General features: G+C 49.5%; 9 protein-coding genes and 2 long non-coding RNA genes across 38 annotated transcripts; 6 read left to right on the forward strand and 5 right to left on the reverse strand.

The window, feature by feature from the left end:
• Positions 1 to 241: 241 nt before the first annotated feature.
• On the forward strand, positions 242 to 3,305 carry BLOC1S1 (biogenesis of lysosomal organelles complex 1 subunit 1). Of its 2 annotated transcripts, XM_017341922.4 has the most exons (5): positions 242 to 375; positions 978 to 1,115; positions 1,522 to 1,600; positions 2,765 to 2,897; positions 3,118 to 3,305. In XM_017341922.4, the coding sequence occupies exons 1-5, from the start codon at positions 315 to 317 to the stop codon at positions 3,226 to 3,228; spliced, it is 522 nt and encodes a 173-aa protein (XP_017197411.1). In that variant the 5' UTR covers positions 242 to 314; the 3' UTR covers positions 3,229 to 3,305. The 2 variants fall into 2 exon arrangements, with proteins under 2 accessions (XP_017197411.1, XP_008254829.1); XM_008256607.5 differs by lacking the exon at positions 1,522 to 1,600 and having other exon boundaries at positions 978 to 1,050.
• Positions 3,306 to 3,710: 405 nt separating this feature from the next.
• Positions 3,711 to 7,364, forward strand: RDH5 (retinol dehydrogenase 5). 2 transcript variants are annotated; one of them, XM_051832842.3, is made up of 5 exons: positions 3,711 to 4,107; positions 4,624 to 4,951; positions 5,031 to 5,289; positions 6,575 to 6,738; positions 7,008 to 7,364. In XM_051832842.3, exons 2-5 carry the CDS (start codon positions 4,642 to 4,644, stop codon positions 7,229 to 7,231), a joined length of 957 nt encoding a protein of 318 aa, XP_051688802.2. In that variant the 5' UTR covers positions 3,711 to 4,107; positions 4,624 to 4,641; the 3' UTR covers positions 7,232 to 7,364. The 2 variants fall into 2 exon arrangements, with proteins under 2 accessions (XP_051688802.2, XP_089164587.1); XM_089308461.1 differs by having other exon boundaries at positions 3,974 to 4,107; positions 6,927 to 7,364.
• Positions 7,365 to 8,080: 716 nt separating this feature from the next.
• CD63 (CD63 molecule) lies at positions 8,081 to 11,207 on the reverse strand. Of its 3 annotated transcripts, none has more exons than XM_070051282.2 (8): positions 11,075 to 11,207; positions 10,122 to 10,198; positions 9,184 to 9,372; positions 9,023 to 9,097; positions 8,834 to 8,929; positions 8,601 to 8,741; positions 8,330 to 8,413; positions 8,081 to 8,238 (listed from the first exon to the last, which is right to left on the reverse strand). In XM_070051282.2, the coding sequence occupies exons 2-8, from the start codon at positions 10,185 to 10,187 to the stop codon at positions 8,173 to 8,175; spliced, it is 717 nt and encodes a 238-aa protein (XP_069907383.1). In that variant the 5' UTR covers positions 10,188 to 10,198; positions 11,075 to 11,207; the 3' UTR covers positions 8,081 to 8,172. The 3 variants fall into 3 exon arrangements, with proteins under 3 accessions (XP_069907383.1, XP_069907382.1, NP_001075668.1); XM_070051281.2 differs by lacking the exon at positions 11,075 to 11,207 and adding an exon at positions 10,508 to 10,799; NM_001082199.1 differs by lacking the exon at positions 11,075 to 11,207 and adding an exon at positions 10,747 to 10,784 and having other exon boundaries at positions 8,085 to 8,238.
• A 2,239-nt stretch (positions 11,208 to 13,446) lies between these two features.
• On the reverse strand, positions 13,447 to 18,378 carry LOC149123487 (uncharacterized). The gene is made up of 3 exons (XR_016216791.1): positions 18,146 to 18,378; positions 15,302 to 15,481; positions 13,447 to 13,776 (listed from the first exon to the last, which is right to left on the reverse strand). It is a non-coding gene; the product is annotated as an uncharacterized LOC149123487 (long non-coding RNA).
• LOC149123488 (uncharacterized) lies at positions 17,945 to 21,242 on the forward strand. Its single transcript, XR_016216792.1, has 2 exons — positions 17,945 to 18,054; positions 20,253 to 21,242. It is a non-coding gene; the product is annotated as an uncharacterized LOC149123488 (long non-coding RNA).
• Positions 21,243 to 22,422: 1,180 nt separating this feature from the next.
• On the forward strand, positions 22,423 to 32,213 carry GDF11 (growth differentiation factor 11). Its single transcript, XM_051844921.3, has 3 exons — positions 22,423 to 23,026; positions 28,054 to 28,451; positions 28,962 to 32,213. Exons 1-3 carry the CDS (start codon positions 22,588 to 22,590, stop codon positions 29,340 to 29,342), a joined length of 1,218 nt encoding a protein of 405 aa, XP_051700881.3. The 5' UTR covers positions 22,423 to 22,587; the 3' UTR covers positions 29,343 to 32,213.
• A 3,306-nt stretch (positions 32,214 to 35,519) lies between these two features.
• On the reverse strand, positions 35,520 to 98,406 carry SARNP (SAP domain containing ribonucleoprotein). Of its 14 annotated transcripts, XM_089308462.1 has the most exons (15): positions 98,349 to 98,406; positions 97,474 to 97,607; positions 96,619 to 96,671; positions 95,882 to 96,166; positions 92,712 to 92,799; positions 84,664 to 84,763; positions 79,595 to 79,641; positions 79,311 to 79,378; positions 75,050 to 75,101; positions 74,146 to 74,219; positions 73,641 to 73,669; positions 67,995 to 68,020; positions 63,234 to 63,302; positions 40,351 to 40,440; positions 35,520 to 35,814 (listed from the first exon to the last, which is right to left on the reverse strand). In XM_089308462.1, exons 4-15 carry the CDS (start codon positions 95,899 to 95,901, stop codon positions 35,773 to 35,775), a joined length of 705 nt encoding a protein of 234 aa, XP_089164588.1. In that variant the 5' UTR covers positions 95,902 to 96,166; positions 96,619 to 96,671; positions 97,474 to 97,607; positions 98,349 to 98,406; the 3' UTR covers positions 35,520 to 35,772. The 14 variants fall into 14 exon arrangements, with proteins under 14 accessions (XP_089164588.1, XP_069908456.1, XP_069908457.1 ...); XM_070052355.2 differs by lacking the exon at positions 95,882 to 96,166; XM_070052356.2 differs by lacking the exon at positions 95,882 to 96,166 and having other exon boundaries at positions 92,712 to 92,817.
• A 315-nt stretch (positions 98,407 to 98,721) lies between these two features.
• On the forward strand, positions 98,722 to 101,979 carry ORMDL2 (ORMDL sphingolipid biosynthesis regulator 2). 3 transcript variants are annotated; one of them, XM_089308472.1, is made up of 4 exons: positions 98,722 to 98,795; positions 99,674 to 100,131; positions 100,272 to 100,423; positions 101,481 to 101,979. In XM_089308472.1, the coding sequence occupies exons 2-4, from the start codon at positions 99,958 to 99,960 to the stop codon at positions 101,614 to 101,616; spliced, it is 462 nt and encodes a 153-aa protein (XP_089164598.1). In that variant the 5' UTR covers positions 98,722 to 98,795; positions 99,674 to 99,957; the 3' UTR covers positions 101,617 to 101,979. The 3 variants fall into 3 exon arrangements, with proteins under 3 accessions (XP_089164598.1, XP_051701596.1, XP_051701597.1); XM_051845636.3 differs by having other exon boundaries at positions 99,957 to 100,131; XM_051845637.3 differs by having other exon boundaries at positions 98,722 to 98,791; positions 99,957 to 100,131.
• A 228-nt stretch (positions 101,980 to 102,207) lies between these two features.
• DNAJC14 (DnaJ heat shock protein family (Hsp40) member C14) lies at positions 102,208 to 109,837 on the reverse strand. Its single transcript, XM_089308457.1, is given in 8 exon segments — positions 102,208 to 103,141; positions 103,316 to 103,418; positions 103,513 to 103,673; positions 104,018 to 104,137; positions 104,650 to 104,756; positions 107,978 to 109,156; positions 109,158 to 109,441; positions 109,698 to 109,837. Coding segments are annotated over 7 exon segments (2,109 nt in total). The 5' UTR covers positions 109,386 to 109,441; positions 109,698 to 109,837; the 3' UTR covers positions 102,208 to 102,930.
• Positions 109,725 to 117,897, forward strand: LOC100341932 (transmembrane protein 198). 8 transcript variants are annotated; one of them, XM_089308458.1, is made up of 5 exons: positions 109,725 to 109,856; positions 112,427 to 112,686; positions 113,264 to 113,845; positions 114,289 to 114,449; positions 114,556 to 115,646. In XM_089308458.1, the coding sequence occupies exons 2-5, from the start codon at positions 112,509 to 112,511 to the stop codon at positions 114,697 to 114,699; spliced, it is 1,065 nt and encodes a 354-aa protein (XP_089164584.1). In that variant the 5' UTR covers positions 109,725 to 109,856; positions 112,427 to 112,508; the 3' UTR covers positions 114,700 to 115,646. The 8 variants fall into 8 exon arrangements, 7 of the variants coding, with proteins under 7 accessions (XP_089164584.1, XP_069908451.1, XP_069908450.1 ...); XM_070052350.2 differs by having other exon boundaries at positions 114,292 to 114,449; XM_070052349.2 differs by having other exon boundaries at positions 109,734 to 111,438; positions 114,292 to 114,449.
• MMP19 (matrix metallopeptidase 19) lies at positions 115,820 to 121,563 on the reverse strand. Of its 2 annotated transcripts, none has more exons than XM_051832839.3 (9): positions 121,492 to 121,563; positions 120,968 to 121,053; positions 119,649 to 119,779; positions 119,222 to 119,437; positions 118,597 to 118,842; positions 118,101 to 118,211; positions 117,203 to 117,367; positions 116,926 to 117,053; positions 115,820 to 116,759 (listed from the first exon to the last, which is right to left on the reverse strand). In XM_051832839.3, exons 3-9 carry the CDS (start codon positions 119,713 to 119,715, stop codon positions 116,352 to 116,354), a joined length of 1,341 nt encoding a protein of 446 aa, XP_051688799.3. In that variant the 5' UTR covers positions 119,716 to 119,779; positions 120,968 to 121,053; positions 121,492 to 121,563; the 3' UTR covers positions 115,820 to 116,351. The 2 variants fall into 2 exon arrangements, with proteins under 2 accessions (XP_051688799.3, XP_051688798.3); XM_051832838.3 differs by having other exon boundaries at positions 121,313 to 121,553.
• Between the last annotated feature and the right edge of the window lie 6,434 nt (positions 121,564 to 127,997).

The raw sequence follows: 127,997 nt of genomic DNA on the forward strand, positions 1-127,997 counted from the left end.
AACCCTCCCGGGGGCTGGAGGTCGCCAGGAGACGTTAAAACGGGCTCGGCAAAAGAGGTACTAAAGTCAAGTCCTCCCCACGCTCACCAGAAAGTGAGCTCTCAAAATAAAGCAACGAGTTCAGATGCTGCACCAACCCTGCAGCTCCCTGCCCGGCCAAGACCTTCACTCCCTATCACCCCCACGCCTTAAAAAAGAGGGCGGTCTCCGCGTCACGTGACGTGGGGGTCACGTGAGCCGCGGGCGCCGAGGCGCATTCCAGCTCCCGGAGCCGGTGGGGGTTCGGCGTGCCCTGCCCCCAGCCAGACGCGACCATGCTGTCCCGTCTGCTCAAGGAACACCAGGCCAAGCAGAATGAACGCAAGGAGCTGCAGGGTGAGCCGAATATCGCGTCGGCATTTGTCTCTCCGGCCGCGGCCTAGCTTCAGCCTGGAGCCCGGACCTCGAGTAACTGCCCAGACCTGGCGAAGGGCGCCAGCTAGCGGGCAGCGAGCGTGGCGGAGAGCAAACCGAGGGGCGGCCTTTTTGGAGATTGCGTGCCCTGGCCAACGGGCTCTGGCCCCTTCGGCGACACTCGGGTCCCCCCTCGGCAACGCCGCCAATCCCCAACTTGGCGGCCTCGTAGCCCCGCCCTCTTTTCGTGGGCCGCTGTGCCTATTGGTAGGGCGCCTGTCATTCTGGGAGTGGGGAGGAACGCCCCCGACGAAGGAGGCCGTGGGATTGCTCCCAGAGACCCGGTTCTAGGAGGCCTGAGACCGCCGAGGAGGGGGTGGGGGGCTCGCAGTCAGGCGTCGTGGGTGCTGCCCTTGGCGTCCTTAAGCGAGTCCGCCTCTCTCAGATGAAACTTTGCTTTCTATTTCGGTCGTTTTCAACTCTGACATCAGTGGAGAGGTTCGCATGAATGGGGGAAGAACCTGTAGCTCCACCCCTCAAAAACCAGTCCCGGCTCCAATCCCTCTTCTCCCCCCCCCCCCCAGAGAAGAGGAGGCGAGAGGCTATCACGGCCGCGACCTGCCTGACCGAAGCCCTGGTGGACCACCTCAACGTGGGGTACGAACATCCTCCCGGCGACAGCAGCTCCCCATACCCCCACCCCGAGTTGGGGCACTGGCAAGGTCTGGCCCCCAGACCCCTTTGGAAGGAGTCAAATGTTCCACGCGGTCCCCCGCCCCCCACGGGGTTCCCAGCTTGACCGTCTGGAGACAGGCATCAGCCAGCTCTGCTGCTAGCCCTAGAAGAGGAAGGAGCAGCTGTGCTGGTTGGAGAGGCGGCCAGGGTTCCCCTGGCAGACACAAGTTGCTGCCATCTGCCCCCCCTTCTCCCTTCCCGGGCCAGCTGTCCTCCCGCGGGAGGGAACGCCCCCTCCTTCCCTGCGGCCTGCCCCCCTCTCCTTCTCGGCCTCCCACCCCGGCAAGCCTGAGGAGCAGCTGGCAGGAAAGGGCTGGCCCTGCTGGTGGGGTGAGGACAGGACCTGTGCCAGGAGCCCCGGAAGAGCCAAGCTGTCTCTTCCATCCCTCCCAGGTCTCCAAGGACCATCCCCTGCCAGGTCCCTAAGTGAATGCCAGTCACTGCCAGAGACCTGGGACCCCAGAGGCCCGAGGTGAGGATTGGAGAGTCAGATAGCCCCGTGGTACCACTGTCGGGGGGAAAGGAGGCAGCGTGGTGCCTTCCACCCCGGGGCAAGTAGATCAGCTTGGCCATGCGTGCCGGGATGAGTCAGCCAAGTGAGCCGTGCAGGGGCCGGGGTCATCTTCATTACTCATCCGTGGGGAGATCAGGGGAAGAGGCTGGGGCCAGAGCCTCTGGCCGCCTCCCTTCAGGCGGTCCTGTTCACTCAGCGCTGTCTCCGACCAGAAAGGCCAGAGCCTGTCCCTTTTCCTCCCTCCCCCGTTGGCGCCGCCTGGGTTCAGCTGTGTCTACCATTTCTGAGCTTGGCCCAGGCTTCCCCTCCTCTCCCTATGCCACAGGCCACCCCACTCTCAGCTCCCAAGGCAGCTGAGCCAGAGGCAGATTAGAAAGGGTTTTGTGTTGCTCCCACGGCTCTTCAGACAAAGGCCCCTGTCAGGTGTCCTGCCCCTTGCCTCGGCCAGCCCCCACACATTCCAGTGGGTGGAGGGCGCCGGATGTGGAGGCCCCTGGCTGGCCTAGAGAGCTTTGGGGTGCGGAGTGAAAGATTCATCAGCTAGGCAGGGAGAATAGTGATGAACAGCCCCGTGAGTCCATGGTCATCATGCTAACTGCCCCCAGCACCTTGGGGAAGAGAAAAGAAAAACCACTGCCTAGAACAGAAGGGAGGGAGTGTGTATGTGTGTGTGTGTGTGTGTGTGTGTGTGTGTTGTGTGCGGCTGAAAGGAGAAGGAGAGAAAGTGAGAGCCAGAAAGAAACCCCTGGGATATCCTTCCTGACCCAGAATTTCTGGGGAGGCAGTGAGCTCCCCCATCCCACCCTAGATTCGGCCGGGGAGGGGGCAGGGGGACCTCTTGCACAGATCACCAGCCTTCCAATCACTGGCAGATGTGTCCCTGCGGCTGGATTTTCCCAGCAGCACCACACCCCCTTCCCAGCTCCTCCCTCAGGAGGAATCCTGGGAGTGGGAAGAAGGAGCCGGGTCATTTGCATCACATCTGAGAGTGGCCAAAATCCCAAGGTTTTCCCTAGCCTGGCCCCTTGGCCGGCCTTCCCCTGCCGCACTGGAATCTCGGTGCCAGAGACCACCCGAGAGACCAGAGGGGCAAGCTGACCTCCTTCCTCCTCCTAACCCTAGTGTGGCCCAGGCCTACGTGAACCAGAGGAAGCTGGACCGCGAGGTGAAGACCCTGCAGGCCCAGGCTGCCCAGTTTGCCAAGCAGACAGGCCAGTGGATTGGGATGGTGGAGAACTTCAACCAGGCTCTCAAGGTGGGCCTCGCTCCCTTTATCACCTCCCCATTCTGGGCCCCCACAGTCTGCCTCCCTCAGGGGTTAGGGAGGAAGTGGAGCTGGTCCCAGAAGCCCCACCTGTGGCCCCAGTGTGTGAACAGCCAGAGAAAGGAAAGTCACTGGTGGGTCCAGGGGGTGGGTGAAAAGCACCCCCAGCCTGGGAGCCGCGCCTGCCCACCCACCTGCTTCCCCTTCCCAGGAAATCGGGGATGTGGAGAACTGGGCTCGGAGCATTGAGCTGGACATGCGCACCATTGCCACCGCGCTGGAATACGTGTACAAGGGACAGCTGCAGTCGGCCCCCTCCTAGCCACTCCACCCCCGCCCTCCACCCCGCCCTGCCTGTGTCACCCGCACCAGGCCGTGAATAAAACCCCAGCCTCCGTTCGTGTGTGGTGTGTTTCGAGGTGCTCCAGTGTGGGAAGTGGGATGGAAAGATCAAGGGTGACTCCCACAGGATGGTGCCATTTAGATACGGGTGGAACCAGCTTCCTCTTACTGTCCCGACCCGCTCCTCCTCCTCCTCAGGCCTGGTGCAGGTTCCTGTTGGGTAAGCTTAGGGTGCGAGTGTCCCACACTTCCCCAGAGAAGGTTCTAGGGGTCCTTAGGGCGTCCTAATTCGGGACTTGAGTTTCCTGCAGAAGAGAAGTAAGACACACAGCGTGCCTGGGCCCCTGCTCTGGCTCGGGGCCTCTCCACGTGCTCAGGGCCTCTCCCAGGCCAGCACTAAGCAGTGTCATGAGTCTGGGCCGGGTGCGAGATTAATTCTTGGAGGCACAGCAGGGCCAAGAAGGGGGAGGAATGACAGGTCCAAGGCCACCAGCCGAGAGGGGCAGCTGCTGTCCCTGACAGCTCCCTCCTGGGAGACCACGACACAGGTGGCCACTTACCCAGGCTGACAGCCCCAGAGGGGCCTGGGCAGATCTGGCCTCTGCTAAGCCCTGGCCGCAGGCAGCTGGGCTTTGGCAGACCTGGCCTCGGGGCTCCAGGCTCAGGGCTCCTCCTCCTCGGCCCTCCCTCCACCCCCCTCGTACATGTGCTTAATACTCCTGACACCCGAGGCCACCCACTCGGACTTGGGCCTTAGCTGGAGCTAGCGTGGGAGCCTGGGAAGCCAGGAGCAAAGTCTCTTAAAAGCAAAACAAGAAGCTTCGGGCTTTGTAGGACCTGCGAGCTTTCCCCAGAGGAGGTAAGGGGGACCCTGGGAGCTGGGGTGCCGTGAGGGGAGGGGCTGGAGGTCCCGTGTGCCAGTAACTCAAAGCGCCAGGCATATCTCATCTTCCTCACGTGGCATCCCAGACCCTCATGGCTCAGGGTGTCAGCCCCGCTTGGCAAATGAGGTTCAGACACCGCCATACAAGTTGGAGGCCACCGGGACTTGGGCGAGGGGCTCCTGACCCTGTGATTCCAGGCACAAGGCCGGGGTTACACTTAGAGGGTTGGGGGTCGCTGCGGAGGTGAGAACAAACAAGGAGGTCCCTCTGCTCCCCAACACAGGCCCCGGCTCATCCGGCTTGAATCAGGTTAGCCACAGTGCAGGGCCTGCCCACGTCTGTGTTGCAGAGATGAGTTGTAGTTTGCCAGTTATTCACCAGGTAGATAATTTCTCAAATCTGCTCAGACTGGACAGTCCCAGCCAGGGAGGATATTAGGGGCAAGGGCTTGGGGGCCAAGGCTTCTGCCCAGCCTACACTGCCACCTACAGGCCGTTTTGGATCCTGCCATGTGGCTGCTCCTGCTGCTGGGTGCCTTGCTCTGGGCAGGGCTGTGGCTGCTCAGGGACCGGCAGAGCCTGCCCAGCAGCGATGCCTTCATCTTCATCACCGGCTGTGACTCAGGATTCGGGCGCCTTCTGGCACTGCGACTGGACCAGAAGGGCTTCCGGGTCCTGGCCGGCTGCCTCACTCCCTCTGGGGCAGAGAACCTACAGCAGGTGGCCTCCTCCCGCCTCCACACCACGCTGCTGGACGTCACTGACCCCCAGAGTGTGCAGCGGGCAGCCACGTGGGTGGAGTCACACGTTAAGGAAGCAGGTGAGGACCCTGGCACCCAGGGGCGGTTGCTGTGGGAGGGCCTCACCTGCCCTCTGCGCCCGTCCCGTCTCCCCCACAGGGCTCTTTGGGCTGGTGAATAACGCTGGCGTGGCCGGGATCATCGGGCCCACACCGTGGCTGACACGAGACGACTTCCACCGCGTGCTGAGTGTGAACACGTTGGGTCCCATCGGGGTCACTCTTGCCCTGCTGCCCCTGCTGCAGCAGGCCCGGGGCCGGGTAGTGAACGTCAGCAGCGTCCTGGGCCGCCTGGCAGCCAACGGTGGGGGCTACTGTGTCTCCAAGTTTGGCCTGGAGGCCTTCTCTGACAGCCTGAGGTGAGGGGCGCAGGGCTGTGGGCTCCCAACCCAAGGACGGCCCTCCCAACAAACAAATTAGTGCCTGCCCAGGGTGGGCCAGCAAAAAATAAGACACAGCACAGTGGAGTATCCAGGAGGAGAGGGCTCAGGTCCAGACACCATGGATTCAAGTCCTTTCATGCAAGCTTAGGGTCTTTCTTATTTATTTATTTATTTATTTGAGAGGTAGAGTTACAGACAGAGCAAGAGACAGAGAGGAAGGTCTTCCTTCCACCGTCTCCCATGTGGGTGCAGGGGCCCAAGCACTTGGGCCATCTTCCACTGCTTTCCCAGGCCATAGCAGACAGCTGGACTGGAAGAGGAGCAATCGGGACTTGAACCGGTGCCCATACAGGATGCCGGCGCCGCAGATGGAGGATTAACCTACTGTGACATGGCACTGGCCCCTCAAGCCTCAGGGTCTTACAAAGATTCCTTCTCTTTACCCATTTTTTCTTCTCTGTTAAACTGGGATGAGAAGCTCTACCTCCCAGGTGTGGTGAGAGGTAAAAATAAGGGGCCCAGCAGTGCCTGGTAGGTACTAAGTGCTCAGAAAAGCCTGCTATTGCTATAAATAGGGAAACAGACTACCATCACTAAGTAGCACATGGCCAAAATGTAGAAGGAATACACACCAGCTAGCAGACGCGCTGGGGCCTCCCACCCCTCATCAGTCAGTAATCCTGTTCAGGGGGCCATGGGTGCACAAAGGAGGTGGGGCAGGACGACAGGGCAGCGGGGCCTCAATGTTGAGCCGAGCACAAGGCGCTCAGGAAGCCCGCCCTCTTCCCCGTCACTCAGTATTTTCAGCGTTCCCCTCTGTCTCGGTCCCTCAGCCTTTCATTTCCCAGTCAGCCCGGAACACAGGCTTTACATGTGGACTTCTGCGTCTACACCAGGGCACTGGCATGTGTCCCCACCGCCCCCACCCCCAGAACTACCAGTCTGCACCCTGCATGTCAGCACTCGGAACTCACGGGGTTGTTCTCAGGCCAGCTGCAGCCAACTGCCTGCAGGCTCATAATGGTCAGGCTAATTGTGTTTCTTGGCCCATGGTGCCTAAACCGGGTGGCCCTTTAAGGAAAAGTGTGCTGACCTCTGCTACAGATCGTAGAAGAAAATATAAAGCCTCCGGCTGCCAGGCAGCCCGGACCTCCCCCGTCAGGGCTCCTGCCCCTCATCTGTGTTAAGGCCCTCATCTTAGCTGCCCAACCTGTGCACCACAGGGCAAGCGCCCTGAGCCCTCCCTCTGCCCCTACTCCAGGCGGGACGTGGCTCCTTTTGGGGTCCGAGTCTCCATCGTGGAGCCTGGCTTCTTCCGAACCCCTGTGACCAACCTGGAGAGCCTGGACAGCGGCCTGCAGGCCTGCTGGGCACGGCTGCCCCCGGCCACACAGGCCCAGTACGGGGAGACCTTCCTCACCAAGTGTGAGTAGCGGGGCCAGACGGGGGCATGGGACGGCAGGACGGGAAAGGACCACCAGGAAGGTCAGTCCCACCCCAGCCTGTGGGAGGAGTGGGGGCAAACAAGATGGGATGCCACGCACAGCAGCCCAGTCCCACCCCCCAAACGGGGCTGGGGGGTGAGGAGGCGAGGAACCCTCTGACCTTGCTAGGAACAAGCCCAGGACCCAGAAGATAGGGCCCAGGAGGGGGGCAGTGTCCTGAGGCTGATGACACCCACCACGGGGCCGCAGATCTGACAGTGCAGCGACGCATCATGAACCTGATCTGTGACCCGGACCTCACCAAGGTGAGCAAGTGCCTGGAGCACGCCCTGACTGCTCGTCACCCTCGAACCCGCTACAGCCCAGGCTGGGACGCCAAGCTGCTCTGGCTGCCGGCCTCCTACCTGCCGGCCAGCCTGGTGGATGCCGTGCTCACCTGGGTCCTTCCACAGCCTGCCCAGACCGTCTACTGAATGAATCAGCCTCCCAGAGAGACTGTTTTCCAAGAGCAAGGACTCTGACTTGTTTCTGCCCTCGTTCTGGTACCATCTGGTGCCTGGCGCAAAGCAGGCACTCAATAAATGTGTACTGTCTAAAAAGCAGAAAGTGAGTGAGCAGAAATGAAGGCGTCCCCAAACTGCCAAGTCTTTAGTGCCTGCAAAACGCCCACTGGGGGGCGCCGGGAACTCCTGCATCTTCGGGTGAACTTTGCAACCGCACCCGGAGGAGTGGCCACCAGAGGGCACTTTGCATGTGTCACCTATTTTCTGCATGGAGTAAGGTTACAATTCTGTGTTTGTACTGGGAATGGATCTTTAGCTCTCTTCCGTGATGAAGCATCAGGGCCAACTTGAGTGGTTTCCAAGGGGAGGGGGGGGGATACTCATTCTCCTCAGTCCAGAATGAGGGAAAGTGGCCACCCTACTTATCAGCACCCTGAAAGGAAGCAGGTCCCCTTGAGAACTGCGCGAGAGGGGGCTGCTGGGCCCCCAGGTGCACAGAACGCCAGGGAGAGCGTGGCCACAGCTGACCCAGGCTGGGCTCTCCCAGGTGAGGCCTGTGTGGGAATCCTGGGACTTACCCAGGAGGTGGTTTCATGGATGTTCCAGCAAAGAGCGCAGGGCTGGGGGCAGAGAGGGCACTGGGCCGGCGCCTCCTCCAGACCCCACATCCCCCTGCCAGCCCACTCAACACGTTCAAGCACAACCCCCTTTCCCAGACGCTCACCACCTGCCTTCCCCGGCGGTGCACACAGAGCAAGGGAACAAGGATAAGGAGGAAGAGGTCAGGTATTGCTTTGAGACAAACAGACACCATGTCTCTTTTCGGTCTGAAAAAATAATCCGTTTAATTGAAAAACCTGGTGGATACGACTGCACTCCCCTAGACGGAGGGGGCTGAAGAGACCAGAGCCCTACATCACCTCGTAGCCACTTCGAATGCTCTTCACAAGGCAGCAGGCAAAGACAATGCCCAGGACCTAGAAGGACAGAGGCAGAGGGGAGTGAGGAGGGCAAGCCACCCCAGATCCACCCGTGGGACCACGGGCCCCTGCCCGGGTCATCTCTCACCTCCACAAAAGCAATGCCCAGGGCTGCTGCCGCCACCACCAACACGTTTTTCCTCAGCCACAGCCCGATCTTCTCCACGCAGCCCTGAGGGGAGGCAGGCACACAGGTGAGAGCACTACCAGAGCTTCCCACCAGCCGGCACCAGGCACCTGGCCCGCCACCTCTCGTCCCTGACCCTGTCCACCTCCCATCCCTAACCCCGGCCACCTCCGTCCCAGAACGTTTCCGTGCCTCCTGAAGCCTCCGCCAGGTTATCCAGCCCCCTCCCTACCTCGACATAGATGTCCTTCACGTTGAACTTGACCCCACAGCCCGAGGTGACGTTGACACAGCAGGAGTCAGGGACGCGATCCCTGGTCATGCCAGGGATGGTCGCCCAGTCCGTGTAGTTAGCAGCCCCACAACACGTGAACTGGGGGAGGAGAGGGAGACGGGGGAGAGGGTGGTGATGTGAGCCTCCCCCCTTGGCATGGCGACGCCTCTGCCCCCGGCAGCCCCGCTCACATCTTTCTGCATCCTGTCCAGGATTAAAGCGGTCTGGTTGTCTGTCGAGTAATTCTGCATCTGCTGCCGGAAATCCTTATTAAACTCCGACATCACCTGAGAGTAAGGAGAAGCGCTGTTGAGGTCCGAATCCAGGCACCTGGGTTCTGAGCAGCCCAGGGGAGGACCGGCCCCTCACTCCCCACTCACCTTGTCTCTAAACACGTAACCAGCAATGGCAGCGGCCACCTCCACCAGCATGATCAGAGACAGGAAGATGGCAAACTGCAGGGGCACAGCACAGGAGTCAGCCTTCCAGTCTACGACCCGAGACCTGGCCACGGGGACACGTCCCTGGCACCACCACTCACCGTGATCATAAGACAATAGTTCTCCTTGCAGGTTCCACAGCAGCCCACAAAGGCCACCAGGAAGAGGAAGGCCCCCACGGCAATGATGACCACAGGCAGCAGGGAGCCAGGAGTCGCTCCGTGGGTTATGGTCTGACTCAAGACGAGCTGCGCCCCCACACCCACGGCAATCAATCCCACTGCACAGGCCTGAGCGAGAGGGCACGGGAGGGTTAGGCTGGCCGGAAACACAGAGCTGACCCCTGGAGGAGAGGCCTAGCCGCACTCCTCCGGGAAAGGGGACTGCGGGGGAGGGGATGGAGGGACTGGGGAGAAAGGAGAAGCTACCGGTGAGCTGTGACCCCGGGGCACACATTCCTGACCAGAGCAGGACGAGCCTCCAGGGCGCCCAGCCCCGGTGCCAGCCCACGCCTTGGCGGTGACAGCTCCGCCGGCCGGCTAGGCCAGGAAGGAGAAGGGGCAAGGGTGCTCCTCCCTGGACAAACTGCGGCTTCTCGGCCCGGGCGGGAGCCACTTGGGGTGAGCAGTGCCCTTCCTCGCCCCCACAGAAGCCGGGCGGGAAAGAGGGGAAGGATGTGGGGTGGAGGAAGAGGGGGCCGCGGGAGGACGCGGCAGAGGAGCCTCGTGGCGATAGCATCAGGCCGTTGGCTGGTTGCCCCACTGCCCCAATCACAAGTGGTTGGGTCACCAGACAGGAAGGGCCAGGAGGGGTGGGGGTGGGGCGCTGCCCGTCCAAGAGGACCACTTTTCGGTCAAATGGGCCTCCGGGGTCCCCGAAAGCCAGAAGACGGGGTGGCGGCGCCGCCCTCGGCCCCGTTCCCCGGGCTCTCCCCGCACATCTGGCCTGCAGCTGCCTTGGCTCTCGGCGGTCGGGAGCCAGGGCACCCCCCACCCACCGACCGCGCCCCGCCAGGCTCGCGCCCGAGCTCCGCACTCACGCAAAAGGCCAGCAGGAGCACGTAGAGCAAGAACTTGACACATTTCATTCCTCCTTCCACCGCCATGGCTGCCGGGCCTGGGGTCCAGGGGAGGCGGAGAGGGGGGATTAGGGGGAACCTCGCTTTCCGAGCTCCCCGCCGGCCCTCGAGGCCTTCCCTGCCCGGCCCCCATTCCCGGCCCCTCCCACCCGGAAAGCCCGCGGTCGGTTCCACGTCTCCCAGCCCCCTCGCTCCCCGGGCGGCAGAGGGGTGGGGGTCCCCGCCCGCCGCGGCGCGAGCTTGGGGCAGCTCCCGGGGGCTCGGGACTGCTGCCGACCCCCGGCCCACCAGCCCCGGGCGTCCCACCAGTCCCGAAAAACGGCCCTCCGGCCCAATCCCGAACCCACCCCGTAGGCTCCTCGCCAGCGCTCTGGGCTGCCCCCCGAAAATTAAACAAGTGCGGCAGGCACCCCCGCCCACCCCGCCCCTGCTCGGGAACTTCCGAGCAAAGTTGCTCCAGGGCCCGGAGCGCCAGCTGAGAGCGCGGGGCGGGTCTTCGGCGGCCCCGGGCGAGCCCCAGGAAAGGGGCGCCCGAGCGGCCTCCCCGACCCCGCGCCCGAGCCCGCCGCGGCCCCCGCGGCCTCACCTGGGCTCCCCGAGGCTGTGCGCTCCGCTCCTGCCGCGGCTCAGGGGCTCTCTAGCGGCGCCCCCCGGCTGCTGCCCCGCCCGCCGCGCGGCCCCGCCCCGGGCTCCGGCCACAGCCCCCTCCCCCGCCGGGCGGCCGCCGGCCTCCCTCATGTGACGCGGGAACAGCTGCGGCCTGAGTCACCGGGGCCGGCCCGGGGAGGGCCGAGCCCCCAGCCCAGCGGGAGCCACGTGGCCCCCCGGCCTGCAGGACAGCGCCCACGCCCGCCCAGGGAAGGCTCGGACGGCCGGGCCCTGCAGGCGCCTTGGGGCCCTCATGGCGCCCCCACCTCCGTGCCAGCTCGTGGTAGGACGGCGGGACCGAGCGCCGCCTGGTTCCCTCTGGCTCTGGGCGCGGCAGAGGAGGCGGGCGAGGGCCGAAAGCGGGGGCGGTGGGTGGCCGGGAGCTGCCCTCGAAGTCGCCGCCGAGTCGCTTCCTCCGCCACCTCTGGGATCGAGCCCCTACCCCCAGCCCCAGCCCCAGCCCTGAGTCTGCAGCGAGAGCCGTGGGCTGCTTGGGACTGGGTGGGCCAGAATAAACACGTCCAGGGAGTCTCGCAAATTCTAAGTGAGGGCTCCTCCATTCTCCAGGGCGGGGAGAAGGCAGGAGGCCCCCTTCCACGGCCACCCCACCCCTCCAGGCCGCGTCAGGGCGGGTCCCTCGGGTCCCTCCCGCGGAGGAGGAGTGCCAAGGTCTGTGCCCCGCTGGCTCATGGCTCCTGTTACTGGGGACGACAGCAGGGCAGGGGCTGGGGTATCCAGGCTGGGGGCACGCTCCAGGGCCGCCGGCGGTCTCCACCCCTTAGGTGCTTCTGGACCTGCCTCAAAACCACTTCCCGTGTCTTGGGCGTGTGGGTGCACACAGAAGCTGTCAAAGGGACAGGAGGGGAGGGCGGGCCTGGCCGGGTGCAGAAGCAGTCTCCAGGATCCTGGCCTGGACTTTGCTTCCCCTCACCGCGGCAGGAAGGCTGCGGAGGAGGAGGAGCGAGGGGCCTGAAGAAAGGAGTAGTGATCAGCTTCCTCCCCGTGCCTCGGCTGGATGCCAGGCTTGTGCATCCAGGGGAGGAAGACCAGAGCCCTGCCTGCTCTCTGCAAGCAACAAACCAAGCTCTGTCCTGGGCGTGAAGAAAGGCAGATGCGTCAGGTGACAGTTGGGCACACAGGGAGGAGGGCACCGGGTGGGCGGCTTAGCCCCCCCCCCCCCGCCCAGTGACCTTGCAGGATCTCAGTTCCAGACAGGGAAAGAAAGAAGCATTTTTCCAAAGCACGTGGAGTTGCCTCAAAGGCCAAGGGAAGGATGTGGTGAAGATGGGAGGGGAGAGAGCTGAGATGCCCAGCCACCAAGTTCAGCACTTGGTCCTGGATTCAATTGGATGCCTGAGCAACCCAGCTGTGAAAGACTTGCTGGGGGGGGGGGGGGGTGCCAGGGCTGTAGTGTAGCTGGAAAAGCTGCCTACTGCAACTCCAGCATCCCATTTGCCTGCTAGTTTGAGTCCTGGCTGCTCCACTTGTCATCCAGCTCCCTGCTAATGCTTCTGGGAAAGCAGCTTTTTTTTTTTTTTTTTTTAAGATTGGTTTATTTACTTGAGAGAGTTACAGACAGAGAGAGGGAGAGACAGAAAAGTCTTCCATCCGCTGGTTCACTCCCTAAGTGGCCGCCACAGCCGGAGCTGGGCCAATCCGAAGCTAGGAGCCAGGAGCTTCATCTGGGTCTCCCAGGTGGTGCAGGGGCCCAAGGACTTGGGCCATCTTGCACTGCTTTACCAGGTGTGTCAGCAGGGAGCTGGATCGGAAGTAGAGCAGCTGAAACTTGAACCGGCACCTGTATGGGATGCTGGCACCACAGGAAGAGGTTTAACGTACTATGCCACAGAGCCAACCCCATAAATAAATCTTTAGAAAGAAACAAAAAAAAAAGTTATCTGAAAATCCATGCATTGTGGCACAGCAGGTTAAGCCACCACTTGCAGACACTAGTATTGAATCCATGGATTTGTGAGGGCTCGCAGCCTCAGAGAGCTTTTCCATCTCAGGAATGTGGGGGCAGGGATTAGCAACCAGGAAAGGAGCTGACAGTGAAAGGCCCTTGCTGCACTATTGCAGGTACTGGGCTGGACACCTGGGCTGATGAGGTCAGCGTTGTCCTCAGACAGCCTTGTGAGGTCGGTGCTTTCCTGCTTTCAGAGATAAGGGAGCAGACTTAGAGACATGGAGTCACACCCAGAGTTCAAGCTAGTGAAAAGCAGGCTGAGGATTTTAACCCAGAGCTCACGGGGTTCCAAAGCCTCTGCTTACTTCTCTCTCTCTAGGAGGCCAAGAGAAAAGAGAACCTCAAGACGGGAAGAGAGGGGACAGTGACTGGAAGTGTCACATCGTATGGTGGGAAGTAGAAGGCCACAGAACCAGTGGCTCTCTCTGGACCAGGGTCAGGAGCACCTGCTGAGGCTGAAGTGGAGACATGCGCGTGGGCAGGGAGAGAGCACGGGTGGTCAGCAGAAAGGGACTCCTGGAGGGGTACCACGGGAGGGGCTGTGAGCAAACTGCAGCAAGTGCAGAGTGGTGGGGCCGGGGGAGCCCCAGAAGACCCAATCATGTGGAGCTGGAAGGGAGGAACAAGGAAGGGCAAGAATGGCCCATTCTTTAAAAAAAAAAAAAAAAAAGATTTTATTTATTTGAAAGTCAGAGTTACACAGAGAGGAGAGTCAGAGAGAGAGAGAGAATCTTCCATCCTCTGGTTCACTCCCCAATTGGCCGCAACAGCCAGGGCTGCGCCGATCTGAAGTCAGGAGACAGCAGCTTCTTCCAGGTCTCCCACGCGGGTGCAGGGGCCCAAGGACTTGGGCCATCTTCTACTGTTTTCCCAGGCCATAACAGAGAGCTGGATCGGAAGTGGAGCAGCCAGGATAGAACCAGCGCCCATATGGGATGCCGGCACTACAGGCCAAGGCATTAACCCGCTGTACCACAGCGCCAGCCCCAAGAATGGCCCATTCTGTAGGAGAAAAAAAAGATTGATTGATTTAACAGGGAGAGCAAGAGAGAGGGGAGAAGGGGAGAGACAAAGATGGAGACTTCTCATCTTCTGGTTCACTCCCCAAATGGCCCCAACAGCCTGGTCTGACACAGGCTGAAGCCAGGAGCCAGGAGCTTCGTCCGGGTCTCCCACATGGGTGCAGGGGCCCAAGCACTTGGGCCATCCTCCACTGCTTTCCCAGGTGCATTAGCAGGGAGCTGGATCAGAAGCAGAGCAGCCGGGGCTCGAAGCAGCACTCCCACGTGGGATGCCGTTGTGGCCAGCAGCGGCCTGACCCTCTGTGCCCAAGAATAGCCTCTTCTGAGTGGAATTCATGGAGGCAGAGGGGAGCGTGGTGAGCGCCGGGGGCTGCGCAGGGGAAATTGCTGTGCACGGTTTCACAGAGGGGAGGTACAAACGTTCTGGAGACGGAAGGAGGTGGTGGTTGCACAACATACTGCCACTGCACCGTCCACTACGGAATGGTGAGAATGTCAGAAGACTTTAAGCTATCTGTATTTTACCACAAAAGAAGAGGCGCAGCGGGTGCTGGGCCTAGCACTTGAGACACATGTCCCAAATCAAAGGACCCAGGTTTGATTCTCAGCCCCAGCTCCTGACTCCAGCGTCCTGCCAACACAGACCCTAGAAGGCAAGTAGGTGGGTCCCTGGCCCCAAGTAGGAGATCTGAAGACCAGGAGAGCAAGACAGGGGCTGGGGGCCAGTGCTGTGGCGTAGCAGGTTAAAGCCCCAGCCTGCAGCGCTGGCATCCCATATGGGTGCCAGTTCGAGTCCCGGTTGCTCCACCATGCTGGGAAAGCAGTGGAAGATGGCCCAAGTCCTAGGCCCCCTGCACCTACGTGGGAGACCAGGAAGAAGCTCCTGGCTCCTGGCTTCAGCCTAGCCCAGCCTCAGTCATTGTGGCCATTTGGGGAGTGAACCAGCAAATGGAAGACCTCTCTCTTTACCTCTCTCTGTTTATTTTCAAATAAATAAAAAATAAATAAATCTTTAAAAAAAGACAGGGGCTGTGCTGCGGGGGCTCACACAGCAGCCCAGCACAGGCTCCCCAGACAGTGGGTTCTAGACCCCAGGGAGCCCCAGTCGGAGCGCAGCACAGCGACATCACCACTGATATACTGCTTAGAGGTGAGAGAGGGAACTCCCCCGTCACTGGTGTGGGCAGCTCTGACCACACCAGCTCCTTCATGGTGGGCAAGACCAGGCCCCCGGGGTTCACAGGAGAATGCATCCAACATGCCCTTGCGTCTGCACAGAGATGAAGCCACACTGGCTGCATCGGCCTGCAGGGCTGGGTCCCTCACACCTGCCACCAGCACAGACCACAGGCTGCTGGGACACCTGGTTCTGCCACTCCCGAGGGGGTGACCTTGGCTAAGCCCTCACCCCTCCCTGAGCCTCAACTTCCTCCTGGCTGAGTAGGAGAAAAACAGCTCCTCCCCCACCTCCCAGGGCAGTTGGGGGCGGGGGTTGGCTTTGTTACCTTAAGAATGCTAAGCCCAGGGGTCCGTGTTTGGCACAGCAGTGAAGGCGCCATTCGGGATATCCATGATGTATCGGAGCGTCCAGGTTCAAGGCCCAGCGCTGCTTCCAGTTGCAGCTTCCTGCTAATGCACACGCTGAGGGGCAGCAGTGCTGGCTCAAGTACCTGAGTCCCTGCCCCCTACAAGGGAGACCAGCTCTCAGCTCCAGCCCCAGCCCAGCTCCAGCCATTGTGGGCATTTGGGGGATGAATGAGCAGATGGGAGATTTCTCTCTCTCTCTCACCTTCCTCTCCAATAAATAAAAGACAGCGTAAGTTCTGAACCTGGCATTTGGCACAGGGGTTAAGACACCACTTGGGATACCTGCATCCCATGTCAGAGTACCTTGGGTTTCAGTTCTGCTTCCTGCTAATGTGCAACCCTCATGTATGCGGGTCCCTGCCATCTGCATGGGAAACCTGGATTGAGTTCCCATCTGCCAGCTTCAGCCTGGACCAGCCAGCCCCAGCTTCTCCCCCTCCCACGCACCTTGGCCTTGGCCCAGACCCCCATTCCAGTCCCAAGGCCCAGCTCCTGTTTGTGACGTCCTACCCGACCCCGACCTGGCTCTCTCTTCAGGGCCCTCCTCCATCCCAACCTCATTCTTTCTGGTTTTCCCTGACTCCTGTCTCAGTCTTTTCCCAGCAAGGGTCACCATTACCAATGGGGTTGACCCAGCCTGCCTGGTGGGTGGGCAGGCGGGCAGCCCAGGACCCTCAGCCAGGCCCATGGCTTCCTAGGGAGGGTCTTAGCTTCTGTGTGTCTCCCCTCCAGGACCTGGCTCAGGAGCATGGTGGCACCCACTGGAGAGCCGCAGAAATTCACAGCCAAGGTTTCTCCCAGGACGAAGCAGAGGTGGACATGGGAGAAAGGAGAAAAAGCAATGCTGGCGGGCCGGGTGATCATCTCAGCTTTCCGTTCCTTTGGGACTGAAAGAGCAAGCTTTTATCCGTCCATGAGTAGGAACCCTAAACAGCCCAGGCACTGGGGCTATATGGAGTTGAGGTTCACACCCCCAGATGCCTGCAACGGTCAGGGCTGGGCCAGGCTGAAGCTGGCAGGTCTTCTGTGCAGATGGGTGGCAGGAACCCAAATACGGGAGTCATCAGCTGCTGCCCCCCGAGTGCGCATTAGCAGGAAGCCGGAATTGGGAGAACTGGGACTAGAACCCAGGTACTCTGGTATCCCAAGCAGCGTCTTAACCTCTGCACCAGAAACCCCAGTCTCCAAGATTCTTAGGTGGTTTGGGTGGGGGGAGGGCTTGCACAGCATGGGGGAGCATCCAAGGACCTGCGCTGAGAGGCTCCAGGGAGGAGGTGCTCACCAGCCACCTCCCAGACCGGCTACATCCCTTCCCATGGGCAGCTTGTCTTGCCCTCCGGTCTCTTGACTTCTGTGTCTCCTTCCCGGCACCCAGCCTGCCTCTCTGGTCATGCTCTCACCATTGCTGCACACACCTCACCTTCACTGCCCTGTGCCCACCGCTGACTCTTCTCTGGACACTGGTCCCTCCAGACCTGCCTGCCTCGGGGTCATAGCGCAGTGGGTTAAGCTTCAGCACCCCCTCATGAGTGCCAGTTAGAGCCACCGGCTGCTCCGCTTCTGATCCAGCTCCCCGCTAACGCGCTTAGAAAAGCAGCAGACAGCCCGAGTCCTCAGGCCCCTGCCACCCATGTAAGAGACCCGGAAGGTCTCTCCAGCCCCAGCCATTGTGGTCATCTGGAAAGGGAACCAGCTGATGGAAGATCTCTGTCTCTCACCCTCTCTGTAACTCTGCCTTTCAAATAAAATACACAAATCTTAACAATACCACTTCCTGGCAGCCTAGGTCAGCCCCTCCGCCAGCATCCTGGTGTTCCTGGACAAGCTCTCAGACCCCTGCTTTCCTAACCAGCAGCTCCAGGGCCGGTGTGGCCAGCTGAGGCAGCCCCGGCATCGGGCCCAAAAACCGGAGCAATAGAGGCAGGAAAGAGCGGAGAGGCTTGGAGGTCGAGGGAAGAAAAGAGAGGGCGTGCAGCCAGCGGGTGCGGAGCTCGCCTGGGGGTGGGGGGCGCGGGGGTGCAGCCCCTTCCGTGGTGTCCTGCCTCCACTGCCACCCCTCTCCCAAAACACAAACTCTTTGGCCACCTCCTACCAACTCCCAACCTCTCCTGGAGGGCCTTGGGGCCGCCGAGGGACCCAGGCAAGATAATGACCGGGTTCAGTACGTGGTGTGGGAGAGGGCGGTAATTACACAGGGAAGGGCTTCTGCTCCAGGGCCCGCAGGGTTTTGTGGGCAGAGGCCCGGGGGCGGTCCTCCCGCCCCCCACAAACCCCGGCCCAGAAATGCCTCCCCGCAGCCCCGGGGGCCACAGGCTAGAAGAGCCGGTGCGGGAAGGGAGGCCCTGGGGGCGCCTCGCCCCCCACCCACCCCGCGCATCCAAAGAAGGCCCGCGACGCCAAGGAATGCGTCCACCGACTCCCAACACAGGGCGCTCAGCCAGGACGGGGGACCCCGCGTGGGGAGGGGAGAAAAGGGCCGGCCACTGCCGAAACCGGTTCCGGCGGACGACGCGGCTGCGGGCGGGCGTGCGGGACAGCAGGGGCCGCCGCGCCTTACGGCCGTCTCGCCACCCGGCAGCCGCACCTCTCAGCAGCGCGCAGGCCTCCCGGGCCGCGAACCCCCGCGGCGGGGGCCTCCCCGCAGCGCCAGACCCGCCCAGAAGTGGCGCAGGTACCGCTCGCCCTCCCCCCCTCCGCCTTCCAGGTCTCCGGAACGCCCCCTGCCCCCGGAAGGCCACCGCCTTCGCGCCCACCAGTCCCACCTCAACGCCCTCCCTGTAGGCCCCGGCCCACATTTGCCGCGAGCCAGTCAGAACCTCGGAGGAGGCGGGCCTGGAGGTTGCCGGGGTAACGCCGCGCTGGGGGTGGGGGGGCTCCCCGGGCTGGAGAGCAGTTGCCAGGGAGACCAGGCGGTGGGCGGGGCGCCCAGGCGCAGTTCCCTGGACTAGGGTGAGATCCCCACGTCCGGATCCCTGCCCACCAGGGCGCCTTCCTCAGGAGTGAGCCTGGGGGCAGCTGGGGTGGTGACGCTCCCAAGGCGTTAGTTCCTGCAGGGACCACGCCCGAGGGACCGTCAGGAAAAAGACAAGGGCTGGAGAATGGACGAGGCTTAGCGCACTGGGATAAACTCCTAGAACTTCTCCTCGGACCAGAAGTCTAAAGTGAAAAATTGGAAACTATCCCCTCCAAAACACACACCCAAAATCTTGGCTTTAATTTCACCTCCCAAGAGCTGACATTCCGAATCCCACCACGAGATGGCAGCCATGTCCACGTATTGGTTAAGCACAGTCCTGGAACCAGGACAGAGGCCAGGAGCTGGAAATCCTGTCTCATAAATTGTTCCTGACTCTAACTCCCTGATATTTGGCAGACACCATAACCGGGCATGAGCATTAATACGCAGTTTTCACTTCCCTATGCATCTCCAGCCAGGTCCACTCAGCAGGGCCAGGCCACTGAAGAACACTCAAAACACTCTCTTGGGTCTCCCCGTGGGAGGGCTCTAAGTTGGGGCAAGAGTAAGGACACACAATGCACTTGGATGGAGGCATCAACCATTTCACCCCCACGATCTTAGGAAATAGGTGCAGGGTTTGCTCTCATCTTAACACACAGGAAATCTGAAGCACACAGAGATTTAATAACTTGCCCGAGTTCACACAGCCAGAACATGGTGAGAGCTGGGACTTGAAGCAGGCAGCCGAATTAGATTCTCAAAGCCTTGTGGTTAACTGCACCCGTCACGGCCCAGGTAGACCTAGGGAGAACATCTCGCCTAGACAGGGGTGGGGGCTGGAAAGGACTCCTGCCTGCCACTTAGAAAATCTTCTCCAAGCTGAGACCCAGGAAAGAGCCAAGTCCCCAGTGGGTTGGAGGGAGAGGAGCTAGGAGTGGGAGTTGCTCTAGGAAGAACAATCAACAGAGGAAGATTGGGACACGGTCAAGAGAAGGGGGTGGAATGCTGTATCCAGGTTTCCAGGCGGGAGGAGTGAGGCTCCGTCACCTTGGGACTGTGAGATGGCCCACATGCGAGGGGGAAAAGAGGAGAGTTCTGGGGTTTTTTTAAAGATTTATTTTATTTATTATTTGAAAGAGTTACACAGAGAGAGGAGAGGCACAGAGAGACAGAGAGGTCTTCCATCCTCTGGTTCACTCCCCAATTGGTCATAATGGCCGGAGCTGTGCCAATCCGAAGCCAGGATCCAGGAGCTTCTTCCAGGTCTCCCACGTGGGTGCAGGGGCCCAAGGACTTGGGCCATCTTCTACTGCTTTCCCAGGCCAGAGCAGAGAGTTGGATTGGAAGTAGAGCAACCAGGTCTTAAACTGGCACCCATTTGGGATGCCGGCACTTCAGGCCAGGGCGTTAACCCGCTGCGCCACAGCGCCGGCCCTGAGATTTCTGTTTAATCTGTGATTTTTTAAGGACTATGAATATAATAAATATAATATATAAAAATATATATTATATAAATAAATATTTATTTATTTATTTGAAGGTCAAAGCTACAGAAAGAGTGGGAGAGGCAGAGAGAGAGAGAGAGAGAGAGAGATCAACCTTCCATCCACTGGTGCACTCCCCAAGTGGCCGCAATGGCCCAGGCTGGGTCGTGCTGAAGCCAGGAGCCAAGAGCTTCTTCCAGGTTTCTCACATGGGTGACAGGTGCCCATGCACTTGGGCCATCTTCTACTGCTTTCCCAGGCCATTAGCAGGGAGCTGGGTCGGAAGTGGAGCAGCCAGGACTTGAACCAGCTGCCACCTGGGATGCTGATGGGTGGCAGCTTTACCTGCTATAGCACAGTGCTGGCCCCAAATCTGTGATTTGATTTTTTTTAATATCACTTTTTTTTTTCCATTTTATTTGAAAGGCAGAGAAAGAGAGAGACAGATGGAGAGAAATCTTCCAAACAGAGGTTTACTCCCCAAGTGCCCAACACAGCCAGGCCTGGGGCAGGCGGAAACCAGGAGCCAGGAACTCAATCCAGGTCTCGCACTTGGCGGGGCAGGGCCCAAGTTCTTGAGCCATCACTGATTGCAGCTGGGTCAGAGACTGAAACAGGGCACTCCAATACGGGAGGTGAGTGCTCCTTATCTGTGGTTTCTGAGGTGCCTAGAGCAGCTCAGTGGAGACACTCGGGGGCATCTGTCCTGGGCTGGGCCTGGCACCGTTTGTCCAGTGTCTTGTCCATGCCACATGATTCTTGAGGAAAGGAGCACCTGCCACAAGGGCCATGTTTGGCCAGGAAGTGAAGACGGGGCTGAGAGCCAGAGGTAACACCACCTCTGCTCAAGGTGTTTGCCATTCTGCCGCGAAGATGACATCAGAAAAACATGCTGGTTATGCCAGCGTCTGTGGGAAAGGCTCCAGGCGGTCAGAGAGGAGAGGAAAAGAATTGCAAAGAAAGAGAAACCCCCCATGAGGGCCTCAGCCAGAGGATTCCGAGGAAGGTCGGCGCTGTGACCTCCTTGTCCCACCTCTTCGAGGAAGGAACTTGAGATGCCCGGATGCCCATCTTCCGGTCCAAATCAAGGGAGGGAAGCAGCGGTCTGTTTTTGTTCCATTCTATTGCAGCCTCAGGCCCTGTCCCCCATGAACATGCACCGTGAAAATGCACCGTCTCTTCCAAGATCCCCGGCTCAGGCCCCTGACCCCTACACCTTCTCACCTCACACCTGCATCCTCACTGCACTCCAACCCCCAGCCCCAACTCTCTCCACTGCCCAGTGCTCCCTGCACCTATGCCAAGCCGACTTCCAGAGAGGACCCGATGTGATGTCCCTCATGCATGATAACGGAGCTTATCCATTTACTCAACAACCATTGCATGTGCCAGGAAATAAACAAGACCTGAGTCCCTGGAACATTTCCTGTTTATTGATCTCCAGGGCTTTGGGGTTAAAAAAAATCAACCTGGAGGAACTGGGGTCAGAGCATCAGGAGTTAAGCAACCTCAAAGCACTCCTGCCCTCGGCCCTGGGGCGATGCCCAGGGTCGCATCAGAAGACTGGGTCTGGTCCCACATCTGGGGCCCTCCCCTTACAATGATTGTCTCCCATTCTTACTCCTGCAAGTCCAGTCCCTTCCAAGACTACGGATCCAAAGGCACAGTTAGGGAAGCTGGACCTCCTGGTTCCCCTCCCCGGACGGCCCCCGGCTCCTCCCTCTTGCAGCCTTCTGATTCCACTGGGCCCGGGGAAGCCCCGGTTTGGAGCTCGCTGTGGTCCCAGCTCTACACCTGCTGCCCGTCACCTCCCAGCCTCGGCCGATGCCTCTGCTGGTCTCCCTCTGCGCCCAGCCCGCGGCTGCCAAAAGCCAGCACTTCTCTGGGCTGAGTTCACCACCTCCACCACCTCACCGCACTCCCACAGAAGCTGTCTCTGGCTGTCACTCCTGCCTTGCGCCTGCCCTACGCGCTGCCTCCTCAGGGACCCCCCCATCGGAGTCTGCCTGTTTTTGCCGCCCCCACTGGCCTTCCGGGGTCCTGGGCTCCATCCCATCGATTCCTCTGCACCTGTTCCCATTCCTCTGCCGGGTGCCCGTCTCTCCCGGTCCGCTCTGCAGCCCCTGGCCTCCCTGTCCGGTGCGCACGGCGCTCTCCTCCCCTGGGATTGCCCCCACGCCGCCTCTCCCGCCAGCTGCCTCGTCTTTGCCCGGCCCGGTGCCTGGCGCCCTCGGACTCGCCTGCCCCTCCTTTGTCTCCCCTCTCCCCCCAGCCCCGGCTCCTCGCCCTGGCGCTCTGGCGCTCCGGCGCTCCCGGCTCTCCCGGCTCTCCCGGCTCTCCCTCGATCGGACTTTCCCTCGCTCTGCGCCCCTGCCCCACATCTCTCGGCTCTGCTCATCCCACTCAGGGCCCGCGCTCCCTCCCTCCCTACTCCTCGGCTCTCTCCGGCTCCCTCTCTCGCCTCGGATGACAGCGCTACCTCTTTTGTTGGCTCCGTAGCCAATCGCCGCCGCTGACGACACGGGGGCCGGGGCTATAAAGGGCCTGGCCCGGGCTCGGGCCCCCCCAGCCGCCCGCCCCGGCCGCCCGCCCGCCCCGCCCGCGCGCCCGCCGCCCCCGGCCCCCCGGCCCCCCCTCGGCCGGGCAGCCCCCAATCCCGCGCCGCCGGGACCCCCTCCTCCTCCCTCCCTCTTCCCTCCGCCCCCTCCCCGCGGGACTCCGGCGTCCCCGCCCCCCAGTCCTCCCTCCCCTCCCCTCCAGCATGGTGCTCGCGGCCCCGCTGCTGCTGGGCTTCCTGCTCCTCGCCCTGGAGCTGCGGCCCCGGGGGGAGGCGGCCGAGGGCCCCGCGGCGGCGGCGGCGGCGGCGGCGGCGGCGGCCGGGGCCGGGGGGGAGCGCTCGAGCCGGCCGGCCCCGTCCGTGGCGCCGGAGCCGGACGGCTGCCCCGTGTGCGTGTGGCGGCAGCACAGCCGCGAGCTGCGCCTGGAGAGCATCAAGTCGCAGATCCTGAGCAAGCTGCGGCTCAAGGAGGCGCCCAACATCAGCCGCGAGGTGGTGAAGCAGCTGCTGCCCAAGGCGCCGCCGCTGCAGCAGATCCTGGACCTGCACGACTTCCAGGGCGACGCGCTGCAGCCCGAGGACTTCCTGGAGGAGGACGAGTACCACGCCACCACTGAGACCGTCATTAGCATGGCCCAGGAGAGTAAGTGCGCTGCGGGGAGCGGGCGGTGGGATGCGGCTTCGGCTGCCCCGGCCCAGAAGGCTTTTCTGCGGAAACTTGACGGGTTGGGGATCTGGGGCTACTCCGCAGAAGTTTTCCGAGCGGTGGCGATGGGCTGCCGAGTTGTGTGCACACCCCGCTCTCGGAGGTGGGGGGAGCGAACCGGGCGGGTTGCGAGATGCTGCCTCCCACCCCGGGGTACGAAAGGCCCTGTCGAGGAGTTCGGGGAAGCCAGGGCCCGCAGCCAGGGGACCGGGCAGCGAGACTCTGTCCCGAAGGGCCTTGGGGAGCCTGGGGAGGCTCCGGGACCCCCGCAGTTCCCGCTAGGTTGCGGTGCTCTCGGCCCTCTCCGCACGCACCCGCCGGGCTGCAGAAAACTGAGTGCGCCCCAGCTCTCCCCGAACAGCAAACCCAGAGCCCTGGGTCGCTCCTGGCAGCCTGGCTGGCACCCTTTGCGTCCTGAGCCGCATCTCTCACCGGGTATCCCAGGGGCCCGGGAAAGCTTTGCCATCTCAGTCGGTACTGACAGAGCTCAGCCAACTCAATTCCGTCGTGCTGGGAGCTGAGGACCCCCGTTTGGCTACTGAGACCTCACTGTTCCATCCCTTACTTGACCGTCCTTGTGGACAGCTGGACTTAAGGAGAGAAGGGGAAAGAAGTAGATGGTGAGGGTAGGGGGCTGGGGACCCAGGCATCCGAGCTGTGGGCCAAACGGAAGATGAACATGTTAACAGACGGGGGCTGCTTTGAAATTTTATGGCCTGGAAAATCCAGGCCAATACTATACCCCCACACCACCAACAACCCCAGCTCTCCCTAGGGTCAGGTGACTCCCCTTTCCCCTCCCCCACTGACCCCCCAACTCCAGGGAACCAGGCCTTGTCTTACTCCCCAGTGGTTTGGCAAGGTTTCCCCCCAACTCCACACACGCACACACACACACACACACACACACACACACACACACGAGTTTGGTTTTATGGCTCTGAACAGAAGAGAGGGGGAGCCTGGTTTATTGGCAGATGGGTCATAAAAAGCTGGGGGCTGCAGGGATCCTTGGTGGCCCACCCCCATGGGCAAGGCAGGGAGCCCAGGTGTGCGAGTAGGAGGCTGGGCGGCTCCGGGATCCTGCAGATCTCCACGCGCTGGACTCGGTCAGCACTGGGAAGAAAAGAAAACTCAATGACCGGGGAAGGAACGGGGCCGGAGTGGTGAAGGCGTGGGGACCCAGCCTTGGCTTCCTCAGCCTCCCTCTGCTGGAGGAAGCCAGGGTCAGTCTGAGACTGGGGGCAGGGGTGGGGGGTTCTAGGAGTCAGAGTTGTAGAAGAAGGTGGGGTACAGGGGAAGACACTTTGGTCTGCGTGGTGCAGTGTGCCTGAACGTTCCCAAGCCGGGCAGTGGGGCTGTGGACTTCCCTTTCCTTCCACTAGCCCTGGCATCCCTGAACCCACAGGCCCCAGAGCTCTCTCTGGTGATGGGGTTGCAGGAAGTGAACTGACCCAGCATACACGGACTGGGCCGCGCAAGTTGGGCCTGGGAGGGGGTAGCACCAGCAGGTGGGGCCGCACCCCAGCTTTGCCCCTATGCCACCCCAGGACTTGGATAACAAGGGAACTGGATCTCCGGCCAGGTATTGTACGTCCCCTTTAAGAGCCTAGCTGCGCTCTTAAGAGAGGGAGGGGGAGCGGAGGGGAGGGGAGGGAGAGAGGGGAAAAGGAAAAAGAGACTTTTATAGTCTAATCCCCAGGGACCCGCTTTAATAAGAGACTTGTGCTCTGCTAATCGGGGGAGGTGTTTGTCAGCAGAGATGGCCTCCTCTCCCCTCCCCCTCCCTCCCCTCCCCCAGCCCTCAACCCTGGACCCCAGCCCCCACCTCTCCTAGGCTGCTATGCCTGCCCTAGTTCCCTGTACCCTCTCAGGCTCTCCCACCCCAGCCCCCTGCTCTTCTAGGAGCCAAGTCCAGCCCCTCAGTCTCTCTCTCCTCCCCGCGCTAAGAGGCCCCTGCCCTCTGAGCCCAGCCTCCAGCCCCTAGGCCTTCCAGCCTGGGTTGGGAGAGTGTGTGTTGAGGGGGGCGGGAGGGGGAGGCGGTGAGCAGGGAGGGGGTTGGGCTTTTGCTGAAAATAGTGCAATGACCTCTCTCCCCCACCAGCGCCGCCTACTAAACCTGACCTGCTGCCTGCCACCAGCCCGATCAATCCAACACAGATGTGGCCCCCTCCCCGCCCTGTGTGTTGGGGACTCCCAAGCCCCCCGTTTCCCTCTCAGCTCTACCTCCTCCTCCTTTGTTCCTCCCTCTGTCCCCTTTCTATCCTTTCCCGTCTCTACCTCGCTAGGCTCAGTGCCCCACACCTTGGGCTTCCTAGCCCCACCCACTTCTGTTCCACAGGCCCAGGTTCTCCAACTCCCAAACTTACTCCTCTCTCCTCTGTCCCTACTCTCGCCTCCCTTTCTCTGCCTCTGCCTCTGCCTCGACTTCATCCCTAAATCCCATCTTTCTTCTTACCTTTCTTACCATCTCCAGTCGCCCTTTTCTTTCTATGTGCCGTCCCTACATCCATGGGGGAAGGACATGGTGATTCCCTGGTGTCAGAGGAACCAGACTTACAGGGACGGTGCCTAGTCCCCAGTCTTCAAACGCTGTTGTCAGCCTAGGTAGGGGCACATTCTGAGCTTAAAAAACTAACAAACTAAGAATCGTAGAAGTTACTATTATTTTCACACTATTTCACTTTATTTAATGATCACCATTCCTATGAAAAAATAATGATTGTCTATGACACCAAGAAGTTTTGTGGGTGAGGTCAGATACTGGCTAACAAGGAGTCAGGCACTGAATGAACCCTCTTTGATTGTAGCCAAGGAACAGAGTTGAGATATCACGAAGAACTTTCTGGCACTTGCCAGTATAATTAAGAGTTTAGAGTTCATTCAGCACACATTTGCTGAGAACTGCCTGGTACTACAGGAGGCGCTAAAACTACAATGATGAGCAGAGTAGACACAGTGTTAACAGACCATGTTTATCCTCCTGGAGGTTACTTTTAACAAGAAAATGGACAATCCCTATTCTGACGTGAGGCACACTTTACCATGTGGGTATTTGCTTGTCACTCTCCATCTCCCCATCTCCCCAATAGCTTCCTTGCCCCAGCTATGCTTTTTTTTTTTTATAAATTCTTGCTTTTTAAAAAGATTTTATTTATTTATTTTATTTGATAGAGATAGAGGGAGAGAGAGAGAGAGAGGGAGAGACAGAGAGGTCTTCCATCTGTTGATCCACTCCCCAGATGGCTGCAATGGCCAGAGCTGTGTTGATCTGAAGCCAGGAGCCAGGAGCTTCTTTCGGGTCTCCCACATTGGTACAGGGGCCCAAGCTTGATGGTACTTGGGCCATCTTCCACTGCTTTCCCAGGCCATAGCAGAGAGCTGGATCAGAAATGGAGCAGCTGGGACTAGAACTGGTGCCCTATGGGATGCCAGTGCCACGGGCAGAAGCTTAGCCTGTTATGCCACAGCACCGGCCCCCCAGCTATGCTCTTAATCCCTGAGTCACCACCCCCCAAACCCTGCTCCATCACACCATCACTGCAGCTATGACCAGGGGGTACCTGGGGACCTACTAGAGTCCTGGGGCTCCGAGGAGTCAAGGGAAAAGAAGCTGCAGAGAATTTTGTGTATCATGTCCTGCATGTATGAAATTCACTGAGCACTTTCCTGTTCATCTCACTTCTCTGGGGGTGGGGTGCTGATGGGATTCAACAGAACTTAAGTCCTCCATGATTATGCATAGCTCAACACTTGACCATGACACACAAGGGCCTGTACCCTCTGACTGTACTCACATGGCTCTGGAAGCTCATTTCTGATTCTTCCAATCTATGCAGAGTGAGGCTGGGTATTGCTGTCCAAGGGAGGCATGATTGAGAGCATTCCCAACTGACTTAAGAGATTTGGAAAAATGGGGCCGGCGCTGTGGTGTAGTGGGTAAAGCCACCACTTGCAGTGCCAGCATCCCATATGGGCACCGGTTCGAGTCCCGGCCACTCCACTTCCAATCCAGCTCTCTGCTATGGCCTGGGATAGCAGTAGAAGATGGCCCAAGTCCTTGGGCCCCTACGCCCATGTGGGGGACCTGGAGGAAGCTCCTGGCTCCTGGCTTCAGATCAGTGCAGCTCCAGTTAGGGAGTGAATCAGCGGATGGAAGACCTCTCTCTCTGCCTCTCCTCTCTCTGTGTAACTCTTTCAAATAAAATAAATAAATCTTAAAAAAACAAAAAGATTAGGAAAGGGAAGTGGGTCAGAAGCTGGAATGGAAGCAGGACTCCTCCCGTAGACTCAAGATGGGTCCCCTTATGTATCAGAACAAGGGGAAATGGGGCAGAGATGGAAAGACCCACGGGCACTGGGCTGAGATGCCGAAGGAAGCAGCTCAGGGGAAAGGAGAGGGCCAGCTCTAACTGCTCTGTATGTTCCCTGTCATTACATAGGTCGTTCCCCACGCTTCTAAGAAGCTCAACCCATCATAGCAACAATGACAAGGAAGCAGCTCAGGAAACTTTCTTAGGAGAGAGGGAATGGGGAGTTGAGTGCACAAGTGCTTGGGTAATCCTGTTTCACTGAGTGTAGATCTGAAATTCGGACAAGGTGATATAGGGTAACAGGTGTGGTAAGAGGTATGGCTCCCACGAAAAGCATCAAAGATTCGGAAAAAGTTGGAGCCCCATGTCCTGGGAAAAGTTGAAAGAAAGGATGCAGATCAAGGGAGAATTCCCTGCTGACTGTCTCTGCAGGTTACCTGGTCAGGGGAACCAATGGAATAGGGGATGGGCTCAAGGAAGTAGGTCTGGCAGAGCCATCACCCTCCGGAGAGTATATGGTAGTCAACAAGACAGGCATAAAAGGATAAAGAGCTGTAAAACTCAGGCCGAGGAGCCCAAAACTGCCAACGCTGCGCAGGACCCCCTCCACGGCACCCTTTGCTGATCCTGTGTCCCCTTCTCTCTTACCAGCCGACCCTGCGGTGCAGACAGATGGCAGCCCTCTCTGCTGCCATTTCCACTTCAGCCCCAAGGTGATGTTCACAAAGGTACTGAAGGCCCAGCTGTGGGTGTACCTGCGGCCAGTGCCCCGCCCAGCCACGGTCTACCTACAGATCTTGCGACTGAAACCCCTGACTGGGGAAGGGACCGCAGGGGTAGGGGGAGGAGGACGTCGGCACATCCGTATCCGCTCACTCAAGATTGAGTTGCACTCGCGCTCCGGCCACTGGCAGAGCATCGACTTCAAGCAAGTGCTCCACAGTTGGTTCCGCCAGCCGCAGAGCAACTGGGGCATCGAGATCAACGCCTTTGATCCCAGTGGCACAGACCTGGCTGTCACCTCCCTGGGGCCAGGAGCTGAGGGGCTGGTGAGCAGGGGGCCTGAAGTGGTGGTGGATATGTGTAACCTGGCCCTAAGGAGGTGGGGATGTTGGAAAAGGTGGACCAGGAATGTGAATGGGGTTGGAGACCAGCATTATTTGTCTGGGGCTAGAGGAGTTGAGGGGGTGGGGCGGCAACTATCACTTTTCAGGGATCCAAGCCAGAAAAGAGGTGAAACAGGATTTGGGGTGAAGGTGTCAGTTAACAGGAGATCCATGGGAACACAGAAACTGGCTGTTAATGAGGCCCTGGGCCAAGGGGCTGCTGAGGGTTAGGTTGCCAGAAAAGGAAGAATTAGGTAAGGTGAGCCGAAGGAGAGATGGCAAGCTGGCAAGAGGAGTGGGCAGCAGATAAGGTGTGGGGGTGGGAGCAGTGGAAGAGGTGAGAAGCCAGTGGTGTCTGTTCTGACACCCCTGTTGAGGCAGGCGGGAAAAGAACAGGGCAGAGGAACTGCTCAGGGCTGTGTCACATCTCTTTCCCCTCTCCCTGACCCTCAGCACCCTTTCATGGAGCTTCGAGTCCTAGAGAACACAAAACGGTCCCGGCGGAACCTGGGCCTGGACTGTGATGAGCACTCCAGTGAGTCCCGCTGCTGCCGATACCCCCTCACGGTGGACTTTGAGGCTTTCGGCTGGGACTGGATCATCGCACCTAAGCGCTACAAGGCCAACTACTGCTCTGGCCAGTGCGAGTACATGTTCATGCAAAAGTATCCGCACACCCATTTGGTGCAACAGGCCAACCCAAGAGGCTCTGCTGGGCCCTGCTGTACCCCCACCAAGATGTCCCCAATCAACATGCTCTACTTCAATGACAAGCAGCAGATTATCTACGGCAAGATCCCTGGCATGGTGGTGGATCGCTGTGGCTGCTCCTAAGGTGGGGGACAGTGGATGCCTCCCCCACAGACCCTACCCTGAGACCCCCAGCCCTGGCCCCCATTCCCCCCAAGCCCTACAGCTCCCTCCACCTCTCCCCATGAACATCACACCTTGTTCCCTGACCAAGCAGTGTGCAATACAACAGAGGGAGGCAGGTGGGGATTGAGAGGTGAGGGGTCTGGGGAAAGGGGAAGGAAGGGCATGGTCAGGGTGGGGAGCGTCTGAGGTTTGCAGGTGAGAAGGTTTGGCAAGAAGACAGAGAGGTATAAGAGACAGGTATAGAGATGGTGGAACAAAAAGAGCCGCAGGGAGAAGGCAAAGGGATAGAGAGGCAGAAGAGACAGAGACTAGGCAGAGACAAACACTGAGAGAGACCGAAACGGAGGAATAAAGGAAAGCCCCACACCGAGCCTCCTTCCTTCCACTGGCAAGGTGAGGGGCTTGGTATGGTCTGGGGAGATCCCCCAACTACTCAGTAGGAGAGGAAATCAAAAATCCATTCTTAGCTTCTCCCTTCTTTCCCTTCATCAGTGGCCAGGGGAAGGGAAGTGAGGGCAGGGGCAAAAGTTAAGGATTTGGGAATTTATTTATTTATTTATTATGACTTTACATTTTTCTTTTGGTATTTGGCTTTACTGGAATAGGAGGACCCCTGCCCAGTGCCCCATTTTTCCTTTATTTCCCGAACCCTGCACTCCCCTAACACCCACCCGCTTAAGCACTTGTATAAAGCCTCCAGGGTTGGGAGTGGGAGTAAAGGGCAGGAGGACTGGCACGTGGAAGTTTTTAACCTGCAATCACCCTAACTCAACCTTCCTGAGCCAAACGGGTTGAACTGAAGCCACTGGTCACAGAAACAGTAAAAGGTTAGGGTTTATGAGCTGGGGTGGGGGGAGCCCTCGATATCCAGGATCAGTATGATGAGAGCCACTGAACTAACCCTTAGGCCCACCCTCATGTGTTATTTAGCCAAAGGGTGCCGCCTGCTTATGCCCAAATTCCCCTCAGCCAAGAGAGACCAAAGAGCCTGTGGAATGCCCCTGCCCCAGCCGCCACTTTCAGGTCAAAAAAACAAAAAAAGGGTATAAAGACCCCAGAGTCCCCCAGGTCTAGCAAAGGTTCAGAGGGGCCGAGAAGGCAAAAGTATGGAGGCTGAAGGTTGCAGGGCATCTGAATCCAAATCACTGCTCTGGGCTAGGGAACAGAGCCAGCAGACCAAGGTAGAAGGGATTCCGGAGCGGGGGGCATTTTAGTCCCCCAACCCCAAAGCTCAGGGTGGAAAGAGGGAGAGCAAGAGAACAGAGTGTCTATAATTATTTTTATCTTTTATTTTTGGAATCTAGCAGTCCCTGGCAGCAGGGAAGGGACCACGCAGTGGGGAAATGTGCCTGACAAGGCCAGTTAGAGCAGAGGACGGGAGGGCTAGGAAGCAGGCAGATACCGGCTGCCACTTCAAGTCACTTAGCTGAGCCCATTCGCTCCTCCCACAACCCTGACCACCCTCCTCTGGACGCACTGTGCCTCAGCTTCTTCCCCTCAATGGAGTGAGAAATAGCAGCACCCGCCACAGCCAAGAGATGAATTCTGAGCACTTACCACGGGCACTTTATGGACATAAAATACCTCTCGCTGTGGGACAGATAACCAGGGCACCAGAGTAGTGGTGAAGAGATGAGGCTAGAGGAGCACAGGCTTCAGAGTGCAAGTTCCCCTCTGCCTCCCAGCTGGACAGTGCCTGAAGCCGAGGAGCTGAGAATCTCCACACCGCATCCACACCTTACCACCAGCCTCTGGGCTCCAAGAGAGAACCAAGAGGCTGTCAGGAGGAGATGGGAAGAACTTTCCACAAGACTGTCACTCTAAGTAGGACCAGCAGTTATGGGTCTGATACAAACAGTACTGAACTGAAGTACAGCCTGTAGCTGGTAAGCGTCCCTGGAAGGCTTGTTCTTCCCAAGAGCACGACTCTCACTTGGCCAAGATGGTAAGCTTTAGCATCTTATTCCTATTCTCACAGTGAGAAAGTGATGTGAAGTTTTCCAGCAGAGGAACGGATAGCTGTTAAGCTTTTCTACTCACCTCCTCCCATACAGCAGCTATGTTAACCCCAAGTTTCTCCTCTCTGGCCCTGCTCACCCTTCTGCCCCGATCTTGGAGAACAACACACACTGACCAGCAACACCGTTTTCCCTTGGTGGAGGGAGAAGAACAGAGAAGTGAAGAACAGAAGACGCTTCCAAGTTCAAATGCCTCTTGTGCTTGGCACGGGGTGGGAGTTGGGCAGCAGGCACCAGGTAACTTCCCTCTACAGATTCTAGAGAGCTAGGGTATTGAACTTGGGGGATACTTAGAACATTGCCCCTTTAATACCACCAAATAAAGACCCTTGGGGGAGTTTCTTTTATGAACATATATCTATGAGCTGAAGTCTCATTCCCCTATTCCTTCCCTACACCCAAAGAGGCATAGGGTAAAGAGGCTTGGCACGGCCTTACAGCCCAGCGGGAGCTAGCACCCCTTTTCACCTTATGTGTGTGGACCTGGCCAGTGCCTCTCCAAACATATCATTATTAGTGTAATTATTCACTTTGTGTATTTGTTACATCATGTGCGTGATTGCCTTTGTTTGTTAAGGGTGTCTGAAGAGAATGGGACTGACGGGGGCACTGGAATGCCGGGAAAAGGACTTCTTCACTGAGATAAAGGCTTCCTGGAGGGAACCATTGCAAAAAGGCCATCTGGCAGTTTTCAAGTTATGTGACAGAGGGCAAAGATGGCCATAGGGTGCTCTGAGTTTTGGGATAGTCACATGACACAATCCAGCACTTGAACCTGAAAAAAGAAAAATAAAAGCAGTCAAAGAGTTTAGAATTTAGTACTGAGCTCTTCTCCCTAATCAAGCGCCACATTTGTACCTTGGAGACCAGGCATCAAGTAAGATCTGAAAGAGGAAACCTTGTACTCAAGGACTAAAAAGATGGGGTCCGCACAGCAAGCAAAGAAACACTAAGGGCATATGGGAAGAGGGTGGGGACATGCAGCCCCAGGGAAGATGGGCAGAGGACCTAGAATAGCTCTTCTCTAGAGTTTGACCCCAAACAGTCCCAAAGCTGATAGAAACTCTCAGCCTCCACAGAATGGCCAAGGCGGAAAATTCTCGAGGTGACCCAGCTCGTCTGTCATCTGCCGTCCTTGATCCTGGGTTTCATCAACCAAGTTTCACTAAAACCCACAAACCAAACCATAGCCATTCAGTTTGTCAGTGGAACAAGAGTGATTAAGCATCTCAAATATTTGAGTCCAATGTAAATATTTCTCCCTTGCACCTATAGCACAAGTCTCAGGGCATAAGAGTTAGCAGCAAAAGAATTTTGCCTCACATTTAAAAAAAAAAAAAGGAAAGCTGCCAGGACATCAAGCTGATCCAGAAAGCACAGGGCCCTTGCAAGGGTTCAGTGTGCCCCCACACCTTCCCTGCCCCGGCTGTGATATCCACAGACTGACCCTACCCCAGACCAATTCTAAAAGTGAGCTTAAAACTGGTTAACAAAAGTGCTATGGGTTGTATTCCGCCAAGGGAACTGCTTTACCTATGCCTACTTTTCGCTCTTGTCCTGACTAAATGGGTTTCTTCCCCTACTGCTCATTTGTCTCCTGTGTTAGGAGGATGCCCAGAAGAGGCTACAAGATGGCATTTTTAGAAAAATGTATTTATTTTCTTCTACTGCAAAGAGTAACAGGGATAGAGATGTTCCATCCATTGGTTCACTCCCCATATGCCTGGACTAGGCCAGAAGCCAGGAACTCCATCCTGGCTTCCCATTTAAGTGGCAGGGGTCCAAGCACTCGGGCCATCTTCTGCTATCTCCAAGGATGCATTAGCAGGAAATAGGATTGGAAGTGGAATAGCCAGGACTCAAACTGGCACTTCAACAGGGATGCAGATGTCACAAATGGGCTTACTGTGCCACCACAACACATGTCCTTTATCAGATGACCTTTTTAAGTCTTTTCTAAGACATTCTTCAAACCAGTACATGCAGCTCTATACTCTGCCTTTGTCTGTTTTTGGATGTGAGCAACCCTAGGCTAGGAACCATCAGACTAAACCTCCATTTAGTCTTGTGGAGCAGAAGCAGGAATGTCAGTGTTCCAGGTGGGGATGTCACCTTTCCTGACAGTAAGCTAGGGTTAATGTAGCAACTCGAACTCTATCTCTTCCAAGTCTCCAAACCTCCAAATACAACTGCATAAGCGGGTACCACAAACATACTCAACCTGTCTGCTTACCCTCCACCCTCTAACTGGCACCTACTCAGGGAACCTACCCCAATCACCTAGTAGAATTAAGAGGTAATATTTATAGGAAGTTTTCTATGCAAACAATGGTGAGCCAACTGTTCTAAGTACATAACGTGATAATATCAGTTAATTTTCACAGCATCCTTCACAAGGAACGGTTCCTATTGGTACAGAGTCTGGAAAAAGTCAAAGATAAGTAGTTTGCCAAAGGTCTCAGAGCAAGTTATGTTGGAACAAGGAATTAAATCTAAGTAGCTGCTACACAATTTTACATTTTAATCTATTCTATTAAGTGACCTGAGAGGTGGAAAACTAAACACAGGAACATCAGAGGAAAAAAGCAATAAGAAAGGAACAGAACATTTTGAGTTCAAATTTTCATTCTCTTTGGAGAAAAGAAATTATTAGTCTGGCAATAGCAAGAGGATGGATTCGATTTTTGGGAGATTTCACTAATTAGAAGCAAATTGTACTGTACGTCAGAGGCATTCATAAAAAAGATCATTGAAAAAGGTTATCCTCTTATATATAAAAGCCCCTCACCCACTGTTTCTCATGTCAGACATAGCAACAGGACTCAGCTCAACACCAAGAAGCCCCGCCCTTATTTATACCTGCCTTCCTATGGCCCCACCTCCACAGAAGCCTCTAGCCTTCTATCTTCAGCAGTTCTCAAGAGCTGGGGTGCAGGGAAGGGCAGTTTAAAGTGATGGTAGAAAAAAAGAATGAGCCTAGAGAATCATAAATGTGCAGATTTACAGCTGGGGAAACCAGTTCCCTCCACGGCTTTACAGACCGCCTCATTAAGAGCTTCTAGGTATACAGAGAATGCCATACCTTCAGAACAAGGAAATGACAGTCAGCTAACCACAAGTGCATGCTCGATCAAACTAGGAAGACTGGAGGACAGGAGGAAGGGTGTCTGGACCCCAGAATTACAAGCCTGTTTGTTTATTTTGTCTCCAAATGCAATGACTATTTTAAGACTGAATTAGTAAAAATACATATGTATCCTGAACTATTCCTACTCAAGGAGTATGTGTGGGATTAGTACAATGAGACAGGGAAGAGGAAGATCTAGTAATCAGACTTGGAAGTTAGAGACTCCTGACCAACATATAAACAGTTGCTGGAATGGTATGAAAAAAGTAAAGAAATTCCCACCATTGGGAAATACTGTATCAAAAATTGGGAGCAATGAGCTGAGTGAGAATGACTAGGTTTCAAGAAGAGAATCCTGGGGGTTTAAGGTTTTTAGAAGGTTAGGGGTGACCAAGAGACAGGGTAAAGAAAACATCTACAAACCCATTACTCCACTCCATTATCAGCATCTGCATTTTTTTATACCCTCCTGGAGTAGAAATTCTCTGAAGTTACAAGAGGAAACTATTTTCTCTGGTTCTGTTTTCAGATGAAGACAAGACAGAGAAGAAAAAGCTAACCCTAAGATCAGAGCCTGGAGTAAAGACAGGGAGGCAGCAGGAAGAAAGGCTGCTCCAGGTGTAACATTTACTTGGTTAAGGAGGCATCCAAAGTTTAACCTTCTTTCCCCTTTGTTCATGTCTCCAAAGCCTCCAAATGGGCAATCCTTTAGCTTTAGCTTCCCAGGTTCTCAGTTTTCTCTCAATGGGTCATTCTAACCTGCTGGAGTAAAAATTCAGCATTATGTGTCCTCTTGGATAAAGTGGAAAAAGAGGTAAAAAGATGTCTGCTAGCCAGCCCGAGAGTAAAAACAAGCTACAGGAGAGATTCCAACCTTTTCCTTATCTTTTCTAAGGGATAAAGAAATTATGGTTAATTCCCTATATTTACCCCAGAAGCTCCCTTAATCTGGCTCCAAGAACTTAAAGGATCACCTAATAAAACACAACGTTCTCTTTTCTATTTTTTTATTAACAAGCAAAATAATTAAAAACAAAAACACAACAACCTTACAGCTGAACAGCAATAAGTCAAATTGCTGCTGGAATTCACGGATGTACCTGGGGTACACGCTCCCTCACAGTGAGGCGGGATGTGGGCACATCACTGTGCATTTAGGTATATATATATATATATATATGTGACCAAGAAGAATCAGAGAAATGGAAACCACTATAGAACAAAAAGCATCAAGAACTCTTCATCAGGCAATGCCAAAGCGCTCTGCTCTTTTCCTCTTCTTTGCCTGTAAAGAAAAAGCAGTAAGAAAAAAAAAATTAGGTTGCAAGACAACAGTGGCCCAAGTTCCTGGCTGTTTTAAACCAAACTTACATGCACTGTCAGAAGGCCCAGACATAAGCTTGGCAGCCAACTATTTCATTCCCCAATCTTTCCAGTTATCCATTTAGAACTGGGGAGGTTTAGTGGGAAAAGAGGGTGAGGAGGAACGGAAAACGGGCAGGGCAGAGTGAACAGTAGAAAGATTCCTGAAGTCCAGAGGACCGTTCAGCCTACAACAAGGTAGCCTAGAAATAGTGGGTTCTTAACAGATTGGGAAGTCTTCCAGTTAGTGAGGATATGGGAGACTTCTCAGATGCTATTCAGGGAAAAGGAGCAGGATGCCCTCTGAGCAATCAGGCTCAGCAGCAGTTATTCTTTAGGCTTCCAATCCACTGAGAGGCATATGAATTGTCAATACCAACAGAATATACTGAAGACAGGACAGTGTTTGTAGACAAGTTCCTGTCAAGGGAGACAACACCAAAGACAGGCACAAAAAATCAGGGTAGTTGAAAGGCTTGATATTCTGGGAGTGATTCACAAAACAGCACTGACGGGGCCGGTGCTGTGGCGCAGCGGGTTAAAGCCCTGGCCTAAAGCGCCAGCATCCCATATGGGTGCCAGTTCTAGTCCCAGCTGCTCCTCTTCCGATCTAGCTCTCTGCTATTGGCTGGGATAGCAGTAGAAGATGGCCCAAGTCCTTGAGCTCCTGCATCCACATGGGAGACCCGGAAGAAGCTCCTGGCTTCGGATCAGCGCAGTTCCGGCCACTGCAGCCATCTGGGGAGTGAACCAGTGGATGGAAGACCTCTCTCTCTGTCTCTACCTCTCTCTGTCACTCTGTCTTTCAAATAAATAAAATAAATCTTAAAAAAAAAAAAAAAAAAAAGCACTGAGTACTTCAACTTCACTCCAACCACTGTTCCCAAGCAAAGAGGAGCCAGAGGTTTAATACAGATTAAAACAAGGGCTAGGCTGGCGCCGTGGCTCAATAGGTTAATCCTCCACCTGCAGCGCCGGCACCCCGGGTTCTAGTCCTGGTCGGGGCACCGGATTCTGTCCCAGTTGCTCCTCTTCCAGTCCAGCTCTCTGCTGTGGCCTGGGAGTGCAGTGGAGGATGGCCCAAGTGCTTGGGCCCTGCACCCCATGGGAGACCAGGAGAAGCGCCTGGCTCCTGGCTTCGGGTCAGTGCGGTGCACCGGCCGCAGTGCGCTAGCCAGAGCGGCCATTGGGGGATGAACCAATGGAAAAGGAAGACCTTTCTCTGTCTCTCTCTGTCTAACTCTGCCTGTCAAAAATAAAAAAATTAAAAAAAAATTAAAAAAAAAAAAAAAAAGGGTTGTGACAGAGCAGTAAAGCTGCCACCAGCAGTGCCAGCATCCTATATGGGTACCAGTTAGTGTCCCAGTTGTTTCACTTCCGATCCAGCTCCCTACTAATGCACCTGGGAAAGCAGTGGAAGATGGCCCAAGTCCATGGGCCCCTGCACCCACATGGGAGACCTGAAAGAAGTTCAAACCAGCTCAGCTCCAGCCATACTGGCCATCTGGGGAGTGAACCAGCAGATGGAAGAGTTCTAACTCTGCCTTTCAAATAAATAAATCTTTTTAAGTTAATAATAAGTCAATCTTTTAAATATAATTTTAATTTTTAATATAAAATATTTCTGTCGATATAGATATAGATATAGAGATATTAAAACAGAAAGCCAAGTACGCAAAAGCACAGCCCATTCTACTTGGACACTGATATAATTCTTTGGAATCAAACAAAAACCATCTTGTTCATATAACTCCATCTGCCTCAGAAATGACTACTTCCTTCCATAAACTGATGGTCCCAATTAAAGACACTCTTTCTTGCCACCCAACAACATCCTCATCTTCAACTTGGGGAAGCCAAATCTATCCACAGAGTAAACATGCCTAATTTAACAAACATTTCTTCTGCAAGGAAAGAGTAATTTTAACCAGAATTAAAACAAGCTTAAGTTTACTTTAAGCTCCACCTGCTAAGTCAGTTAGTAAGCAGATACTTAACAACAGACAGCATTTTGTTTCCAACAGCACAAATAATATCAACTCATCAACTCCTTTAATTTTTCCTAATGGGAACATAAACTTATCTGACTCTAAATTTCAGGGTGTATGTGTATACATACATACATACATACATACATATATATATATATATATTTTTTTGACAGGCAGAGTGGACAGTGAAAGAGAGAGGTCTTCCTTTTGCTGTTGGTTCACCCTCCAATGGCTGCCACGACTGGTGCGCTGCGGCTGGCGCACCGCGCTGATCCGGCAGGAGCCAGGTACTTATCCTGGTCTCCCATGGGGTGCAGGGCCCAAGCACCTGGCCCATCCTCCACTGCCTTCCCGGGCCACAGCAGAGAGCTGGCCTGGAAGAGGGGCAACCGGGACAGAATCCAGCGCCCTGACCTGGACTAGAACCCGGTGTGCTGTTGTCGCAGGCGGAGGATAAGCCTATTGAGGTGTGGCGCCGGCCTCAGGGTATATTTGTAAGAATGACTCTGCTATTTATCCATTAAGAAGTTTTACAAGACTTTGAATACATAAGGTAATAATTTTTAGAGATTATCTTCAGAGGTAGATGGAGAGGAGCGCATTTGGATTAAATGGAAGAAAACATTCCAAATTCTTTGTCTCCCAAGAATCTTTAATTCTAAAAACATTAATTAAAAAAAAAGATTTATTTATTTGAAAGGCAGGGTCACAGAGAGGCAGAGGCAGCCAGAGAGAGAGAGAGAGGAGAGAGGTCTCCCATCCACTGGTTCACACCCCAAATGGCTGCAATGGCCAGAGCTGGGCCTATCCAACACCAGGAGACAGGAGCCTCTTCTGGGTCTCCCACGTGGTGCAGGGGCCCAAGCACTTAGGCCATCTTCCACTGCCTTCCCATGCCATAGCAGAAAGCTAGATCAGAAGAGGAGCAGCTGGGACTTGAACTTGTGCCCATATGGGATGCCAGCACTATAGGCAGTGGCTTTACCCACTATGCTACAGCACTGGCCCCAACATTATTTTAACATGATTTCAATCACTCTTTATGAATTTCTCAGGGGACACCTGGGTTCCAATATATATAATCTCATATCAGCAAACCAAAGATGTCATGATCAATCTCAGTGAGCTAGTTACCCCAGGGCAAGCTGAGATAGAGATGAACACCAGTCTTAAAAACAAACTCTTGGTGGGCCAGTGCTGTGGCATGGTGAGTAAAGCTGCCACCTGCAGTACCGACATCCCAGATGGGTGCCGGATTGAGTCCTGGCTGCTCCACTTCCAATCCAGCTCTCTGCTATGGCCTGGGAAAGCAGGAGAAGATGGCCCAAGTCCTTGGGGCCCTGCACCCACGTGGGAAGACTTGGAGGAAGCTCCTGGCTTCAGATTGGCACAGCTCTGGCCGTTGCGGCCAATTAGGGAGTGAACCAGCCAATGGGAAGACCACTCTCTCTGTCTCTCTGCCTCTCCTTCTCTCTGTGTAACTCTGACTTTTAAATAAATAAATAAAAACAAACAAAAACTCTTTTATCTTGAGAAACACTTAGTAAACAAAATGATAGGAACAAGAAGTTTCATTTGAGTCCATGGTCCCATTCCAGAGAGGAGTTAGGCACAACTAAAGTGTGTCTGGGTTGGAGATGGCCTTCATTAAATGATCAAAGCAAACACATCCAGCAGATAATAGTAAGAGAAACTACTATAATACTTACAAAATGACAGGCCTCATTCCAAGCAGAACCATCCCATTTGACATAAAATCATTTTATTCCATTCTTAAAAAACCACTTCCCAGATGACAAAAATGAGGTTCAGGAAAGTACCATAACTTAGTAAGTAATACTAAGCAGCAGAGCTACTTTTTAAAACCAAGCCTACTTGATTCTAAATGGTATGCTCTTTGCTAGTAGGTTAACAGACTCTAATACTGAATTAAGTAGGCTGATGGAATTAGGCGTGGATACTTCAGAAAAAAAATAGGTGTGGATACACTTCAGGAAAAAACTATCAAGGAAAAGGTAAAATATCCAATTATTTGAGCACTTAAGAAGTATTCTGCGGGGCAGGTGTTGTGGTTAAGAGGGTTAAGCCACCACCTAGATGCCTGCATCCCCTGTTAGACTTCCATATGAGCCCCTGCTACTCTGCTTCTACCTCACCTTCCTGTTGATGCCTCATGGGATGCAGCAGATGATTGCTCAAGGGTTTGGGCCTTTACAACTCACATGGGAAACCCAGATGGAGTCCTGAGCTCCTGGCTTCAGTCTGGCCCAGTCCTGGCTGTTGTGGGCATTTGAGCAGTGTACTGGAGAATGGGAGATATCGTTCTCATTGCTTTTCAAACAGATGAAAATAAATTTAAAATAATAATAATGATAAAAAAGTAGGCTAGGGGAAAACAGATGTTTCTCCAATTTATTCACTCACTTCCCTTCAAAAGCCTGTATTAAAACATCCTAGATATATTTTACCTCTGTATCCTCTGTCGTTCCGGTGCCAGCTGAACTTGTGACAATTCCAAATCGCTCCTTCCTCTTTTTCAGCTTCTCATCATCTTCAGACTGTTCAGGGAAAAATAAAACTATTAACACAAGCCAGCAGGCTGGGCTAAGCTGCCACTTGAGACACTCATATCTCATATCAGAGTGCTATTTTAGATCCAGCTTCCTGCTAGTATGTCTGGAAGGCCTGGATGGAGTTTTTGGCTTCAGCTTGGCCTTTCCCTAGTTATCACAGGCATTTGAGGAGCACACCAGCAGATGGAAGATCTGTCTCTCACTCTGCTTTCAAATAAATAAACAAATCTTTAATAAAGCAAAACAAAAAAAAAAGCTAGCCACTTTTCACAAAGTAAGAGAATGAAATTTTAAGAATGGCATCAATATGCAAGCCCATCTTATGCCAGCAACTAAGGACTGCACAAATAGAAGAGAAAGATAATAAATTGAATAAACATCACACAGTATACTTATCCAGAATAATTAAAATCTTAATTATAAGTACGTCCTCAATGCTCATAAGATAAGTAGAATGAAGAAACAGTAAACAATATCCACAAAACAATTTTCTGTGTTCAAAAAGTGTTTGTAGTTCAGAGATATGAAAAACTGAGGTTTCACTGAGTAGCACCTACAGAGAATAGGTTGGTAGTAAGCACCCAAACTATTCAATGAACACTACTTACGAATTCCATTTACTTTCTAAGGAAAAGAAGAGGGCCAGAGAGGTTTTCCTTTTCTTTTCTTTTTTAAAGATTTATTTTATTTATTTGAGAGGCAGAGAGAGAATCTTTTCATCCATTGGTTCCCTCCCCAAATCGCCGCAAGAACTGGGGCTGGGCAAGGCTGAAGCCAGGAGCCAGAAGCTTCCTCCAGGTCTCCCACATGGGTACAGGGTCCCAAGGACCTAGGCCATCCTCTGCTGCCTTCCCAGGAGCACTAGCAGGGAGTTGGATTGGAAGTGAAGCAGCCAGGACTTTAACCCAATGTACCACAGCAGCGGCCACAAGAGGAGTGTTTTTTTGTTTGTTTGTTTGTTTGTTTGTTTTTTAAAGAATTATTTTATTTATTTGAAAGACAGAGTTACAGAGATAGAGCCAGAGAGAGGTCTTCCATTCCGCTGGTTCACTCCCCAGATGGCCACAACGGCCAGAGCTGAGCTGATCCGAAGCCAGGAACAAAAAGCTTCTTCCAGGTCTCCCACACAGGTGCAGGGGCTCAAGGACTTGGCCATCTTCTACTGCTTTCCCAGGCCATAGCAGAGAGCTGGATTAGAAGAGGAGCAGCCAGGATTCAAACCAGCACCCATATAGGATGCTGGCACTGCAGGCTGGGGATTTAATCCACTGTGCCACAGCACAGGCCCCAGAGGGGTATTTCTAAAAAAGTCAGGTGTTTGCCTGAAAACATCCAGCAAAATCTTAAAAGTCTCTGAATAGTTACAAATTATGTTCACAAAACCTTAGTCAAAGTGACAGCTGTAGCCATCTCTGTAAGAGAGAGATATTCTGGTTCTTTTCCAGGAATTGATGAGACTCAATACCTGCCTGGTTAACTGGGGAGACTTTTAGCTTACTATGAGTTGGAGCTAGCCATTCTCATATAGCTGTATTAAAGGTTGAACTAGTATTCACATTTAATATTGTCTCATATAAGTATCTCATGAGGCCCTAAACCTTATCACTTTAACCCACTTTATTTTCTTCTTCTTCATATTCCCATCATATCTAGTTAGCAGAATCAAAAGCTCTGCCCCGGGATGGTGCTGTGGTGTAGTAGGTAAAGCTGCCGCCTGCAGTGCCAGCATCCCATATAGGCACCAGTTCGAGTCCCGGCCGCTCCACTTCCAATCCAGCTCTCTGCTGTGGCCTAGGAAATCAGAAGAAGATGGCTCAAGTCCTTGGGCCTCTGCACCCACGTGGGGGACCCAGAAGAAACTCCTAGCTCCTGGATTCGGATTGATGCAGCTCCAGCCATTGCGTCCATCTGGGGAGTGAACCAGCGGATGGAAGTCCTCTCTCTCTGTCTCTACCTCTCTCTGTAACTGTCTTTCAAATAAATAAAATAAATCAATAAAAAAAAAAAAGTAAGTAGATATTAACAACATAACAACAAAAGCTCTGCTCCAGGACTAGTAAATAATAGACATCAGGTAGGCTCTCCAAGTGTTCTTCCCCTGCAAAGGATTTTTCTAAAACTTGGCACCATCTATATAAAGATTCCACCCTTTTATAATCTCAAGTGACCCTCTGTTCCCTAGACATCCTCAGCAAGGGCAAGAACAGTTTCTTTACTTATAAAAAGTAACCCAAAAGGCCAGCTCAAAGCAAAAGCAGTCAAGAGACTTACAAAAATACAGAAATTTTTTCAATACCTGTACTCTCAAATCCTAATGAAGTAACTGTCTTTGTCCCTAGAACTACATAGCCACCTCTACAGTCAAAAGCAGGATAGCTATGCAGCTTTCTGTGTTCAAATTGTTTGAACAGTTCAGCTCTGTGAACATAGGAGGCAACAGCACTTTGATGTATGTTGTTTCCCTTTTTGCTGCACTTGCTTTCTAGTGAGTAGGAGGGAGCTACGAAAGGCTGATGGCTATGAAAGACTGAGGAACTCTACATTTGAGCTATAAAGGCACAACATATTACTATAATAAACTATTGCCTAGAAAATTTTTTGACATTTTCCATTATAACCAACAACAAATTCATAGAGGTGGTGCAATTAATGTAACCCAAACTATTATAAAACACTAAGCTACGGACGGAGTTGTGGCGCAGCAGATTATGCTGCTACCTGAGATGCCAGCACCCTATCTGGGTGCTGGTTGAAGTCCCAGATGTTCCTCTTCTGACCCAGCTCCCTGCTAATGCGCCTGGGAAAGCAGAAGATGGCCCAAGTATCTGGGCCCCTACTGCCCATGTAGGAGAATTGGAAGGAGCTTCTGGCTCCCAGTTTTGGCCCGGCCCAGTTCCAGCTGTTGTGACCATTTTGGGGAGTATACCAGCAGGTGGAATATCTTGCTCTATGTCTCTCCCTCTCTTTGTGACTCTGCCTTTCAAATAAATTAATACATCGTGTTTTAAGTTTTTTTAAAAAAGATTTATTTAGGCCGGCGCCGTGGCTCAGTAGGCTAATCCTCTGCCTTGCGGCGCCGGCACACTGGGTTCTAGTCCCAGTCAGGGTGCCGGATTCTGTCCTGGTTGCCCCTTTTCCAGGCCAGCCCTCTGCTATGGCCCGGGAGTGCAGTGGAGGATGGCCCAAGTGCTTGGGCCCTGCACCCCATGGGAGACCAGGAGAAGCACCTGGCTCCTGGCTTCGGATAGGCGCGGTGCGCCAGCCGCAGCGCACCAGCCGCGGCGGCCATTGGAGGATGAACCAACGGCAAAGGAAGACCTTTCTCTCTGTCTCTGTCTCTCACTGTCCACTCTGCCTGTCAAAAAAAAAAAAAAAAAAAAAAGATTTATTTATTTATTTGAAAGTCAGAGTTACACAGAGAGAAGGAGAGGCAGAGAGAGAGAGAGAGGGAGCGAGCGGTCTTTCATCCACTGGTTTACTCCCCAACTGGCTGCAATGGCTGGAGCTGTGCCAATCCAAAGCCAGGAGCTTCTTCCAGGTCTCCCACGTGGCTGTAGGAGTCCCAGGACTTGAGCCATCTTCTACTGCTTTCCCAGGCCATAGCAGAGAGCTGGATTGGAAGTGGAGCAGCCAGGACTCGAACCGGTGCGTATATGGGATGCCAGCACTGCAGGTGGCGGCTTTACCCGCTACCCAACAGTGCCAGCCCCTAAGATTTACTTATTTGAAAGTCAGTTACACAGAGAGAAGAGAGGCGAAGAGAGGCAGAGAGAGGAAGGGGCAGGGGCAGGGGCAGAGAGAGAGGGGGGAGAGAGAGAGAGGCCCTCCATCCACTGATTCATTCACCAGTTGGCCGAAACGGCTGGAGTTGCACCGATATGAAGTCAGGAGGCAGGAGCTTCTTCTAGATTTCCCAGGTGGGTACAGGGGTCCAAGGACTTGGGCCATCTTCTACTGCTTTCCCAGGCCATACAGATAGCTGGATTGGAAGTGGAGCAGCTGGGACTTGAACTGGCATCCATATGGGATACCAGCACTGCAGGCGGTAGCTTTACCACAGCACCGACCCCAATTAATACATCTTTCTTTCTATTTATTTATTTTTTTGACAGGCAGAATGGACAGTGAGAGAGAGAGAGAGAGAGAGAAAGAGAAAGGTCTTCTTTTGCCGTTGGTTCACCCTCCAATGGCTGCCGCGACTGGTGCATTGCGGTCAGCGCACTGCACTGATCCGAGGACAGGAGCCAGGTGCTTCTCCTGGTCTCCCATGGGGTGCAGGGCCCAAGCACTTGGGCCATCCTCCACTGCACTCCCGGACCACAGCAGAGAGCTGGCCTGGAAGAGGGGCAACCGAGACAGAATCCGGCGCCCCGACTGGGGCTAGAACCCAGTATGCTGGCACCGCAAGGCAGAGGATTAGCCTATTGAGCTGCGGCGCCGGCCCAATTAATACATCTTTAAAGAAGAAAAAAGCACAGGCTGGCACTGTAACACAACAAGTAAAGCTGCCTGCAATGCTGGCATCCTGTATGGCACCAGTTCAAGTCCTGGTTACTCTACTCCAATCCAGCTCCCTGTAAATGTACCTGGGAAAGCAGCAGAGAATGGCCCAACTGCTTGAGCCCCTGCACCCATGTGGTAAACCTGGATGAAGTGTCTGGCTCTTGGCTTCAGCCTGGCCCAGCCCCAGTAGTTGGGGCCATTTGGCAAGTGAACCAGTGGATAATCTCTGAGTCTCCTTCTCTCTAACTCTGCCTTTCAAATAAAAAGAAAATAAATCTTAAAAAGAAAAAACCACTAAGCTAGATTAGAAGAAAAAAGCAACCTGGTCCTTAATAATCATAAAGTAAAATAATAATATTACAATCACCAACAGTGGAGCATCTATCACATCCCTGGTACTGTGCTGATTTCTCTACATGCAATAATATCTCCTTTTCTTCTTATAATAATTTTATGAGTGAAGTAGGTACAATGATTATGTTCATTTCATAAATATGGAAACTGAGGCTTACTTTTTTTCATTTTTTATTTTTTAAAGATTTATTCGTTCATTTTGAAAAGCAGTTACAGGCTGGTTCATTCCCCAAATGGCCACAATGGCCCAAGCACTTGGGCTATCTTCTACTGCTTTCCCAGGCCATAGCAGAGAGCTAGAGCAGCTGGGTCTCAAACTGGCACCCATATGGGACACCAGCAACACGGGGCAGCTTTACCTGCTATGCCACAATGCTGGCCCTGAGGCTTATTAAGTAACTTGTCCAAAGTTTTACAAATAGTAAATGGTAGATTCAGGTTGAAATCCAGGATATGGGGCAAGCAGTAGAAAATGTCCCAAGTGCTTGGGCTCCTGCACTGGCGTGGAGAGACCTATAAGAAGATCCTGGCTCCTAGATTCAGATTTGCCCAGTTTTGGCCATTGATAGAATTTGGGGAGTGAACCAGCAGATGAAGACCTTTCTTTCTGTCTCTCCCTCTCTCTGTCTATAACTCTACCTCTCAAATAAATAAATCTTAAAAAAAAAAAAAACACAAAAAACAACCACACAAGAATATTTTCAACAAACATAAGCCCCACTATATTTTTCACTACCAAAGTCAAGGGGGAAATTGTCTTGATTTTATCTACTACCACTAAGAGAAATGTAAATAATACACCCGGAGATTTCAACATAAGAAATTCTAGAATATTTTAGAAGATCTACCTCGGCCGGCGCCGCGGCTCACTAGGCTAATCCTCCGCCTTGCAGCGCTGGCACACCGGGTTCTAGTCCCGGTCGGGGCGCCGGATTCTGTCCCGGTTGCCCCTCTTCCAGGCCAGCTCTCTGCTGTGGCCAGGGAGTGCAGTGGAGGATGGCCCAGGTGCTTGGGCCCTGCACCCCATGGGAGACCAGGAAAAGCACCTGGCTCCTGGCTCCTGCCATCGGATCAGCGCGGTGCGCCGGCCGCGGCAGCCCTTGGAGGGTGAACCAACGGCAAAGGAAGACCTTTCTCTCTCTCACTGTCCACTCTGCCTGTCAAAAAAAAAAAAAAAAAAAAGAGAAGATCTACCTCTATTCCACTAAGTCTCCTAGCTAAGTAGGAAAAACTCCAGGGAGAATAAAAGGAGCATCCCTTCTTGGGCAAAGGCACATCTAGACCACATTATGTTTACCTTTCTCTACAAATTTTGTTCCATTCAACTCAGTGGTGGGAGTGTTTCAGCAAGTTCAGATCACAGAGATGCTACTTCTGAATCCCAGCCATTATCTCAACACAAACTCTGAGGTCACTGCTAAGTCCATCTGAAATGTGCAGGACAGTCTTTCTCCTGGATCCTTATTTAGTTATACCCTGAAAAGGGGAGTTTGGATTCTAAATTAAATTTTCTGAGGCCGGCGCTATGGCGTAGCAGGTTAAGCCACGGCACCGCCTACGATGCTGACATCCCACATGGGTGCTGGTTAGAGTCTTGGCAGCTTCACTTCCAATTCACCTCGCTGCTAATGCACCTGGGAAAGCAGCAGAGGATGGCCCAAATCCTTGGGCCCCTGAACCCATGTGGGAGACCCGGATGAAGCTCTTTGCTTCTGGCTTTGGCCTAGTCCAATGCTAGCCACTGCAACTATTTGGGGATTGAACCAGTGGATGGAAGATCTGTCTTTCCTTCTAACTCTGCCTTTCAAATAAATAAATCTTTTAAATAAAATCCTTAAAAAAATTTTCTGTATTTCCTTTAAACTCAAAGGTGAGGAAAGAACAAGGAACAGGGAAAGAAGGGAGGAGGGATATACTTCTCTCGCCACTGAGGCAAATATGCGAGACTTCTCCATGACTTTCCCTTCTGAATCAGACCTCTGGTGCCTCTCCTGGAGATCCAGGCAGAGCATCTGCTCCAAACTCACCAGGGGCTCTAGGGAGGGGGAACAAAACACAGTGGCCCCCACCCCCACAGCCCGCCCTTCTCTCCTCACCCAGCACCCCTCAGCTCCCCTCTTCTAGCCTCTCTCTTCTTTGCCCTGCAGGGAAGTGCACAACAGGCCTAGTAAATCAACAGAGTTCTAATGGTCTCTCTCACTTGACCCTTCTAGCGTGACGGTGTCGCATGGAAACAACCGTACAATAAACTTCACTCCATCTTTAGCTCCTTGCTGACAGGTTTTGATTCATGAGATGGCGAGACCCATCTGAGGGAAATTACCTCAATCAAAACGCATCTCTCTCTGTATTCATCAGGCCATGCTCCCCCAGGCCATGCTCAAGTGCACAAATGGGGTTGTACATCTGCAGGCAGCATTGACCCCTCTAGCTCAGTGTCACATGCATTTGCAAACCTTTCCCTTCTCCATTCCTCCCCACTGTGCTTCCTCAAATCCTCAGTTAACAAATCTTTATTCCCATGTATTCCTACGTAACAAAAAAACTGGTTGACTCTGAAGTGTCCACATATAAACTCAAAATATACAATTCGCATCCAAAAATCAGAAGCGAAGCCTGTACTCAATGACCAAACACAGGCTAATCTTTATACTTCACATGCCTCATCCTTTCACTCTTCAAGAGTTAAAACATTAAGTCAATTAGCTGGCCAGTGACAGTAATTCCAGCATATATAATCCACACATTTGCTTTTCTTCTTAAAAGTTCATTTATAAAATGAGAAAGAATTATACAAAAGAGAGAACATACAAGAACAGGACAGAAATCATGATCTATATTTAATAAAACCAATTATACACATGAATCACTTAACCATTATGAAATATAGTTCCAAACCAACCCCTTTAGCAGACATCCTCAGGTTTTCAAAATTCTCTTTACATTTAGAAAATCCTCAGGCAATATAATGAAAACAATACCCACCTGAGGAAAAGATTAAAATAATCAAGGCTGCTCAAAGATACAAATTATATGTGTAAAATTCTTTGTACACAAGAGTTATACCTCCACACTTGTGGTGCTGGCATCCCACATGGACACTGGTTCAAGTCCCAGCTGCTCTCCTTCCAATCTAGCTCCCTGCTAATGACGGAGAAAGCAGCAGAAGATGGTCCAAGTGCTTAGGCCCCTGGCTCCTAGGCTTTGGATCAGCTCAGTTCTGGCCACTGTGGTCATTTGGGGAGTGAAACAGCAGATGAAAGACCTTTCTCTCGCTGTCTCTCCATCTATCTGTCTGTAATTCTGCCTCCCAAATAAATCTTTTTTTTTTTTTTAAGATATCTTTCTCTGTCATCCTACCTGCCAAATAAATAAATCCTTAAAAATACTCCAATGCCTTTAGAAAGAAAAAAAGTGGAAAGAGATGCCAGGCTGTAAGTAGAGATTTTAAATTAAGGGCTCTTGGCAATGGTTTCCACATTGCACAGACAGTACGTTATGGTCTGGAATTAAGTTCCAAGTAGAAGAACAGATGCAACAATTAGCAGCTGAACACAGCAGATTTTTCTCAGGTGACTGCCTCTTTTTTACCAGAGTGCCAATGTTAACATCTCTACCTAAAATGGAGTTCTATCTTCCAAAACCTGTGTCTTCAAGATTCAAATTCGAGGACCCAGTGTTGTGGTGTAGTTGGTAAAGTCGCCACCTGTAATGCTGGCATCCCATATGAGTGCCAGTTTATCTTCTGGCTGCTCCACTTTAAATTCAGATCCCTGCTAATGGCCTGGGAAAAGTAGTGGAAGATAGTCCAAGTGCTTCAGTCCCTGCTACCCACATGGGAGACCTGGAAGAAGCTCCTGGCTCCTGATTTCAGCCTGGCCCAGTTCCAGCTGTTACAGCCATCTGGGGAGTGAAGCAGCAGATGGAAGATCTCTCTCTCTCTCTCTCTCTCTCTCTCTCTAACTCTTAAAATAAATAAATAAGTCTTTTAAAAAAAAAAGATTCAAATTCGATACAACATTTTTCAAAACTTAATCATTTTATCACGAATAAAGGCTGCTGCTCCAAGCCTGTGCCAGGGCTATTCATTTTGCCAAAAGGAGTCCAATCTGACATAATTAGCACCCCCTGAATTGTGTGTTAAAATTTATCTTCTTCAACTTTATTACTAATGATACTCTGGATCATAAAAAGAAATCAGCAGAAACAAAACAGTGATCCAAAGCATAATTAAGGAATCTGAATTTAATAGTTCCCAAGAACGCAAAGCAAGAGTACTGGAATTCAAAAAACAAGGATCTTCACTATTCTCTGAAATGATCAAAAGAATTATGCAAGCCAGGCTTTGTTCCTGGTTAGTGCAACAAGCTCCTCACTCATCATCTCTTCTTACATCATGGGAGAGGCAGAAATTCCAATCTAAAAAATTTAGTCACAGACACCTTTGCAAGTAGAAAGGGGCATTTCAGGGAAACTCAGGTACTGCAACTATTTTTTCCCTCAGAAGTCTTTTCCCTGGAGAGGAAAGAAAGGCTGACAGTGAACTAATATGGTCACATTTTTGCAAAAATAGTTAACTGCCGCCTTTTGTAAATGAACTGCCATACTAGGATAACAATAACTCTCAAGCCAGTCTGACTTTCCAAGGGAATGTAAGGTAATGAGGCAAAAAAGAGAGAGAGCTTTATGGTCACTTTCCTGAATCTCTGTCACGTGACTGATGGCAGGATGAAAAGCAGAGCCTGGGGGCTTTCAGGCGATGGTAGATTAATGATGACATGGCCTTGACTTCCTAGAGGTAAAGGTTATGAAACACTCCAGGGTAAGTGAGCTTCCAATTTCATACTCTCACGTTGAATGACAGCAACTGATGGTTTTCCTCTCAGAAACACTTCAATGCTTAAATACACAGCTGTTACCTCACTGCCCTGGTTTCTGAAATTCATCTGAATTTCTTTATTCCTGAGCTTTTATGCCAGCCAAACCTCAGAACATGGGTTGATTCCAAAAACCAATACACAGAGACTAAACAAACTAAAAGATCAGACTATCAAAGAATAACTTAGTCAATACATGGTAAAAAAGACTCCAACACACCTCACGTTCACACACACACACTCCCCCAATATAACTACCTTACCTACTCTTAGCCAATACATGGTAAAAAGACTCCAGCACACTACACACACACACACACACACACACACACTTCCCCAATATAACTACTCTCAGCAATCTCCAACAGTGAGGTCAGAATCAACTTCTAGGGCCAGTAGGGCAGTAGGAACTTTAAGGCTACACCAGAATTAGAAACTACGGAACTGTATCTTCTCTTATTGTCACAGGATTTGAAGTCCAAGAATAAAATACTCTTGCAACTCACTAGCTCATTTTTTCTTTCTCTTGTCCAAATCAAGCTCTTTCCCCAACCCCCACTCCTCTTCAACCCCAGAGGAGGTCGTCTCGGTTTTGCTCTAGCTGATTGTAGGACAAAGCAAGGCAGGTGGAGGAAATGAAGGCTTCACACTTGAGACCCCCGGAAACCAAGTTTCTATTAAAAGTCCCCACCTCTCTCTCTTAAAAGCCAGGAAGCTGCTGCTTTTAAGGATAAGCGATGCAGAGCTTGGCAGAAATGTCAAAAAGTCAGCAGAGGGAAGCTAAAACTTTTGAAGGGAGGTGAATGCTGGCTTTGCCAAAGTACGTAAGAAATGAAGGACAAGGAGTATTTAAAAATGTATATTCCTGACTTCACTCAAACCTGCAAACCTGAATCTCAAAAGGATGGGTCCACAAAGCTGTACCTTTATTTATTTATTTTTCTTAAGAAAAAGATTATCTATTTGAAAGGCAGAGAGACAGAGAGACAGAGACAGAGAGAGAGAAAGAGAGAAAGAATCTTCCACCTGCTAGTTTTCACTTCAAACGCCAGGCAGAACACAGAAGCCCAGAATTTCATCCAGGTCTCACATGAGTAGCAGGAACCCAAGTACTTGAGCCATCGTTTGCTGCCTCTCAAGAGTATGTATTAGTAGGAAACTGGATCAGAAGTGGCGTAGTTGGACTCTAACCAGGCACACCAATATGCAGGCATCCCAAGCACACACCCACCCCAAAAGCTGTGTTTTTTAAAGGGTCACCCTGGCGATTCTTAACGTGCAGCTATATTTGGGAATGATTGTAAGTAACTTGCACAAAGTACAGACCAAAAAAAAAATTTTTTTAATTTCTCAAGTCCAAATAAGGCTGCCATCCTATTCTAATTTTCACCCTCATCCCTATGAAACACAAAGGGCCTTCCCAGAAAAGTTTATATTTCCTACAAACAGGATATCTCAGGTGCAGGAAAAGTGAAAGTTAACATAATTTTGTGAAGGCTATGAGGGTGTCATAGAGGGCTCTGAGCAGCACACCTGCTTACTGGCTTCCTAGAATTCAAATAAAGCAGCAGAGAGGATTTCTATCTAGACAGTTCAATACAAGAACATGCCAAAACAAGATCAGAGCACAGCTCAGCAGTGTGGGGAAGAGGGCAGCAACTAGTTTCATACAGATTCAGAGGAAGAGGAAGAATAGTAACAGTGTTTGTGGGGGAGAAACAGGATTTCTTACAAAGTTTACATCTTGCTTATGCATTCAATGCATTAAAGAGGTCTATCATCTTCATCTATAGTTTCTTCTTCTTAAGTAACTCATACCAAAGCATAGGTATGACGACGAGAATTTTATTAACTGCCTCCTTTATACCCAAACAAAGCTCTCATCAATAAATACTTACTAAGATTTATCTATTTACTTGAAAGGCAGAGTTACAGAAAGAGAGAGAGAGAGAGAGAGAGATCTCATTCTTCCATCTGCTAGTTCACTCCCCAAATGGCTGCAACAGCTGGGGTTGGGCCAGGCCAAAGCCAAGAGTCTGCTATTCCATCCAGGAATCCCACATGGGTGCAGGGGCCCAGGTACATGGGCCTTCCTCTGCTGTCTTCCCAGGCATGTTAGCTGGATCAGTAGAGCAGCTGGGACACAAACCAGTGTTCATATGAATGCTGGCATTGCAGAGGGCAGCATAACCCACTGTGCCCCAACACTGGCTTCAATAAATATTTTTTAGAGGTCACACAAAACATTTCATCTCCTTCTCAATAACATACTGCTAGAACTTAACGATTCAATATTTGAAATGAATTAGAAAAAAAGGAAATCTCTGCTATTTTGGTGAATGGACTATCATGTAATTATTATATCTTATTTGAACACATATGTATAACATGTTACCATTCCTTATCAATATCAGCCTTAAAAATATTATTACTCAAGTAATATTTAAGTATTAAAATTATCTTAAACAGTCCTATACTGCTACCGCTCTCATAACATGAGGTTCCTCTGAACACCAAGTTTTCCTACCAAAACACACACGCACAGCAAAAAAACCCACAAAATCCAACCCAACACAAGCACACATACTACTTCCTTTCCTTCCACAGACTGTGAATGATGGCTATACTTGGATTCACACAGCTAACTCACATTTTATCCCAGCCAATTAGAGTATCTGGGAGTAGATAGCTATTGCTTCACTTAGAAAAGTCAGGCTAGCAACTGGTCACCCCAAAATTATATATACAACTAGATATATAGCCAGAAAGACTATGATTTAAAAAGTATTTACCTTATGTACTAAGAGTGACATTAAAAACAAAAGAAACAAGGTATGATCCCACCCCAATAAAAGAATCGCTGGGAAAAACAATTGCAGATAATAAGGTACTTTAGAAGTTCATGGAAAATGGAACTAAAAGAGAAGTTTGGGGCAAGCATTTGGCACAGTGGTTAAGTTACCACCTGTGATGCCCATATCCCATATCAGACTACCTGGTTCTTTCAATTCTGACCTGGCTTCCCGTTAATGCCCTGGGAGGTAGCAGGTAATGGTTCAAATACTTGGGTCCCTGTTACTCACATGGGAAACTTTTAGACTGACTTCCTAGCTCCTAGATTCAGCCTAGCTCATCCCTGGCTGTTGTAGGCATTCAGGGAGTGAACTAGCAGATGAAAGAGCTTGTTTTTCTCTTTCAAGTAAAATTTTAAAAATGATTAAAGCTTATTTTAGTGCAAAAAAATGAAATCCATGCAGCTCTTTCATAATACACGTTTTTCATGTCACCAAAATGAACCTATCTTTTAATTCCATGTTCCTCAAGCTTTCTGAAGTACCCTCACATTTAAAAGTAAAACAGACTTAAAGAATCCAGCACTCCCTTCCTTCCCTTCCCAGGCTGTGTTTACTCTGGGGCAAAGACTACAGGGCGACAACAGAGAAGCATAAAACTTTTTTTTTAATCGATGTCTTCAGTTCTAACATGTTAAAAGAAGGAATGCAAAGACATTAGTGGGGGGTGGGAAGTTGAACAGAAGAGAAGGAAAAAATTTTTTTCTTACTACAATTTTTTTTTACCTTTTTTTTTTTTTTCAGGTTCAAACTCATGAATGAAATCAGAGACAAAAACAATAGTGGTCTCAACTACGCACCTTTTAGGTAAGTCAGAGACTTCTCCAATTTCTAGTTTAAAGCACCAGCCATGAATGCTGACAAAGCATCAAGAATTTCACCCTGCTTCCCTGCATTTAAAGAATTTTTCCTTTTAAAGGGTTCAATTTATACTCTTAACATTTTTTGTCCAATTTTTAATTCACATATGGCTAGGTAAAGTGTGTCTGAGATTAAAATATAGTGGGAGGGTAAAAGGAGAAGCTGAGCAAAGAAAAACCCGACTGCTATTTCTCTAGTTAAAATTAGAATACATTTTCAAGAGCCTTGAGCAGTAGAGAAGAATTCCATTCTGCCTCTTTGCTCTTCCAAATTCCTGTAGCCAACTGGTTCAACAGCAGTTGAATGGCACACATAATGACATCATTGATTGGAGCCATAATAGAAGAGAGTGAGAAGAGCAGGTGGGGGGGAAGTGGGAATGGAGGGAGGTGAAGATGTATTTGTGTTACAGACAAAAGACAAGTTCTGTTCCTCAGCAGGGACAAATGAAGAACCAGATGACGGGATAAACTGAGGTCAGAGAGTTTTTCCTATTGTTTCCTCTTTAAACAGCTCCTTCACCACTCCCTGAAGGTTTATTCCATTGGCTGATGGAAGTAGAGCAGTGTGTGTTTTTATTTAAAGGGGAGGAGGAAGAGAAGGAATAAAATATACAGGATCATACATTGTATCTCTCATCAAACAGGTCAAATATTTATTTTCAAAGTATTACAAATTAGAAGGGAAATGAGAGAAGTGGTTCCATTTATTTGAGCCTTAAAATGCTGTAAGAAATGTTGTATAAGAAATACTGAAGAGTGCATGGGTCTTGGCTTTTCCTGAAATTCATCCTCTGTAATATCCACTCTCAACTGCCATATCTACCATATACACATACACACACACACTCGTTGACTTATGGAGTCATATCCTGATAAACCCATCATAAACTGAAAATATAAGTAAAAAATGCATTTAACACACCTAATCTACTGAACATTACAGCTTAGCAATGCAGCACCCCATAGAGTGTAGGCTGTTTGCCCTTCCAATAGCAGGGCTGACGAAGGTAGGGGGAGGGCTCTGCCCAGCATCATAAGAGAGTACCATATTGGCTGGCGCCGCGGCTCACTAGGCTAATCCTCTGCCTTGCGGCGCCAGCACACCAGGTTCTAGTCCCGGTCGGGGCGCCGGATTCTGTCCCAGTTGCCCCTCTTCCAGGCCAGCTCTCTGCTGTGGCCAGGGAGTGCAGTGGAGGATGGCCCGAGTACTTGGGCCCTGCACCCATGGGAGACCAGGATGAGTACCTGGCTCCTGCCATCGGATCAGTGCAGTGCACCAGCCGCGGCGGCCCTTGGAGGGTGAACCAACGGCAAAGGAAGACCTTTCTCTCTCTCTCTCTCTCTGTCCACTCTGTCAAAAAAAAAAAAAAAAAAAAAAAAGAGAGAGAGAGAGAGAGAGAGTACCATACCACATATCACTGATCTGGAAAAAGATCAAAATGCAGAATTCAAAGTACAGAAACAGCATTCTGGGGAAAACCTCCCCCAAAAGCTCTTGATCCCTGAAGCCTATATTGAGTTTATTCTTTACCTATAATCCTACTACTTGTAGTTTTCTTGGTCCCATTTCGTTCTGTGAGAAAGGGGAATAAAGAATTAAAATTTGCACATGGCCTACAAATTGTTACTATTTTTCTTATCAATAGTTTTTAAAAAAAGATTTATGTATTTGAAAGGCAGAGTTACAGACAGGCAGAGGCAGAGGCAGAGAGAGAGAGAAAGATCTTCCATCCACAGTTCACTTCCCAAATGGCTGCAATGGCTGGAGCTGCGCCAATCCAAAGCCAGGAGCCAGAAGCCTCCTCCGGGGTCTCCCATGTGGCGGGTGCAGGGGCCATAGGATCTGGGCCATCCTTTACTGCTCTCCCAAGCCATAGCAGAGAGCTGGATAGCAAGTGGAGCAACTGGGACTCGAACCGGTGCCCATATGGAATGCTGGCACTACAAGCAGTGGTCTTACCCACTACACCACAGCACCAGCCCCTCAACAGCCTTTGAATAGAATTTATTATTATTAAAGATTTATTTTATAAATCTTTTTTATAAAGATTTTTTATTTTTTTGGAAGGCAGAGTTACAGAACAAGGAGAGACAGAACGAGAGAGAGATCCTCCATCTGCTGGTTTACTCCCCAAATGGCGGCAACAGCCAGGGCTGGGCCAGGCCAAAGCTAGGAGCCTGGAGCTTCTTCTGGGTCTCCTACATGGGTGCAGGGGTCCACAGATTTGGGCTATCTTCTGCTGCTTTTCCAGGTTTATCAGCAGGGAGCTGGATCAGAAGTGAAGCAGCCTGGTTTCAAGCTGAACTGGGATGCTGGCTTTGCAGGTGGAGGCTTACCCTGCTCCATCACAACACCGACCCCAGGAACTGTTATTTGAGTACACCTGAATGGATCCCAAATGTAGGGGGCTGGTATGGTGGTTAAGCCACCAGTTGCATCAGCATCCCACATTGTAGGGTATGAGTCCCAGCTGCTCCACTTTTGATCGGCTTGCTAATAATGCACCTGGGAAGGCAGAGGAGGATGGTCCAAATACTTAGGGCCTTGCCACAGGTGTCAGAGATCAGGATGGAGCCCCTGGCTCCTAGCTTTGGCCTGGCCCAGATTTGGCTGTTGGGGCCACTTGGGGAGTGAACCAGTAGATGGAGTATTTCTCTGTACCTCTCCCTGTCACTCTGCCTTTCAAACAAATAAATAAATCTTAAAAAAAAAAATTAAAAAAAAAAAAAAAAAAGGATCCCAAATGTAATCAAGCAGGCCACTTACCCAAGAATCTAATTCTACCATTACTCTTTTTAGAATATTCTACCAAATTTCTCCACCATAGCTTACAGTTCTTTAAATTCCATGTTAGTGATGTCCTATGAACATCCCTATAGTTATTCTTATGGAAAAGGTCTGTACACTCAAATCCTAATTATAACCCCTTAAGAAGGCTGGTGACCAAATTATAAATCCATGATCTTCTTCCTTCTCTCCTCATCCCAAAGGCTAACTTCTACACCAAAGCCCAGTGCTGCAGGGAAGGAAAAAACAACAAAGATTTCTTCATAATATATTTCAGATGGTGGAAGGGAATCAAGACAGACTTAAACAGGCCTTCCAAAAGCAAATGAACTGAGAACAACCTGTCATCAGAAGTCACAATGAAATCTGAATGCTGGGAAACACTGCGACTCCTCTTCTTCTTGACTCTGTCTCAGTTTCCTCTTTGCTATCTCAACACATTCCAATGACAAGCTCCTCAAAAACAAGGCAGGTGCTTCATCTCTCTCTGAAGTGTTTCATTCTCAATCAATGAAGACCAAAAATAAAATACTAAAAAATTCTGTGTAGCTACCCAAGAATTTTCCAGCTACCATCCAGAACAATAAGTAAGTGGGATATCAAGTTTGCTTTCAACCTCTTAATTCTCTGACACTCTATAACACAGACCGTAATCATCAGGGAAGAAAGCTGGCTAAAATTACAAATCTAGAAGAAACCTAGTAATATTCTAGTGGACAAAAAAGGAAGATGTACTAAGGTCAACAGAGATAAAAGAAAATGTAACGTCTCAAGAATCAGTAACACATGCCTCCCACATTCCTGGAAAGTGAGAAAAAGGCATCAAATACACCTTTAGTTTCTGGCTTTGTGCCTGGGCTTTGGCTTATTTTTGCTTTTCAAAAGAACTATCTACCAAGCTGGATTTCCTATAATTTCCTAAAGTATCCAGTTTTACCTTCCTAAGTATGTCAATGTTTGAAAATACAAAACAATCCACTCAGCTTAGCTACATCAGTTAACACTACAGCTCTAAGTTCAGACTTAAGTTTTTTTTTTTTTTAATCAAAACTAACATCCTTTGACATGTATTAACTAAGCTGCTTTCCCATCTTTATTCCCTCTATCTGTCACTCCTTTCAAAGAAGTTTCTTATGTGCCAGGTCAAATCTTGTCCTTTACTAACAGAATTGACCCAAAGACTATTTCTCTTTGGAGGCACGGAAAACTGACAGAAAAAAACAACCAGTCAAGCACAGGACTGAAAACCAAGCTGGTGATCAATCAGAACCAACCAGGCAGATCTTATTTATCTGGGTTTTGTTTTGTTTGAGGGGGTGGGAGGTTTCTTAGCCCATAGTCACCATGAGGCTTATACGAGAAAAGGCATGCCATTCTGTCTTCAAATAGTTCCAAAGAGCTGGAGGAGACAATTTACAGCCTCTTGTGTAAAAAATGTCTATAAATGCCAGGGCTATTCTTTGCCCTGTCACTTCCCATTATCCTAAACCAACAACATTCTATTCATTGAGACTTGAGCTGGAAACGTGAACAGACAGACTTCTCTTGGATAGGGGAAAAGGAGAAGATGGTTCGGAGGAGATATGAGGGAAATCATATTGAAGTTTCTCTATAGGTCCTAATGGGTATAGTATACTAGTGGAGCTGAAAACTGATATATATGAGTAAGTCATACAAAAGTCAGCCTAGAAAGAATTGCAGAGATTGTTTCCTCAAATTTGTAATAATTTAAGCAATAAATCTAAAATATAAAAAGCTAAGTAGACCTTGACAGTATAATTTGTTTAAAAAAAGTAGTCATAAACACTACTTGATTCATGTCTGTTATGCTCCCACATACTTCCTCTTTATTCAGACACACTGGTCTGCAGCCAAGTTCACTGAAGAGAAATCTGCAAGCAAGGTCTTAAGTTGGATCAAGTAAACTCAAACACTGTATCATCGGAGACAGCAAAGGTGAGTATCTTACTGTACTGTTCAGAATCCCAGATGGAGTAGAGGTATGTCCACATTAACTACTAACCTCCACTGTTTGGCGTGTCCAATAAGGTAGGCACTAGCCACATGTCACTGTTTAGAATAAGTTCTATTAGGTAATGTTGGTTTACACAGTAAAACATCAGCACTTCTGGGACATTATGTTTTACAGTGAAAATTAGAGCAAACTGTTAAAATTAGTGCGGCTCTGAAAATTGAGATTATGATCAAGGTCAAAGTGATCCAATAGTAAAAAAAAAAAAAAAAAAAAAAAGACATCTCAAAAAGTCACTGACCTGCAAGCAAAGAAGTCCCTGGAAGAAATCATATATATTCCAGTATATTCCAGTAAAGCACTACTTAAAACATGGTCTCTGCTGGTTTCCAAACTGTTACAATTTGTAATACATGTAGGAAATGAAAAATGCTTATAAACTTCTGGAGCACTTTTAACAATGCAGTGATATTTTAATCACTTACAAAAGTATCACTCTGTAGGCCAGAACTGTGGCACAGAGGGTTCAGCCACCACATTCAATGTTGGCATCATCCCATACCAGAGAGCCAGTTCTGAGGCATGGCCTACTCTGTTTCCAATCCAGTTGCCTGCTAATGCACCTGGGAAAGCAGCAGAAGATGGCTTAAGTCCTTGGGCCCCTGCAATCCACATGGGAAATCTGGAAGGAGTTCCTGCCTCCTGGCTTAGGCCTGGTCCAGTCCCAGCCATCACAGCCACTTGGGGAGTGAACATCTCTCTCACCATGTCATACTCTGACTTTCAAATAATTTTTTAAACATTTTTATTTATTTATTTGAGAGGTAGAGTTACAGAGAGAAGCAGAGAGAAAGGTGTTCCATCCACTGGTTCACTCCCCAAATGGCTGCAACGGCTGCAGCTGAGCCAATCTGAAGCCAGCAGCCAGGAGCCTCCGTCACATCTCCCACGCAGGTGCAGGGGCTCAAGCACTTGGGCCACCCTCCGCCGCTTTCCCAGGTGCATTATCAGGGAGCTGGATCAGAAAAGGAGCAGCCAAGACACAAAGCAGCACCCATATGGAATGCCAGCGCTGTAAGTGGAGGCTTAACCTACTACACCACAGTGCTGGCCCCTCAAATAATTTTTTTAAAGATGGGAAGAAGGCTTTGGCCTGACCCAGCCCAGGCTATTGTAAGCATTTGGTGAGTGAAACGGCAGAGATCTCTGTCTACCTGTCTCTTTCTCTGCCTATCAAATAAAATTAAATTTTTAAAAATAGGAACTAAGGGGCTGGCGCCGTGGTGCAGTGGGTTACTCCTCCGCCTGCGGAGCCGGCATCCCATATGAGCACCGGTTCTAGTCCCGGCTGCTCCTCTTCCAATCCAGCTCTCTGCTGTGGCCTGGGAAAGCAGTAGAAGATGGCCCAAGTGCTTGGGCCCCAGTACCTGCATGGGATACCAGGAAGAAGCACCTGGCTCCTGGCTTCAGATCAGTGCAGCTCCAGCCGTTGCAGCCACTTGGGGAGTGAACCAATAGAAGGAAGACCTTTGTCTCTGTCTCTCACTCTCACTGTCTGTAACTCTACCTCTCAAATAAATAAAATCTTTAAAAAAAAAATTTAAAAAAAACCTGGGAACTGAAATCTTATCAATGACCAGCCACAACACAGAAATAACTTGACTCAATTAAGGCCATAAAGCAAATTTACTGACAAAAATAGGTTAAAAAAAAAAAAGGAGGAAAGTTAATATTTACTGAAGGTCAAAGTGTCACTATAGTAGGCATTTGAAATATACAGTTATTTGCTCTTCACCAACAGGGTATTAGATATTACTCCAAACTTTAGATAACTGCTTAAAGTCACAAAGTTAATTGTTTAATAAATATATCTCTTTACTCAGACTCCTGTGGGTTAAAACTGAAAAGTCAAACACAGCAAAAGATCCTAGGGAAGGGAGGAGAAAGTCATGAAACACTATAAAAATTTCTGGGTAGACAGAATAGTGTGATGGGCAAATTCCCTATATGTGTCCATATAAGCTAAGTGGCAAGAAATACATGTTCAATTATTTTTTTTAATTCTGGAGACACACACACACACACACACACTCAATTAATTCCCTGGAAGATGGGGTGAAGCCACTTCTGGGGTTCTCAGATATCCTCATAAACAAAATGAGATTGGTGAAAGTAGGAGCAGAAATAGATAGCACCCTACCCACCTTGCCATCAAGCATCAAGCACAACAGAATGACTTTTGCTTTATAACACGTTTTAAAACAGTTCTTGCCAATTAAGCTGCATACCATGGCACATGCTCTGCCTACCTCTCAATTCCTAATTTTTTTCTTATTTCACATAAACAGTAACAATCTCAGTAAGCACTTATGTAGTCTTAGCACAATGCCAGGCACATGGACTTGATGTTGTATTTCTGGTAAACATAAAAAATGTAAATTAAAGAGAAGGATGCAGTCCACAGTGGCACAAGTGATTTTAGTGCTTAGTGTTTTTTTTGTTTTGTTTTGTTTTTTTCCTAAGCAAAAAACACAATCAGGGGGCAGGTGTGATGCAGCCAGTTAAGCAATCACCTGCAACACCCACATCTCACACTGGCGTGGCAGCTCAAGTCCGGGCTACTCTGCTTTTACTCCCTGATAATTGCCTGGGAGGCAGCAGATGATGGCCTAAGTCCTTGGGTTCCTGCCAACCATGTGGGAGACCTAAATGGAGTTCCTTAATCCTGGCTCTGGTCCAGCCCAGGCCTAGCTATTGTGAGCATTTGGGGAATGAACCAGCAGATGCAGGGCATCTTTCTCACTCTCTCTCCCTCTGTCACTGTGCCTTTCAAGTATATAAATAAATCTTCTTTAGAAACCAAAAAAAAAAACAGTGGCTGGCACAGCAGCACAGTAGGTTAAGCCTCTGCCTGTGGCACTGGCATCCCATACGCGTGCCAGTTGAGTCCTGGCTGCTCCATTTCCAACCCAGCTCCCTGCTATTGGCCTGTGAAAGCAGCGGAAGATGGCCCAAGTGCTTGGGCCCCTGCATCTGTGTGGGAGAACCAGAGGAAGCTGCTGGTTCCTGGTTTCAGCTCTGGCCCAGCTCCGGCTGTTATGGCCACTTAGGGAGTGAACCAGCAAATGGAAGACCTCTGTCTCTTCCTCTCAAATAAATAAAATAAATCTTAAAAACAAAACAAAAAACAGTGTCAGGACAGTTCCTTCCAATGACTTTCTAGGGAGCTAAATATTTTCACACTAATGGTGGAAATAGTATTTCTTTTTATGTATTTATTTGAGAAGCAGAGTTAGAGAGAGAGGGACAGAGAGAGGTGTTCCATCCCCTGCTTCGCTTCCCATATGGCCACAACGGCAGTACTGGGCTTGAGAAGAAAGGAGCTTCTTCCAGGTCTCCCACACAGGGTGCAGGGACCCAAGCACTTGGCCATCTTCCACTGCCTTCCCAGGCCATAAGCAGAGAGCTGGAACAGAAGAGGAGCAGCCAGGACTCAAACTGATGCCCATACGGGATGCCAGTGCTGCAGGTGGAGGCTCAGCCTACTACACCACAGAGCCAGCACCAGAAATAATATTTTAAATGATGGTTTTTCTGGTTTGAAATACCCTGCTACCTATTCAACAACCAAGAAACACTCCCATTCTCTAGGCAAACAGGAAAAACCTTTTTTTTTTTTTTTTAAGATTATTTATTTATTTATTTGAGAGATAGAGTTACAGACAGTGAGAGTGAGAGACAGAGAGAAAAGTCTTCCTTCCATTGGTTCACTCCCCAAATGGCCACAACCGTCGGAGCTGCACTGATCTGAAGCCAGGAGCCAGGTGCTTCTTCCTGGTATCCCATGCAGGTACTGGGGCCCAAGCACTTGGGCTATCTTCTACTGCTTTCCCAGGCCACAGCAGAGAGCTGGGTTGGAAGAGGAACAACTGGGACTAGAACCTGCGCCTATACGGGATGCCGGCTCCGCAGGCGGAGGATTAACCTACTGCACCCCAGCCCCAGCCCCTTAAGCCCCTTACAGGAAAATTCTTAACAGGCCTAGCAAAACTCCAAAGGCAATTATGCCTCAGAGAACAGATTACTCTACAAAGCATAGCATCAACATTATCTTGCTTAATCAACTAAACTGTTTTAGTTAGCAGAGGGGCAGGAAAATCAAATACCTTTCTTATTTTTGTTCCACAGAACCTCCAAATTTTGTTTCTAGGTACTTTTGACCTAAAGACAGGATTATCTTCTGAACATTTAGTTTCAATTATGTCTGGATCAGAAGTTAAAGCCGATGTTGTTAAGTCTTAACATCACTGCATTTGATATTTTAACTGAGAGAAAAGTAGACCATTCTAACAGCTTGAGTGAAAGCTTACAAACATTCTAGGGAAAAACAATTTGTGAAACAATTCCTATAATAAAACCAATAGTCAGTGACAGAAGGTGATACTCAGGATTATGTGAAATGAAGTGCTGAGCAGTAAGCTACATTTTTAGGAGTCATTTTCAACCCATGCTGCCCTCTCCAGCCATTCTGTTGCTTCAAAAATAGCACTTCCATCCCACCTACCTTACCTTTCTGGAGATTGAAGAGACATTCAAACCAAATCTTTGAGCTCTTTCCTTTAGCTTATCCAGATTAACCTACACAAAGGGAGGAAAAAAAAGCATAGTATAAAAAATCAAAACAGAAAATAGAGAGGTAATAACCATGGTCCAATGCTAAAAGTACTCCATGTGCCAAATTAGGAACCTAAGCACCACCAAATCAACATCACGGATTATTAAAAAGTCTCTTGTAGAGGGGCCGGCTCCATGGCACAGGTTAATACTCCGCCTGTGGTGCTGGCATCCCATATGGGCTCCGGTTCTAGTCCCAGCTGCCCCTCATCCAATCCAGCTCTCTGCTATGGCCTGGGAAGAGAGTAGAGGAAGGCCCAAGTGCTTGGGCCCCTGCACCTGCACGGGAGACCAGGAAGAAGCACCTGGCTCCTGACTTCAGACTGGCGCAGCTCCAGCTGTTGCGGCCATCTGGGGGGTGAACCAACGGAAGGAAGACCTTTCTGTCTCTCCCTCTTGCTGTCTGTAACTCTACCTCTCAAATAAAGAAAGAAAATCTTAAAAAAAAAAAAAAAGTCTCTTGCAGAACGCAGCAAATGATTCAGCCCTGGGGCTGGTGTTGTGACTTAGCAGGTAAAGCCACTGCCTGCAATGCTGGCATCCCATTTGGCAGCCAGTTAGTGTCCCAGCTGCTCCACTTCTGATCCTGCTCCGGCTAATGGCCTGGAAAAACAGTGGAAGACGGTCCAACTGTTTGGACTACTGCTGCCCATATAGAAAACCTAGAAGAAGCTCTTGGCTCCTGACTTTGGTCTGGTTCAATTCCTGGCCACTGCAGCCATTTGGGGAGTGAAGCAGCAGGTAGAAGATCTCTCTCGGCCGGTGCCGTGACTCACTAGGCTAATCCTCCGCCTTGCGCACCGGCACACCGGGTTCTAGTCCCAGTTGGGGCACCAGATTCTGTCCCAGTAGCCCCTCTTCCAGGCCAGCTCTCTGCTGTGGCCAGGGAGTGCAGTGGAGGATGGCCCAAGTGCTTGGGCCCTGCACCCCATGGGAGACCAGGAGAAGCACCTGGCTCCTGCCATCGGATCAGCGCGGTGCGCCAGCCGCATCGCGCCGGCCATTGGAGGGTGAACCAACAGCAAAAGGAAGACCTTTCTCTCTCTCTCTCACTGTCCACTCTGCCTGTCAAAAAAAAAAAAAAAAAAAAAAATCCGAAAAAAGAAAAAAAAAAAGGTCTCTCTCTATATATAACTCTTTCAAACAAATAAATCTTTTTTGTTTTTATTTGACAGAGTTACAGACAGTGTGAGAGAGAGAGAGAGACAAAGAAAAAAAGTCTTCCTTCCATTGGTTCACTCCCCAAATGGCCGTTACAGCCGGCGCTGTGCCGATCTGAGACCAGCTTCCTCATGGTCTCCCATGCAGGTGCACGGGCCCAAGCACTTGGGCCATCCTCCACCGCCCTCCTGGACCACAGCAGAGAGCTGGACTGGAAGAGGAGCAACCGGCACTAGAACCTGGCGCCCATATGGGATGCCAGCACCGCAAGGTGGAGGATTAACCAAGCGAGTCACAGCACCGGCTCTTAAAAAAAAAAAAAAAAAAAAGATCCAGCCTTGCTCCTTGCTCCTTCATCCATGGAAGGTGACAAGAGCCTAAGGAGGTAAAATCAAAGCAGGGCAAACACTGCTTGGAAAGGCAAACGTGTAAATCATTACCTCCAAGTAAGTGCATCATTCACAGTCCAAAATCATAATTACCACACAGCTTACGTAAGCAGTTCTTAACACTATCATCAAGCAAAGAGAACTCTCAAGTGCTCAGCAGCTCTAAGGGTGAGATGCAGAAGAAGCTACAGGGCTGAAATTGAGGTGGTAGTTGCCAATAATCTGCTCTCTATGGCAATCTAGGCCTGGAAAGTGTGCACCAGTGGTGCGGAGGTGGACAGAGTATGCACCTGGTGGCATCAGCACTTTTTGGCTCATCTCCTCACCCCGTCCCAGGACCCCAGGTGTTTTACTAGATCACAGTTGACCACTGCCAGCTTCCCTGGGAGGGCCACCAGGTCTTCCGTTTTTCTCAGAAATATCTTTTTTCTTAAAAAAAGATTTATTTATTTTATTTTAAAGGCAGAGTTAACAGAAAGGCAGAGGCAAGCAGAGAGGTCTTTCATCCACTGGCTCACTCCCCAAATGACCACAATGGCTGGAGCTACGCCGATTTGAAGCCAGAAGTCAGGAGCTCCTACATGGGTGCAGGGGCCCAAGCACTTAGGCTGTCTTCCACTGCTTTCGCATGTCATAGCAGAGAGCTGGATCAGAAGTGGAACAGCCCAGATTCAAGCCAGTGCCCATATAGGATGCTGGCACTGCAGGTGGTGGCTTTATCCGCTACGCCACAGCACCAGCCCTCTTGGAAACATCTTTACAGCCTGTCTCGGAAGCCTCTCTCTACTCTCATTTCTCTTCTGGATCATCGGCACACTCCCGTGTGCTCTCCTTGCTTAAAGTGCCCTCCTTCCCTGGGCCTCAGACATGCCACCTTGTGTTTCCTGTTCTATCCCTTGGGCTCTCCCAGCCTAGGATGACCTCCCTGTTCCCTGCTCCATGACCAACCACTTGTCAGTCACAGTCCTGCAAACTCCCTCATCTACCGCTTTATGCTGGGTATGGCCAATGCTGGCCACATAAGCATGGGGACAGTGTCCTACTCTCTTGGCACTCAAAAAGGACTTTGTAAGTCATCACTGAAGGCATATATGAATGGGAAGCTTGTATCTAGTCTTTGGAGTGTTATGGTGTGCTGTTTTCTGATACAAGGATTGGCAATTTTGGTGGCTTTACTCTAGGTGAGGGAGCAAAATACAGGAACTAAAATGCTTTATTCTGATGGAAGAAGAAAATCCTTAGGAAGAACCTTTTACTGTCACTATCAGAGCAAGTAATACATTATAAAGAATGTAATCAAGGATGGTTGTTAAAAGAAATGGTGAAAAATCAGCACTGATACTATGCTAGAATCAGATTGGCAAGCAAGGCTGTTAGCAAGCCATCCAACAGAGTGAGGGGCAGTTTTGCTATGTATACACACAATCTCTAAGATTTACCCACAGAATCCTATGGCTAGGTGTGCAACTCCTGAGGAAGACTTTCGCAGCATCTTCTGCGTACATGCTTCTGCATACAATATAAAGCATCTTTCTGTTTTTAGAAAAATGTTCTTTCTCAAAATTTGATTAAAGCTCAAATAATAACATCTGTCAAATAAACAGTCCACTGAAGCACTCAATCCTCTTCTCTCCATTTTTGTGGAAGCTTTAGTATACAAGACTTGTTATCATAATGGTGTTTAGGACGTCTTCATTAACAGTAACAATAATTTAACATTTCACCTTTATTGGCAATACTGAACAATAACCCCAAAAGCAGGATTTCATAAGGCTGAATGTATGAAAACACTTCATAAAGTTTGTAGAAAACAATTAAAATATTGTTTATTATAGTGCAAAACATTTTTTTTTTGACAGGCAGAGTTAGACAGTGAGAGAAAGAGAGAGAGAGAGAGAGAGAAAGGTCTTCCTTCCATTGGTTCACTCCCCAAATGGCCGTTACAGCCAGCGCTGTGCTGATCTGAAGCTAGGAGCTTCCTCCTGGTCTCCCATGGGAGTGCAGGGGCCCAAGCACTCGGGCCATCCTCCACTGCCTTCCCGGGCCACAGCAGAGAGCTGGACTGGAAGAGGAGCAACCAGGACAGAATCCGGCGCCCCAACTGGGACTAGAACCCGGGGTACCGGCGCGGCAGGCAGAGGATTAGCCAAGTGAGCCTCGGCACTGGCCTGGTGCAAAACATTTTGCAGCCAAGGCATAATTTTTTTCAAAACATATATTTTCCATTAACTTTTTGAAGTTCCTTTTAATTTCACCATAGCATTTCTATTTTCTTTTTTTTTTAAGATTTTCTATTTATTTATTTGAGAGATAGAGTTACAGATAGTAAGAGGAAGAGACAGAGAGAAAGGTCTTCCCTCCGTTGGTTCACTCCCCAAACAGCCGCAACAGCCGGAGCTGCGCCGATCCGAAGCCAGGAGCCAGGAGATTCCTCAGCGTCTCCACACAGGTGCAGGGGTCCAAGTACCTGGGCCATCCTCTACTGCTTTCCCAGGACACAGCAGAGAGCTGGATGGGAAGAGGAGCAGCCGGGACTAGAACCAGCACCCATACGGGATGCCGGCGCTGTAGGCAGAGGATTAACCTACTGCGCCACGGTGCCAGCTCCTCTTTCTATTTTCTAAACATGCTAACTAGTCACACTGGTCCAGTAGGCCATTCTTATACTATTACTTACTTTGATTTTAAATTTAATAGGCAGTATTAGAAAATAGTAATATCTACAAGTAGAATTCATAAATTTATCTCCAAATTCTCTTTTAGTAATAACTAGACATTAACTAAAGCACCAAACAAGATCTAAAAACTGTACCATAAGAAGGGTTATATGAATTTTCTACTAGCTAACAAAATCTATATATCTTTTCAAAACAAGAGTGGTACAAAGAAAAATATCTACCATTAACTTTTGAAGATGTAGTAACTTTCGGACCTCTCAGTACCTCAAACAATTTTTTTAAAATTCAGGACATGTAACGCTATGCCAAAAACAGTCACTGAACTCGTGATTTAAGAATTTCTTCTGATGTGGGGAAAAGGATGAGTCTCTGACTTTAACTGTATGCAGCTATGACCTGGCTCATCAAAGGATAAAAAGATTTCTTACCGTAGGCTTGGTGTCAGATGACAGACCTAAGAAAAAAAAGAAAGTTTCATTTAATATTTTTTTGAGGTCATAAAGGAAACCAATAGTCTTCAATCAAATTAGCCTAAAGACACTACAAATGACAAACGGCTTTTATCTTATGATGAGAAGAAAAAGGCAAAAATCACAGTTAGAAAATAAGTCTGCCTTCATTATTAGTGGGAACATGAAACAATAAAGCTACTTGGAAAAGCAATTTGGTAGTTCTTTGGGTATTCAGCCTAGTGACTAAGATGCCTACGTGCTTGGGGAAGCAAGGCTCAGGATCCTGACTCCAGTTTCCACCTACTGCACTCCCTAGGGGACAAGGTGATGGCCTGATGAGTTTCTTACCACCCACAAGGAAAACCTGAATTGCGTTTCTGTCTCCTTGCTTCAGCCTGGCCCAGCCCAGCCCAGTCCCACCCCCATGGAGCATGCATCTGGGGAATGAACCAGTGAATGGGTGCACTCACACATGAGCTAACAATTTTTTTTTAAAAGGAAAAAAAGTCAAACAGTAGAGCCGTATAACCCAACAATTTTATATACTCAAGAGAAATGAAAACACATGTCCACATACAAACTTGTAAAGAAAATATTCACAGCATTATTCATATTAGACAAAAAATGAAAACAACCCAAACATCCATCAATCGATGACTGGATAAATAAAATGTGGTACATCCATGAAATGGAATATTAATAAAAATAATGAAGCAGTGACACATGCTACAACATAGATGAACCTTGAAAACATCAGCCAGGCCGGCGCCGCGGCTCACTAGGCTAATCCTCCGCCTTGTAGCGCTGGCACACCAGGTTCTAGTCCCGGTCGGGGTGCCGGATTCTGTCCCGGTTGCCCCTCTTCCAGGCCAGCTCTCTGCTGTGGCCAGGGAGTGCAGTGGAGGATGGCCCAAGTGCTTGGGCCCTGCAGCACCCCATGGGAGACCAGGATAAGTACCTGGCTCCTGCCTTTGGATCAGTGCGGAGCGCCAGCCGCAGCGCACCAGTCACAGCGGCCATTGGAGGGTGAACCAACAGCAAAGGAAGACCTTTCTCTCTGTCTCTCTCTCACTGTCGACTCTGCCTGTCAAAAATAAAAAAATAAAAATAAAAAATAAAAAAAAAAAGAAAGCATCAGCCTAAGTTAAAGAAGCCAAGCACAAATGATTATTTATTATGATTTCATTTCTATGAAGGCAAATTTTTTTTTAAGATTTATTCATTTATTTGAAAGGCAGAGTTACAGAGAGGGAGAGGGAAAGGGAGAGACAGATCTTCTATCCGCTAGGTCACCCCCCAAATGGCTGTATGGCCAGAAGCTGGGCTGGTCCCAAGCCAGGAACCAGGAGCTCCTTCCAGGTCTCCCACATGGGTGTAGGGGCCCAAGCATCTGGGCCATCCTCTGCTGCATTCCTAGGCACATTAGCAGGGAGCAGGAATGGAAGTGGAGCAGCTGGGACTTGAATTAGCACCTATATGGGATGCCAGCACCGCAGCTGACTTCACTTGCTATGCCACAGCACCAGCCCTGAAAGGCAATTTTCTATAGAGAAAAAAATGTGGGGCCAGTGCTGTGGTGTAGTAGGTTAAGCCTCCATCTGCATTGCCAGCATCCCAAATGGGTGCTAATTCAAGCCCCAGTTGCTCCACTTCCATTCCAGCTCCCTGTTAATGTGCCTAGGAATGCAGCAGAGGATGGCCCAGATGCTTGGGCCCCTACACCCTTGTGGGAGACCTGGAAGAAGCTCCTGGTTTCGAATTGGTCCAGTGCCAGCCATTGTGGCCATTTGAGGAATGAATCAGCTGAAGGAAGCGCTCTTTCTCTCTTTAACTCTGCCTCTCAAATGAATAAATAAATAAATAAATCTTAAAAAAAAAAAAAAGTAGTTGCATAGCGTTGAGGGGAGAGAATAGAGAATACAGGGAACAAATATTAATGAGTACAGACTTTCCTTTTGGGGTGATGAGTATTTCTTTTATTTATTTATTTATTTATTTATTTATTTATTTATTTTTTGACAGGCAGAAAGGACAGTGAGAGAGAGAGACAGAGAGAAAGGTCTTCCTTTGCCGTTGGTTCACCCTCCAATGGCAGCAGCGGCCAGCGCACCGCACTGATCCAAAGGCAGGAGCCAGGTGCTCCTCTTGGTCTCCCATGGGGTGCAGGGCCCAAGCACTTGGGCCATCCTCCACTGCACCCCCGGGCCACAGCAGAGAGCTGGCCTGGAAGAGGGGCAACCGGGACAGAATCCGGCACCCCGACTGGGACTAGAACCCGGTGTGCCGGTGCCACAGGTGGAGGATTAGCCTAGTGAGCTAAGGTGCTGGCCATGATGAGTATTTCTAAAATCAGACAGAGATGATGGTTCACAACTCTCAGAATATAGTAAAAAAAAAAAAAAAAAGTGAATTATATACTTCCAATGGATGAAGTACATGGCATATGAACTACTAATAGCATTTCAGTAAAGCTGTTACAAAAGACAGAGAGAAGTAATAGCTGGACAAATATGTCAAACTACCATCATGAATTAAAATTATGGCATCTTAAGGCAATGTTCTGTCCTAAAATTATCACTAAAAAAGCAACAATAAATTGGCCAGTAGGCTAAACCCTAACTTAATAAATATTTATTTCAAATTTTTCAAATGCCCTCAACAGTTGGGACTGGAATAGATCAAAGCCAGGAACCCACAACCCAGTCCAGGTCTCCCATGCGGGTAGCAGAGACCCAAGTATTTGAGCCAACACTTGCGGCCTCTCAGGATGTCCATTAGCAGGAGGATGGATTAGAAGTGGAGCCAAGTCTCAAATCAGGCACTCTGATACGGGATGAGGGCATAAAGTGGCTACTCAGCCACTTAGCCAAACACCTACCACCCAACGGCATGAATTTTAAAAACAAAAAAGGGACAAGCATTTGGCATGGTAGTTAAAATGCCCACATCCCATACTGGAATGTCTGTGTTCACATCCCAGGTTCCCTACTGTGCAAACCTGGGAGGCAACAGGTGATGGCTCAAGTACTTGGGTCTCTGCCACCCACATGGAAGGCACAGATTAGGTTTGGGCTCCTGGCTTTGGCTTCAGTCTCACCCAGGCCCAGCTGTTGTGGGAATCTAGGGAATCAACCAGAGGATGCAGTCTCTCTCCATTCCTCTGCTTTTCAATTAAAAACTAAAATAAATAAAGTTAAAAAACAAACAGAAAAGTACTCAAAATCCTACCAACCAGACTGTAACTGCTATTTTAGTATATATACTTCTAGTATTTTTTCTTATCCGTACATGTACTATTTACTTATTTATTTGAAAGTTGGAGGCATAGAGAGGGAGAGACAGAATCTTCCATCCACTGTTTCACTCCCGAAATGGCCAAAACAGCTAGAGCTGGGCCAATCCAAAGTCAGGAGCCAGGAGCTTCTTTTGGGTCTTCCACACAGATGCAGGCGCCTAAGCACTTGGGCCGTCTTCCACTACTTTCCCAGGCCATCAACAAGGAGCTGGATTGGAAGTTGAATAGCCGGGACTCAAACCAGTGCCCATGTGGGATGCCAGCAATGCAGGTGGAGGCTTAACCCATTGTGCCATGGCGCCAGGCTCCATTGTATGATCTTCTATTATACTATGCCAGATATTTGCTTAGTCAATTCTCCACTGAATTTTTAGTTGTTTCTAGTTATGACTATAAATAATGTTATGGGTTCTAGTCCCGGCTGCTCCTCTTCCAGTCCAGCTCTCTGCTGTGGCCCGGGAAGGCAGTGGAGGATGACCCAAGTGTTTGGGCTCCTACACCCACATGGGAGACCAGGAAGAAGCACCTGGCTCCTGGCTTCGGATCAGTGCAACACCGGCCGTGGCGGCCATTTGGGGAGTGAACCAACGGAAGGAAGACCTTTCTCTCTGTCTCTCTCTCTCTCACTGTCTATGACTCTACTTTTCAAATTAAAAATAATAATAATAATAATGCTCATGGCTGTCTTTAAAGCACATCCAATATTACTTACTTGAAGGTACTTAGGAGGAAAACTATTAAGACAAAGGTACTCTTTTCTCTTTCATTTCCTTTTATAATAGCCAGTGACAACTGGATAGGCATAGAATAATTTTTTTTTTTTTTTTATTTTTTTGACAGGCAGAGTGGACAGTGAGAGAGAGAGAGAGAGAAAGGTCTTCCTTTGCCGTTGGTTCACCCTCCAATGGCCGCTGCGGCTGGTGCACCGCGCTGATCCGAAGCCAGGAGCCAGGTGCTTCTCCTGGTCTCCCGTGGGGTGCAGGGCCCAAGCACTTGGGCCATCCTCCACTGTACTCCCTGGCCACAGCAGAGAGCTGGCCTGGAAGAGGGGCAACCGGGACAGAATCCGGCACCCCGACCGGGACTAGAACCCGGTGTGCCGGCGCCGCAAGACGGAGGATTAGCCTAGTGAGCCGCGGCGCTGGCCAAATAATTTTAAGCTTTTAAGACACTAAAATAGGGACAGGTATTTAGCCTAGTGGTTACAACACCACATCTGGGAGGCTGGCATGTGGCACAGAAGGTTAAGCTGCTGCTTGGGCCTGCATCCCATATTGGAGAGCCAGTTCAAGCCCTGGCTGTTTGGCTTCTGACCCAGCTTCTGGCTAAAGCATAGGAGAAAGCAGCAGATGATGGCTCAAGCACTTGGGCCCATACCACCAACGTGGTAGACTAGGATGGAGTTCCTGCCTCCTGGTTTTAGCCTAGCCCAGACTGTGGCCATTAAGGTAGTAAACCAGCAGATGGAAGCTCTCTGTCATTCTGCCTTTCAAAAAATAAAGCCTCCAATCTGAAATGCCAGCATCCCATATTAGAGCACTAGTTTGAGTTCTGGCCATTTAGCTCCCAGTTATTTCTCCTGGGAAAGCAGTGGAAGGTGATCCAAGCAGTTGGGTCCCTGCCACCAATGTGGAAGACCTGAATGGAGTTCTAGGCTCCTGGTTTTGGCCTGGCCCAGCCCTGGATATTGCAGTCATTTGGGGGAGTGAACCAGTAGATGGGAGATGTCTACTGGTTCACTTTGTCTCTTCCTATCACTCTTTCAAATAAATAAAAATTAAAATCTTAAAAAAAAAAAAGGTTATATCACACACTGGAGTATACGGGTTTGATACTTGACTCCAGCTCCCACTTCCTGCTGATGCAGATACTGGGAGACAGAAGGTGATGGCTCAGTAGCTGGATCCCCATATAAGAGATCTGGATTGAGATTCCAGCTCCAGGTTTCAGCCTAGACCAATTCTAGCCACTGCAGGCATCTTGGGAATGAAAAAGTATATGGGAGCTCCCATTTTTCCTCTCTCAGCCTCTTAAGTAGAAGAAAGAAAAAGACGACTAAAAAAAGAAGGCACTAGAAACTGCTCTGAAGATGTTCAAGGAATGAATGGCAAATGCTGGTACTTTCCATTCTTTCGTAACTTCGGAACCTTTTTTTTAATTGGCCAGAAGGCTCAGTATGATTTTATCTAAAGCAAAGAGGTGAATACCATAATCTATTATGGGCTTCTAGAACTAACAAGTTTATATTAATTTGAAGAAATCAAATCTGTTGTGTCGGCAAATAAAGAATATAGACAGCTTTCTTCTAAGAGTTTCTTTATCCTTACCTTTTGTTGGAACTGAAGAAATCCCAAACCTGCAGAAAGAAAAACAAGCTTAATTTTAGGAAGCCATTCACACTCCTGGTTGTCTGTGTCCGTGTCAAGTGTACACATGACACTTCTCCCTTGTGATCTCCAGCTTTGCAATCATTAGCTAATTCTAACAACCTCATGAAAGAGGTTCAGTTTACTCTCCTTCTCACCAAGGTCCACAGAATAAGCTAAAAGGAAGCCTTACCAGAATCAGGAGTAGTAGTCAGTTCTTGGCTTTTACATATTACAAAAAATCCTGTTCAATAATAAAGATCTATCTACAGCTACTGCACCCAAATCAGCAGAGATGTTCTGAGTACAGCCCAAAAGAGTGCATTTCTTTATAGCAAGGCTTATATTCTATTGAAAATTTATATATATGTATATATGTGTGTATACATATACATATATATATAAAACCTAGGATTCACCTTCATTACTATTACAATTTCAGGTCCACAAGTCTAGGAACACTCACCTAGCTGCCCGAGCAGCTTTCTTACTCTCCAAGCTCACAGGTACATTGAATCGTTCAGCCCTCTTCTGCATTCTCTACATGATAACAGATGAAAAAAAAAGGAGAAAAAAATTCAACTTTTGGCTTCAAGAAAGTTGGTTAGAGACAGATATCTTAAGAGTACCAGTAGTAATTTCTTAGGGTCTAAACTGATAATCCTGGAGGATAACAGGTTGTGTCCAACCTAGAGCTTAACTCAATAGCCTTTTCCAGAAAGCAAGCACAAAGAGACTATTATTACATTGATTCCCTCAAAAACAAAAGGGTGGAATAAAATAAATAAAACCCACATTCTACATGAAGTCAAGAAGACAAAAGCTGTGTTTGGTTGACCTTTCAAAGGGGATCAAAGGAACAGCTTGGTTCCAACACTAGCAGCACTCTTCCATGGTTAGAAATGAGGCAGCGTTGTCTTATGCCATTCTAAGAGTTTAATAACCCTCTACTTTGAAGGTACAAAATCAAACACAAGATCTCAACTGGAACCTAGTTTCACAGATCTTAAGACAAAATCCAGAGAAATTTTAATCTCACCTGTTAGCAAGTAGCAATTTAAAAATAACATCTATGTTCGTTATTTTTTCAAGGTATACTCCTCCTGAATTGTAATCTTAAACTTGTAAACATTTTAGAGAGTTACCAGGAAGACTACAGTATTTTACACAAAAGGACTGCAGCTTCAAAGGTGATTATCTACTATGCCAGCTCAAATATTTTCCCAAGAGTAATTGGTAGAAAAATGTACCAACACCAATATCTGTGAATACTGATTTTTCTGCTTATGATTAATTTTTTAAGTGATGCAGATAAAGAGTAAGAAACAGAACACAGAGATTGCTTTTCTACTAGGGAGCAGAATACCCACCTCAGTCTGTGGTATTTCAGATGTAATTTTTACCACTTTCTTTTCTGCTGCCCTGCAAGAGAAGAGACTTTTAAAAATACGAAAACTGATATTCTAAACCAAACCTTAGACACACATAAGAAAGTTGTCTGAGTCATGTCCTCTGCCCCATATGTCTCGGCCACCCCTTAGCCCCAAGAAACATGAAGTTCATTAGAACTTTGGTTCCTTGAGAGGAGTTCAAGTAACGGACTAAGCTACATGAGCTAAGGTCTAAGAAATCAATCAGGACAAAGTCTGCTTAAATATACTGGGCTGAAGGGAAATACTCAAAGGATATCAGAAACCATCTCATTTTCTTTTAGGGACTTTAAGTTTACTTTTGGACTAATGATTGTCCTTTCAACCCTCATTTAAATACTACCTCTCAATTTTCATCACAACAATAATTAATGAGTGCTTTATAAGCCCCAGTTTCCTCCTTTTACAAATCCTTATTTCTCCCTTGGGGACTGTAGCTCCAGCTCAAAGTCAAAATGGAACAAATAAAAATGCCAAAGGAGGTGGGAAGAAAAAAGGCTAAAGGGAATTTGAATTAGGAAAACATGGTCAGTTACTGGTCAAAAGGTTTAAGAGAAAACAAAAGAGGGGGGACCATAGGGGCGGGAGACAAAGTTCGGAAGTACCCAGGATAAATGGAAGGGCATTAACCCTCCACCAAACAACTCCCATAAAACTGTGGGTCATAACCAGTCTCATTAAGGTCCCTCATTTAGAGACATGGGCGGCTTTTGTTCCAATAACCCGGACACTTTTCCCATTTGATGCCCTGAAAGGTAGTAATGGTTTAATGACATTTTCAGAGGAAGCAATTCTAGAACAGGAACTTACTCTCTCCTCCATCCTTTTGTTAGAGGCTCCTGGACTGACAAGCAATGGGTGCCCCCTGCTGACCATAACTAGATCCTACAATAATTAATTGCCTTGGCTAAAGAAAAAAAAAATCAAAACTAGAAAGATATATTTTCGAGAACCTCAAGCCAAAGATGAAAACAAAGGATATCCCTTTGAATAATCAAGAATATAAATCAGTCCTGCATACTTTTTATGAAATTTTTTGCTTCCTAATTCCAGCCATCCTTCCCCAATGTTTTCTGCCTTGTTTAGGGGAAAAAAAAAAAAAAAAAAAAAAGGACAAAAGTTTAATGTTTTACTTGAAGTCCAATGCCATTAAGAGAGCAGTTCTCTCCATCAACCCAATGTAATGACTTTCTCCACAGCCTCATCCTCAAGTACAATCACTGCAGTACATCTCACGGCAGAAAGGGAATTCTTGAGAGGAAGTTTTCTTCTACTCTATTCCAATTCCCTTAGGCACAATTGAACTCAAGTAATAAACAAACATCACATTCTGGGATCTATGGGACCATTTCTACTCTTCACTGAAAAAACTCTCTCCTGTCCAAAGTTACATATAAAACACTACCCCAAACTACAGGGACTCAGGATCTTTCTGTATACACTTTACTAAAACTATTTTAAGAAAAATGAACTTGAACAAAACTTTTCAAATTTCCTTGCTTTTTAACCCAAACAAGCAATTACTCTTCTCAATTGATCTTCCTTCTTTTCCCAGAAGTCCCCAAAATATTTTAAAGCTATACCACTCAAGTCATTTTCTCAAGGTATTGTATTTAATCATAAACCTCCTATGATGGAAAAATTAACTAAATGGTTTTAGAAAGTAATATTTGGCCGGCGCTGCAGCTCACTAGGCTAATCCTCCGCCTTGCGGCACCGGCACACCGGGTTCTAGTCCCGGTCGGGGCGCTGGATTCTGTCCCGGTTGCCCCCATTCCAGGCCAGCTCTCTGCTGTGGCCAAGGAGTGCAGTGGAGGATGGCCCAAGTGCTTGGGCCCTGCACCCCATGGGAGACCAGGATAAGTACCTGGCTCCTGCTATCGGACCAGCGCGGTGCGCCGGCCGCAGCGGCCATTGGAGGGTGAACCAACGGCAAAAGGAAGACCTTTCTCTCTGTCTCTCTCTCTCACTGTCCACTCTGCCTGTCAAATAAAAATAAATAAATAAATAAATAAATAAAAATTAAAAAAAAAAAAGAAAGTAATATTTGACAAAATCTATCCAAATGTTAAATGTACATCCTTTGGACTGGCACTGTGACACAGAGGGGTAAGCCCCTTTTGATATACAGGATCCCATATGGGCACCAGTTTGTGTCACAGCCACTCCACTTCTGTTCCAATTCCCTGTTAATGTGCCTAGGAAGGTGGTAGAGAATGGCCCTAGTGTTTGGGGCCCAGCCACCCATGTGGGAGATGATCCAGATAAATTCCAGGTTCCTAGCTTTAGCATAGCACAGTCCCAACTGCTGCAGACATTTGGAGAGTAAACCAGCAGATGGAAGATCACTCGCTCTCTCCCACCACCTCCCCTTGCAACTCTTCCTTTCAAATAAACCGATCTTTATAAAAACATTCACATCCTCTATGATGCAGCAAATCCGCAGCTAACAATCTGTACCATGAGGGCATTGTGGCTTAGCAGGTAAAGCCACTAACTGCAACACTGGCATCCCATATGGGTGCTAATTCATGTTGCAGCTGCTCCACTTCCGATCCAGCTCCCTGTTAATAGCCTGGCAAAAGCAGCAGAATATGGCCCAAGTGTTTGGGCCCCTGCCACCCACACAGGAGACCTGGAGGAAGCTCCTGGCTCCAGTATGGCCCAGCCCTGGCCATTGTGGCCATTTGGGGAATGAACCGGAGGATGGAAGACTTCTCTCTCTGTCTCTGACTTTCAAATAAATGAATAAATCTTAAAAAAAAAAAACACCTGTTCCATGGACATCCTCGCATAATATAAATATAAAAATAATCAGAACAAGGAATATCTAAATGCCCATCAACCAGAGACGGGTGAAATAAATTACTGTTTATTCACAAAATGCAGTACTATTAGTGGCTAGAAATAATGTTCTAAGCTGAGAATTACCAAATCTGGGTGATGGGTATATAATAGTCTATTATACTATCCTAACTTTTTTCCATACTTTAAATTTCCCAAAACAAGCTAAAAGAAAAAGAGACAGACTTAACACTTACTAAGTATCCCTACTTATAGAATCAATGTGAGGATTATTTGAGTGTATGTGTAAAATACTTAGAACTATATCTAACATAACATTTAAATTAGGATATGATGATGATGATATAGGAATATCTCCAGATGGGGAGGGCATTGTGGTGCAGCAGGTTAATCTGCTACTTGCGATACCAGCATCCCATATCAGAGCACCAGTTCAAGTCCAAGCTGCTCTGCTTCGAATCCAGTTTCCTACCAATGTGCCCAGGGAAGGTAGCACAGGATGACTCAAATGCCTGGGCCCTTGCATGTGGGAAACCCATATGAAATTCCTGGCTCTCTGCTTCATCTTGGTCCAGCCACGGTCACTGTGTCTGTTGCAGGAGTGAATCAGCGCACGGAAGATCAATCTCTCTGTGTCCCTCCCTGTCTGTCATTCTGCCTTTCAAATAAATGAATCTTTAAAAAAAAAAAAAAACAAAACTCCAGATGTGAAAAAAAAACAAGAGTGTCCATATCATGTGTATACATATACCTATACATACACATTCACAGACACACATTTTACTCATTCCAAAACAATGTGCAAAAAACCTCTGGGAATTCAAATGAGGTGGAAACAAAGGGTACTTAATTTTCTATATACTTCACTATGTACCGATTTGTACTTACACATCAACTGTTTTCAATGTGCTGGAGTACAAAATGGTCAAGGCAGTTGTGGGAAAATTCCCATAAAAAAGATGTTTATGATCAACCTTGTAGGATAGTTTAAACAAAAGACAAATTCTACCCAACACCTTCCTTTCTCAAAAAACTAGTTATATTATGGAAAAGAAAAGAGTAGCAGAGTTTAGAGAATTTTACATTCAGATTCTCTATACAGTCATAGAATAATCTACTACGGTGATCCTCAAAAAGAACAACAAAAACTAGGAGAACTAAACTGTCTGAGCTGGAAGTCACCTGGTCCTAATTACCTTTTAGAAAACTTAAGAGACAAACTGCTTTGCTACATTGGGACCATATACATGAGAGTAAAACAGACTCTTCAGGAAATGTATGATCCAACAGAAAGGAAAAGGCCAGTGGGAATGTGGAAGAGGCAAACAGAGTGAAACATAACACCCAATAAAAACAGGTCTGCTCTGTACTGAGATTATAGAAAAAATATAATTACACATCAATGTTTTTTTCAGGGGGTTCCTCCTCTTTGACAGGCAATTCTATGGGCTTTGGTTCTTCTTCCTAAAACCAAATGAAACAAAATGGTTAACATAAAGCTAGAGTAAATACCCAAAAGAATATCAGAACCCCAAAGTTAATCAGTATCTCAGAACCTTAATTCCCCTTGTGTGCTCCCTTAATAAATTAGCATCTCAGACCTGCCATGACTGATGCTAAGCAGTGTGGCCAAGGCAAAACAAGATCAGGTCAGTGGCTAACTTTACTCCTCCAACTCACCTCTGTTTCATCTCCCAGTACATCTTCTTCATTTGCCTCCTCTTCAGCTAAAGAATATTAAAATATTCAGGTCAAGCCCTGCTACAAAACCATCTTGATCACTGTACTACAGTTAAAATTATGATCATTTTGTTTTCCCAAAGTAAAATTTAGTATTTAAGGCAGAACTGATACAAAAACTATTTCCTACATATGAAGAAGATAAAATCAGATCTCTACTTAACATCGATATGAAACTGAACTTCAGCTACACTAAAGAAATAAATGTGATAACGTCAAACTATAAAAGTAATTTAAAAAGTAATGTGGGAGACTGAGAAGAATTCTTTTTAAAAAAGAAAAAAAAACCTAGTAGCAAAAGCTATTGTTGAAAATTAAAGATTTCTTAAAAAAAGCTAAAGACTTCTACTAAGAAAGTACACCACAGAAAAAGTTAAGAGACAAATGACAAAGAAGATATTTGTATCTAAAACTAACAAAGAAAAGCCTGTAAACCAACAGTGAATGATGGTACTCCAACAGGAAAATGTGCAAAAAAAGAAACACCCCCTCAAAAAAACACATAAGAGATTTTAATTTTCTTTTCATTTGTACCAATGAATTAGCAAAAACTAGGCCACTTAATAGTGCCAAATTTAGGTTTGTGGAGATACAAGAATGATCATGCACTGATGATGAGAGTATAGATTATATACCAATCTGGAAAAACCTGGCATGTTAGGTCACATTAAGTTTGGCCACATGAGTATACAGTAATTAGCAATCCCATTCCTGGATATATATACCAGAAAGACTCTCACATGAACATAAAGAAAACAAGTAGTTCATAATATTAACAGTACACCATGAGGATACTTCAAAAGGTTTGCAGAAAACACAAATAAAGATAAATTTATTTTGATATAAAAATTATGAAATCCATACAGTTTTTTCATAATATGCATTCTACACAACCTTTTTTTTTTTTTTTTTTTTTAAGATGTATTTATTTGAGACAGACAGAGACAAAGACAGAGAAAGATCTTCCATCCGCTGGTTCACTTTTACTCCCCATATAGATACAACAGCCAGGGCTGGGCCAGGCCAAAGCCAGAAAATTCTTCCGAGTCTCATGGATGGATGCAGGGGCCTAAGCACTTGGGCCATCTTCTGCTACCCCAGGCTCATTAGCAGAGAGCTGGGTCAGAAGTGAAGCAGCCAGGACTTGAACTGGTGTCCATATGGAATGTCAGTATTGGATGTGGTAGTTTAACCCACTGCGCCATAATGCTTGCCCCTCCAATAACTTTTTACAAACCCTTTATACACATGGATTTTTAAATCTTTAGCTCCCAAACAAACACATTCTAATTATACTTTCCACAAACTTTTTGAAGCAACCTTGTAAATAGTGTATATGGGATATATTATATATATACTTACTATATATTATATACATGTAGAATTAATATCTATATTACTATAAACAGTATTATTTATATAGATATGTTCCATACAATTTTTTTAAAGATTTATTTATTTGTTTGAAAGGCAGAGAGAGATAGAGGTCTTCCATCTGCTGGTTTACTCCCCAAATGGCAACAATAGCCAGAGCTATGTCGATCCAAAGCCAGGAGCCAGGAGCTTCTTCCAGGTCTTACGTTGGTGCAGGGGCCCAAGGACTTGGGCCATCTTCTATTGCTTTCCAGGCCATAGCAGAGAGCTGGATCGGAAGCGGAGCAGCTGGGACTCAAATCGGCACCCATATGGGATGCTGGCATTGTGAGTGGCAGCTTTACCAGCTACGCCAGAGCGCAGGGTGAGTGATTACCCACACAATATAACAGTGCTTCCATAAGACTGTATAGCCAGGTTCTGCACTGTGGTGCAGTAGGTTAAAGCCCTGGCCTGAAGCGTCAGCATCCCATATCGACACTGGATGAAGTCCCAGACGCTCCGTTTCCAATTCAGTTCCCTGCAGATGTGCCTGGGAAAGCAGTGGAGAACAGCCCAAATCCTTGGGCCCCTGTACCACGTGGGAGACCTGGAAGAAACTCCTGGCTCCTGATTTCGGATCGGATCAGCTCAGCTCCGACTGTTGCAGCCATTTGGGAAGTGAACCACTGGATGGAAGACCTCTCTCTGTCTCTACCTCTCAGAACTCCGTCTTTCAAATAAATAAAATAAATCTTAAAAAAAAAAAAAAAAGATTGTATAGCCTAGTGATACCATATCTGCCTTCATTTGTGTCAATACACTCTGTCATGTTCCTATAAGCAAACTGCCTAATGACACAGGTCTCAGAACCAGTCCCATCATTAAGCAACACATGACTAGGAGTAAGGGCTTGGAGTCAATACAGTTGTCTGTCACTAGGTGAATTAAGTAAAATGTGGTGTCCATACATCATAGAATGCCATGAAGGAACTGCAATCAATAGACTAGATGATCACACATCTACATAACACACAGATATATCTTTAAAAAAAAAATAGAAGGCAAGCATTTGGTCCTACAACTGAGACATCACTTATAACATCTGTACCCCATACTGAAAAATGCCTGGGTTCAAGTCCCAGCTCTGCTTCTGGTTCTGCTAATGTGCAGCCTGGGAGGCAGCAGATGACGGCTTAAGTACTTGGTTCCCTGCCACCCACGTGGGAGACCTAGACTGAGTTACAAGTTCCTGCCTTCAACCTGTCCCAGTTCTGGTTGTTGTGGGCATTTACTGAGTAAACCAGTAGATGGAAGATCTCTCTGTCTCTCTGCTTTTCAAATAAAAATAAAATGAAATGAAAACAGTGAAAAAAGTAAGACAAGGCCGGTGCCACAGTTCAGTAGGCTAATCTTCTGCCTGTGGCGCCGGCACCCCAGGTTCTAGTCCCAGTTGGGGCGCCGGATTCTGTCCTGGTTGCTCCTCTTCCAGTCCAGCTCTCTGCTGTGGCCCGGGAAGGCAGTGGAGGATGGCCCAAGTGCTTGGGCCCTGCACTCCCATGGGAGACCAGGAGGAAGCACCTGTCTCCTGGCTTCGGATCGGGGCACTGCGCCAGCTGTAGCGGCCATTTGGGGGGTGAACCAACGGAAGGAAGACCTTCCTCTCTGTCTCTCTCTCTCACTGTCTAACTCCATTTGTTAAAAAAAGAAAAAGAAAAAGAAAAAAAAAGAAAAAAGTAAGACATAAAGTTATGGCTATGGCTTCATTATCAGTTATAAAAATGAAAATAGTGTACCAAACAACACTACATGGTTTACAAGGACAAAACATGCATACCAAACACATTAGAATTGTTGTTTAAGGAGGGTGGAGGGAAGTGACATAAGGAACATAAATACAATAAATTAATAAAAATTAGAGAAGGTACTCTGTATAACCTGGTGTAACAATGTGCCTTAAGTGAAGTTGAGTTTTCTCATTAAGATATCATTGGAAAAGGTCAGTGTCAGAAAGGGTCAGAGATTACCCAGTTTATAGATTTTAAGGATCCACACATTGGTCTCATTTCATAGAGGACCAGATACTTAATTAATGTAAATAATGACTTTCCAAAGTTGAGGAATTAGAGGGGTGGGCATTGGACAGTGGGTTATGCTGTTGCCTATGATGCTGGCATCCCATGTGAGTTCTGGTTCAAATCCTGGCTACTCTGCGTCTGATCCAGCTTTCTGTCAATGTACCTGGAAAGGAAGCAGAAGATGGCCCTACTGCTTGGGTCCCTGCTACTCATGTGAGAGTACAGGATGGAGTTCCTAGCTCCTGGTTTCAGTCTGACCCAGCTCTAACTGTTGTGGCCATTTAGGAAGTGAACCAGTGGGTAAAAAGCTCTCTGTCTCTCCCATTCTCTGTCACTTTGCCTTTCAAATAAATAACTATTTAAAGTGCTAGAAGAAACTAGTCATAAGCTCAGAATTTTTTTTTTTTTTTTTTTAAAGAGTTTATGTGGGGGTGGTGCCATGGCTTAGCAAGTAAAGCCATCGCCTGCCTGCAGTGCCAGCATTCCATCAGGGCACTGGTTCAAGTCCTAACTGCTCCACTTCCGATCCAGCTCCCTAATGGCCTGGGAAAGCAGAGGATGGTCCAAATCCCTGGCCCCTAAACCCACACCGGAGACCTATAAGAAGCTCCTGGCTCCTGGTTCCTGACTGGCCCACCTCCGGCCATACCAGCCATTCGGGGAGTGAACCTGCATATGGAAGATCTTACACTATCTCTATCTCTATCTGTTAACTCTGCCTTTCAAATAAATAAATAAATCTCAAAAAAAAAAGAAAAAAAAAAAGAGTATAGTTAACCAATGACCTACAAAAAGACATCTGGGGCTGCCACTGTGGTACAATGGGTAAAGCCGCCGTCTGCAGCGCCGGCATCCCATGTGGGCTCCAGTTTGTGTCCCGGCTGCTCCATTTCCGATCTAGCTCTCTGCTATGGCCTGGGATAGCAACAGAGGATGGCCCAAATCCTTGGGCCCCTGCACCCACGTGGGAGACCTGGAAGAAGCTCCAGGCTCCTAGCTTCAGATAGGCGCAGCTCCAGCCATTGCAGCTAACTGGGGAGTGAACCAGCGAATGGAAGACCTCTCTCTCTTCTTCTCTGTCTGTGTAATTCCGACGTTTGAATAAATAAATCTTAAAAAAAAAAAAAAGAAGAAGAAGAAATCCAAGTGGAGTGGCAGAGGCTAAAAATCAATCCACTCAGCCGGCGCCGCGGCTCACTAGGCTAATCCTCCGCCTAGCGGCGCCGGCACACTGGGTTCTAGTCCCGGTTGGGGCGCCGGATTCTGTCCCGGTTGCCCCTCTTCCAGGCCAGCTCTCTGCTGTTCCCAGGGAGTGCAGTGGAGGATGGCCCAAGTGCTTGGGCCCTGCACCCCATGGGAGACCAGGAAAAGCACCTGGCTCCTGGCTCCTGCCATCGGATCAGCGCGGTGCGCTGGCCGCAGCGCGCCGGCCGCGGCGGCCATTGGAGGGTGAACCAACGGCAAAGGAAGACCTTTCTCTCTGTCTCTCTCACTGTCCACTCTGCCTGTTTAAAAAAACAAAAAAATCAATCCACTCACTCACACTGTTCTGTTTCCACGCTTCCATGAAGTACTCACCATGCTCTTCAAGATATGCCTGGAGCCTGTTAATAAGATCTTGTTTTATTCCTTTGGTCTCCAAACCACGAGCAAGACATTCTTGCTTTAGTTCAGCAAGCTGAAAACATAAAATAAAACTTTTCCTTAGCCAACAGAATGAATCTCAATAAAAGAGGTAATTTTCACAAAATAAAATGAAAATAAAGTCCAATCCCAAACTACTGCCCTTAATCCTACTAAGCCTCTAGGTCCACAAATATGATCCACTTTCTTCTAACAAGATTTAATATGCAAGAGGAGTAACAGCTGCTAAGAATAAACATCACTCTTCAGTAAAATTCCAATCTATTTGTGCATCTAGTAGCACAAATATTTAGCTATTTCTGAATAATTCTGAGAGGGAAAAATTATTTTTCCTAATGATTACTGTGCCAGCATATGAAAGAATGAATTTTTAACCAGAAAAAGCAATAATGTAAAATCAGAGTCTCCTTACTACCTATGATCTAAGACCCTTTATTACATTCAACCATATAAATGCATATATATAGATAGATATAGATCTGACCACCTAGAATTAAGCTTAATGTCAGCTATTTTAATTCAACAATGGATTAAAGGACATACATTTAAATGAAAATATCAAATGGCATCCTGCAAAGTTGTTTCAAAGATTTTTAAATCAGTAACTTGACTAAAGATATACCAGATATGCTTAATTTCACAGACAATAGGAGGAAGATTTAATGGATTACTGACAGAATGAAGCAAAAACAAAAACAAAAACACCTCTGCAGGGAAACAATGAGCCAAAATGAAGATTCAATTTAGAAGAAACAAAGGAATAAATGTTGAAATTTCTACACTTAAGATTAAAAACTTCAATTATATAAAAATTGGATGAGGGAGATCTGGCTCAATAGTAACTGAAAGGATAAAGACCTCAAGATTTTAAGCAAAAAGGGCTAATAGTAAGATCTGCTACCTAAGTAAATCTGGATCACAGATAATTGAAATATAGTATCCATAACAAATATAATGGCCTTTCTGGGCTCTATATTCTTATTTTGTGAAGCATAATCACAGGTTAATCCAAGGAAAACAAGCAAGAAAAGGGAGGTTCAAAAGTCCTATAAACAGATGATCACATAAATAGATGTTTGGTCTGAAAGATAACTTCCCTGATTTTGAAGATTCTAAGACTAACCAGTGGAAGTCAGAAAGCAGATTCCCACATGAGAACTTCAGGAGGCAGGTTTTGGCCTCACAATTAAGCTGCATGTGTTCTCTATCAGAATATCTGGGTTCAATATCTCAATCCAAGTCCAATTCCAGCTTTCTGCCAATGCAGGCCCTGGAAGACAGCAGGAAATAGCTTAAGTAGTTGGGTTCCTGCCATCCATGTAGGAACCTGGACTGAGTTCCTGGATCCAGGCTCTGGCCCAAGTCATTGCAGTCATTGGGGTGAAGGGGACAGGGAATAAGAAGATAGAAGCTCTGTATACCTCAAATAAAAAAGATACATAAAAAAAAGGGACTTCACAACTTGTATGCCCTGTATCTCTAGAAGTCTTCTGGGGCCAGCACTATGACACAGCAGGTTAAGCCGCCGCCTGTGACTCCTGCATCCCATATGAGCACTGGCTCCTGTCTCCAGCTGCAAGCTCCCTGCTAAAGGAGCCTGGGAAATCAGCAAAGGACGGCCCAAGTACTTGGGTCACTGCACCAACATGGGAGACCCAGATGGAGTTCCAGATTCCTGGCTTCGGCCTGGCCAAGCCCTAGACATTTGGGGAATGAACCAGCAGATAAAAATCTCTCTTTCTTTCTATCTGTACCTTTCAAACACACAATAAATATATCTTTAAAAACAAAAAGGAGGGGCCGGCCTTGTGGCACAGCAGGTTAAAGCCCTGGCCTGAAGCACCGGCATCCCATATGCGCACCGGTTCTAGTCCCGGCTGCTCCTCTTCCGATCCAGCTCTCTGCTATGACCTGGGATAGCAGCAGAAGATGGCCCAAGTCCTTGGGCCCCTATATCTGCATGGGAGACCCAAAGGAAGCTCCTGGCCCCTGGTTTTGGATTGGCGCAGCTCCAGCCTATTGCAGCCATCTGGGGAGTGAACCAGCAGATAGAAGACCTCTCTCTCTGTCTGTATCTCTCTCTGAAATTGTCTTTCAAATAAATAAAATAAATCTTAAAAAAAAAAAAAAAAAAAAAGGAAAAGTCTTCTGCCAGGGGAGCCTTTGGAAATGAAGAGCTGGAGTTCTGTTTTAATATCACAACAAACAGAGGTAGAGAATTTAGTGAATGCAATGCAGAGAACTGTCCTACCCAAGCCAACAGCATTTTCTACTGAGAAACATGGTAGATAATCACCCACTAAAAAATATTTTTAAGGCTTCTGCCTATAAAAAATGATTGCAGGAGTAGATAAGATGCCTGCATCCCACATTCAAGTGCCTGAGTCTGATTCTTGGTTCCAACTCTTGATTTCAGCTTCTTGCCACTGCAGACCCTGGGGGCAGTGTTGATGGCTCAAGTTATTGTGTTCTAGAGACTTGGGTTGAGTTCCCAGTTCATGTCTCCAGCCTTGGCCCAGCCCTGGCACTTGTAGACACTGGGGAATGAACCAGTGATGGGAGTTTTTTCTCAAAAAAAAAAAAAAAAAAAAAAAAAAGCTAATCAACTACAGTACAGAAACTAAGAGTACAGCCTCTGAACTTGAGACTATCTGGGTTCAAATTCCAACTTTATCACTTGCAGCTATGTAACCTAAAGGGACTAACAACTTCTCTGTGCCTGTTTCTTGACCTGTAAAATAGAAGTAACAGTAGCTAAACATAGGGTTGTTAGAAAGATTTAAACCAGTAAAAGTGTAAAACATTTAGAGTATCAGCTGGCAACTACTAAGAACAAATTTTAGACAGAAACTGGATGAAGGATTAGACAAGATTAGACAAAATCACTGGTTCTCAGATTTCTGAATTTCACAGATCAATGTATTCTTTCTAACGACTTATTTGAAATGCAGACAGAAGGAGTGCTGGTTCACTCCCCAAATGGCCCCAAAAGCCAGAGTTGAGCCAAGATGAAGCCAGGAGCCAGGAACTCAATGTAGGTCTCTCAAGTGGGTGGCTGAGGCCTAAGCATGTGGGCCATCTTCCCCTGCCTTCCTAGGTGCATTAGAAGGAAGCTGGATTGAAAGCAGACTAACAGCACTCCAATATGGGATGCTGATTGGAGTTGCAAGTAGTGGCTTAACTGTACCACAATACCAACTCTTCAATGTATTTTTTTTTTTTTTAAGATTTACTTATTTATTTGAAAGGCAGAATTACAGAGAGGGAGAGGTAGAGACGCCTTCAATTCACTGGATCACGCCCCAGATAACTGCAATGGCCAGGACTGGGCCAGACCAAAGCCAGGAGCCAGAGCTTCTTCTGGGTATCCCATGTGGGTGCAGGGGCCCAAGCATTCAGGTCATCTTCCACTACTCTCCCAAGCCCATTAGCAGGGAGCTAGATCTGCACCTGAGCCCATAAGGCAGCTCAACCCACTACACTACAGCGCTGGCCCCACCTCAATGCATTTTTTTTAAGCTTTTATTTATTTATTTGAGAGAGAGTTACAGAGAGACAGAGAGACAGACAGACAGAAAGGTCTTCCATCCACTGGCTTACTCCCCAAATGGCCACAAGAGCAGGAGCTGGGCCCATCAAGAGCCAGGAGCTTCTTCCAGGTCTCCCACATGGCTGCAGGGGTCCAAGCACTTGGGCCACCCTCCATTGCTTTCTCATGCCATAGCAAGAGTGGGATCAGAAGAGCAGCTGGGACACTAACTAGAGCCCATACTGGATGTCAGCACTGCAGGCAGAGGCTTAGCTTATTATGCCACAGTGCTGGCCTCAGAAAGAATGATAGGGTTGCTTTTTTATAATATTCCAACTATGACACAATCACTATTTTTCTGAAATTAAAAAAAAAACTAGAAAAATGAGCAAATATTTCTGTGTAGGAGTGATGTCACAGTACTACAGAAGTTTCTAAAAGCTTACTCTGTACTTAACACTAAACAGTAACAGCTAATTCATGGGCCAGTACTGGTCTCAGAGCATACCTGAAATAACAATAATTTACAATCCAGAGTTTATGTCATGTTTAAAAAAACTTTTTTTGCTTATTTAAAAGGCAGATAGAGAGAGACAGATCTTCCATCTGCTGATTCAAATTTCAGGGACCATAATAGCCTTGACTGGGCCAGACAGCCAAGTATTTGAGCTCTCACCTGCTGCCTCCCAGGGTGTGCATTAGCACGAGCTTAGAACTAGAGATGGAGCACAGACTAGATCAGAACTAGAGATGGAGCAGGGACTAGATCCCAGGCAATCTGATATGGGATGCCAGCATCCTAAGCATTGTCTTAAAGCTGTACCAAATACCTGTCCTTTTAAGTGATTTTCAATGTCCACTTCTCAATAGTATTTTTCTTTTCTCAGCTTCCAAAGTCTTTCAATTTTAATTACACTAGAAAATTTTGTTTGTTTGTTATATTAAACTATCACGTTCACTACAGACTAATTAGGAGTCTGAAAAGTACAGAGGAAAGTAAGTCATATGTAATTGCAGCACCTAGAGATCACCTAACATTTTAAAAACATCATTCACAATGTATGTGAAGGCAGAGGTTGTTGGCTGATCTTTATTTCCTCTAACTGCTATTCTTTCTAAAAAGCCCATCATTTTTTCCTGGAAAAAGTAATATTTTTGGTAAAGAATCAGCAATTCAGAGTTCATCTTTCTAACAGAGCTGTCACTCTCTTCTCCTCCCTTCTAGGAATCTATCAGGTACCAGAGAAATTAAGTCTGTGATAGTTCTTGCACAGGACACTTATCTAGTATGGTCTGATCTAGAATTAGAGCTGACATCTAGAGCTGAACTGGTTCCCACTGCAGACCCTGTTATTGCCTCGTACCATTGGAGTCAGTCTCCAGTGTAGCAACCATTTGAGAAGTGAACCAGAGGATGGAAGACCTCTCTCTCTCTCTCCCTATCCATCTCCTCTGCCTCTGCCTCTCTGTAACTCTGCCTTTCAAATAAATACATAAATCGTAAAAAAAAAAAAAAAAAAAAGTTCACAGAGGGGCAGGTGCTATGGTGTGGGTTAAGCCACCACTTACTGGAGTGTCTGTTCAAATCTTTGCTACTGTGCTCAGATCCAGCTTCCTGCTAATGCACCTAGGAAGGCAGCAGAGGATGGACTAAGTACTTGGATCCCTACCACCCATGTCGGAGACCCAAATGGCGTTCCAGGCTCCTAGCTTTAGCCTAGCCCAACCCTAGTTGTTATAAGCATTTGGGGAATGAACCAGAGATGGAACATCTCTTTCTCTCTCTGTCTCTCTCTCTCAAATAAATGAATCTTTTAAGTCTGTGGGAAAATGGAATTAAAAGTTTGAGAAGCAGGCATTCATCTTAATGGTTAAGACGTCCACCAGAGTGCCTGAGTCTGAGTGCTAGCTCTGGCTCCTGACTACAGTTTTCTGACAGTGCAGACTCTGGGAGGCAGGACCGTGGGAGGCAAGAATGACGGCTTAATTAGGTTCTGCCAGCCATGTGGGAGACCAAGATTGTGTTCCCAGCTGCTGGCTCAGCTTCAACAGCTGCAGACATTCAGGGAGTAAACCAGCAAATGAGAGTTCTGGTTCTCTGTCTCTCAAAAATAAGTTTCTTTTGCTGCAAACAAACCTTTGAACCCATGCAGTCTTATAACAGGCATTTTCCACAAACTTTCTGAAGTACTCTTGCATGTGCCAGTATTTTGAAAGTATTTTAAGTAAACTTTTTATTATTTATTTGTAAAGATTTATTAGAAAAACAGAGTGCGGGGAAAGGGTGGGGGGAGAGGGAGTGAGGGGGAGAGAGAAATGGGGATGGGCCAGGCTTAAGCCCGGAGCTCCATCCAGGTCTCCATGTAGGTGGCAGGGGCCCAAACCTTCCACAGCTTTCCCTGGTGCATTAGCAGGGAGCACTACTAAGTGGAGCAGCCAGGACATGAACTGACACTACATGAGATGCTGGCATCACAATGCAGGCCCCTCATTTAATCTTTACAACAAACCTATATGGCTAATATTATACCATTTAAAAAGTAAGAAAATGAGGTCTGAAGACTCGATAACTTGCTTAAATTCCTAAGTTTGTGTAAACAGTGCGGCTAATATGACAGCTCAGGTTTCTCTGATTCTAGCCTAATCTAACTATCTAACTAATCTAACTATCAAGATGTTAATACTTTTCTGTGGCGTCGCAGGTAAAGCCACCACCTGCACTGCCGGCATCCCACATGGGGACTGGTTCAAGTCCCAGCTGCTCCACTCACTTCCAATCCAGCTCTCTGCTATGGCCTGGGAAAGCAGTAGAACATGGCCCAAATCCTTAGGCCCATGCACCCACATGGGAGACCTGGAAGAAGCTCCAGGCTTCGGATCTGCACAACTCCTGCCATTGCAGCCAACTGGGGAGTGAACTAGCAGATGGAGGACCCCTACCCGCCCTCCATGGGCACAACTCCTTACGTTGCAGCCAACTGGGGAGTGAAATAGCGGATGAAGACCTCTCTCTCTCTGCATAACTCTTCCAAATAAATAAATAAATCTTAATAAAAAAAATACTTTTCTTTCTTTCCTCAGCTTCCTTCCACCCAACCCAGTAATATTCCCTCTATGATTCCTTATTGGCCATCTTTTCAATCCATTTCTATCACAAACTTATTCATAAAAGAATAAATCCTGCCAGCTCTAGCCCCAAAATATAACCTTCTCAACACTGCAAATACTACTACCCTGGCATTTCTCTCATAGAGATTACTGTATTAACAAAACTTTTTTTAAAGCTTTATTTATTTATTTAAAAGGCTGAGCCAGAGAGAAAGGAAAGACAAAGGCGGGGGGGGGGGGGGGGATGTTGATATCTTCCATCCACTAGTTCACTCCCCAAAAAGCCACAATGGCCTGGGCAGGGCCAGCCGAAGTCAGGAGCCCAGAGATTCCTCTGGGTCATACATGTGGGTGCAGGAGCCCAAACACTTGGGCCATCCTCCACTGCTTTCCCAAGCACATTAGCAGGGAGCTATTACCAAAACTCTTCAGCCCTTGCCCCATTAGTTCACTTTCAACAAAGCAGTCAGAGTAACCTTTTGGAAACTTAGAACAAATCACTCTTCTATTCAAAAACCATCCACTGATTTCCTATTTCATTGAAGTGATAAAGCCAGCTTCCCTGTCTTCTCTCCACTGACATTAGCTTTCATGATACAGCACTTCATGCCTGGAAAATATATGCCTGCTCCAAGTTCACGTTCACTTCCTCCTTGGTCAGGAGCACCCCACAGCTACTGAGCTATCTGCAGTGGTGCTCAAAAGACCAGAAGCACTCGAGCCGGCTCCGCGGCTCACTAGGCTAATCCTCCGCCTTGCGGCGCCGGCACACCGGGTTCTAGTCCCGGTTGGGGCGCCGGATTCTGTCCCGGTTGCCCCTCTTCCAGGTCAGCTCTCTGCTGTGGCCCGGGAGTGCAGTGGAGGATGGCCCAGGTGCTTGGGCCCTGCACCCCATGGGAGACCAGGAGAAGCACTTGGCTCCTGCCATCGGATCAGCGTGGTGCGCCGGCCACGGCGGCCATTGGAGGGTGAACCAACGGCAAAGGAAGACCTTTCTCTCTGTCTCTCTCTCTCACTGTCCACTCTGCCTGTCAAAAAAAAAAAAAAAAAAAAAAAGACCAGAAGCACTGACAGGTAAGTACCTCAGGAGGATGGCAGTCCCAAGTCCCAGCTTCCAAACCAGTGTCATTTCAAGGGACATTAACACAGCAGCCAAATTCATTGGGACTGAGGGTGCCACGGTTCACATGGCTGGCTCTGAAGCTGGGATTGGAAGCCTCATCCTTGGTTATGCCAGGAACTCCTCTCTGAAGCAGCAGCTCTTCTCCTATGCCACTCTGGACTTTGGACTCTCGGAGCCCATGGGGCTGCTTCACCTGATGGTGGCCTTTCTCATCCTTCTCACCATGTAAAGGAGTTGTCTCCATCTCCCAAAGTTCTTTGTCCAGTGTCTCATCTGCCCTGTATGTTCCTCTACTTTACTCTCAGGCAGCCTGCGGAAAAGCGTTTGGCTCAGGGTTTGACAGAGAGAAGACAAATAAATACTGTATTAATAAGAAAAAAATAAAGATATAAAAGCCAGAGTCCTATGTGTTACTCACAAGACCCTGAAAAATCTGCCCTCCTCTCTCCCACCATTACCTCTTATTACCATTGCTCACTGATATGCCAAACTGGTCTTATACTATTCCTCTAACACACTGCACATGGTTTAACTCCTTTACCTCTAATTCTTTGCTTAAACATTCCTTTCTCAATGAGACCATACCTAGTCATTCTATTTTTTTAAAGATTTATCTGAGGGGCAGAGTTGCTGACAGAGAGGGAGAGATAGAGAAGTCTTCCATCTGCTGTTTCACTCCCCAAATGGCCACAACAGCTGGAGCTGGGCCAATGCAAAGCCAGGAGCCAGGAGCTTCTACTGGGTCTCCCACATGGGTGCAGGGGCCCAAGCACTTGGGCCACTTTCCATCGTTTCCCAGGCCATCAGCAGGGAGTTGGAATGAAGTGGAGCAGCTGGGACTCAAACTAGCACCCATATGGGATGCCAGTGCCAGAAGTGGAGGCTTAACCTACTATGCCACAGAGCCAGCCCCTAGTCAGTTTACTTTAAACTACGATACTCTTGTCATGGTAATCCCTTATCCTCCTTCTCTACAGACACTATCACCATTTGACATCCTATAAATTTTACTTATTTACTGTGACTTCCCTCCCTAAAGTTTAAGTTCTATGAGAGTAAGAATTCTGTGTTTTGCTCATTGCTGTATCCCCAGCATTAAGGTAGCTGGTACATGGCCCAAACAGAGCTTATCACCTTCTTTCCCGCACAAATTCACTGTTTCTCTTCCTCCTAACCTGAAAGTATCATTACCCAAACTTTGGAATCATTTCTCCCACATCTAGCTGATCTATACTTAGAATTTTATAACCCAAATTGCCTTCAAATTTATTCCCATTCTGATAGCCACTGCTCTATTTCAGATCTTAACAGTTTATTCACTTGACAAATAGTTACTGAGTACCTACTGTGTGTTAGCATTATCTTAGACACAGAAAAATCATGGGCTAAACAGAAAGCAACCCTGCCCACATGGAACTTAGAATCTAGTAGGGACCAAGACAATCAAAGGCCATATATACAGTGTTTAACTGGTTAAAAAAAAGGAGTGCAGAGTCCTACAAAGATATACAAAACATGGCCTGACCATGTGTGTAGATCAGGAGAACAAGAAAGGCTGCCTTGTGTAAACATCTGACTTCTATCTGAAGGATGACCAGGAGTTAGGTAACTGGACAAAGATGTAGAGGAGGGAGGGTGGCAAGAGTACAGCAGCCCTAAGAAAACTCCAAGTGAAGTATATGTAAAGGACTTGGGTTCCAAGAAAGAGGAGAGGTAGGTAAGATTAAGAATACAAATTTTGCAGGGCCACCATTGTGGTGTAATAAGTTACTCCTCCACCTGCAAGGCTGGCATCCAGTATGGGTGCCAGTTTGTGTCCTGGTTGCTCCACTTTTGACCCACCTCCATGTTAATTGGCTGGGAAAGCAGTGAAAGATGGCCCAATATGGGATCCTGGTACCACAGGTGGAGGCTTAGCTCACTATATCACAGTGCTGGCCCAAAATAAATTAAAAAAAAATATATATATATATAAATTTTGGAGACAGACTTCCTGGATTTGATAAACCACTTATTAGCTGTGAAACCTAGATCAAATTCCTCACTACTCTCTCCAAGTTTCATTTTTTTCTTTCAAAATGGGGTAATACAGCTATTTACCTTTTAGAGTTGTTGTAAGAATTAAATCAGTTAATGTATACAAACAGCTTCAAACAGTGCTTGTCATATAATAAATGTTTTGTAACTGTTAGCAGTGAATGAACACAGCCTTTCTGAGGAAACAATATAAGGCTACTACAGTTGGGAATGTGAAAAAACAAACTGGAGAGATTGTCAGTGATATAATTTTAAAGGTTTGAAGCAGGGGGCTGCCACCTACGGCGCCAGCATCCCATATGTATGCCATTTGGAGTCCGGGATGCTCCACTTCTGATCCAGCTTTCTGCTAATAGCCTGGGAAAAGCAGCAGAAGATGTCCCAAGTCCAAGTCCCAAGTCCAAGTCCCAAGTCTCCCTATGGGAGACCCAGAAGCTCCTGACTCCTGGCTTTGGATCAGCCTAGCTCCAGCCATTTCGGTCATTTGGTGAATGAATCAGCAGACAGAAGATCTCACTGTCTCTTTCTCTCTGTGACGCTGCCCTTCAAATGAATAAATAAATCTTTTAAAAAATAAATAAAGGTTTGACGAAGGGAAAATGACTACTATAATAAATATCTAATTGGCAAAATCCCTATCCCACTAGATCCCATTTTCCATACTGCCAAAAGAAACTGATCACAAGCCGGCGCCGTGGCTCAATAGGCTAATCCTCCACCTTGCGGCGCCGGCACACCGGGTTCTAGTCCCGGTTGGGGCGCCGGATTCTGTCCCGGTTGCCCCTCTTCCAGGCCAGCTCTCTGCTATGGCCAGGGAGTGCAGTGGAGGATGGCCCAGGTGCTTGGGCCCTGCACCCCATGGGAGACCAGGAAAAAGCACCTGGCTCCTGGCTCCTGCCAGGATCAGCGCGGTGCGCCGGCTGCAGCGGCGGCCATTGGAGAGTGAACCAACGGCAAAAGGAAGACCTTTCTCTCTCTGTCTCTCTCTCTCACTGTCCACTCTGCCTGTCAAAAAAAAAAAAAAAAAAAAAAAAAGAAACTGATCACATCAGAAGCTTCTTAAACTTCCAAAGGCCTACTATGACTGACAAGACCCAGAACTCGTTACACAACTTAAGGCCTTTTTCAACACCACTCTGATTTACCTCTATAGTCACACAGTTCACTTACTTTCCTTTCAAACTTTCTTTGACCACCAAAACATATATGCACTTTATGTTTCAATAATACAAAGATAACACTGTTCTCAACACTCTGACACCACTACACCCTTCTTGTTCTCTACTCTGAAATAGTTCCTTTTCTCATGTTTGACTGGAAATCTAGTACTATTAGAATTCAAGTAAAGCTGCCACCTGTAGTGCCAGCATCCCATATGGGCGCTGGTTTGTGTCCCGGCTGCTCCACTTCTGATCCAGCTCCCTGCTATGGCTGGGAAAGCAGTGGAGGACAGCTCATATCCTTGGGCTCCTGCACCCACGGGGGAGATCTGGAAGAAGCTCCTGGCTCCTGGCTTCAGATTGGTGCAGCTCTGGCCGTTGCAGCCAACTGGGTAGTGAACCAGTGGATGAAGACCTCTCTCTCTCTCTGCCTCTCCTCCTCTCTCTTTGTAACTCTGATTTTCAAGTAAATAAATAAATCTTAAAAAGGAAAAAAAAAAAAAAAGAAAGAAATCAAGGCATTTGCATCCACACTTCAGTCTCTTTCCAATTGTATTAGAATGACTGCATTTCTACAAAATCTTTAAATATTTGTAGCTGACATGGACTTACCTATCAACTCAGATAGATAATAGTTTTCCTTCCTTTCAAAGCTTATTCCTTTCCTCTGAGGTCCCATACTAAAGCCCTAAATTCTCTTTACAAAAATGGGGGTGAAAAAAAAAACTTTAAAAGGCAATAATACCCCAAGTCAACCCAAAAGTCAGGATCACTCCACCAAGATCACTAGTGGAACCTAGAAGTCAGAATTAAAGGCATAGGTTCTTAACCAGAGGTCCATGGACTCCTCAGGGCTACAAGGTAGTTTTAGGAGGCCCCTCAAATTGCATGCAAAGTATGTACATGTCTTTTTCTGGGGAGAGGGTCCATACCTTTCATCAGAGTTTCAAAGATATCTGTGACCTCCAAAAGGTTAAGAAGTGCTCTAGAGAAAAAGCAAAGACAAGCAAATGTGATTAAAGAGTGAGTCCTATTTAGGCTGCCAGGAGTGCCTCAAGTTCTCTTAGACTGTGATACCTGAAATCAGTCAGAGGACATTATGTAAAAGTGACTTGTCTAATCAAATACAAATGTAATATAGACCTGACAAATACAGATATGATGGAAGGGAGTACTCCATACACCAACATAGAATTCATAAAGGCAAGTATTGGGAAAGCTGATGATTTACTCTAAGGATTTCAAAAATGAGACAAATAGGAAGAAAATATTAGATCTTACATTCATATTTTCTTTTTATCACACTCATTTAAAATTTTTTCTGTGTTTTATAACATACATAAAACAGTGCAGAAGCACCTAATTTATATTAAAAGTGTAGAAAATGTGGTTGCTCTTTCTTCACTTGTCATAAATATTAGAAGACCACTGATAAAATCTATACATTTCAGTTCCACCATTTTAACAGTATCTCCAAAATATCACAAAAACCTACTAGAGTACAGTTTAGAATCCAAGAGTAAGAAATACATCAGCTTTAACAGAAAGGCTAATTGGTGTCAACTAATAAGTGGCTAAGGAAACTATCTCTCCTTACTCTTAATCCCTTCACCTAAAGAAACAACAACAAAAAAAACCTCATCAAGCCTTAAAGGATCAGTTTTCAGTTTCTGCTGAACCAGCCTTGTTGTCTAAGGTTCCCAGGATGATGTGACCAAAACAGCTAGTGGGAAAACTACTGGTGAACACGCAAGGAGACAACCAATAACGATAAGCTCTTAACTCACCCTAAAAGAAATTACTCTCTTCTTCCAGGAGCATAAGTTATGAGAAAGCTACCAAGATTCCCAACAGACACAACTTAAAATCTCGTGGCTTCAGAGTGTCACCCAGTGGTGACACCAAGAGATGCAGGGTCCATCTGCGATATGAAACAGCACAGAGGAAAATCGTTTTCTCACAATATTGCAGCTCTGAGGACAGAGGGTTGGCGTGAGGCGAACGCGGGGTGGGGGGTGGGGGGCAGAACCGAGTGGAAAACCTCGAAACACTTTTAAATCTGAGGTGTCTTTACTTTTCCTCATTCTAGAGGCCTTCTTAACCTCAGGTTTTTACGGGGAAGTCTCTTCTCCAGGCCGCCCCCAGGCTTCAAATTTCGCCCAGGGGGAACAGACCACCGCCTAGAAAAAGGGGATGGGAGCATTTTCTGGATCGTGTTTAGTACATATTCCCACAGAAGTACACAAAAACGTCATGAGAACCTTAGCTCTGGACAACATGGGCAAGCATTCACCCTGGGAGGAAAAAGGGCTCCCGGGTCCGGCGTGGGGCGAAGAGGAGGGACCACTGACGTAACGCAGCTCTGGCGAGAAACGAGTAGAACAGGTAGAAGGCACTAGCGCGACCTGGTGGGAAAGGGTGGCTGACGATACAGTGATGGAGAAGTGGGCAGAAATAACAAGTGAAGACAACAGTAAAACCGTGAGAAATGGGAAATGGGGGAAGGCGTAATGGAAAAGGGAGGCACAAAAGAACTGCGGCGGGAACCGTAAAACACAGTGGAAAAGGCTTTTAGGTGAACGTATAGGAGAAAGCGCAAGCCACGCTGCTGAATTCAGCCCCCAGAAAAGTCCAGCTCAACCCTGCCCCTTCTCTACAGTACCTTCAGCTTATGGAGCTCCACTGTCTCCGCCGCCATCTTGGTGCCCCTCCACCCCGCTAGGCCCCCGCCCGCTGCCTCCGCCTCCAGGAGCTCCCGCCTAGGCGTAGAGAACCTTGGTCAGCCAATCGCTGACACGTTTACTCCCACAGCGTACTATCAGCCCTTCCCATTGGCCAATAGCCGCCGTCGCTCTCCCATCTCTCGACGGCTCTCCCCGGCTCCCAAAAGGCGGAGTAGCCAGGAGGGTGGGTTCTGCATCTTCCGAAGGACAGAAATGTGGACCAACTGCGCTTCCCCACAGCAGATCACCAGCCAACGGGTAGTGGCAGCGCCGATTCTGGTCCGCCAATAGAGGGAGCGCGGCTGCAGGGACAGCCGCTTCCTGGAGACTACAGGTGTAGGAGCGAGCGCCGCGCCCCTGGCCGGACGGGCTGGTGAAGCAGGCAGGTAGGGGACCCGAGACGCTGGTCAGTGGTACTGAGGAAAATCGGGGGGAGGTGAGGAAGGGGCGGCGAGTTGAATACTGAGAAGGGAACGTTATATAGAGCCCTGAAAGGAACCTACGAACGCGAGAGGGAGCCTGGGAGAAGCGTGGGCTGGGCTCCGGACTGGAGTTGAGGGAATTTCAGGGCCGGCCAGAGCTCCTTCCTAACCAGGCATCTTCAGCTTTAGAGCTCAGACGGTCAGAGCCACCTGGGGCTGCGTCTCTAGAGATTTTAAGCTCCGGTCCCTTCTTAGTCCAAGCCAAAAGCCGTGGGCAAATACTTGCGGCATCTACGCTCGACAGAAGGAAAGAGAATGCTGACTGCTTACATGCCAAAAATGGGCGCGACAGGGCGGACAGGCCCGACAGAAGAGGTGGGGAGGCAGAAGGTGGGCACCAGCGGCAGCTTGACTGCCCTTCTCGGTGGTTCTGATTGCACGACTCTCAGAACTCTGCACGCATGTGAATTCTTCACGATTCCTCATTAACTTCTTCAGCGAAGGAAAGGGAGCTACTGCCATTTGCTTCTCCTTGAAGTGCATGGCCCGAGCCTAGGCTTATTCCTTCATGTCAGGGCGAGGATCAGAGTAAAAACGACCATGTCTCTACAGTGTAGGAAGGGATATTCTTACCTTTTTCTTTCTTTTTTTTTTTTTTTTTTTTTTTTTTAAGATTTACCTATTTACTTGAAAAGAGCGGGAGAGGGAGAGATCATACATCCACTGGTTCACTCCCCAGATGGCCACAATGGCTGAGACCTGGAGCCAAGAGCTCCATCCCGGTCCCCACCATGGGTGGCAGGGGCCCAACCACTTGGGCCACCTTCTGCTGCCTTCCCCAGGCCCACCAGGAGGGAGCTGGATCAGCACTGAGCAGCTGGGACACAGACCAGTGCCCGTATGCAATGACTGTATGCAGGTGACAGTTCAACCCGCTCCACAGGCCTGTCTTCTCTTAAAGTTTTTCCTGGGTCTTTGGTTTTTCCATTCTGCATGAGAAAGCCATTTCATTCCCAATAAAGTGCAGGGGATTTGGGCTCCTTCAGAAACAATGGGGGAAACACTCTGAAAGAGGGGTTGAGAGGAAACAGTTGGGACTCCTGCCTGACGCCCCCACTGCGGTAGGATGAATGTGGGGGTGGCGCACAGCGAAGTAAATCCGAATACTCGAGTGATGAATAGCCGGGGCATCTGGTTGGCCTACGTCATCTTGGTAGTACTGCTGCATGTGGTTCTACTCAGCATCCCCTTCTTCAGCATTCCTGTTGTCTGGACCCTGACCAACGTCATCCATAACTTGGTGAGCACTAAACCACGCCCTTGTACCCACCCCAGACCTTTCCCAACCAAAACCAAAATCACCAATTGTTTGGGGATGTCTTCCTCTTGGGCTGAAGGGCTACTTTCTGCCCCTCACACTGGCCGCTTCTCTCTTCCTAGGCAATGTATATTTTCCTACATACAGTGAAGGGGACACCCTTTGAAACGCCTGACCAAGGAAAGGCTCGGCTACTGACGCACTGGGAACAGATGGACTACGGCCTCCAATTTACTTCTTCTCGCAAGTTCCTCAGCATCTCTCCTATTGTACTGTGAGTCTATGGGAAGTAGGGGAGATGCTGGGTTAGAAAGAACTCCAACAGCCAGGTGAAGAGGCCCATAGGGGAAGCTTTAAAAAAGCAGACTACTCAGCACTCTGCTTGGGATACGCACATCCCATATCATCCAGTACTGGAATGCCTGGGTCATTGTCCCCACTCTGCTTCGGATCCAGCTTGCTCCTAATGTGCACTATGGGAGGCAGTAAATGATGCCTCAAATACCTGGATCCCTGCCACAAACATGAGACCCAGATGGCGTTCCAGGCTCCTGGCTTCAGCCTGGCCTAGGCAGACTATTGCTGACTTTTGAAGTATGAACCAGCAGATAGAAGATATTTCTCTCTCCCTCCCTCTCTTTCACTCTTTCAAATAAATAAAACTTTAAAAATATAAAAAAGAAGACTATGTAAGTCCCCTTGAAGATATTGTGGTATACTACTAGTTCTGAGCTTACGAAGAGCAATAAAAGCAGCATTCCTTGCTGCCTCCTTGGTAGTAGGGAAATGGAGAAGGGACTGAGAAAAGATCAAATGTAAACTAATACCAAGTGATCAAGAAACAGAAACTAGCATATACTCTCCTATTAAAGGTGCTGATTATCTCCTCAGCCCCCAAGTTGATAAACCTGGAATATTTTAGATATCCTAGGACTATATGCAATAAAATTAGTTATTTAAAATAGAACAGGAGGCAGGCGTTTGGCTTAGTAGTTTAGATGCCTACATCCCCCAGCTGGGTGCCTGGGTTGGCTACCCAGCTCTAGCTCCTGACTTCAGCTTCCTGCTAATGTACACCCTGGGAAGCAGCAATGATGATGGCTCAAGTCATGGGAAACCTGGATTGAGATTGTAGCTCCCAGCTTCCTCTCCAGCATAGTCCCAACTGCTGAGAGTGTTTGGGGAGTGAGCCAGTGAATGGGAGCTCTTTGTCTGTTTCTGTCTCTGCCTCCTAAATAAGTAATTTTAAAAATAATAAAAGACAAAGTCTTTGAGAAGGCATGAATATGGATAGGGAAAACCAATCTCACTCCTGTTTTCTCTCTCCCCAGCTACCTCCTGGCCAGCTTCTACACCAAGTATGATGCTGCTCACTTCTTCATCAACACAATCTCACTTCTTAGCGTTCTGCTTCCTAAGTTGCCCCAATTCCATGGAGTTCGTCTCTTTGGCATCAACAAATACTGAGGGGTGGGACTGGAGAGCTTCGCAGGTGTGGGGAAGGCCTTGGAACAAAGGGCTATAAGCATCCTTCCATTCTTCTCCATTCTGTTTTCTGTACCTTGAAAGCCTTTGAACTATACAATCTTTCCCAAACTCCTAGGAAGGGAAGAGATTGGAAAATGGGCTCCATGGTCCAGCCCTGCTAAAGGCATCTTTCTTTGAATTAGAAAAGGTGGATGAGGCTAAGGGCCAAATCACCCTTCTCTACAGCAGGAAGTCACGTTAGGACAGCTTTTCCGGTGATGATGTTTCTTCATGTCTTTCACCCCTGCTACCTTCCAGGCCTGTTTTGTTGTGTATTTTCCTTACAATAAAGGTAAATTTTTTCAGCTATGGCTGCAATTTGATCAGCAGAAAGGAAGGGAAATACCCTCTAAGGCTGGGGAGGAAAGATGAAATACTGACTGAATGTACAGAACTTTAAGTAAAATGTATCCCCTCTCCTTTGATCCAGTAGGAGGTGCCCTTCACTCTCAGCTTATTCGGTAGGGAAAGGATTCTCAAGTGAGAAAAGGGCTCCGGCTATATGGGCAAAGAAGAGAGGGAAGATACAGGTTGCCAGTTACATATTTATAGAAAGATACTCTCCTGGCTTTAAATAGATATGTACATACAAAATGAACAAACTTAAAAAAATACAAACCCTTGGATCACAAGGGGGCATCTGGGAGCCCCTTCTGTATTCCCCCTCACCCAAGGGCAGAGGGCATGAGTCTGCTTTTTAAAAATTAATTTTGGCCATCCTTGCAGTAAGACTGGAGGTGGATGACTTACCCACAAGGTGAAAGAGGAAAAACAACAGTTTCCTCTCTCTGAAGTCTGCACTTTTTAAAATTAGGGCTTTTAACTAGCGCATCAAGGTAAAGAAGGAGGCTGCCTCCTGAATGCATCAAGAAATAAGATAAACTCATAGTTTTGAAGGGAGGAGGGGGAGTATCATCTGCTCTAAAAGCAGATGTCAAGAAAAAGGCATATGGACCACAGGGAAAGAACCAGTTCCCACATCCAACCCTAGTCCAAACCCTAGGTTCTTCACTCTAACCACCCCCTGTTTCTTTGGTATTGTCAGAAGACAAGATTCAGTTCCTGGATGCTAGGGGAAGAGAGGGAGAGTGCTTCAGGGTCTTTCTACAAGTACTGAGTGAACAATTTAAGCTTAAAATTTTCCCTTTTTAAAATATTTAAAAATAAACCAATCAAACTCCATCCTGTGCTGTACACAGCCCTTTTGACTCCCTGACATTGATTTGAGGAAAAGGGGGGAGGGCAGGGTGGGGATCAACGTTGGAAGGGCCTCCTCACTTTCTTCCGCCGTTTTGGTTTGGCTTCCCCCTTGGGTACTGTGCTGTTGGGTTTTGAGGCTGCAGTGGTCCCAGGGCCAGGCTGAGGAGCTGCAAAGAAATTCCCATTCGACATTTGGCCTGGAGGTACTTGAAAGATCCTGTTCAAGAAATCCTGAAGGTCAGCAGGAGGGCTATCTGGAGTGGCTCTGAGAGGAAACACAAGAATAATAAGACAGGAGATTAGAGTGAAAAATACCCTGAGTCAGTACCCAAGCTTCCTAGAAAGTAAGGCATTTAGGTATTCCTGAACACCAGTCATCCGAAACCGTAATCAGAACTGGAAAAGCAGATAGATCACTACTGAGAGAAATAACACCTACCTCTGCCGCCCACTGGTGCCCGGAATCCGAGAACCAAACGAGATGTGATAGGGGACTCTGTGGGTATCTGGGGAGATTCCCACACGCTGGCATCCAGCCCACTCTGCAAACAGGAAAATAATTAGCTACAACATCACAGTTGTAGCACTCAGGAGATCATGAAGTATGAGCCCATATTTCTTAGAGACAGAGTGTACCTGTGATGTCATACACCTTTCCATCCATCAGTGCAAAGTAGGTGATCTTGAGACCCAACATGCTTGACTCTGCCCAAAAGTCTCCTTCCTCAGCCGGATGCAGCCGATTGCACTCAGCACAGTATCTGGCACTCTTAGCATCCCGATCCATTTCAAACCTCCTGTAACCCAACACAAGGATAAGTCCTTAATTTGTCAACTCTGCTGTGCCAATGCTCTCATCAGTACTGAAAAATATGGCTGACACAACTAAAATTATCTCCATGTAAAGTTGTTTTATATGCCTTTTTATACCCTGCCCTCAACCTTCTATCTTAAAGCTAATTTTTCTTTCTACCAATGCCGTACTTCAAAGGCTTAATCTCGTGATGGAATAGTAAAGGCAGAAGCCAGGGGTATTTTTGCTCCTCCTCTGTACCCCACAATTACTAGTGATATTCACAAGGAAGGTCTCTGTTATCTAGTCCCTGAGCTGTGGCTGTCCCATCCCTGTCCTATTTCATACCTATGCTTTCCTTGGCATCGACTGCACATCATAGTATTCATCGCTTCCTTAAGGTCATCTTGTAGCTTGGAGAGAAACTCATTCACTGACCGACTCAGCTCATTCTCTGCCATTCGTTTCCTAAAAAAGAAAGGCTTTGTTAAGTAGTTGAATATTGAGGGAAATGCAAAGAAAGATCTTTTGGCTTCTTGAAGCCCCTCACTAGCTAGAAAAGAACTTCAGTTCTCTTCACCTCAAAGAGCCTCCACCCACAAGTCTAAGGGCCTTGTCAATTGATTTTTCGGGGCCGGCGTTGTGGCGCAGCAGGTAAAGCCACCATCTCAGACGCTAGCATCCAGTATGGGCACTGGTTCAAGTCCTGGCTGTTCTACTTCCAATCCAGCTCCCTGCTAATGTGCCTGGGAAAGCAGTGGAAAATGGCACAAGTCCTTGGGCCCCTGCACCCATGTGGGAGACCAGCAAGAAGCTCCTGGCTCCTGGCTCATTGAGCCCATTTAGGAAGTGAACCAGTGGATGGAAGATCTTTTTCCCCTCTCTGTAACTGTACCTTTCAAATAAATAAAACCGTTTTTTTTTTTTAATTGAGGATTTTTCATTGACCTCACCTGACATTATTCCCATCTCCAACTTACATCTCATATTCCTTCCGCCTTTCAGGGTTGCTGACAATGTCCCAAGCTGACCGTAAAACCTTGAAGGCCTCCTCAGCCCGAGGATGATGATTTTTGTCAGGGTGAACCTATCAAAAAAGATTTCATCACAGAGCCATTCCAAACCCCTTCCTAACTTGGGTCTATTCTCATATCAAAGGTTTCTCTTTCATCACCCTTCGCAAGAGTCAATATAGCTTACTGATTAATTGTTCTAGCTCTGCTTGAACCTAAGTTCAAGCCCGGTTGTGTCATTTGTTAGCTACATGATCTTGAATATTTTACCCAGCACAGATTTTTGAAAGGATTAAGTAATAGAGACGAGGTACACAGCACAGAATCTGGCACTAGGATGATCCACTATCCCAGTTTGCCTGAGGCTGCTCCAGTATGGCATTGAAAAGTCTCATGTCTCAGGAAACCCCCATGATACCAGGTGAATAGGAATGACTGGTCACCCTACTTGGTCCACACATACTTGGTAGCTTTGGGATCCGCATGGAAGGAAGACCTACACTTCCGGGAATGGAAAGTTCCTACCTGTACTTGTGGGGGAAGAAAAGTCTGTCAAAGTCCCTGCAGGTGCCTAAAGGTCAACCAATGAGGATCAGACCCACCTCAACCTTTAACCCCCATGCCCTGAATCTATAAAAGGAGTTCTCCCAATCTCTGACGCGAACGCGACTTCCCCGCCTGCCCCCCCCCCCTTGCTCTGTTGGGACTGGGGAACCTCACAGGGGAGCGGAAGCCCAATAAAAGCCTGTGAATTAATTGATTCGTCTGCCTGGGAAGATTTGTTATGCGCCGGACACCTTGCAATACTAAGTCCTTGCATTTTCATTTTATTATTAGTCAAAGTAAGAATTCCAAAAGTGTTACATCCTTCAGATTATTCTTTAACTAGAAAATTCCCATATCCAAAACTTCCTACAGTCGTCTGCCTTTCTGTCCCATGAGGCTTTTTATACACTTACCAACCTTTCATCTAACACAAATAGTATCCTCTCTTCCTACAGCTTCCTGTTGGTTCCCATCTCCACTCCCCAAAAACAGATAAAGCTAGTCTCCTCACTGATGCCAAAGAAGAATGCTGTCAAACTTCCCACGTTCTCAAGCTAACAACACCCTTTTAGATATGTTCACACTGAGGCCTAGTAAAGGTAGTAGGAACCACACATAAAAAGAAACCAACAGACACCAGGGCTCAAAGCATGAGAGAACTCTGGGATGTAAGGCAGATGTATGCATGATGGGAAACTTAACTACATTTGTACTGTAAGAAAAGTCAGTTAAAAATTATAATTGTCTGGGGCTGGTGCTGTGGTGTAGTGGGTTAACGCCCTGGCCTGAAGCACCGGCATTCCATGTGGGCGCCAGTTCTAGTCCCGGCTGCTCCTCTTCCAATCCAGCTCTCTGCATGGCCTGGGAAAGCAGTGGAAGCTGGCCCAAGTCCTTGGGCCCCTGAACCCGCGTGGGAAACCTGGAAGAGGCTCCTGGCTCTTGGCTTTGGATTGGCGCAGCTCCGGTCATTGCAGCCAATTCAGTAGTGAACCAGCAGATGGAAGACCTCTCTCTCCCTCTCCTCTCTCTGTGTAACTCTGACTTGCAAATAAATAAATATTTTTTAAAAAATTATAATTTTCCTAAGAACAATATCCTCAAGAGTGAGTTTCTGCTTAAAAAAAAAAAAGTGAAGGTGAGAAAAGAGCCCTACTATTTAGTAACCAGCTCACAGTGAGCAGTTGTCAACCCACTCCAAGAATAACCCAGGCTATCTCTTCACAGCATACATTTCCCACCAAACTGAATAACACTTTGCTATTGTTATAGGCCCGGTAGTTTATTGTATCTGTTATCATTAGTGGGAAACTTGGGTGCCCACTCCTCTTTGGCATCATACAACCCCTTGGATAACTGGCAAACTGTGATGTTTCAACAGTTCAGCTCCATACACTCAGTAAAAACAGGACTTCAGTGCAATTTACACACATTACTTACATTCATAATGTACCGAAGTAGCAATAACAATCATGTATCTCATAATAGCAGCCTAATATCTACTTCTAATAGCAATTTGCATGCTTACATTAAATCATTTCCCTCAAGCACCTACCACATCTCCTCTGCACATGCCCTTATCAATAAAAGCAACCAAATTTTCATGTAGGACAAGCACATGTGTACACCTCTCATATTTCCGCTTCATTTTCCTTCCCCTTCATATGCTGATTTGCTGGTCTTGAAATAGCCTTTTTTTTTTTAATTTATTTTTTTAATGTATTTGAAAGGCAAAGTGACAGGTGGGGAGTGGAGGCAGGGAGAGGCAGAGAAAAGAAATCTTCCATCCAAGGGTTCACTCCCCAAATGGTTGCTACAGCCGGGGAGCCAGGAGCCCAGAACTCCAGCTGGGTCTTTCACATGGGTGGCAGAGGCCCATGGCCCATCCTCTGCTGCCTTCCCAGGTTCATTAGCAGGGAGCTGGAAAAGAAGCAGAGCTCAAACCATGTTCCAATATGGGATGCCAGCATTGTCAAAATGCTGGCCCTAGCCTGTTTTCTTTTACCTGGCCCTAGAATAATTACATGCATTCCCTGAACCCTCCTGCACTTGTTCTATACTTACTCCTTAATTTGGGAGAGATGGATTTTCCCATGTTTAAAAAACCCTCTTGGAGTGGCATTTGTTCTAGAAGTTGAAGACAGCAGTAGGACACTCATGTCCCACATCAGAGAACATGGGTTTGACTCCCTGCCCCAGCTTCTGATTCCAGTTTCCTGCTAAGGCAGGCCCTGAGAAGCAGCAGTGATGGCTCAAATAGTTGAGTCCCTGACACCATGTGGGAAACCTGGATGGAGTTCCCAGCTCCCAGCTCTGGCCCCTCAGGCACTACAGGCATTTAGGGAGTGAACCATTGGACGGAAGCTCTGTGTCTCTGCCGCTAAAAAAAAAAAAAAAAAAAAAAAGGAAGAAAAAAAAACCTTTCTTTTCTTCAGTTGAGAGCAAATGAGGTATTTCTGACTAGGCCTCTACCTTACTCTAGTTAGAGGAACTTTAGATATTCCAGGATGAATGAATGCAACACTGCCTGTTATACCAGATTAAATCTTCCCCCTTCCCACCCCATAACACACACCAAAAAAAAAAAAAAAAGAAAGAAAGAAAGAAAACCTGAAATAGAAGGTCAGATCCCACAGCACAGAGGGAAAAAGTTTGTGATGACTTTTTTCTAAGAATGTTACCCTTAAGCTTCTAAAAAAAAAAAAAAAAAAAAAATACGGAATAAAGAAGAGCAAAAAGGCAGGGTACTCACCATCACTGCCAGCTGCCGATAGGCCTTCTTCAGTTCAACGTCTGATGCTGTGGCTTCAACCCCCAACACAAGGAAAGGGTTTAGCTCAGCCTCAGGAACCCCAGCCATGGTCAAGAGTCGAGCCACTTCCTCTTCAGGTTGACAGTTCCGCCCACCAGCTACAGGTGCATTCCCCTGTCTATTAGTCCTCTGCTTGACCCAAGGCAACTCCAGCCAACCCCGCTGAACTATTCTTACAAGCTGCTGCCATGGCCTGCTGTCTCTGAGCCAAGACAAGCAACGCTGGAAGGTCGGAGAGTCCAGCCAAGAGAAGAGCCAGGTGGCCTTATCCCTCCAGCCTAACTGGTCGCCCAATCCCACCAGAAATCGCCACCCCAACTGGAGACAGCCCAAAAAGAGGGCCAGAGCCAGAAGCAGCAAAGCACCCAGTAGCCTAAGAAAGCGGGTGAGCAGTCCTGCCCCGACGTACAAGGTGTGGTTTAGAGACTGGGTCATCACCTGGGCCCAGCCTCCAAGCCGTCCTGCCCAGACTCCCACCCACACCCTAAAAAGGTCCAGATCACTGCCTTTCAGCTGCCTGCATGCATAGATGAGATGACCACAGGTTTCCACGTACTCTCCCACCAGTGCCAGCAGTTCAATGAGCCACCGGAAGCCTGCGTGTCCGAGCTGACACAGTTCCTCTGCTCCCCACAGTCCCAGGCCTCTGCGCTTCTCAGCCTGACTCCGTTTGCGGCTCAAGCGATGTCGACCTGGGGACCTGGGATCTCTGCGTCCACCCTCCCGGGTATCCTCCTTGGTTGGGAGGCGGTGCCTCTGTCTCCGGGATGGAGCTTTCTTTCCACCGGACACACGTGAAAGATCACTGGGGAACTTAAGGGGTTCCTCATCATCATATTCTTCTTCCAACTCTTCTTTCCCCAAGGCTGGAGAGGTACAATGGTGGCAAAAGTTGCTCGAAGAGCCGTCTGCCCCCTCAGAGTAAGGCCCTTCTGGGACCCCAGGGCTCCCCTGGCAGTTGCAAGCAGATGGAATGGAAAAAAAAGCAGGGGTCCCCTCCTCCTGGTACCCAGCCTCATTCTCTCTTGAGAGGTCCTGGTCAACTCCGGAGTCCTCTGAGGACGCCTCACTCTGATCAGGGTCTTTTCCATCCCTAGGTGGTCCTGGACCCCTTGGGGGAGCCATGGCTTGGATCCGACCAGTGAGCTGGGTTTGGGGTCTGGGTGTACTTAGGACCAGAGTGTTCTGGGAGGCAGCGGGTACCATTAGAAGCAGTCCCTGTTGAGTCCCTGAGTCCTGAGAAAGAAAGTATTTCAGGGCCCACGGAGGGTCCTAAGGTCCTGAGGGAGGCACCACTGCTGTAGTGGGCTCCGCACAAGCCTCCTTCTCCGGGGTGCTTCTGGGCCATGACCCCGGGGCTTCCTGAGGGTTTTAAGTCACAGCCATCACGGTAAGTTCTGAAGCCTGTAACAGAGACAGCAAGGCAAGGATGGAACCAGGAGAGCAGTTAAACAGTCTCAAACTGGGGACAAATTTAAGGCACCCACCTTTCTGGTTCTCTCAAGTTCTGTTCTTTCCAGGCATTCGCCACACTAGCAGTTAAGTCAGAACCAGACCAACCACGACACCACATGCTCCCTCCCCGCTCCTTCAAATCTCCTTAATTTTTCCTTCTGGCCCCACAGACCTATCATCTTAAATAACAGGAAGGGGGAAGTACCTCAAAGGGTGTGGTCCGGGGCGAGGGTCACTCTTAGGGAAAAGGGAAAGACGGCCGAAAAGAGGGGCCGCAGGCTGCCAGAAAAGGGTGGGGATCGTGCCGCCCTTAGAGGAAAACGTGGAGGCGGAGCCCAGGATTGCCGCGGAGAAAGGCCTCCAGGTAACTCACGGGCTGGGTAGAAGCGGCGACGGAAACGTACCGAAGAGCGGCGGTAACTCCTCCCCCGCGAGCAGCTGGGCCTGGGGCCAGGGGGAGCTACGAGCGCAGCTCCCCCGGCTCCGCCTCCCGCTCACGCTCCGCTTCCGCCTTCCGTCCCCGCCGCGACAGCCGACCTGCTCCTACTTCCACCTCCGGGGTCACCACGAAAGAGACGGGAAGGAAAACGGAAAGCGGTTGGGCGAGGCGCGAGCCAGTCCGAGCCGTGTCAGCGAGGGCGGGCCTAGGGACTCCCTGACCCCACCCCTTAAAGGGCCCTGTGCTGCAGTCCCCCGCGTGCTGTGAGGGGGTGCCCGAAGGTTACACCGCTAGAAGCGGAGCAAGCGGTCTCTGCAGTAACGCCTGCGGACTCTGAGGGTTGCTTTGCCGAGACTGGTCGCGGTGGACAACTCCCGAACCATACATAGCCCGCTTCCCTTGCATACAAAACCTAGGAACCCAGAGGCGTCACCGCCCCGATGCCCTCTTTGCCGACTGCCGTGAGGACAGAGGCCTCTTTGTGTCCTGCAAAAGTGGAGCGGAGGAGAGGACGCCTCCGGCTAGCCCCCGCCCTGGCCCGGCAGCGCTGTCCCCCCCCCTTTCCCAGCAACCCTCCGGAGCCCGACCCAGCTGGCGAGCTGCCCCCAGTGACTGCAGCTCTCACGGCTTGGATCCGCCCCTCCGGACGGTGCTTCCAGGCCCGATCACGGAACGGGGTCAGGGGGACTGAGAGCGCAGTTCCACTGGGGCCGAGAACCATTGCCGAGTGCCAAGGAACACTGGACTCTTCTGCCTGCTGCTTTGCATCTCATTTGCATACCGAGCCCTACGGGCAGCGTCGACTCGAGACCCCCCTCCCCCTCGCGGACCCTAAATGGTCCCCTTCTCTGCACACGACTTCAGCCTTACAGCGATCTTGTCAGCGCCCCTTCCAGACCCCGTCTTGATCTGCAAGTCTGGCACTCATGAGCCCCCCACCGGCGCCCCCAACCAGTGAAAGCCCCTTCCCCGGGTCCCCGATCCCGACCACCCGGTTCTCCAGAAGACAATACTCCAATTCTCTGGGAAGTGGAAGAAACCAAGCCGAAGCGAGGGGGGCGCTGGGACCTCAGTTGGGATTCTGAGAGCTTCCAGTTGTCCAATCTTCTCTGAAGTATTCAGAGATCTTTCCCCTAAACCCTTTGCGACGCCCTACAAGACCCTTCCCCGATATACTTGGAGGTCTCTGGTCCCAAACTGGAGCAGAATGCAACCCGAGTCCCCCCCACGCACAGAGGAAAGAGTTGGAGGGGCCTGCCCCGTGATGTCACCCCCTCCCCAACACACACATGCACACCCTGTCCCCTTCCTCCACCTCCTAAGCTAGTTGCATTGGCTCACAGGGCTTGAGCTGCGACTTGCAAGAGTTTAGGGGCAACGAGCAGAGTGGCCCTGGGGGTACCCACATCCAACAAGCCGTTCCAGTGCCTGGGACCTCAGGGCGGGGATGCAGCTGGGAGCCTAGGGAAGCACTTCCACCTCCCCCCTCCTCAGCCGTGGCAGGGTGGTGAGTAGTTAACACTCCCTCCCCAACTTCCCCTTGTTTAGGCTCCCCAAACTTCCAAGCAGATTAAGGAGAGAAACCCCAGAATTCCTCATGCCAATGTCTCAGGTTGTTGGGTCCTTGATGTCCAAAAGACAGCTAAAGGAAAGTACCTACATCTATGCTACCCACTCCCACGGTGCCCCAGATGCCACCCCCTCCTCAGTGTGCCCCTTGCGGGACCTGCACTGAAATCCCATTAGCAGCTCCGACACCCTTGGGGAAAGGGAGGGGTAGGAAAAGTCCCGAGGGGAGGAGCAAGAGCTACCAGGATGTGAGACGTCTGTGGACAAGGCTCCCGCTCATTGCATGAGGGGCCTTGGGATACTGACCGTCTGGCTGGACGCCCTTTCCGGGACGGGATCCATGTCAGCATGAAGCTGAGACTTTAAAACCCTGACAAACTGGGTGATTGTTGCCACTTAATTCCTTGTCCCAAACTCTTAGTGTCTTTTTTTTTTTTTTTTTTTTTTTTTTGCCCCCTTTCTTCCCTGGGTTTGGAGCCACTGTCAGAAGACCCTACCATGACTCATTCTCTCCTCTTCTTCCTCCCTCTCCCCCCTCTATTAACCCCACCCTTGCCAATCCAGTGGGGTAGCATTGAGTCTCAGCTGCAGATGGGGCAAGCTTTCCTTTAAGCTAGAACAGGATGCTGGGACTTTAGCCCCTAGTCCTCTTAGTGCCTCTGCACCCCTCCCTACAAAGACCTGGGGCTTCCCAGACCTCCTGCCCTCACCCCAGAAAACTGGAAGGGAAAATCTCTTACCTTAGCAGATTTTCATTTAAGTTTTATTCAGTGCCTTTGTTTTAGAGGGTGGTGGAGAGACATCCCGCTCCCTTCACCCCACTGCTATAGATTTCTGTAATCACCCCAGCAGGGGCTGTGCTCCCTCTTGAAAGTGGCCATTCCTCAGAAGTAGAGGTGGAGTCCCTGTTTGCTGCCCCCTTGCAGGTTTCCCAACACCCTCAAGACATTCCTGGATGGATGAGAGGACCTGACACGGACCCACGCCGAAACCACCTTCTCTTTGGCCATGGAGGAGGACGCCTTCTTTCCCCTGGCTCTGACATCCGACTCAAGGGCCTTTAATCAACAACTCCCAGAGCCTCCGGACCCAAGATGTGTCTTGGAACCCCAGAACAATCCTGAACTGGCACCTGCCCTGGTGTGTGCCCTCTGCTGCTGTTTTGGAATCATCTACTGCTGCTTCGGTGAGGGCAAGACCAAGGTCCCGGAAAGGGGTGGCTGCCCAAGACGGTCACTCTCAGCCATGATGCCGACTTTCTGCTTGGCTTTGGGGCCACTCTGTCGGGGGGTGCCTGCCTTCAAGGGGGCCCACGCCGCCCTTGCCAGCTCCTTGACCATCCCCCACGCTCACGCCCCCAGCTCTGACCTTTGGTGTCCCTCACTTGCCCTCCTCCTCCTCCTTCTCCTGCTGCTCCAAGTCTCACTTCCAAATCATCCTCCATGCTAATACTCCTGCACCCCTCTTCCTAGCTGCCATCCTGGGAAGATCAGACCTTCTTTCTGCACTTACTCTCCCTGGCGCATCCATCTTACCTCCCAATGTGCCCTTTCATCCCCTTACAGTTCTGAGACCACCATGCCCACCTTGCCCTCCCTGCGTTTGTCTCTTTCTGCCCCTCGCCTTGAGGTCCTTGGTGTGCTGCTCGTGTCCTCTGCCCCTCTGGGTAGTCATTCCTTTCCCTCCCGCTCCATCACCTGTCCGCCCCCACACCGTGTCAAGCCCCCTTTCTGCATCTCAGTGCCTCCTGCCTCCCTTCCCAGGCTACCGCTGCTTCAAGGCAGTGATGTTTCTCTCGGGCCTGCTGTCGGGAGCCCTGGTGATCTTCCTGTTGTGCCACAAGGAGCAAGTGCTGGAGACACAGCTGAGCCTGGAGGTGAGCGCAGGCATCGCACTGGGCATCGGACTCCTCTGTGGCCTGGTCACCATGCTGGTTCGCAGTGTCGGGCTCTTCCTGACTGGTCTCCTGCTAGGTCTGACCGTGGGCGCCGGGACTCTGCTGGGCACTGAGCCCATCTACCAGCCACCTTCAGCCTGGGTGCCAGCTGGGGCGCTGGTGGGGCTGGCACTGCTGGGAGCCCTGCTCACGCTTCGGTGGCCACGTCCGTTCACAGTTCTGGGCACAGCCCTGCTGGGTGCTGCAGTGCTGGTGGCCTGTGCTGACTACTTCCTGGAGGGACTGGTGCTGGGCAGTCGGCTGGGCCAACGCCTGCAGGCACTTCCGGCCTTGCCTCCTCTCTGCTGGTATAGCTGGGTCTTACTGGGGACCTGGCCAGCCTTGGGGGCTCTTGGGGCCCTGGCCCAGTGGAAACTCATGGCCGAGGAACACGGAGGTCACGCCAATGGTGAGTTAGCGCTGTGGTAGGTACAGAAGCAGCCAACCTGTGCCTACTCGTGTCCTCAGTTCCCAGACTTGGGGAGGGGGGGGGGAGAAATGGCCTGGAGGTGGGGGAAGGCCCTCCAGAGTAAATGCCACAGGGAATTAAGAGAAGGCTGGAGTCGAAGGAGCCAAAAGAGGGCTGGGCAAAAAGGAGGAGAGAAATTGTGAGGGGGAGGCAGGGAGGAGCTTTTCAGAATGGTCGTGGAAGGAGAGGAGGATCTCAGGGAGAAGCAAGAGCAAAGAGTAGGAGAATTCTAAAGAGGCATTTCTCCTAGGATATAGGGAGAAAGGTGAGGCTTGAGAAAACCATAACAGATCAAATGGGCTTCTCTAGGGAGCACATGTGTTGGGGGGTAGGAGGGAGGAGGGTCTACAGAGGCATCCTCGAGTCCACATTACCCTCCCAAGCAGGGGTGGTGAGCCGTCAGCAAAGGCATCTCCAGCTCCTTCGGCTCCACCAGCAAGAGGCCAAGTGGCACCGGAGCCCCCCTGGGGCGGGGCTTTGTGAGGGAGGCTGTCGGCGACAGCCGCTCCCTAGTGCCCGAAGCCCTGCCGACAGTCTGGCTCCGGTGAGTGGGAGCTGGGGCACCCCAAGGGGTGGGGTACAGCATATATGGATGGGGAGGGTCAGGGTGGGAGGGAGACTCTGACGCAGGCCCCGCCTCCCCCCTCCAGAGTTTTCTCCAGAGTCTTCGAGACCGCCAGCTGGGACCAGGAACCCAGGCCACAGCCCCGCATACCACCTTGGACTTGTATTCTGACTGCGGTTCCACTGTACCTCTCACCACACCCTCTGGCCCCACCCAGACCGGACCTTAAACCTCCACGGTCGCCCCTAACCCTAGTGAAGGCCTGGAGACACTCAGTGGACGGGCCCTGAGCCCAGGGGACCCGCACACAGACTCCCCCACCTCTTGGATTTGGGGATAGGATCGGGGCTCTACCCCAGACCAGCTGTGGAGGGATATGTTTCTGGGACACATAGGAATCTGGTGGGGTCGGAAGGGGATGGTGAGGAATGGAAATAGTAGCACCTACCTCTGTCCAGCAATAGAGGTGCCCTCACACCCAAAGAAACTGACCCCCTAATTCTCTCCAAACCAAGGAGGATCCTTGCCCAAACAGCTTCTTAAATGCCTGCTCCAATGTGCCACACGGTGGTAAAACAAGGGGTCTTGTTTTTCTAGGACTTACAGAAAATCAGGTAGCCTCCCATGGCATTTGAAAGCTTTTTAATGGGGAGAGGAGTTCCAGGATCCCCCAATCCCCAGGTCTCCCACTAGGAGGTCACCGGGTTTCTTGTCGGCCTTTTGCCCTGCACCCCATAGGACTGAGCCCCCTTCTTCTACCTCAGTTGGGAGCACTACCCACCGTGGTGCCTCAGTTTCTCTGCTTCCCGATCTAGGGAAGAGCACAGAACCATGCCCGCCTCAACACCACCTCCCCCTAAAGTGGCTCCTTGTTCCAAGGAGACAGCATTGGTTCACATGCCAGTCTTGCCCCTTTTCCCAGAGGATCTTGGTCTTCGGGCTGCGTGGCAGACAAGTGCCTTATCTGCTTCTCACTGTGGATGATACTAATCCTTAATGCTGACCCACTCACTGACCCATTCTAACTCTTCCCCTCTCTGCCTCTCCTGCCCAAGGTCCGTGTCCTGGTTCCCCAGACAACATGAAGGAAGACATATCCCTCCTCTGGGCAGCAAGGCCATGATGGGAGGGAGGAAGACCTTGGGAACATTGAATAAAATGGCATTAAACCCTGAACCAGGGAGTCCAGCCTCTGCTGTTGCTGCTCTTCTCTTTCTCTGCACCCCAAAACGAGGAGCCGTGTTGACAAATCTTCTGTCCCTTACAGGTTAGATAGGGGTGCCCCGCTCAGCCTGTTGTAGGAGCCACACACCAGACAGCTGAAGGAGGAGCTCTGCTGTCCTCCCTTGTCAACATGGAGTTTGCCTTTATTAAACACAAATGTGCCAAACGCTCTGCCAGGCACCTCACTTACAGTCTTTCATTTACTGCAACCGCCCTGCAGGACTGGGGAATCCAAAGTTCAAGGAGGTTAATTAGCCTGCCCAGAGTCGGAAGCAAGCAAATGCGATTCACAAGGTTCACAAGGCCTCCAAAGCCCTGGCTCATTTGACAAGCTGTGCCCTTTCTCACACCGTATGGAGGGGAAAGCAGGCGCCCACCCTCCCCAGCTGTTCCCTTGTGTCAGCTGGCAGCCTGGCTGACGCTCCGCTCTGTCATCATCTTCCAGAGAGTAGATGACACAGCTGGAAGTGCTCTCTGGGATGGGGGGAGTGGGAAATGGCTGGAGTTCGGGGATTGAATTAAAGGTAGGGAGGCATTTCCCAGGTGGACAAGGGCACGGGAGAGTAGTGGCTGGAAGTGGAACTAGAACAGAGGTCCATGGTTCACGCTCCTGATGCAGTGCCCGCATAGTTCAGTGAGTAAACATTTGATTTGGCCTTAGATCACTGGGAGGATGACATTGGGAGAAAACGAAAGGGTGGTCGCGTCTGCGGCTGAGGGCGTCCTGTCCGAGACCGCGTCGGTGTCTACGGCTGAAGCGGTGGTCGCCAGAGATGTGCCCGTGACGGAGCGAGTGGTGCCCTCACCTGGCAGCGTAGGTTCTGGGGTCTGAGGGTGACAGTGCATCCAGTCCTGGGCGACACTTTTGGGATAGCCTTTCTCTACGCGAAGCTGCCGGTTGAGACGCCAGTACTCTCCGCCCTTGAAGAAGTAGACGTGGCCATCACGCCAACTCACAGCAGCCGAGGGCTGGTCTGGCACTCCCGTAAACAGCCCCTTGATTGGTTTGGGGTAGCGGCTGAAGTCCGTCGGGGCCAGCTCGTCCCACTGCCAGTACCCCGAGCCCTGGGTATGGGGTAGGTGGGGAGAATAAGAGGATGAGGAGAAGCTTAGGCACCCCGTAGAGGTCACCCTCACCTGCAGATCTCTTGCCCACAGGAAGCCACTAATTCTCAGCATGAAATCATCCATTCTCCAAAGAAGCAATTTGCCCTTGTTTGGAACTGTATACCTTAAAGAGGAACACCTTTTGGTTGAGAGGCCAAAAGAGAGCAGCATCCAGGTTAGGCTCGATCCGATTCAGCTTCTTGGGGAAGCCAGGAGCCATCTTGAAATTAATGTAGCGCCACACCTTGTCTCCTGAGAACCGTGAGGAAAGAACAAATCACCTCTGTCCTCGGGTGAGTTTTGGCCCCTGCATTCCAGGGTCTCAGAAATGTCTTGCCTCTCCCTCCCTTTCCTTGGGAGAAGGCCTCTCTCAGGCAAGACGCTGCAAGCAGCCCCCTTACCCTTGAAGAAGTGGATCCTCTGTGTTCGAGGAGAGTAGACAGCAGCATCCAGGTTTCCCGGGAGCCCCTCCCAAAGAGCAGACACTCGGAACAAGGGGCCCAGCCCTGCGTCTGTCACGGTCCACACGTAGTCCCCCCGGAAGGCATAGGTCTTCCCACGGGGCCCTGCGAGCAAAGTTGTATTGCTGAGTCAATGAGACAGAGGTCAAGGAAAGACTTGTGGGTGTCTCAGGGCAGCTGGTCATTTGCCCTCCTCCCATACGCTGAGTCTTAAAAAAAAAATCTACTCCAAGTGGCTTCCAAGGTGTCCTCTCAACCAAGTGCCACAGCCTCCTTAACACACATTCCAATTAATATAGGCTTCAACATCTTGTTGCATTTCTAGGTATGTTCTGGTGGCTTCTACAGGGTAGCAGCCTTGATAAGCGCCTGTCTGCACCAGTTCGAGTCCCGGCTGTTCCTCTTCCAATCTGGCTCTCTGCTGTGGCCTAAGAAAGCAGTAGAAGATGGCCCAAGTCCTTGGGCCCCTGCACCCGTGTGGGAGACCCAGAAGAAGCTCCTGGCTCCTCGGCGCAGCTCCGGCCATTGGGGCCATCTGGGGAGTGAACCAGCAGATGGAACACCTCTTTCTCTGTCTCTACCTCTCTCTGTAACTCTGTCTTTCAAATAAATAAAATAAATCTTAAAAAAAAAAATAAGTGCCTGTATGGCCTATCTTTAATTTGGCTCTGAATCTTCCCTCTGTGCCACATCTCCTTCTGTGGCCACCAACTCCCGCCTGGGGTCTAACCTCCATTGCTCATGCTGAAGTCCCATGTCATTCCTATCTGGGCAGGCTAGAGGGTCAGCAGGCTGCCCCCACTGCCTGCCTACAGAGCCTGGAGGGAAAAGGCCTCACCCAGCATCACAGCGTCCAGTTCACCACTGCAGGGGTTTGGCATGGGACCGGGCTCTGTGGGCAGCTCTGTCTCTTCTTCTTCCTCATCTGTTGTCTCTGGGATCTTCTTGCCTGCAAGAAACAGTGCTGTGTAAGGAGGGACCTCCTAGCACCTGGCCTCCCCATTGGCCCAGAGGATCCATATACAGGGAAGAGGGAATCCTCAGGGTTCCCTTGGTGGTACGCAGTATCGTTCGTATTGACACCAGCAAGAGACACATTTTGCTTTCGAGAAGCGCCAGAAAGGGGGAAGGAGGCTTGCTGAGATGTGTATCCTCTACCCCCAAGAATAGATGAGAGGGGCAAGTGGCCTACAAGGAAGATGAGACATGGAAGAGCCAGAGAAGAGTTCCTGACAATGAAGAAGGCTGGAGAAGTGGGCTAGGGGGAGAGAACTAAACCAAACCAAACCCCTCCATGGGAGCTTGATTTGTCTCTGCAAGTTGGTCAGACTGACCGTAGAGAGCCTGGATCCCTGCCACATCGTCCGGGTGCAACCGGAAGTAGGGTCGGTAGCCAGCATAGACAGGAGCCATGAGGGCCTTGGTGTAGCGGGAGTGGCCGAGCCCCAGGGCGTGGCCCAGTTCGTGGGCTGCGATGATGCGCAGGTTCACTCCCCGGTAGGTGCCCTCAGTCCAGAGCTCATCTTCATCAAAGTGCACACTGCCCAGCTCTGGGATGTCAGCGTGGGCCAGGACTCTCCCTGGACAAAGGCAAAGTGGACAGGAAGGAGGTTAGAGCCCACCAGCTTGGGTCCTAGCCTGCTTGGTATTACCCCTAGTCCCCACCCCCCAGCCATGATCCTTGTCTCTTGGATGTCCTTTACCTCCCCAGCCACTCTCTCTTCTCTGACCCAGGCCTCAAGTAGGGGAACTTAAGCCAGGGAAGGAGGCACACGCTTCCAAGAAGAGGCTTGGTTAGGCCCAGGCAGGTGAGCAGCTGCTCCTCCAGGGAATGTTAGAGAGTGTAGGGTGCAAGCGGGCCTAGGGCAGCCTGCACATTAAGGTTCCAGAGTCCTGGGCTGAGGGAGACACAGGAGATCTTCGCCGTCTGTGAGGTGGAAACCGAGAGATGGCACCTACCAGGCCCATCGAAGGCATTGGAGCAGTAGAGGCTCTGGCGGCCGTGGAAGGAAAGGCGGATGTCAGCCCGGCCGGCCTGCACCTCCTGGAAGGTCAGGGGGGCCACCTCACTCCAGTACCGGAAGGCTTGAAGCAGGGCTTCCCGAGCTATGTGGGATGGGAGGGTGGAGGGCAGGTTCAGGATGCGGAAGGTCAGGTGCTTCTTCCTCCAGCGGCCTGGTCAAGAGACCAGAAAATAGGTTAGAGACAGAGATCATTTCAACAGCTCCAGAGAGCTCCCGGAGTCTGGGCACTCACAATTCCCTCCAGGCAGGTAATAACCAGATGACAACCCATTCAATATCAAGCTGCTGCAGGCTGTCCCAAAGCTGCCCGAGCTCCAGGACGGCACCACCTACACCCTCCCTTTCCCTGTCTCAATCCTCACCCAGCAGCAGGTATTTAAGGGTCTTCTGATTGAAGGGGTCTTCCAGGCCACAACGAGGCTGCCTCATACGGGCCCTTACGGCATCATCCAGCTGCCCTGAGACTGGCAGCTCAGATGCTTCCTGAAAAGCCCTGGAAAGAGGAAGAGAGATAAGTCCACTGGAGCCGAGGATTCTGAAAAAATGGAAACTGGGCACGGCTCTCTGGCCTCCCGCCGCCCAAGGTGTTGGCTGAGAATGGCATAGAATCTCTGAGGCTGATGTGGTCAGCCCAGGCTCCAGTCCTCATAGGAGAATCTTTCTCTTGGACCCGCAGAAATGGCGGTCTGCAGCTTCACCCTCCCACATCTCCGTCTCTCTTGTTTGAGTGAGAGTTCCCTCGGGTCTTCTCTCTTCTCCCCTACTGCAGTTTTTTTTCTTTTTAAGATTTGTTGATTTGAAAGGCAGAGTTACAGAGAGAGAGAGAAAGAGAGAGAAGGAGTAAGATCTTTGATTCACTCCCCAAATGGCCGCAACAGTTGGGGCTGAGCCAGGCCGAAGCCAGGGAGCTTCATCCAGGTCTCACACATGGGTGCAGGCAAGCACTTGGGCCATCTGCTGCTGCTTTCCCAGATACATTAGCAGGGACCTGGATCCGAAGTGGAGCAGCTGGGATTCGAACCGGCGGTCATGTGGGATGCTGGCAGTGCAGCAGCGGTTTAACCCACCGCACCACAGCGCCTACTGCAGTGTCTAACTGTCGGCTCTGGGGAGGTGTCTGCTCCCCTGCTCCAGAGATTCTCCACGCAGTGCTCCCACCTGATGACCCATCCTCCCTCAGCCTTCTCCCCTCTGGAAGCACTCTCCTCCCAACCTAGCCTGCTCTGGGGCACTGTCATCCACCTATGGACCACTGTAGGGCCCGTGGGCTTTCCAAGGGATCTGAACAGAACAAAAGAACAGCAAGAAAAACAATCCACTACAAATAAAATATTGAGGAACATTACAAAAGAGGAATAAATAAATGCCGAATTAAGTGTGTACAAAAAGTAATACCAGAGCAGCAACTCAACTCATTGCTTTACACATAAATGATACTTCATGTGGCCATACTGAAATGTTAGCACTTTGCATATGATGTGGGGTACAGCCTCCAAAGGAGCACTTGGAGCCTAGGAAGAGCCAATGAGCATGCTTCCCACATCCCCGCATCACCCCGAGCCCCGCCACCCTGACAAGGATACAACGTCCCCTAGAACTGGATGTGGAAGGGATGAGAGGAGGGAAGATGGCCTCGCCATCTCAGCTCCAACGGCACCTTTGGAGCCTTGCAGCCTCTCACCTCAGAGCCTCCGCAATATCTTCTGGCCTGAAGACCTGAGGTCCTTCCAGAGGTTTCTGTAGATACCCATATTGCAACAGGTAATCCTACGATGTGGACGGAAGCGAACGGAGTGAAAAAGGAGGCTGGGTTAGGGTCAGCTGCTAAGTGACCCGACAGGCCCATCCAGCAAGGAGGAAAAGGAGAGGCATCTTAGAGACCAGGTGGAGCAAGGAGAAGGAGCAGGAGATGGGCGGGGCAGGTCCTGGAGTGGAGAAGGGAAGGGAAAGACTGGCAGGTAGAAGAGCAGCAGGAGGGGGCAGCAACTCCTGTCTCTACCCGGCCTCTCCATCCCCAGGGACTCACCACAGCTGCCTCCTCTGCAGGCCCCAGGGCCCGGCCTGAGACCGTCGTGGGGAGGAGGAAGCCCAGCCACAGCCGCTGCCAGTTCATGGTCCCACCGCACAGGAGCTCCAGGGGCTGCCCGTGCCCTCTGGCCCCAGATTTCCAGGAGCTTGTGGAGTGGGGCCAGGCGGGACTCTTACCTCCAGTTCTTCTCACTGCCAGCCTCTGGTTCTCTTTATAAAACTCCAGCTGAGGGGAATGGGGGCAGTGGCAGTGGGAGGTGACTCAGCCCTTAGATATGTCGCAATTTTTCACCATTTTAACCCCTGCCCTGCCAGAGAGTGGAAGCCAAGGAGAACCCCCAGTGGCCTCCGTGGAGTCCTCTACTGACCATGGGAACGTGTGCTACATACAGCTCCAGGGTGGGCATCCTAGCAGGGAAAGTCTACAGACAGGGACCATAATGTGCCTCGGAGCGGGATATATCAGTGCCCCCAGGACCCTGGGCCAGCCAACCCCTCAGCTGCCTTCTCCAGGATAGGAAAAAATTCAAGAGTACCTCAACAAGTTCAAAGGTAGAAAGTGATCATGTATATCTCTCTACAAAAACTACAAGAGGGGCTGGTGTTGTTGCGGGTTAAGCTGCCACTTGCAATGCGGCATTCCATGTTAAGAGTGCAGGTTCAATTCTTGGCTGTTCCACTTCTGATCCAGCTCCCTGCTAATGTGCCTGGGAAAGCAGCGGAAGATGGCCAGGTGCTTGGGTCCCTGCATCCATGGGGAGACCCAAGTGGAGTTCCAGGCCCCTGGCCTCTGCCTGAACCAGCTGGCCATTGAGGCCATTTGGGGAGTGAACCGCAGAGGAAAGATTCTCATTCTCTATCTCTCTTTCTGTAACTCTTCCTTTCAAATAAGTAGACCTTACACAGATGGAAAGAAAAAAAAAGTTTGTGGTTTTGGGCTTTTGGCATAGCAATTGGGGCACCGTTTCAGACATCCACTCTCCATATGGGAGTGCTTGGGTTCAAGTCTCAGCTCTGCTTCCAGTTCCAGCTTCCTGCTGGTATGAACCCTGCAAAGCAGCAGGTGATAGCTCAAGTGATTGGATCCCTGCCACCCATGTAGGAAACCTGCACTGAGTTCCTGTACCCTGCCTGCGGCCTGGCCAAGTCCTGGCTGTTTAAGGAGTGAACCAACAGATGACAGATCTGTCTGTCTGTCTCTGACTTTCAAATAAAATAAGCAAATTTTTAAAAGTTGGTGGAAAATGGAATTAAAAGATAAATTGAGGGGTGGACAACAGGCCTAGTGGGAAGCAGTAATGGTGGTGAGGGCTCAAGTACCTGGGTTCCTGTCCCCCATCTGGTGACCCGGATTGAGTTCCCAGATCCCAACTTCAGCTTCGGCCTGGCATTTGGGAAGTGAACCACAAGATGAGAGATCTCTCTTTCTTTCTGCCTCTCAAATAAATAATTTTAAAAATTATTTTGGGGGGCTGGTGCTGTGGCATCATGGGTAAAGCTGCTGCCTTCAGTGCCAGCATCCCATAAAGGCACCAGTTTGAGTCTTGGCTGCTTCATTTTCAATCCAGCTCTCTGCTATGACCAGGGAAATCAGTAGAAGATGGCCCAGTTCCTCGGGCCCCTGTACCTGCTTGGGAGACCCAGAGGAAGCTCCTGGCTCCTGGCTTTGGATCAGCGCCTCTCTGGCCATTGTGGACACCTGGGGAATGAACCAGTGGATGGAAGACAAAGGTCTCTCTCTCTCTACCTCTGCCTCTCTGTAACTCTGCCTTTCAAACAAAATAAATAAATATTTAAAAATTATTTTGGTACAAACTATTTTTATTTATTTGAAAGGCAGAGGGACAGGGAAAGAGGAAGAGACAGAGAGAGAAAGAAAAAGAGATCTATCCTTTGGTTCACTCCCCAGATGACTGCAATGACTGGCATTAGGCCAGGCCAAAGCCAGGAACCTTGAATTCCACCGGGGTCTCTCACATATGGGGAGGGGTCCAAGTATCTGGGCCTCCGTCTGCCTTCCCAGGCACATTAGCAGAGAGCTGGACCAGAAGTGAAGCAGCCAGGACTCAAACTGGAGCTCTGATGTGGAATGCTAGCATCAGAAGCAGTGCCACAACACCATGCCCAGGTGCAAAATACTTTGAAGAACAAGCATCTGGCCTAGCAGTTAAGATGGCACTTGGGATGCTTGTGTTCTGTCTCAGGGTGTCTGGTTCAAGTCCCAGCTCTCCTCCCGATTCCAGCTTCCTGGAAGAGTTCCTGGCTCCTAGCTGCTGTCTGCCCAGCCCTGGCTGCTCTGGGCATTTGGGCAGCAAACCAGTGGGTGGGAGTTCCAGTGGGTGGCAGGCAGGGCACCGGGTTCTGTCCTGGTTGCCCCTCTTCCAGGCCAGCTCTCTGCTGTGGCCCGGGAGTGCAATGGAGGATGGCCCAAGTGCTTGGGCCCTGCACCACATGGGAGACCAGGAGAAGAAGCACCTGGCTCCTGGCTTTGGATCAGCGCGGTGCACTGGCCACAGCGCACCGGCTGCGGCGACCATTGTGGGGTGAACCAACAGCAAAAGGAAGACCTTTCTCTCTGTCTCTCTCTCTCACTGTCCACTCTGCCTGTCAAAAAAAAGGAAAGAAAGAAAGAAAGGGCCTTGAATGTGATGTAAGAATAAAAGATTATATTTAAAAATACCTACTACAGGGGCAGACATTCGGCATAGCAGTTAAGATACTCTGTGGAGGCAGGCGCCGCGGCTCAATAGGCTAATCCTCCGCCTTGAGGCGCCGGCACACCGGGTCAGGGCACCGGATTCTGTCCTGGTTGCCCCTCTTCCAGGCCAGCTCTCTGCTGTGGCCAGGGAGTGCAGTGGAGGATGGCCCAAGTGCTTGGGCCCTGCACCCCATGGGAGACCAGGAGAAGCACCTGGCTCCTGCCTTCGGATCAGCACGATGGGCCCGCTGCAGCGTGCCGGCCGCAGCGGCCATTGGAGGGTGAACCAATGGCAAAGGAAGACCTTTCTCTCTGTCTCTCTCTCTCTCTCTCTCACTGTCCACTCCGCCTGTCAAAAAAAAAAAAAAAAAAAAAAAAGAAAGGGCCGGCGCCGCGGCTCACTAGGCTAATCCTCCGCCTAGCGGCGCCGGCACACCGGGTTCTAGTCCCGGTCGGGGCGCCGGATTCTGTCCCGGTTGCCCCTCTTCCAGGCCAGCCCTCTGCTGTGGCTAGGGAGTGCAGTGGAGGATGGCCCAGGTGCTTGGGCCCTGCACCCCATGGGAGACCAGGAAAAGCACCTGGCTCCTGGCTCCTGCCATCGGATCAGCGCGGTGCGCCGGCCGCAGCGCGCCGGCCGCGGCGGCCATTGGAGGGTGAACCAACGGCAAAGGAAGACCTTTCTCTCTGTCTCTCTCTCTCACTGTCCACTCTGCCTGTCAAAAATAAAAAAAAAAAAGAAAAAAAGATGCTATGTGGAATGTCTACATTCCAAATCTGAGGGTAGGGGTCTGAGTCCCAGCTCTGCCTCTGATTCCAGATTCCTGCTACTGTGTACTCTGCAAAGCTCAAGCGTTTGGGTCTCTGTAACCCACACAGGAAACCTGGATTGAGCTCCAGGCTCCCAGCTTCTGCCTGGCCCAGCCCCGGCCATGGTGGCCATTTGGGGAGTGAATCATCAGATGAATCTCTCTCTCTCTCTCTCTCTCTCTCTGATAAAATCAATAAATTAAAACACTTAAAACTCCTACTATGTGCTAGGTGCTTTATATACTATTCATTTCTCACAACCATCCTGTGGCTGTTTTTTATAAGAGGAAATGGAAACCCAGAGCGAGGACATGGAGCTCCTCACTGGTCTGGCCTATATTCAAATCCCTATGCTAAGTCCACAATCAGAGTGCCCAGGCACTCCCAGAGCTTTGTTCTTTAAATAGCTAGGAGGCACTGAAAGTCCACCATTATCTGTGTTTCACACAGCATTTGTATATGGTTCAAATGCACAGTGAAGAGGGACTAGGGGAACGGTGGGTGGCTGACCGCATGTTCTCAGTGGGATCCCAGTCCTGAGCCCTTCCCCAAACCCCAGGCTGAAGGGACGGGAGACCACAGGGGAGAGGTGGGGGAGACTCGTCAGCCCCGGATTGAGGGGGGGGCACTCTTGACTCATATTGCTTCGCTGCCCTGGGTGATGCTAACAGTTGGGTGACTAAGCCCCAAGTGACTGTAACAGGCAAGGCAAGACAGAGAGCCTGTGAGTGATGAGTGACAGAGGCTGGTGGAGGCAGGAATGATGGGTTTGGGGGAGCAGCTCCTGCTTAGCCCCCTGCAAGGTCTTTCTCATCTCTTTTCCCCCTCTTTCCACCCCCATGTCTGTCCCTGTCACTAACTCTGGCGGTCCAGAGGCCTAGGGGACACAACCACATTCTAGAAGATGGGGGGAGGGCAGGAGAAGAGAGAGGGAAATAGCAAAGACAGCCAAATAGTTTACCTCATTTGAATCTCAATTGCATCCCTGGAAGGCAGTGCTGGTCAGCTGCCACCCAAAGAAACCCTCCAGAGCCAGTAGCTAGACAGACGCGGGTGTGAGGAGGACCGGGTGACCAACCCATCCCACAGCATCAGCCCCTACCCCCAGGCCAGGCTCACCCCGCTCTTCTTCCCTCTAGATTTGTCAGCTCTCTCTGCAGGAGGTGTGGGAATCTGGGCCAAGGGTTAGGATATGTGGCCAGTCTGCCCACAAAACTGAACTTAATACATTCTCTCTCTCTCTCTCTCTCTCTCTCTCTCTCTCTCTCTCTTTCCCTCTCCCTCTTCCTCCCTCTCTCCCTCTCTCTCCCTTTCTCTTTCTCTCTTTTTTTTTTTTTTTTTTTTTTTTTTGACAGGCAGAGTGGACAGTGAGAGAGAGAGACAGAGAGAAAGGTCTTCCTTTGCCGTTGGTTCACCCTCCAATGGCCGCCGCGGCCGGCGCGCTGCGGCCGGCGCACCGCGCTGATCCGATGGCAGGAGCCAGGAGCCAGGTGCTTTTCCTGGTCTCCCATGGGGTGCAGGGCCCAAGCACCTGGGCCATCCTCCACTGCACTCCCTGGCCACAGCAGAGGGCTGGCCTGGAAGAGGGGCAACCGGGACAGAATCCGGCGCCCCGACCGGGACTAGAACCCGGTGTGCCGGCGCCGCAAGGCGGAGGATTAGCCTAGTGAGCCGCGGCGCCGGCCTCTTTCTCTCTTTTTTTAAAGATTTATTTATTTATTTGAAAGTCAGAGTTACACAGGGAGAGGTGAGGCAGAGAGAGAGAGAGAGAGAGAGAGAGGTCTTCCAACCACTGGTTCACTCCCCAATTGGCCGCAATGGCCAGAGCTGCACCAATCCGAAGCCAGGAGCCAGGAGCTTCTTCCAGGTCTCCCATGTGGGTGCAGGGGCCCAAGGACTTGGGCCATCTTCTACTGCTTTCCCAGGCCATAGCAGAGAGCTGGATTGGAAGTGAAGCAGCCGGGTCTCGAACCAGTGCCCATATAGGATGCTGGCACTTCAGGCCAGAGCATTAAACCACTGTGCCACAGCACCGGCCCCTCTCCCTTTCTCTTTAAGATAGATAGATAGATTATTTATTTATTTGAAAGACAGAATGACCAGAGCGGAGGTTGTGGAGATCACTTTATCAACTGGTTCACTCCCCAAATGCCTGCAATAGCCAAGGTTAGGCCAGGCAGAAGTCAGGAGCTCCACCTGGGTCTCCCACATGGGTTGGTGGGGCCCAAGTACTTGGGCCACCTTCCACTGCCTCCCAGGTGCACTAGCAGGGAGCTGGATTGGAAGCGGAGTAGCCAGGACCCGAACAGGATGCTGCTGGTGGCTTAACCTTCTGCGCCACAACACCTGCTCCAAGAACTTGGCTCTGAGAGAAGAAACTGGGTTTCTTTGGCTTGTTTGCTTTCTTCCCACAAATTGGTTTCCCACTCTCCCCACAAATGGTGGCAGAAGAGTTTGTAGAGAAATATTTTTCATGAAATGTTTGAAACCATAACAAATCGAATAGTACAGACTCCTGCAACTATTTCTAGGGACTGCGAGCCGCGGGGCTACGGCTAGGGGCAAACATTTGTAGGGCTTTCTTTCTTTCTTTCTTTCTTTCTTTCTTTCTTTCTTTCTTTCTTTCTTTCTTAAGATTTGTTTATTTGAAAGGCAGAGTTACAGAGAGGCAGAGGCAGAGAGAGAGAGGGAGAGAGATCTTCCATCCGATGGTTCACTCCTCAGATGGCCACAACAGTTGGAGCTGCGCTGATCCGAAGCCAGGAGCCAGGAGCTTCTTCCGGGTCTCCCACATGGGTGCAGGGGCCCAAGGACTTGGGTCATCTTCTACTGCTTTCCCAGGCCACAGCAGAGAGCTGGATCAGAAGAGGGGCAGCCAGGACTGGAACCAACCCCAGAGGTTTCTAAGAAGAAGCCAAGCTCTAACCTATCATCCACCTGCACCTTGTCTGGCGGCGAAGGGGTATTGAGGAAAGAGAAATGGGGTAGCCTGGAGGGCTGCACATTCTGGGACATAAACGCAAATGTGCAACCTGAAAATGAGAAAAACACGAGTGGTAGCTGAGCTAGGGCTGGCCCAGTCCCTGTCCCTGGTCTAGAGAAAGGTAGGAGGGGCTGGTGTTGGCCTTGGGCCTACTTTCTCGTCAGAACCCTGAGGGAACCAGAAGTCAGGGAGCTT

The sequence above is a fragment of the Oryctolagus cuniculus genome, chromosome 11 (genome assembly GCF_051225735.1).
Source record: "Oryctolagus cuniculus isolate XC-2025 breed Fujian yellow rabbit chromosome 11, ASM5122573v1, whole genome shotgun sequence".
In the NCBI taxonomy this organism is placed as follows: domain Eukaryota; kingdom Metazoa; phylum Chordata; class Mammalia; order Lagomorpha; family Leporidae; genus Oryctolagus; species Oryctolagus cuniculus.

Coding starts and splice junctions, on each gene's coding strand:
- GDF11 (XM_051844921.3), top strand. CDS start 22,588: ATGGTGCTCGCGGCCCCGCTGCTGCTGGGCTTCCTGCTCCTCGCCCTG. Junction 23,027..28,053: donor CATTAGCATGGCCCAGGAGA/GTAAGTGCGCTG, acceptor CTCTCTTACCAG/CCGACCCTGCGGTGCAGACA. Junction 28,452..28,961: donor GGCCAGGAGCTGAGGGGCTG/GTGAGCAGGGGG, acceptor CCTGACCCTCAG/CACCCTTTCATGGAGCTTCG.
- SARNP (XM_089308462.1), bottom strand. CDS start 95,901: ATGGGATGCTGGCACTACAG. Junction 73,670..74,145: donor AAAGCTGCTCGGGCAGCTAG/GTGAGTGTTCCT, acceptor TTCTTTCTGCAG/GTTTGGGATTTCTTCAGTTC. Junction 63,303..67,994: donor CATCTGACACCAAGCCTACG/GTAAGAAATCTT, acceptor CCCTTTGTGTAG/GTTAATCTGGATAAGCTAAA.
- LOC100341932 (XM_089308458.1), top strand. CDS start 112,509: ATGGAGGAGGACGCCTTCTTTCCCCTGGCTCTGACATCCGACTCAAGG. Junction 112,687..113,263: donor AATCATCTACTGCTGCTTCG/GTGAGGGCAAGA, acceptor CTCCCTTCCCAG/GCTACCGCTGCTTCAAGGCA. Junction 114,450..114,555: donor CTGCCGACAGTCTGGCTCCG/GTGAGTGGGAGC, acceptor TCCCCCCTCCAG/AGTTTTCTCCAGAGTCTTCG.
- CD63 (XM_070051282.2), bottom strand. CDS start 10,187: ATGGCGGTGGAAGGAGGAATGAAATGTGTCAAGTTCTTGCTCTACGTG. Junction 9,098..9,183: donor ACTATTGTCTTATGATCACG/GTGAGTGGTGGT, acceptor GTGCCCCTGCAG/TTTGCCATCTTCCTGTCTCT. Junction 8,414..8,600: donor TGAAGGACATCTATGTCGAG/GTAGGGAGGGGG, acceptor GCCTCCCCTCAG/GGCTGCGTGGAGAAGATCGG.
- RDH5 (XM_051832842.3), top strand. CDS start 4,642: ATGTGGCTGCTCCTGCTGCTGGGTGCCTTGCTCTGGGCAGGGCTGTGG. Junction 4,952..5,030: donor GTCACACGTTAAGGAAGCAG/GTGAGGACCCTG, acceptor TCTCCCCCACAG/GGCTCTTTGGGCTGGTGAAT. Junction 6,739..7,007: donor GGAGACCTTCCTCACCAAGT/GTGAGTAGCGGG, acceptor ACGGGGCCGCAG/ATCTGACAGTGCAGCGACGC.
- BLOC1S1 (XM_017341922.4), top strand. CDS start 315: ATGCTGTCCCGTCTGCTCAAGGAACACCAGGCCAAGCAGAATGAACGC. Junction 1,116..1,521: donor CGAGTTGGGGCACTGGCAAG/GTCTGGCCCCCA, acceptor CATCCCTCCCAG/GTCTCCAAGGACCATCCCCT. Junction 1,601..2,764: donor TGGGACCCCAGAGGCCCGAG/GTGAGGATTGGA, acceptor TCCTAACCCTAG/TGTGGCCCAGGCCTACGTGA.
- ORMDL2 (XM_089308472.1), top strand. CDS start 99,958: ATGAATGTGGGGGTGGCGCACAGCGAAGTAAATCCGAATACTCGAGTG. Junction 100,132..100,271: donor CCAACGTCATCCATAACTTG/GTGAGCACTAAA, acceptor CTCTCTTCCTAG/GCAATGTATATTTTCCTACA. Junction 100,424..101,480: donor AGCATCTCTCCTATTGTACT/GTGAGTCTATGG, acceptor CTCTCTCCCCAG/CTACCTCCTGGCCAGCTTCT.
- MMP19 (XM_051832838.3), bottom strand. CDS start 121,399: ATGAACTGGCAGCGGCTGTGGCTGGGCTTCCTCCTCCCCACGACGGTC. Junction 121,054..121,312: donor CTGCAGAGGAGGCAGCTGTG/GTGAGTCCCTGG, acceptor TCCACATCGTAG/GATTACCTGTTGCAATATGG. Junction 117,368..118,100: donor ACTGGACGCTGTGATGCTGG/GTGAGGCCTTTT, acceptor CTTTGCTCGCAG/GGCCCCGTGGGAAGACCTAT.